The 114,849-nt window shown below is 44.4% G+C and overlaps 2 protein-coding genes across 2 annotated transcripts; one reads left to right on the top strand and one right to left on the bottom strand.

Annotated features, from left to right (window-relative positions):
• Positions 1-12,262: 12,262 nt before the first annotated feature.
• On the bottom strand, positions 12,263-43,665 carry LOC140734110 (wee1-like protein kinase 2-C). Its single transcript, XM_073057694.1, has 11 exons — positions 43,233-43,665; positions 39,660-39,880; positions 34,526-34,580; positions 30,344-30,513; positions 26,871-26,992; positions 24,560-24,706; positions 23,318-23,428; positions 22,146-22,231; positions 18,880-19,050; positions 15,655-15,800; positions 12,263-12,416 (listed from the first exon to the last, which is right to left on the bottom strand). Exons 1-11 carry the CDS (start codon positions 43,548-43,550, stop codon positions 12,263-12,265), a joined length of 1,701 nt encoding a protein of 566 aa, XP_072913795.1. The 5' UTR covers positions 43,551-43,665.
• A 12,128-nt stretch (positions 43,666-55,793) lies between these two features.
• On the top strand, positions 55,794-114,575 carry LOC140734109 (differentially expressed in FDCP 6 homolog). Its single transcript, XM_073057693.1, has 12 exons — positions 55,794-55,994; positions 65,536-65,676; positions 68,459-68,641; positions 71,729-71,959; positions 83,500-83,646; positions 93,779-93,887; positions 96,267-96,448; positions 100,712-100,819; positions 102,628-102,794; positions 103,618-103,786; positions 110,928-111,018; positions 114,065-114,575. The coding sequence occupies exons 1-12, from the start codon at positions 55,899-55,901 to the stop codon at positions 114,304-114,306; spliced, it is 1,866 nt and encodes a 621-aa protein (XP_072913794.1). The 5' UTR covers positions 55,794-55,898; the 3' UTR covers positions 114,307-114,575.
• The last annotated feature ends 274 nt before the right edge of the window (positions 114,576-114,849 follow it).

Below are 114,849 nucleotides of genomic sequence, written 5' to 3'. Positions count from 1 at the left end.
TTATGGTCATTCTTACCCTAGGGGCCTCGCACAACAAGATTGCTAACTAACCCTTCCTCGTTGCTCAATACCCAATCTAGAATGGCCTGCTCTCTAGTTGGTTCCTCGACATGTTGGTTCAGAAAACCATCCCACATACATCCCAAGAAATCCTCTTCCTCAGCACCCTTACCAATTTGGTTCACCCAATCGATATGTAGATTGAAGTCGCCCATTATAACTACTGTTCCTTTATTGCACACATTTCTAATTTCCTGTTTAATGCCATCCCCAACCTCACTACTACTGTTAGGTGGCCTGTACACAACTCCCACCAGCGTTTTCTGCCCCTTAGTGTTATGCAGCTCTACCCATATCGATTCCACATCCTCCAGGCTAATATCCTTCCTTTCTATTGCGTTAATCTCCTCTCTAAGCAGCAATGCTACCCCACCTCCTTTTCTTTCTTGAATATCCCTGGATGTTGAGCTCCCATCCTTGGTCACCCTGGAGCCATGTCTCTGTGATCCCAACTATATCATATTCATTAATAACTATCTGCACATTCAATTCATCCACCTTGTTACGAATGCTCCTCACGTTGACACACAAAGCCTTCAGGCTTGTTTTTACAACACTCTTAGCCCTTATACAATTATGTTGAAAAGTGGCCCTTTTTGATTTTTGCCCTGGATTTGCCAGCCTGCCATTTTTACTTTTCACCATACTGCTTTTTGCTTCTACCCTCATTTCACAACCCTCTGTCTCCCTGCACTTGTTCCCACCCCCCTGCCACATTAGTTTAAAATCATCCTGAACAGCAGTAGCAAACACTCCCCCTAAGTGGGAGGCCTTCAATTTTGAAGACCTCCCACTTACCAAGCATCTCTTTGCCCAAAAACAATCTGACCCAGATCCTTTTGGGTGCCATCAAAATTGGCCTCTCTCCAACTTAAGAATCTCAACAGAAGTACCAGACCTATCTAATTACCTTGAAACTAGTGGAATTATGATCATTACATCCAGTGTGTTCCATTACATACACTTCCATTGCCAACCCTTTCTTGTCATGCTGTTTCTATTTGAGACCTCTACTTTAAGAAAACTTTCCTGAACACATTTGATGAACTATCCTATCCAGTCCTTTTACTGTAGGAAGTCCCAGTCAATATGTAGAATTGCTACTCTCACAACCTTATTTTTCTTGCAACTGTTCAATCTCTGTACAAATTTGCTTTAACTCCCACTGACTATTGGGTGGTGTAATATTCCATTAACATAATCAACCCTTTCTTATTCCTCAGTTCCACCTATATAGCCTCAGTAGGTGATTCTTCCAGTCTGGCCTGCTTTGACATTTTCCTTGACTTCTCCCTTTATCATGTCTAAATCAGCAGGAACCCCACAACATTGAGCTACCAGTCCACTCCCCACTGTAACCAAGTCTCACGAATGGCTACAATGTCATAATTTCACATGCTGATCCATGCCCTAACCTCGTCCACCTTTCCTACAATACTCCTTGCATTGAAATACATAGTCCTCAGAGCATTATTCCCACTATGCTCAACCTTTCAGCTCTTATGTTTCTATGTAAGCTTAAAACCTTTCCCCATAACCACTCCACTATCACACTGCAACTCTAGTAACACTCCCCTTTCCCCCTTCCAAGAGCAGCATAGCCAACTTTCCTGCAGTTCAGGTGCAAACCACCCATTTGTACAGATTCCACCTTCCCTGGTAGAGAGCACAATGATTCAAAAACATTCTGATGCTCTCCTCAGCCACACATTAAACTGTATTATCTTCCTATTTCTTGCCTCACTACCATGTGATGCATGCAGCAATCCTGAGATCACCACCCTGGAAGTCCTGTCCTTAATAACTTAGCACCTGATAACTATTTGGCTCCTGAATTAGCCAGAGGGGTACCCTACACTGGCTGCCTATCCTCTTTCCCTCTACTGACGGTCACCCAGTTAACTGTGTCCTGCACCTAAGGTATAACTACTTCCCTACATCCCCTTTCAAACGATCCCACAGCCTTCTGAATGATCTGGAGTTCATCCATTTCCTTAATGCAGTCTGTAAGAAGCTGTACTTGGATACATCTCTTGCAGATGTAGTCATCAAGGTCGCTGGAGGTCTGTCTTCCCACAAGAGAAGCATTCCCCTATCCTGTCATTCCCACTGCTCCATGCAATAATAAAGAAACTTACCTTAGCCTCTTGAGCTACGGCTTCATATTCTCCACTCAGAACACTGCCAGACTAAATTTAAATATTTGAATAAACCAGCCTCAGACAGTCAGGTAATGGGGAGAAGGGGCTGGTGGCATAACAGGAGAGTAATGCTTTTTAATCAATCCATTGATACAAGCCTATTGACCACGAGGAAGACAATTTATACAGTGGGTTGCAGAACACTGCCATTCTCTACCTTAAGGGAACTGGAAGCCAGTGGTCACTTTATTAGGCACACCTAGTTAATGCCAATATCTATCGGTCAATCATGTGGCAGCAACTCAATGCATAAAACAGACATAGACAGGAGGTTCAGTTGTTCAGACCAAACTGCAACTGACTTTGACTGTGGAATGATTGTTGGTGCCAGACAGGGTAGTTTGAGTATCACAGAAACTACCAGTCTCTTGGATTTTAAAAAAAAGTCTATAGGCAAGGGTTCCCACAGACCCCTCAGTTAATGGCAAGCCTGAAGAGAATGGCCAGACTCTTTCAAGCTAACAGAAAGGTGACAATAACTCACAACCACATGTTGTGTTACAACACTGGTGCACAGAAGAGCATCTCTGAATGAATCTTGACGCGGATGGGCTACAGCAGCAGAGGACCGCACTGGGTTTCACTCCTGTGCCTAATAAAGTGGCCACTGAGTATTTCAAGGCAGAGAAATTTAATGGATTGGGGGGGGGGGTGTTGATTAAAGGGTAAAACAATTGCAAGTAGGGCACGAAGTGGCAGAGGCATCACATGGGTACAATGGTGGATGTTTTCTCCTCCACCCTCAGAAATCTGCAAATGCAGACAGACCAGAAAGTCACTAAGTCACTGACCCTACACAGTGGTTCATCTCTGCCATTAAGGAGTCCAGCAACCCATCATAGCTCTGTCCAAAGGGATTAGAAAGAATTGTAAGTTGCTGTAGTTCCCTGTTGCTGCACAACTTGGGAAGTATTTCAGCCTGCCATGATTTTGCCAGTGTTTAATTTTTCCATTCCTTCATGCCCTTCCTCATTTAGAAAGGCAAAATCATACCCTACCAAATAGCCTTGACTGATGCTCTAAGAGTAAATCTTTAACACATTTGTTTCCAGTTCGTCTCCAGGTAAGTCCTTTACTGCAAGACATCCAAGAACCTGAGATCTTAAGTTTTCTCCTGCCTTGTTTAAGTGACATCATTGCCCCTGGCTTAAGCTAGCTTGACCTCCCACTGGCATACCATTTAGATGACAAAATTGTTTCCAGCCATTAGACAGCTCACATGCTGTAGCAAAGCTAGATCCCTCTCAACCCCATTCTCCTGCCTTCTCCCTGTACCTTTGACACCATTATTAATCAAGAACCTAACAACCACTGCTTTGAATATATCAGTGTCTTGACCTCCACAGTCATCTGTGGCAATGAATTCCAGATTTACCACCCACTGGCTAAAGTAATTTCTCATCTGTTCCATAGGGAAGTCCTTGTATACCGAGACTGTGCCCCCAGTCCAAGACTCACTATTAGAAACATCCTCCGTGTCCACTCTATCTAGGCCTTTCAATATTCAATAAGTTTCAATGAGATTCCTCCCCCACCACCCCACAAACTTCATTCTTCAAAACCCCAACAAGTGTAAGCTTTAAGATATCTGATGCTCTTGATATGTTAACTCTTTTGTTCCTGGGATCATTTTCATAAATCTCTTCTGGACCCTCTCCAAAACCAACATATCCTTTTAGATATGGGGTTCAATACTGTTCACAATACTCCAAGTACAATCTGACCAATGCCATAAAAGCCTCAGCATTACATCTTTGCTTTTATAGTTTAGTCCTCTCAAAATAAATGCTAACATTGCATTTGCCTTCCTCACCACTGACTGAACCTGTAGCTGAAGCTTAATTTTTGCACTTCCAATTTCTTAATTCACTCCTTTATTCCTTCTGCCAAAAATGCATGGTCATACACTTCCCTAGACTATATTCCATCTGCTGCTTTGCCCATTCTCCCAATTTGTCAAGTCCTACAAATGCCCAGCTTTCCCAACACTACCTGCCCTCCACCTATCTTTGTATCGTCCACAAGCTTGGCCACAAAACCATAAATTCTACTTACATAACACAAAAAATAGCAGATCCTACACTGACCCAAGCAGAACATCGCTAGTCACCGGCCGCCGACCAGAAAAAGTCCCCTTTATTCAGAATCAGATTTAATAGCACCAGCATATGTCATGAGATTTGCTGTCTTTGTGGCAGCAGTACAATGCAATATACAATAGAAAAAACATGAATTAAATATATATTAAATTTAATCAGTGCAAAAATAGAAATAAAAATCAGTGAAGTAGTGTTTATGGGTTCAATGTCCATTCATAAATCAGAAGGCAAAGGGTTAGAAGCTGTCCTGAACCACTTCATGTGTGCCTTCATGCTTCCGTACTTCCTTCCTGCAATGAGAGCAAGGTATGATCTGGGTGATGGGTGTCCTTAATGATGGATGCCACCTTTTTAGGGCTTCTTGAAGAGGTCCAAGATACTACCTATGATAGAGCTGACTAAGTTTACAATTCCACAGTTTATTTTGATCCTGTGCAATAGCCTTCCCCACCCCCATACCAGATGGTGATTCAGCCAGTTAGAATGCTCTCCACGGTACATCTGTAGAAATTTACAAGTGTCTTTGGGGAGTTCATACCAGATCTCCTTAAACTCCTAATGAAAAATGGCTGCTGTCATACCCTCTTTGGAGCTGCAGCAATATGTTGGGTCCAGGTTAGATCCTCAGAGATACTGACATCCAGGCATTTGAAATTGCTCACTCTTTCCACTTCTGACCCTCTGAGGACTGGTTGTGTTACCTCATCTTACCCTGTCTGAAGTCTAAAATCAGTTCTTTGGTCTAACTGACGTTTGAGTGTAAGTGTGTTGCTGCAACACCACTCAACTAGCTGCTATATTTTGCTCCTGTACACCCTCTCATCATCATAAATTCCACCAACAGTAGTTGATGCAACAGCAAATTTATAGATCACAGTTGAATTGTGCTTGCCCAGAGTCATGCATGTAGAGCAGAGCAGTGGGCAAGCACACATCACTGAGGTGCACCAGTGTTGATTGTCAGTGAGGTGGAGATGATCTTCTAGATCCACACAGATTGTCATCTTCTGCTCACAGGACTGACATGTATTACCTGGACAAAGGTAACACCCAAGGCCACATGAAGAGCCAGTAGATCGCATCCACTGTGGAGTTATTGTGGCAAAAGGTAAATTGCAGTGGGTCCAGATTTTTGCTGAGACAGGAGTGAATTCTAGTTATAACCAACCTCTCAAAGCACTACATCACCGTAGATGTAAGTGCTACTGGACAATAATCATTAAGGTAGCTCACCCTGCTCTTCTTGGACATTGGTATAAGTGTTGTCCTTCTGAAGCAACTGTAGCAGTGAGGTTGAAAATGTCTTTCAACACCCTCTCCAGTTGGTTAGCACAGGTTTTAGAGCCCTACCAGGTACTGTGTCAGGCCCTGTCACCCTGCAAGGGTTCATCCACTTGAAAGACAGTCTGACGTTAGCTTCTGTGACAGAGATCAGTCACTGGATGCTGCAGGGATCTGCATAGCTGTAGTTTTATTCCCCCTTTCAAAGCAAGCATAAAAGGTGTTGCGCTCATCTGGGAGTGAAGTGACACAGCCATTCATGATGTTAGGTTTCTCTTTGTAGGAAGCAATGGCCTGCAAACCCTAACAGAGTTGATGCGCCTCCAATCACATTCAAATGTGCTCCTTTACTCTCGAGATGGCCCTCCGCAAGTTGGACCTGGTCTTCTTGTACAGACCTAGGTTGCCAGACCTGAATGCCACAGATCTAGCCCTCAGCAGACTACAAACCTCCTGGTTCATCCGCAGCTCTTGATTTCTATATGCACACACTCATCCATGCAGGTTTTAATGAAGTCACTGACAGCTGTGGTGCACTCATTCAGACTTGAAGATGAATCTCTGAATACAGTCATCCAATCTTCTATCCATGTTAGCATCTTTACTGTAATATCATAGGCTCTAACTTTGTTTGCAACATCATGTGCAGCACCTTGTCAAAAGTCTGAAAAACCAAGCAAACAACATCCACTACCTCTCCTTTATCTACCCTGCCTGTTATTTCCTCAAAGAATTCCGATGGATTTGTCAGGCAAAATTTCCGAGGAAAGCATGCTGACTTCAGATTATTTTATCATGTGCCTCCAAGTACCCCAAAACCTCATCCTTAATAATGCAGCCCATCTTCTTATTAATCACTGAAGTCAGGCCTATAATTTCCTGTCTTGCCTCCATTTCTTTAAAAAAAATCAAAAATGTCACACTATGCTTGAATGTCCTCCAGAATCATTCTTGAAATATCTGTACTTTTACTTCCATAATCTCTTCTGCCCCTTTCTGAACCACAAGGTAGTCCACCTGGTCTAGCTGACTTACCTACCTTCAGACCTTGCATCTTCCCAAGCACCTCCTCAGTTATAACAACTACACACTCTTCTACCCCAACACTCATGCTGGTGTCTTCCACAAAGACTAATGAAAAATACTTGTTCATTTTGTCCATTAGATCTTGTTTCCCTATCACTATCTCTCCAGGGCTATTTTCCAGCAGTCCAATATCCATTCACCTCTTTTTCAGATATAAAGAGCAAAAGTTAGTTTTGTCCCAATTAAGAATATTCACTATAGGCCTTTGTAGTTTTCCATGAACATGTCTAGTCTACCCAGCTTTATTGCCCAAAACTCACTGTTCTCATGCACATGGTTAACACTACACTTCTACAAGTTCCCCAAATGCATTTATGAACTTTCCATCTTCACATCAACTGCCTCAGAATGAGGGATTCCCAGCCACATTTCTGTATTTTGATATTTACTCCATAAAGCCTACAGCACATTGCATTCCATTGGCCTACAATGTTGTGTTAACTTTGACACCTACTCCAAGACCAATCTAAACCTTCCCCTCCACAGTCCCCTTTTTAAAAATGTTCCTAAGAGTTTCTTAAACTCTATGTTTAAACATCTATGTTCCTAAGAGTTTCTTAAATGCCCCTAATGTATCTGCTTCTACCACCACCCCAGCAAGGCTTTCCACATACCCACCACTCTAAAATTCTTACTTCTAACATTCTCTTCCCCCCCCCCCATACTTTATTCCAATCATTAATTATGCCCTCCAAACTGGGAAAAGTCTCTTCCTAGCCACTTGGTCTATGCCTCATCATCTCATATCTTTACCAAGTCACCCCTCATCCTCTTTTTTTTTCCCCCAAAGAGAAAAGCCCTAGCATACTCAACCATTAAATTTTGTGAGTTCTTAATCCCAGCAGTGAAATTAAGGAATCTGAGCACCCTTTAATGCAATGGTGATTGAGGAGACATTTCTGGTAAGGGATTAGGCAGATACGTCAAAGAAGCCAATACAATGAATCAATACTTTAGCATTACTGGTTGATACCATCCTTGAGATGGCCATCTCTAATGGTCCTGCAGCTTAAGGTTAAAAGTAAATTTATTATACATGTCACCTTCTACTACCCCGAGATCTTGACATTTACAGTAAATATAAAGAAACAATGAAAACATGCACACAGACCAAGTAATGTGGAAGAGACATCTTACAAACAAAAAACAAATAATTTGGGCCAGGATTTGTTGAGTGTATCCAGGAGTGTTTATAACCATATAACAATTACAGCACGGAAACAGGCCATCTCGGCCCTTCTAATCCGTGCCGAACACTTGCTCTCACCTAATCCCACTGACCTGCACTCAGCCCATAACCCTCCATTCCTTTCCTGTCCATATACCTATCCAATTTTACTTTAAATGACAATACCAAACCTGCCTCTACTATTTCAACTGGAAGCTCATTCCACACAGCTACCACTCTGAGTAAAGAAATTCCCCCTCATGTTACCCTTAAACTTCTGCCCCCTTAAAGTCTCAATTCACGTCCTTTTGTTTGAATCTCCCCTACTCAATGGAAAAAGCCGATCCACGTCAACTCTATCTATCCCCCTCAATTTTAAATACCTCTTTCAAGTCCCCCCTCAACCTTCTACGCTCCAAAGAATAAAGACCTAACTTGTTCAACCTTTCTCTGTAACTTAGGTGCTGAATCCCAGGTAACATTCTAGTAAATCTTCTCTGTACTCTCTATTTTGTTGACATCTTTCCTATAATTCAGTGACCAGAACTGTACACAATATTCCAAATTCGGCCTTACCAATGCCTTGTACAATTTTAACATTACTTCCCAACTCCTTTACTCAATGCTCTGATTTATAAAGGTCAGCGTACCAAAAGCTTTCTTCACCACCCTGTCCACGAGATTCCACCTTCAGGGAACTGTGCACCATTATTCCTAGATCACTCTGTTCTACTGCATTCTTCAATGCCCTACCATTTACCATGCATGTCCTACTTAGATTATTCCTACTAAAATGTAGCACCTCACACTTACCAGCATTAAACTCCATCTGCCAACGTTCAGCCCACTCTATTAACTGGCCTAAATCTCTCTGCAAGCTTTGAAAACCTACTTCATTATCCACAACTCCACCTATCTTAGTATCATCTGCATACTTACTAATCCAATTTACCACCCCATCATCCAAATCATTAATGTATATGACAAACAACACTGGACCCAGTACAGATCCCTGAGCCACACCACTAGTCACCGGCCTCCAACCTGACAAACAGTTATGCACCACTACTCTCCGGCATCTCCCATCCAGCCACTGTTGAATCCATTTTACTTCTTCAATATTAATACCGGACAATTGAACCTTCCTAACTAACCTTCCGTGTGGAACCTTGTCAAAGGCCTTACTGAAGTCCATATAGACACCATCCACTGCTTTACCCACTACATTGATTTCTTGAATCAATGTAAGCGGTCTGATGAGAGGGGGCAATACTGGACTTGGTGTTGGGTAATGAGCCTGGCCAGGTGATTGACTTCTGGATGAGTAGTTTAGCAAACAGTGATCAAAACTCAACTTTCAGGATAGTTTTAGACACAAAAGGTATGGTCCTCACAGGAGTGTGTTAAATTGGTATAGGGCAAATTACAAGGATATTTGGCAGGAACTATGGAGAGCTAATTAGGAACTTTTTCTGGCAAGTCCACGTCAGACATGTATATGAAGGGTGTTCAAAAATCAATTGCACAAAGTATAGGATAGGGACAGAAGATTAACCAAACTTGGATGCCCAAAGAGGTGATGAATTTAGTCAAGATGATAAAGGAATGTAAAGCTTTGGAAGTTGGGATCAAATGGAGCTTGTGAGAATTATAACAAAGCCAGAAAAGAACTCAAGGAATTAAAGCCAGGAGGGGCCATGAAAAGTCCACAGCAAGGAGGATTAAGGTGAATCCCAAGGTGTGCATGTATATAAAAAAGAGCAAGACAATTAGGGAGAGGGTAGGCCCACTTGAGGAAAAAAAACATTTGCTTGGATGCAGGATTTTTAGTTTAGTATTTATCAAGGAAAAGGACCTGAAAGGTCAGTGCATGAGGTCATGAGGCATTTAGAGGTCATGGAGGAGAAAGCGTTGGGTTTCCTAATGAATATTAAGTTGGATGAGTACACAGGGCCCAATGGGATTTAACCCATGTTATTGAAGGAGGCAAGAGACAAGATTACTGGGGCCTTGACCAGTATCTTCATGTCCTCTCTAGGCAAAGGTGAGGTCCCAGAGGACTGGCGAGTGGCTAATATACCTATATTTAAGGGGAGCAGGGGAAGATCCTGGAAACTATAGATAGTGAGCCTCACGCTATTGTAGGGGACTTGCTGGAGAAAGTTCAGGATAGGATACATGAACCTTTGGAAACCCATGGCCTAATTAGAGAGAGCCACCATAGCTTTATGTGGGGCATGTTGTGTTTTACCAGCCCGATTGTTTTTTGACAAGATAGCAAGGGAGATTGATGAAGGTAGAGTAGTGCATGTTGCCTACATGGATTTTACTAAGGCATTTGACAAAGTCCCTCATGGGAGGGTAATCCATAAGATTAAGATGCATGGGTCCACAGCAAAAATCAACTGTTTGGATTCAGAACTGGCTTTGCGCATAGAAGACATTAGTGGTCAAAGGGACTTGTGTGAGCTCAAGGTTGGTAATTAATGGTGTTCCGCAGGGACCTCTGCTGTTTGTGATGTATATAAATGACCTGTATGAAAATATAGATAGGTGTGTTAACCAGTTTGTGGATGGTGTAGCATATACAGCATATTATAGATCAGTTGCAGATATGGGCAGAGAAATGGCAGATGGAGTTAAACTGGCAAGACCCTTGAGTGTTGTTAAGCAGAGAGATCTTGTGGTCCAAGTTCATAACTCCTTGAAAGTAGCTGCTCAGGTCGATAGGTTGGTTAAGGAGTCTAATGTAATGCTTGCTTTTATTAGTCAAGGCATTGAGTGCAAAAGGCTATGTTGCAACTTTATAGAGTTCTGGTTAGGCCACATCGGGAGTATTGCATACAGTTCTGGTTGCCCCACTATAGGAAGGATGTTGAGGCTTTGGAGAGGGTGCAGAAGGGGTTTACCAGGATGCTGCCATCTTGAGTCTGGATAAACTTGGGGTGTTTCCTCTGGAGCAGCAGAAGTTGAGGGGTGATCAGATAGTTTACAAGATTGAGAAGCAGAGTGGAGAGTGCATCTGTTTACCAGGGTTGAAATGTTTAATACCAGAAGGGATGAAGGGGGGGGGGGGGGGGAGAGACAGGAGAAGGTAGGTTCAAGGGGAATGTGAGGGGTAATTTAATTAGACAAACTCAGTTGTGGATGGCTGGAATGTGCTGCCTACTATGGTGGTAGAGGCAAACAGAGGCCTTTAAGAGACATTTAGATAGGCTGACAAATGAGGAAGATGGAGGGATATGGACATAGTGCAGGCAGGTGGGATTAGTTTTTGATCTACTTTTTCCACTGGTTCAACACAATATTGTGGGCTGAGGGGCCTGTTCCCCCGCTGTACTGTTCTAATGAACAAAGAACATGAATGAATCAAACTCTTGGGCTTCCAGCCAAGTACAGGTATTGATTATAATCAACATTGATGACAAACTACTCCATCTTCATTAGGAAAGATGAAGTTTGTCATCAAAATTTCAATTATAATTGATACCTGTACCTGCTGGAAGCCCAAGAGTTTATTCATCATATATGCTGGGAAAGCACTAGATCCCTTTGAAAGAAAAAAAACTATTTGAGTACTCTGTAGATAGTGAAATTATGTGTGCTTTGGGATCAGTCATCTCCTCCAATTCAGGAGCCTGATGATTTGGTGGGGGGGGGGGGGCGGTCACAAATGTTCCTGAACCTGGTGATGTGTTATGCCCTGAGGCCTCTGCACCCCCTTCCTGATGGGAACAGTGACAGAAGCCCAGCAGGTCCCACTACAGGCAAATAGGTGAACTGCTCTAGGAATTTCCTGGAGGCAGAGATGGAACTAAAAAAAGCACTAGTAGCCATATGAAAATTAAAACTTTAATTGACATTGAATTCTCTGCTAATTCAGTCCATTAAAATTAAATAGATAAAAACATTTTCAAACAGCAGTCAGCTCAGGGAAAATTTTCCCCAGTTTAATATACTCACTGGACAGAGGTTGAGTGTCCTTTTAAAACAGCTCAGACCTGCTGTGTACTCTCAGATACTGGAAAGTCCCACAAGGTGGCAAAACACTTACAAGCAAACTCAGATCAAGCCTGCACCCAAGCAATGGACATTCATAGTGCAGCAGTTCATTGTTAACAGGTCTAATGCCTCCTCTACCCTCCAGAGCGAGGCCCAAGAAGTGACTTGCTGCAGGTCACTTCTACAGGGTTAAGTAGCTCCATCTGCCCAATACTGTGCACCTTGACATAGCCACCTCTGGCAGATTAGAAACATTTCAGATTAGAAACAAGGATTTAAAAGCAACATTTACAGAGAAACAGTGTTGAATTTAAAAGAGTATCACTGCACAACAGCTGTGCATCTTGGCCAGACAGAAATGGCCGTCAGTATCCACCACAGTTGAAGCTTATTGAGCGGCTGGTTCTGCACCCTACCATCCTTCGACTGTTCTCTGGGAGGATTGGCCTCTTCCCTGCATGCAGCGGTTTAACCTCAGACTGCAGAAAGCCCTGCGAGAGTCTTGCCTTCATCAATTCCCTAAATGCAGTGGGGGAGAAAAGCAGAACTAAGCCTGAGAAACAGGGTGAGGAAAATGCAGATCACCTTGTGTATTTGGTAAAAATACTGACGACATATAAATCCATTATGAAAGCAGGATATGTAGGAAGTCATTCCTGCCTGTGGCCATCAAACTTTACAACTCCTCCCTCAGAGTGTCAGACACCCTGAGCCAATAGTTTGGTCCTGGACTTATTTCCACTTGGCATGGTTAACTTATTATTATTTAATTTATGGTTTTATATTGCTATATTTCTACACTATTCTTGGTTGGTGCTGCTGTAACAAAATCCAACTTCCCTCGGGATCAATAAAGTATGTCTGTCTGTACAAAAACCACTAAGGAATCACACCCAACCCTTCAAGTAGTCCGAAAAGTTGTGCGTGTTGTGTTCAGTTTTGGTCGACTCACAGGAAGCTTTAGAGGGTGCAGAGGAGATTTACCAGGATTAGAGAGCATGTCTTATGAAGTTGAGTAAACTAGGGCTCATCTCCTTTGAGCGAAGGGAATGAGAGGTGACTTCATAGAGCTGTACAAGATAGAGGCACAGATAGTGGATAGCCAGAGACTATACCAGGGGGCGATAATTTTAAGGTGATTGGAAGACAGTACAGGAGGTTAACAGAGGCAAGTTGTTTTTTTAAAAATAATTACAGAGTGGCCAGTTTGTGGAATACATTGCTAGGGGTGGTGGTAGAGGCAGATACATCAGGGGTTCTTAAACAGCTCTTGGAAAGACACATGGATGATAGAAAAAAAAATGGACTATGTTGGAGGGAAAAATTAAATTGAGTCAGCACAGCAGGCTGAAGGGCCTCAACTGCTATACTATTCGAGTTAAATTGTCCTTCAATCATCCACAAATACACCCAAATGAAACAGTGATCCTCCAGGGCCAAGGTGCAAAACTGCTGCACACAGTATTAACAGTATATCACACAAGATGCAGTAAAATACAGTCATACAGAAATAAAGTACAAAACCCTGAGACCTGTTGCAGCAGTCTACAACCAATGTAGACTGCCTTCTGCTGAGTGAACACTGGGAGGCAACACTGACTCCAGTTATCTCAGACTTCTAGAGCAAGTGTTAGAATCAAGCTGGAGGACAATTCCAGGAAAGCATTTTCCAAACCTGACCAGAGACAAATTCCATTGTCCTTTTCCCCCCACAATCCATTAGGCTGTATCTGGGGTTAAGCAAAGTTAACCCTAACTGCTCCAGCTGCCCAAGCAGGAGGTCAGAGCTCAACATTGGCAGTTCTAACAAGCAGAGACTGACAAACATTGGAGCACTGTACACCAGTGAACTTCCTCTACAAGGTTCACTGCCCAAGAGTGGGTCAACCAACTGCAAGTGCAACTTAAGACCACAAGACAGGAGCAGAATTAGGCCATCTGGCCTACTGAGTCTGCTCTGCTATTCAATCACGGCTGATCTTTTTCCCTCCATATTCTCCTCAACCCCAGTTCCAGTCTTCTCCCCATAACCTTTGATACTGTGTCCAATCAAGAACCTATCAATCTCTGCCTTAAATACACCCAATGACCTGGCCTCCACAGCTGCACATGGCAACAAATTCACCACCCTTCGGCTAAAGAATTTTTTATATATAAATAAACACATTTTGAAGGGGAAACCCCCCAGGTGCCCTCTTGTCCTAGACTCTCCCACAATGGGGAAAAACATCTTTTCCACATCTACTGTCTACGCCTTTCAATATTTAATGAGATCCACCAAGTACAGACCCAGAGCCATCAAATGTTCTTCATATGATAACCCTTTCATTCCTGGAATCATCCTTGTGAACCTCCTCTGGGCCCTCTCCAATGCCAGCACATCTCTTCTAAGAGGGGCCCCAAGCCTGTTCACAAAACTCTTGAAGCCTCACCAGCTTCATATAAAGTCTCAGCATCACATCCTTGCTCTTGTATTCTAGACCTCTTTAAATGTATGCTAATATTACATTTGCCTTCATCGGCTCAATCTGCAAGTTAAACTCCCAAGTCCCTTTGCATCTCAGATTTTTTGATTTTATCCCCATTTAGCAATTAGTCTGCACATTTATTTCTACTAAAGTGCATGACCATGTATTTTTCAATTTCCCTATTTTATTTGCCAATTTCTTGCCCATTCTCCTAGTCCAAGTCCTTCTGCATCCTACCTGCCCCTCCACCAATCTTAGTATCATCTGCAAACTTAGCAATACACTATTCCCAACATCACCAACTTTTATCATCGGCAGACTTTACTAACCCACCCCTGCACTTCCTCATCCAAGTCATTAAAAATGACAAAGAACAAGGATCCCAGAACAGATCCCCTGTCGAACATCACTGGTCTCTGGCCTCCAGGTAGAATACTCTTCATTAACAACCATCCTGCCTTCTGTAGGCAAGCCAATTCTGAATCCACACAGCCAAGTTCCCTAGAGCCCACGCCTCTTGACTTTGACTAAGCCTACCATAGGGAACCCTGTCAAATGCCTGTATATCCACATACACCACATCCACTGCTCCACCTGCAATGTGCTTTATCCTCAATTCAATCATGCTAGTGAGGCATGACCTGCCCCTCAAAGCCATGCTATCCCTAATTAAGACTATGCTTCTCCAAATACTAAATCTTGTCTAAGGATCTTCTCTAATAATTTGCCCACCATTGAGCTTTAACTCACTGGTCTACAATTCCCAGGATAATTCCACTCAATTTCTTGAACAATTACCATCCCCCAATCTTCTGGTACTACTGTGGCTAGAGAATGCAAAGGTAATCACAAAAAGGCACACTAATCCCATCCCCACTTGCCACTGCAACCTGGAATACAATGTCTGGCCCAAGAGACTTAACTATCCTAATGTTTTTCCAGAGTTCCAGCACATCCTCTTAATATTCACAGGTCCTTCCATCCCACCCCACTTTACACCGTCCTCACAAGCATCAAGGTACTCACTGCTAAATGAGGCAAAGTATTCATTAAGGACCCATTTCCTCTGTTCCCCAGGTGTTCTCTTTTCTAAAAATCAGATGGGCAGCTCAGATGAGTTCAAGGAGAAAGAGGAAGGAGCATGTTCTATGGTGAATGCTTAGGTACAGCAGAAGCCTGATGGCCTGAATGGTCTTGTGTTCTGAGGTGCAAGAGGAGAGTCAATTCTAGACTTTCACCTACACTGACACTTGCTCATCTGAAGTTACTGAAACTGTCAAGTCCAATACCTCTCCAACATTGCTGTCCGGAAACGTTCCACATTGAGCTCTTTCCGGAGCTGTGAAGCCACCTTGCTGGAATTCCTCCGGAGAACAGGGTGCCGGGTGAGGGCAGCGGAAGAGGGTCGTTCCACGGGATCTGGGCTGATTAGTTGCTGCTTTGGGAAAGAACACTCATTAGGACACAGGTGGAAGGAGATTAACATCCATACAGCTGTTGAAAGTTAAAACAATCTTATATTAATAACTAAAATTGCAACTTTAATTTAGTGTACTGTCTTCTGTCCATCTGGTTACAAGTTGTAAACTCAGCCAGCTCCATCATGGGCACAAACCTCCCAAAGACTGCCTCGAGGAGGCAACATACAGTCAGCACTACAGCACAGAAACAGGCCCTTCAGCCCATCTAGTCCATGCCAAAATATTCTACCTAGTCCTATTGACATGCATTATAAACCTCCATACCACTGATCTACATTTCTCAAGTGTTGAAATCAAACCTGCATCCACCACTTCCACTGGCAACTTCACCAGTCTAAGTGAAGATCCCCCTTAGATACATCCTTAATCCATCTCTTGATCTAGTCTCACCCACCCCTCAGTGGAAAGGGGTTCGCATTTACCCCATCTAGGCTACTCAATTTTGTATACCTCTATTCCCTGGAGCAGAGGTTGAGGGGACATTTGATAGGGTCCTATTCTACTTAACCTTTCCCTATAATATCCATCCCAAGGACCCTCACGGTCAGGGGCATGCCCTTTTCTCATTACTACCAGAGGTATGGGAACCTAAAGATGCACTCAACATTTTAGGAAAAACTTCCCCTACACTATCAGATTTTTGATCTGTCCATGAACACACCCAACATTTCTAGTCAGAGACTAAACTAATATTTTAAGAGAACAAAGCCAATTGATGAGTCACAGACAGAAGGGAACACTCACTTCCCATTCTATTCATGGGTCTACACTAAATACACTCACCATTAAAATACCCACCTACATCTCAGTAACAAAACAGCTCCTTACAACCGTCCTCAGTTTCAGGGAAAAAGAACAGTGTTAGGCAAATATTGGAATTTGTTTGAGGATACAAGGGTGGATAAAGGGAGACTGGTAGATGTGGTCTATTTAATTGCCATTCAAAGGGATGGCACATGGAAGGTTACTGTACAGGTGTATATAAGGCAAGTAATGTCAGCATGGTGGCCTAGACCAAAAAACTGGCTTATTTACAGATGTTATCTATAGGTAGCACAGTATAGGCCCTTCAGCCCACAACATTGTGCTAACCTTTTAACCTACTCCATGATCAATCCAACCTTCCCCTCAAAGAGCCTTTATTTATTTATTTTTTTAATTTATTTTTTTAAATCCATGTGCCTCTAAGAGCCCCTATAATATCCCTTCTATATCTACCACAACCACTAACCTGGAAGTGTATTCCATGAACCTACCACTAAAGAAACTTGCCTGACATTCCTCCCACCACTATACTTGTCTTCAATCACCAAGACTATCTCCCCCCCCACCCCCAACAAAATATAGTAGTAGTAGGCCTCCGTTAATCTCGATAGACCATGGATTTTTGCACCTTGGAAAGTTTCCAGGGTGCAAGCCTGGGCAGGGTTGTATGGAAGACTGGCAGTTGCCCATGCTGCAAGTAACTCCACAGCACTGTTGTCCAAGAGAAGGGCTTTAGGACCCATACAGCTTGGCACTGGTGTCGTCACAGAGCAATGTGTGGTTAAGTGCCTTGCTCAAGGACACAGATGCAGCCTCAGCCAAGGCTAGAACTAGTGACCTTCAGATCACTAGACCAACGCTTTAACCACTTGGCTACGTGCCAACACTCCCCAAAGTATAACAGTCATGTTGCAGCTCAGCTAATCGCAATGATGAAACAGAGCATTGTATTTAAACTTGGTAATAGAGGCAGTTGTGTTAGCAAGTCGAGGACAAAACTGAAGATAGATGATCAAGCTGTTAAATGCTATGCAAGGTGAGGAGACTCCAGCTCATCCACACTGGTAGACTTTGCTTCAATGAAACTATACATGATGAGGGTTCTGGGCACCTCATTGTTTGAAAACAAAGTGCTATCATGCAGGTACAGCAAGTAATTTAGCAAATGAACACCACGGACAGTTAACCTTCTTGCTAAAGGTGGGAGTTTTGATGCCCAATTGCAGAGAAAGGTACACAAGGCTATATGAATGTGGAGACTGACTGGAAGGGTGATCACATACTCTGAAGACAAATAAAAATATTTGAACTACAGGAGTGAAAAGGTTTCAGGAGAGTAGAATGGTGGTGCCAACCACCACCCTATAGTGGGGAGAACACTGGGACAATGGGTAATGTTGGCACTGCAGCCCCATGGCCAGGCAGCGAAGAGTAGTGTGGCCACTTAAGAACAGCACTACAATTTATCATTCTGTGAGTGACCGTCATTCTCAGAAGCCTCCAACAGCAAGCAAGAAGTGGAAGGGGCAGAAAGCCATCTCACCCTCACGCAGCTGAAGTCTACATGGGATAAAAAGACATTCAAAACCAGGTAGAGAACAAATTATGCAAATAAAAATGGGCTATGTCAGTGGGACCTCCGAGAGGACCACAAACTTATTTGGAGGCTTGTGTGCCTGAATGACCCAGAGCTATGGGTCAGGGCTTTATGCTTTGGCTCTTGGTAGGGTTGCCCATGCCAAATAGATCAAAGGGTAGAAGTCAGACCAAGACTAGTTCATCAGTCCTCCAGGTTAAGAGGTTTTTGGCTCAAGGCCGAAAACCCTGACTGGCAAAACAAAATTGTTATGGAAACAGCAATGAAGAATCTTTCTACATCCGAGTGTGACAGTATTCCTGAGACATACATGACTGACAATAGTGAAAACTGGGCTACCGACAATGAAGGAAACTTTCACACCAGAGGTGGAGGACCTTCATTGCTGCCCTGAACACCAGAGGTGGAATAGGCAAACAGATGTAGGAAGGAAGGGTTAGATCTTGAAGTTAAAGGTCAGTACCACATTGTGCACTGAAGAGCTTGTACCATGCCACGTGTTCAAAACATTTTCTTTCACTGTACAAGTGATGATTATAATAAACCAATTAAATATTAATCTATAAATGTTTGGGTAGCACTGCCAGTTTATATTCATTGCTCTCAGAGCCCCAGGCAATTAGAGAAAATTCACCGCTCCCTCCCTGAAACACGGAGGACAAGTTGCTTGCCGTGAGGAGGCCGAGAAACCCGTGCGAGAGCTGTTGAGGGATGGCAGGCAGGTTGCCCTCCCTGATGTTGTGCCAGGCCATGTCATTCCGAGGGAGCTCATCTGCTCCCGCTGCCAGGGCCATGGTCAGGCCCAGCGCAAAGATGTCAGCCTTGGGCAGGTTTGAATAGTCCTGAGGGGAGGGGGAAAAGGAAAAAAGACAACAATTAATCATGGTCCTGATAGCCATCACCTTGAAACATTTACCATGAGGTACATTTGTATTGCAACATTTGAATGGAGAAGGTGTCAGCCAATTATGATTTGAGTATGACCATCACCACCAGTACAAACAGCAGGGAACACTCCCTTCTCCTCAACTATCACCATGAGATCTTGTCATTGCTGATTAACTGGAGCTCTTCCCTCAACCACTATTTGTGCACAAGAACAGTCTGGCCAACACGAAACTGTTCTGAAATTTGAACAAGCAAATAGCATTCATATACAGATACTGATCAATTGGTACCTTTGTACATACAAGGAATTTGAACATGATCACACAATAATACCAACAGAATCTCCACATTAAAGATCAGCAATACTTGCTTTAATTCCAAACTAATCAAGTGTCACCCTAGAATCTAATTTGCATCTTTATCTTGTCTCTGTACACCAAACTGCTCTGGCTATGCTGTGCAAGGAGAAGCTATGCCCTTCAAAGTTCTCACTTGCCTAGGCTGACAGCACACCATCTAAACTATCCTTGCCTGGACATTGTCTTAACCTTTGCCTTGCTGCAACTTCTACAATCTCTCCTTGCTACAACTTCCACAATATATAACCGTAACAGCACAGAAGCAGGCCATCTCGGCCCTTCTAGTCCATGCCGAACGCTTACTCTCACCTAGTCCCACCAACCTGCACTCGGCCCATAACCCTCCATTCCTTTCCTGTCCATATACCCATCCAATTTTTTTTTTTTTTTTTTTTAAATATAAATAAAATGACAAAAATCAAACCTGCCTCTACCACTTCTACTGGAAGCTTGTTCCACACAGCTACCACTCTGAGTAAAGAAGTTCCCCCTCGTGTTACCCCTAAACTTTTGCCCCCTAACTCTCAACTCATGTCCTCTTGTTTGAATCTCCCCTACTCTCAATGGAAAAAGCCTATCCACGTCAACTCTATCTATCCCCCTCATAATTTTAAATACCTATCAAGTCCCCCCTCAACCTTCTACGCTCCAAAGAATAAAGGCCTAACTTGATCAACCTTGTTAATCTCTCCTGATTAATCTTGAATGAACAATAGACATTAGGTGCAGGAGTAGGCCATTCAGCCTTTCTAGCCAGCACCACCACTCACTATGATCATGGCTGATCAAACACAATCAGTACCCTGTTCCTGCCCTCTCCCCATATCCCTTGACCCCGCTAACTATAAGAGCTCTATCTAACTCTCTTGAATGCATCCACAGACTTTGCTTCCACTGCCTTCTGGGGCAGAGCATTCCACATATCCACCACTGGGTGAAAAAGTTTTTCTGCATCTCTGTTCTAAATGGCCTACCCCTTATTCTTAAACTGTGGCCTCTAGTTCTGGACTCACCCATCAGCAAGAACATGCTTCCTGCCTCCAGCGTGTCCAATCCCTTAATAATCTGATATGTTTCAATCAGATCCCCTCTCATCCTTCTAAATTCCAATGTATACAAGCCCAGTCGCTCCAATCTTTCAACATAGATTGGAGAAGGCAGAGGGAAGGAGCTCTGTTCTACAGAGAAACATTAGAATTCATTGCAGAGTCCAAACACGGACTGGGACAGCATCACAAGGCAGCAGGAACAAGGCTCTATTCTGTCAAAGGTTCTGAAACCAAGTATACTGTCTCTGAATACAAAAGTTAGGCATTTCATTTCATACAAGAGAATAAATTCAGTGATTACTGATGTTGCTATCATCCTAGCATAGAAGGGTGACTGCACAGGATAGGAAACAGCTGCAGAGGGTTGCAAATTTAGCCAGTTCCATCATGGGCACAATCCTCCCCAGCATCAAGGACATGGATTTTGACAAAGATGCATCATTAAAACCTTGACACAACCTCCTCATTACTATCTGAGAGGTACAGGAGCCTGAAGGTCCACATTTTAGGAACAGCTTCTTCCCCTCAGCTATCAGATTTCTGAACAGAATGAACACTATCTCACCACAACCAAATTCTTCCTGCCCATTAATCTGCTGGTGTTTAGGGCAACCAAGGTCCTCCATCTGCCTGCCCATAGAGATACACAGATATAGGAGGACTCTGCATTGCTGTTTCTGTAACTAATTAAATTTATTATTTATTAAAAACCAGTCAGGGTTAGTAGCCCCAAAGCTGGCAGACCAGTGGACTAACATTTTTATATACAAAATATTTGGTGCCCTTGGCTTGTGCCTCAAGGGGGTGTATACACAGCACAAATTGAAATCTGTAACACATTTTGCACTGTACTGCAAAACATTTTTGCAAGTCAGTGATAATAAACCAGATTCTAATCTCCCACATCTTCTGCCAAAACCAAGGTGTCCTGTGGTGAGTGACTCACACAATATCAAAACCTTTCTATTTACAAGGCAAAACCGAGAGCACCGAATGATTACTTGCCTGGATGAGTGCAGGTAGAGCAAAGCCAGTCTGGTCAATTGGCATCTGGTGTACATTCCTTCAACCACTGCAGAGCATTTTGTAGATGCCCATTTACTCACCCAGGTTATGTTGAAGCATTTCCCCAAACCCACCTCTATCATCTGGAAGGCTACAAGCCAACAGGAACAGCATCTGCTTTAACTTTTACTCTTGTTCGAACTCTAAAAACACCAGTTCAGGAAAACAGCTTCCTGCCACTTCCCACTGACAACAAGAGCCATCCACATCCAACACATGAACAAGATCCGTTAACTTCAACAGGAACAAAAGACAAAAACAAGGTTATTTTAAAAAAAAATTAGCCTCATGTCACATGTACATTAAAACAGTGAAATGTGTTCTTTTTGTTAATGACCACAGTCCAAGGATGTGCTGGGAGCAGTCCACAAGTGGCACCAGGCTTCCATAGCATGCCCACAACTTACTAACCCTCAACATGCATGTCTTTGGTGTGGGAGGAAATCCAGAGCACCTGGAGTAAACCCATGTGGTCACGGTGAGACTACTTACAGGCAGTGGCAGGAATTAAACCCAAAATGTTGCACTAACTGGTATGCAACCCCACCGCTCCATAATCATCAGTAGCACACTCACCTCTTGCAAAATTTCATTTGCCAAGAAGCGGCTGTCTCCTTCCTCGACTTGTGGATTAGAGATTGATGTTACATGGCCAAGGTCCCCTAAAAACAGCAAAGATTCACAGAACAAAGGACGAGAACTCCAGGTGTTTATCTTCACAATGGGCAGTCAGGTTGGAGCAGCACTGTATTTAGGATTCTGCATTGCTGATGGATAGGTGGAGATAAAGCACATGGTGTGGGGGGGGGGGGGGGTGGGGAGATGAGGTGGAGGAAAGAGAACGAGAAAGCACAATCCAATACAAAACTAGCTCAAAGATAGAGGGGCAGATAGTGAGGGAGCAGGGAGTCTGCACAAGTACCTAGATCAGGAGAATGGGCAGAGTGGCAGATATAGTGGTGGGTCATGCTCATTGGTAGAAGGATTAAAGGTGTAAAATATTTCGCAATTCAGAAATCAGGTGCAAAAGGACTCAGGAGTCCTTGTGCAGGATTCCCCAAAGGTTAATTTGTAGGTTGAGTTAACGCAATGTTAGCATTCATTTCAAGAAGGCTGATATTATAAAAGCAAGGGTGTAACACAAAGGTTTTATACGCCATTAGCCAGGCTACACTTGAGTATTGAGAGTGGTTTTATGCCCCATTTCTAAGTATGAGGGGGTGCAGAAGAGGTTCAAAGGAATGATCCCAGGAATGAAAGGGTTAAGGGTTAATGTCCTAGGAGCATTTGATTGGTCTGGACCTATACTCCCTGGAGTTTACAAGAATAGGGGAAGGGGAGAAAGAGGGGAAGGAAATCTCATTGAATCCTGGCAGACACTGAAGGGCCTAAATAAAGTGGCTAATGACATTGTGTTACCTACAGTGGGGGAGTCTAGGACCAAAGGGCACAGCCTCAGAATAGAAAGACATCCATTTGGAACAGATGAAGAGTGGTAAATCTGTAGAATTAATTGCCACTGATAACTGAGGAGGCCAGTCACTGGTATATATAAAGAGGTGGAAATGTTCTTGATAGTAAGACTGGAGGTTATTGGGAGAAGGCAGAAGAATGTTGAGGGGGATAATTAATTTGGCATAGTGGAATGGCAGAGTGGACTTGATGGCTTAATTACATAGAAATAGGAAATTCTGCTCACATCTTATGGTCTAGAAATTCAAAAAGCTCAGATTGGAGAAGCAACTTACCAAGTTTGTACAGTACATTGGTCACCAAACTCCCTTCCTCATCTGTGTCACTCTCTTCTTCCGTACCAGCGATCACTTCAGGTGTCACTCTTCGGCAAATAAAGATGTTGCCTAAATGTATGGCAGGAATAGGACATTACTGATTAGCCCTGATGTGGGCTCTCAACAGCCTAGCTCGAATTGCAGCGATGTGGACCTTCCCCCCACGGACAAAGTTGCCAGTTTGAAGGACCACACTAAAATGTGAAAGAAATTATCAGAATTACTCAGGTCAGGCAGCATCTCCGGAAAGGGAAGCAGCTAATGTTTCTGGTTGATAGCCTCCCTCAACTGAGAGGTCATTAACAGAAATAATAATCAGTCACGGGAGTGATCAGAGTCCGTCCCAGAGTGCAGAAACACCTGTCAGCCACCAAGTCCAACTCATTTCAGAATCTCGTTTCTTGTCTAATGGAAGTGTGTTGTTTTGTGACAGCAGTACTTACACACTCGAATAAATGTAGAGGAACATGGTTCCCAATGGGCATCCTCGAATGGTGGTGCCATCCACTATTAAAGGGCATCATTCAGGATATACCCTCTTCTCGTTACTACCATCAGCGAGAAGGTACAGGAGCTTGAAGTTGTTTCAAGAACCACTTTGTTCCCTCTACCTTCAGATTCCTGAACAGTCAAAGAACACTACCTCACTATTTTACTTTATTGTAACTTAAAGATTATCTTCCCATGTGCTGTCACCATAACATTTCATAGCATGAGTGGTATTCTCTGCCCAGGGAAGAGGTAGAAGCTACCCCATTAAAGCCAGATGTATTTTACATAGCAGGGAATCGAGGGGTATGGGAGAAAAGGCAGGTGGGTGAATTTGGGCTCATAGCCAGATCAGACATGATCTTATTGAATAGCAGAGCAGGCTCAACGGGCCAGATGGACAACCCCTGTGCCTAGTTCGCCATGTTCGATTGTGGCCACTTGATTACTAGTCCAGTATCATTATGTCATCTTTTCTCACGGACTAAAGAGAACTGCATTACAGAGTTACCATGAGCTTGGCACAACATTATGGGCCAAAAGGTCTGTAAAGGTCCATGTACTATTAGAAAATGGAGCTCTATGTAGGAGGGAAGAGTTGAGACTGATGTTAGAGTAGGTTAACAGGTCAGCAAAAGATCACAGGCTGAAGGGCCTGTATTGTTCCAACATCGTGTGAATGGATGTCAGGCAATCAAATATGGTACTCACTTGGCTTGACATCCATATGAACCAGACTGGAGTTGTGAATGTACTTCAGCCCCATTGACACTTGCAATAGGATCTCCTTCAGCTCTCCCTCAGTCAGCAGTATCCCCTCCAGCAAGTTCCCCATCAGTGTGTCTGCCAGACTGCCCCCTGAAACCAAACAACATGTGAGTGCCGATTTGGAGTGGGAGCAGCCCTACCCCCCGAAAACAAACCACACCCGGTGTGCTGCTTCAGCTCCGTCCCAGACATTTCCCTCTTCCTGATGGACATGCCTCCATCAAGCAGCAACATCAGCCACAGGATAAAGTCCCCACAAGGAAGTAAACCTGTGGTACAACCTAATGTGCAAGTTTCAAGCAGGTCAGTGCCAAGTAGAGGGACAAACTAACCACATTGTCCCTTCTGATTAGAGCAGGGGTTCCCAACCCTTATGCCATGGACCATTAAGAAAGGGGTTTGTGGACCCCATGTTGGGAACCACTGGAATAGAGGACAAACCCCCCCCCCACCACCCAAACAAAGGTAGCACTGAAGTAGTGCCCAGTTTGCAGATATTACAGGAAAGTTGTCTGACAAATTGCAGGAAGTGTAAACACTTCAAAATCCACTCACTCATTTCCTAACCAATCACAAGGCAACGGAGATCCTGAAAAATGTGAAATATCAGAGTTCTGGGAAGCTTAAGGCACATCAGATCCATCATGATTCGGTCAGCCAGATTCAAACCTGGCTTGCCTAGAGAAGGTGACGGTAGAGACGCATTGTTGGTGTGGGTAGTGTTCTGCAGGGATCAGTGTCTGACGTACGTTTGGATGGAAATGTAGATGGTCTGATTAAGTCTGTAAATGACAAAATAAATACTGGCAGAGTTGCAGATGAGGGTGTCATGGGGACAGTGGGATATTGAACTGTTAGACATTTGGGCAGAGAAATAGCAGATTGAGTTTAATCCAGATTGTAGGTGTTGCACTTGGGGAGCGCAAATACAGAGAACGCGTACATGGCGGGACCTTTAGGGGCACTGATGTACAGAAAGATCTCAGTGTGCTAGCTCACAGCTCCCTCAGAGTGACAATGCAAATGAACAGAGTGTTAAAGGCAGCATTTAATATGCTTCAGATACAAAATGCTGGGGGAGCTCAGCAAGCCAGGCAGCATCTGTGGAAGGGAAGTCAATGTTTCAGGTTGAGACCCTTCACTTGGACCCAAAATATCAACTGCATATTCTCCTCAGATGCTGCCTGACTTGCTGAGTTCCTTCAGCATGTTATATGTTGCTCAAGATTGCCAGCATCTTCAGAATCTCATGTCTATGCTTACCTTCAGTCCGGGTGTTGAGTATAATGCAGGGAAATCATTCCAGCTACACTAAATTGTTTAGGCTGCTTTTGCAGTATGTGTGCAGTTCTGGCCACCCCTTTACAAGAAAGGGAGCCTTTGGAGATAATGCAGAAAAGGTTCACTACGATGTTGCCTGGATTAGGGAGTGGTAGGATCAAAAGGCTGGACAAACTTGAGTTTCTTTCTCTGGAGTGTTGGTGTCTGAGGGGCAACTTGACAAGAGTATGTACAGATTGAGGCAGGTACATGGGATAGACATTCATCTTGCAGAGAGAGTGTCAAATACTGGAGGGCATTACTCTAGGGAGAGAGAAAGTGTAGAGGAGACTTGGAGGCAATGCACACATACACAGTTTTTGGAACATGCTACCAGGGAAGTGGTAGAAGCATAGAAATTAATATATTGGAGAATAGAACACTGCAGCACAGGTCCTTCAGCCCACGCTATTACACCAAACATTTAACCGACTCTCAGATCAATCTAACTCTTCCCTCCCACACAGTCCTCCAGTTTTATATCATGCACGTGCTTATCTACAAGTCTCTTAAATGCCTCTAAGGTATCTGCCTCTCCCCACCATACCTGGCAGAGAATTCCAGACACACATCACACAAAAAAACCTCCAACATCCCACCTGAGCTTTCCTCCAATCTCCTTAAAATTATGCCCTTGGCATTAGCCATTTCAGCCCTGGGGGAAAAAAAATGTCTGGCTATCAACTTGATCTACATCTCTTATCTTGTATACTATCAAGTCACTTCTCATCCTCCTTCACTGCAAAGTGAAAGCCCTAGCTTTCTCAACCTATTCTCACAAGACATGCTCTCCAATCCAGGCAGCAACCTCTCTGCACCCTTAACTGTGCTGTTATGTAGCCTGTTCATTTTGACAAAATCCATAAGCTCCTGTTGCTCAGGCTCTGTTAGTGCTCCCGAATCCAGTGTTACCTTGCCAACAGGCAGTCCTTACCGTTACAATACTCGTTCTGGATCAGCATGTGGTCGTCCTCCGCCCAGGCTGAATAGTAGCGCACCACGTGGGGATGATGTCCTAGTACAGCATGTGCGTACACCTCGCGGAGCGCAGACTGCCTGTGGAACGAACAGCCGTGATAACGGATCGGGTTGGCCCAGTTCACCTGGAGTAAAGAGACTAGCAGCAACGGAGTGTGTTGCCACTCACACGGGTAATCATTTTACTGCAGTGAAAAGTTACAGATGTACCCAGGACTCAAGTTACAGGGAACTGCTGGATAGGTTAGGCTTAGATCTTGAGCATTGGAAGGCAAGGGATGATCTTATGGAAGGATACAAATTTTGAGTATAGATAGGTGTAGGCTTGCAGGCTCCCCTCATCCCCCATGTTGGGTGAGCCTAGAACTATCAATCTGGTGAACCTTCTCATAGAGGGAGTATAGAGAAGGTTCACCAGATTGATTCCTGGGATGGCAGGACTTTCATATGAAGACAGACTGGATTGACTAGGCTTATACTCACTGGTATTTAGAAGATTGAGGGGGGTCTTATTGAAACGTATAAAATTCTAAAGGGATTGTACAGGCTAGATGCAGGAAGATTGTTTCCAATGTTGGGGAAGTCCAGAACGAGGGGTCACAGTTTAAGGATAAAGGGGAAGCCTTTTTAGGACCGAGATGAGGAAAAACTTCTTTACACAGAGAGTGGTGAATCTGTGGAATTCTCTGCCATAGGAAACAGTTGAGGCCGGTTCATTGGCTATATTTAAGAGGAAGTTAGATATGGCCCTTGTGGCTAAAGGGATCAGGGGGTATGGAGAGAAAGCAGGTACAGGGTTCTGAGTTGGATGATCAGCCATGATCATACTGAATGGCGGTGCAGGCTCGAAGGGCCGAATGGCCTGCTCCTGCACCTATTTTCTATGTTTCTAACTACAGATCACAGGTTTAGGGTGAAAGGTGTATATTTAAGGGCACCTCAGAGGGATCTTCATCACTGAGAGGATGGGAATAGTGTGGAATGAGCTGCCAGCACAAGTGCGGGTTCAATTAGATGGGACTAGCCAGATCAGGCCAGCATGGACTGGATGGGTCAAAGGGCCCATTTCTGGGCTGTAGTGCACAACTCCACAATGCCATCAGCACACAGCATGAGTGATAGAATGTGTTACATTAGGTGCTGGCTAGAGGGAAGACAGGTACCAAAATCAACACTAATAATCTTGTACTGATCAAGCTTGTGTATACACTCGTACAAAATCAAAGAACTGCTGATGCTGTAGTCTGAAATAAACTGTTGGGAACACTCAGGTCAGGCAGCATCTGCGAAGAAAAACTGTGACAGCTCAGCCCAGGATCTCTCAAAGAAAACTAGCTTTAGGTCTCATCCTCCCCACCTTGACTACCACTAATGCACAAACTTTCTAGTGCTGAAAATCAAAGTAAATGTCACAATATATTACCTTGAAACTCAATTTCTTGCAGGCATTTACAGGAAATTGAAGCAATAGAATTTCTGAAACACGTCTTTAACCAAAGAGCAGTGAATCCATGGAATTCCCTGCCAGACGGCTGTGCAGAAAAGGTCATGGTATATTTAAGGCAGTTGAGGTTTTTGATTAATCAGGGAGTCAGAAGGTTACAGAGGGAGGGCAGGAGAATTGGGTTGAGAGGAATAATAGATCTGATAGAGGGATAATAGATAGTCTTGATGGGCTGAATGGCCCAATTCTGCTTCTATGTCCATGGTCAAAAAGTTTGAGACAGCATGGAATAGGCCCTTCAAGATGCATGACCCATTTAATCTTAGCCTAACCATGGGACTATTCACAATGACCAACTAATGTACCAACCAATAGGTCTTTGGAATATGGAAGGAAACCCAAGTACCTGGAGGAAACCCACGTGGTCACAGGGAGAACACATATTAGCAGGAATTGAACCCTGGTCACTGGTACTTTAAAGCACTGTGCTAACCACTACACGACGTACCATAAGCATACATAGACTATACACGTCTTTAACTTGGAATGGTTTTTCTCTTTCCAAAGTTGTCCAACTAGCATTATGTCTCAAGCACCACACTTAATTTTATTTCTCCAGTTATCCAAGTTAGTGATATTAACTACAGTTCAGCAGGTTTAGTATTCTGCACTGTTACAAAGAACTAAACTGACAGAGCTTCCCAAGGTACATAGAATATAAAACATTGAACAGTACAAGCTCTTCAGCCACAATGTTGTGCCAACCTTTTAACTCACTCAAGATTCAACTATGGGCACAAAGGTTTCTTATGTCCTCTACCACCATTCTTGGCAGCATTCCATGTCAAAATCCACTTCTGACATTCCTCCAATCACAAGACCATAAAATTATAGAAGTAAAATTATAGTAGAACTAAGCCATTCAGTCCAAAATCCATTCTGCCATTCAATAATCCCTCTATTATCCTTCTCAACCCATTCTCCTGCCCTTATCAATAACCCATCAACCTCCATTTTAAATATACCCAATGACTTGGCATCCAGTTATCTGGGGCAGTGAATTCCACAGATTCACCCCCCTCTGGCTAAAGTAACTCCTCCCCAACTCTGTTCCAAGAGGAGATTTACCAGGATGCAGCCTGGATTGGAGGGCATATCTTGTGAGAAGAGGTTGAAAAAAAAAAAGGACTTCTCTTTCCAGAAAGTGGTAATAAACTTGATAGAGGGGTATACAATGATAAAATGTGCTGCTCAAGTAGACTGCCAAACCCTTTCCTTAAGGAGGCAGTGGCTAATTCATGAGGAGCATAATTTTAAGGAAATTGAAGCATGGGGGGGGGGGGGGGGGGGGAAGGAAGGAAAAGAAAGTTTTTTTTTTTAATTTGTTGGATGCATGGAACACGCTGCCACACTGGTGGCAGAGGCAAATTCATTAGGGATATTTAAGAAGCTCTTGGATATGAAGATGGTTGATACAAAAAAAGTGTTAATTTTAATTAAATAGGTTAAAAGGTTGACATATCACTGACTGAAAGGTCTGCACTCTGCTCTAGTGTTCTACGGAAACACCCGCTCCACCTCCACTATCTAGACTTTTCAATAGGTTTCAATGAGAACCCCCCCCCCCCACACACACACACACACACACACACACACACACTTCTAAAGTCCACAAGGCAGAGGGCCAATAAATACTTCTCATACATCAACCCTTTTGTTCCTGGGATAATTCTCAAATCTTCTCTTCCCCCCCAACCGCCCCCCCCCCCCACCCAATGCCAGCACACTTTTTTTTTTTTAAAAAAAAAAGGGCCTAAAGAATCAGATCTCAGAGCCAGTGACAGCTAACCATCATGATGCGGATGTAGGAGTACGTGCTGCTGTCAGTTCAGGCAACACCGGCAACTGGCCTGGTTATTCATCAATTTATGAGAGTTGAGAATTTGTTCATTCAAGAGCAGAAACCTTCATCACTTGACACTCACTCATCCACTGAGCCAGACAATGGTCTCTTCAGCCGTTTAATGGCATATAGACAGCCATCTAGTCTCTTCACACATTTAAACACTGCCCCAAATTCTCCACTTCCAATCTTCTCCAACTCATAAAATTCTGTTGCGTAGCGGGAACCCATGTTCTCACGGATGTTGAGCTTCTAAGGGAAGAAACACAAGGATTATCCCTGGAAAATAACTTTCAATTCCTCCTTGTAGCTACAGTGAAGGGAAAAACCAATTGCTTTTGGTGTTTAGCAAGGAATTGAGGATTATGAAAACAACAATGTTTAATTTACAATGGTATGAATATCAGATCTTCTAATGTTAAAGTAGATTTGTTATATAGTATACAATCAGTGGCCACTTTATGTACATTGTGGCCACTGAATGCATGTTCTTGTCTTCTGCTGCTGAAACCATCTACTTCAAGGTTCAACATGTTGTGCATTCAGAGATGCTTTTCAGCACACTGTTAGAACCTGTGGTTATTTCAGTTACTGTTGCCTTCCTGTCAGCTTCAACCACTTTTGCCATCGTCCTCTGATCTCTCTTATTAAGAAGGTGTTTTTTCCCACAGAACAGCTCAAGATGTTTTGTTTATCGCACTATTCTCCGTAAACTCTAGAAACTTGTGTGTGTGAAAATCCCAGGAGGTCAACAGTTTCTGAAATACTCAAACCCCATTTGGCACCAGCAATCATTGCACGGTCAAGGTCATGTAAGTCACATCTTTCCCTACTCTGATGTTCGATCCGAGCAACTGAACCTTTTGACATGTCTGCATGCTTTTAAATAGAGTTTCTGCCACGATTGGCTAATTGGATATTTGACACACACACACATAATGGTGGGGTGACATATTCCACCATTTCTGGAATACTTTCTTGAAGTATTCCAGAAAAGCCCTAGAAAGTATTCGCAAACCCAGCTGATGTCCAAGTTTTGTTACTCACTTCACCTGGCATTCAGCATTAACGCATCAGTCCTCCGTTCCTATATCGGGTCATGTTTCACAATATCCTTGCAGTATTTGGAACCACATATCTACCCATGCCTATTCCCAGAATGTGTTCCTTTAAAGAAGGCTCCTCTGATTGACAGTCCAGCAGAACAGACAATTGAAGGGCAACAACCAGGAATATGGAGAAATTGAATGTGTTTCGGGTCCAGGAAGGAAAAGAAATCCATTTAAAGCTTGTTACAATCTTAATACAAAAGCTACAATTAAAGGATAGCAGAAGAATACCTAAACATTGGCATACTCATGATTATCAGGCAAAAGTCAACTGGTTGTTTGGGATTCTGCTCAGTGTTGGACTGTATTGGAATAATGTGAAGTTTGAATCAAATGATTTATGGTGGAGTGGCAAAACAAGTGTATAGCTAGGGTGCCTACAGCTTTGCTTTGCACTTACTGCATTTGCTAACGTGAAGCAGAGAGCAATTTTGCAAGTCTAGCAGGAGCAGAGGATGTTGGGAATGGTGAGGGTAGAGCTCCGTGGGAGGGGTGTGGACAGGTGGCAGAGAAGGCAGGTAGTGATGGTGCAGGTGGTGACACATCTAACCCCAACACACTGGACAAGATCATTTGATTCCAAGCAATTGGTTTATTGGCCATTACACAGAACATCTCTGGTGCTTCCTGCTCCCTTCCCCCAACAATGGTTCCTCTCTCCCTGTCCCCAATAGAGTGATCAGATTCAGGTTGATCACCACTATGTCAGGAAATTTGTTTTTTTGCAGTATAGTGCAATATACAAAATTACTTCAATACTGTGCAAAAGTCTATATACAAAGTGCTATATATAGTATACTGTATGCACCCAAACTTTCACATAGTATATAACATCCATCTGCATTTCCCTCAGTTACATGTTCGACAGATAGACTAATAGAACCTCAGTTTTAAACTGCAGTCAACTCCAAGCCCAGTTGCCCAAGGTCTGATACATCAAATGACCCACTGCTTCAACCAATTTTGAGCTGGGACTTAACCAAAGCCTGCAATTGTTTAACTTGGGGATCTGCAGTTAAAAGTAAACTCAAAGATCAACCCAACAGAAACAGATGTACTCCGAGCCACAATCAAACGCCAACGCAGAACTGCAGCACAGCAGGAAGAGTTGCCACTACACAGCACAGGCAAACCCCTGCCTCACTCCTGACCTCTGATGCAGTCTGTGTGGAGTGTGTCTGTTCCTCTAAGAGGAGTTTCTCCCCAGCTGCTTCCTCTTTCCAAGCTCATACTTAACTGTGAGTTGCAACTACTGTTGGTGGTGGCAGCTAGGGTATTTAGACCAGAACAGGTTAAAGTACATTTATCAAAGCACGTTTATAGTATACAACCCTGAGACATGTCCTCCTGCAGGCAGCCAAGGAACAAAGAAACATCATGGAACCCATTAAAAGAAACATCAAGCACCAATGTAGGGCAAAGCAAGTTGCACAAGCAGCAAAAAGCGAGCAAATAGCAGTAAGTCCCTGAAAACAGTCCAGGAGTGACAGCCACCCCGTCTGTTGAGTTTAACGCTGTCAATGATTGCAGGCCTCAGCCACACAGCCAGCTCCATGCCAAAGCAACATGATCAAAGCATGCAAGTGGCAGAAAAGTTGTGACCAAAAACACATGGAACATGGAGTCCACTAAAGGCAAGTCTGCAAAGCAAACTCAGTGAGGACACTGAACATTACACCAGTGAGGGGCAGATATGTAAAACAGGGGAATGGTGCTGGAGACCTGCTGTCTTTAATTTTAATCTTAAACATTTTAATTGTCTAGTATTGGAGATTACTGTGAATTTGCATTCCACTGTTAGGAACTAATAGAGGTTGAAGGAGGAATCTGATAGGAGTAAAGTGGACAATGACAGAAAGGGAGGAGGGAAACCAGAGGGAGGTGATGGGCAGCTAAGAGAAGGACTAAGAGGGGAGCCAGAATTGGGAATGGAGAAGGCGAACAAAATTAACAGAAGTTAGAGAAATCAATGTTCATGCCATTGGGTTAGAAACTGCCCAGACATAAAGTATAGAATTGCTCCTTCCACCTGACAGCAGCCTCATCATGACAACAGAGCCAAGGATGGACAAGTGGGACTGGGATATAGAATTAAAATGGGTAGCTACTCCAAAATCCCACTTGTTGTGGCAGACAAAGGCAAGGTACTCCCAATCTTTCACGAGTTGAGTTTATGATATAGCAACAATATCAAATCCAGCTGTAGAAAACGCCACTCTCAACTTAGCTGCATTCACAACCAAACAGAAAAGGAAACTACAGATACTGGAATCAAAAAACTAAAGTTACAGAAGTCCCAGTCAGTCAAGCAGCTACTGGGAGGAGAAACCAAGTCAACATTTCAGGTCAAAGACCCTTCCTGAGAACAGGGGGTGGGGGAAGTTAAGTTGACAAACCAGAACCTGGAGATGAAGGGATACATTAGACAAGAAATTGGTGAAGCAGTCTAGTGAAAAAGAGCATGCGTACAGACTGTAAATGAAGCACTTTATAGAGAAATGGAGAAGCGTGAAAAATGGAAATGTAGAGACAGTAATTTACCCGAAGCTGGAGAATTCAATGTCCACTTTGAGGTTGGAAGTGCCCAGAAAACCAGTTGTTTAGTTTATGTTGGGCCTTACTGAGATAAAGGAGGCTGCAGACAGAGGCCTGAATGGAGGTGAGAATCGAAAATTAAAGTGGCACGTACAAGACCGGGGTAACTCCTGCAGACACCATCTGTTCGACTGACTGTTCATCTAGTGGTTTCTATTTTGAGCAGGCATCAAAGCAGCAAAAGTACCTTCATAAACCAGAAAGGCACAATGAAAAGGATGATGGAATCGGATCTCAGCCAAGCAGACATGATACAAACTTGGGTCTGTTTTAGAACATGGCAATTGACCTCCTTGGGTAGTCAAACCTTGTTATAGGCCATCTCAGGCAGGTGTGGATTAATTCAATTCCAAGATACACAATAGAAATTGCATGCAAAAACAACTGATTTACCCCTCCATATCTTGCCACCACTCTTTCCCCTACCTTTACCAGCTACTAGATACCAAGTAAATTGCAACAACCCCAGATGAACTGGTCTATTGTAGAGCAGACAGGCAGTCTAATGCAGCTTTTGGCTCAACTCAGTGAACTAGTGTCCCAAGCTCGATCTTTCTCACCTCTGATGGCCACAAAAACTCTTCATTGTCTTCATCCATCATCTCAGCACGTTTCCTACCATGAAAAAGGTAGGAAAATTAGACATGTGCTAACTACATTAGGTGACAGAATTATACTTTCTGAAACTAAAGGAAAAAAACAGATTGAGCAAGGAATCTGCTGTCTTCTCAGTCCAAAGGTGACCCGTCTCTAAAGAGCACACTGTGCCAATCCCTTCACTGTTGGCCTATACTGCAACCGAGACACGAGGAGAGAGTGCCAGCAATACCAGGCTTTTAGGTGGAGTAGATGTGAGAATTTTAAACTAGAGTAGGGCCCAGTCTGTCATCAAGCCAAAGTGATACTAGCCCACAGGTGCATCAGAATGTTACTCCACTCTGCCTGTCTTCTATGCCTGATCTGATGACAAGTACAGCAGCTATGGGAGGTCAGAGACCATCATCCCCAGAAACCTGTCCAACATCTACAAGGAACATGTCAAGAGGATGTATGCAGCTCCAACACCCAAACTTGACATCCAGGACAAAGCAGCCCATTGGTATTTTGGCTAACACCAAAAACATCCATTCCCTCCACCAGGAACACACTGGAGCTCCAGAACCTACAAACAGAGTCCACAGCAGCTTTAGTCTCCTCGGTTCCAAAAGCAAACCTCAACTCATTCTCCTCTACCAAGAGGAGCTTCAGGCACATGGGTACACCACTACTTATAGGTTGTCCAAGTTACACACCCTCCCGACTTGGAAATACATCACCAGATCCAAACCTTGGAACTGCATCCACAATAGTACCTTTTCCAGAAAGACTAAGAAGATTTGGGGTTTACCAGCACCCTGAAAGGCATGAAACAATGGTCTTGCTAGCAACACTCAGGTGCCTTCCCAAAATCTGATGTATCAAAGCCTTAAGAACAGCAGAGTACAGGCTATATTGTGCCAACCTTTTAACCTACTCCAAGATTGATTTAACCATTCACTTCATCCATATGCCTACCCAAGGGTTTCCAAAACATCCTTAATGTATCTGCCTCTACCACTAGCAAGCTTTCCACACACCCACCAGTCACTAAAAACACTGATATCCTCCCTATATTTCTCTCCAATCACCTCAAAATTATGCCCATTGTATTAGCCATTTCCACTCTGGCTATCCACTCAACCCCTGCCCTTTATTGCCATATACACCTGTCAAGTCACCTCTCAACCTCCTTGGCTTGAAAGAGAAAACAGCTTTAAATTAATCCACTTTCATCAGTATGCACACACACAATATCTTCAAAGTACACCAAGCATTAAATCTCAGGGACATGGCACTTTTGAGAATTAATCAGGATCAAGATTTCAATTTTCACTAATCATAGTGCAATACTCATAGGGATGAGTAACAACTCATTTTTGGGTGAAGACAATCAAAGCTACAAGACTGAAGATTAGGTTGATCCAAAAATGAAAGAATTTTTGGACCAAACAGCATTTGTCTTAAGCTGCACCTAAACTGGAGCCAAATCCAAAGGCAATAATCCCAGTTACAGCAGGAGGCCTCATTGTGCACATATAGACTTTATGTTATAGATTAGCTCCATCCCCATCTGACTGACCACGTCTTTCAGTGTTGTACTGAACACTCAGTCTACAGTTTGATTGTTCCTGATGTATGGTGGCGGGGGTGGGAGTGAAGGAGGAGAGAATAGCACCAGATTTTAAACAAGAAACAGAATCACTGTTGGGTTATAAACACAAGAGACTCTGCAGATGCTGGAAGTGTACACAAAAGCACTGGAGGAACTCGGGTCAGGAAGCATCTACGGAGAGGAATAAGCTGTTGAAGTCTCAGTCTGATGCACTTTATTCCTTGTCATAGGGGCTGCCAGACCTACCGAACTTCCTCCAGCATTGTGAATGTTACCTCAACACTAGATTCACACCTTTGCTCTGCCTGTTGCCACAACCAGGATGTCCTAGTGGCCACTCATTTCAATTGAACTTCCCAATCCCATCCCGACACGACTGTCCATGGCCTCTACTGCCATGAGGCCAAACTCAGGTTGGAAGAGCAGCACTTCATGTTCAATCTGGGTAGCCTCCAACCTAATGGCATGAACATGGACTTCTGAATCATTCCATTGTGTTCCCACCCCCTTCCCCTTTTCCATTTCACGTTCTGATTATCCTCCTACTTTCTTACTTCCCATCACTGTCCTGGTCCCCTCCTCCTTTCTTCCATGGTCCACTGTCCTCCATCAGATTCCTTCTTCAGCCCTTTATACTCTTCCACTCATCACCTCCTCCCACCTTCCCCCTCATCTGGTTTCACTCATCTGCAAGCTTGTATGCTCCCTCCCCCAACCTCCTTATTCTAGCTTCTTTCTCTTCCTTCCCAGTCCTGATGAAGGGTCTTGGCCTGAAATGGCAATTGTTTATTCCCCTCCATGAATGCTGCCTGACCTGCTGAATTCCTCCAGAATTGTGTATGTTGCAGTTGACTTATTCCAATTCCATCTCTGGAGATTTTTCCCCACATTTTCCCAACTCACCATCAGCACCCAGCTACATTCAAATCTTCTTCATTCTTCAATGCGATCACAACAGATCTGCACCATAACTCAAACCCCAATGCCCCTTGCTAGCACATCTTCCATTTAAACAAGCTACCAATCACTACCTTTTGCTGGAGTTTGTGACTACAATTAGAATGTAGAACATTACAGCATAATACACATCTTTGGGCACCCCCCGCTCCCCAACACTGTGCCAGCATTGTAACCTACCTTAAGATGAATCTAACCCTTCCCTCACATAGCCCTCCATTTTTCCATCATCCACAGGCTGATCTAGGAAAGTCTTAAATGTCCCCAATGTATCTACCTCTACTACTACCCTGACAGCATGTTCCATGCACTCACCCCTAAAAAACCTACTTCTGACATCCCTCTGCACTTTTCTCCAAACACCTTAAAATTATGCCTCCTCATATTAGCCACTTCTGCCCCCCTGGGGGGAGGGAGTAGTCTACGGTTGTTCACTTGATCTATGCCCCTCCTCATCTTAGTCACCTATCAAGAAAGATCCCATCCTCCTTGACTCCTTGGAGAAAGGCTCTAGCTCACTTAATCTTTCCTCATAAAGACAGGCTCTTTAGTCCAGGCACATCTCCGTGTGATGCAAGTAATTTCCAAATGTTCCTTGTCTGATACTCCAGATATTCCAGCCAAAAAAAACTTAATCTTTCAAAATACAAAAACGTCAGGCAAGTGAATCTTCCAGGGAACGAAGAATTCTGGACCATCCCATGGATTCATTTTGCTATTTAACCTTAAGTTATAGTAAAAATCTGCATTGCATTCCTAATACAGTAGTGTTACTTCCAAGATGTAGTGCTCAACATCCAAACTGAAAACTAATCAGGTCTTTGCAAAACTAAAAGTACACAAATTTGAAGAAACTATCAAGCAACGTACACAAAATGCTGGAGGAACACAGCAACTCAGAAGGCATCTATGAAGGGGAATAAACAGTCAGTACTTCAGGCCAAGACAGTTCATTAGGACTGGAAGAAGGGGGACAGATTTCCAGCAACTGTAGAAGCTCCGCATTTGTGCTATTGATACAACCATTCAAGTTATTGGAGCAAATAGGCAAAGCAAGACGATAAAACCATGAGATAAAAGGGCAGAAATTTAGGAAGAAGCCCCAGCCAAAAAAAAAGGAGCAAATCAGCTAAAAATAGACCAGGAATGGAGGAGCACAGATCAGATATTGCCAAAGCAAGGAGTAAAATGTTTAAGGAGACTGAGGTAGTTCTTCGCTCAGAATGGTGAATGCAGATTTGATTTTAACATTAAGGGATGTTTTGATAACTATGTAATAGAGGCATGGATGGCTATGGTCCAGGTTGATGAGATTAGGTAGAATAATAATGGCTGAAAGGCTCATTTCTGTGTGGTAGTTCTGTGACTACATGGACAGGAGAATTTTGCAGATTTCTCTCCACTTTGTCATCCTACCAATATCCTGCAAGTCAATTTTAGAAATGGTTATACTTCATAGAAACAGTTCCTACAGCTAACTTGCCCACATCAATCAAGGTGTTTATCTAAGCTAGTCCCATTTCCCTGCAAAATTTTCTATTATGTTTCTGTCCAAAAGCAATTTATATTATAATTGTATCCACTATGATAACTCCCCCCGACTACTACCCTCTTAAAAATGATAGCCCCACAGGTCTCTTGAATCTTTCCCCTTCACATCTACATGCTCTAATTTTAGACTCCCTGACCCTGGAAAAACTGACCATCCAACTATTTCATGCCCTTCCTGATTTTGCACACCTCTAAGAATCACTCAAGTTCTTATGCTTCAAGGAAAAAGTGCTCCAGTCTATACCATCTTTGTAACTGAAAGTAACACCCTCATTCATCTCTTCTGCACCCTTCAACATTCTTCCTGAAGCCAAGGGCTTGGACACTACTCATGAACTCCTGTAACATCAACCATGCTCACTGCAGAGAGCATTTTAAAATCTGTCCAGAACAGACAGAAAATTAAAGTTTCAAAAATGATTCAAAAACATTAAAAAGTTATTACAAACACTTTTGCGTGGCTTCAATTCTGCTTTACGGTTTTATAGCATAGTTTCTGCCTCCATTTTTAGAAAGTCCAATATCCAGAACACTGCAATACAACCCATCCACTTGCACTGCAACATCCATAGCTCAACACCAACTCACGTGAAGACATTCCACGCACAAAGGACAACATTTACTCATCCTTCCCATTTTGTTCATTAACAGCCAGTGGAATAGCTCAGTCATTCTCGCTTTCCCCATTGGGCACAAGATACAAAAGCACACACCAGCAGGCTCAAGAACAGCTTCTATCCCACTGTTAACAGACTCCTGAATGATAAGATGGACACTTACCCTCACAATCCAACTGATTAACAGCACTTTACTATTTAGCTGCATTTTCGTTGAACCTGTTGTACTTTACTTTGTTCGACCTCTATACACTAATAATTTTGATCTGTGTGAACAGTGTGCAAGACAAGCTGTTCACTGTATCATGGTACAGCTCACTTCAGAGAAAGGCACCAATTTTATACAATGCCCTCTCACTAAAGCACATTGATTTTTACCTGCCTCTTTCTTCAATTCTCTTCCGCCTCTTTCCTGTTCTCTCATTCTTCGTGCTGTGTGCAAGGCCCAGCTCATGGTACAGAGTTGGAGTGAAGGGGTTTACGTTCACTGTTGGAACCCAGTGGGGCTCAGAGCTGGCAGCAAAGCCCAAGGGTCGGCAAATCCGTGAGATAGGACCTTTATTGGCAGTTGAGATCTGCCCAGCTTTGGAAAACAGGCTCTGGAACAAAAAAAGATTGTGACTATTAGATTCAAAGGAAGAACAATGAAAAGTCTCACCCAGAGACTAAAAATAAGATACCCAGGGTAATAGTTACTGTTATTTTAAATCATTCTGCAATTTAAACATTTCAAAGATGGAAGGTAGGAAAAAAGGCAGGACCAAATAATATTTCTTCACGAGTAATGCTAAAGGAAAAGGTGCTCATGAAGCACTTCAATATCAAATTGCAAACAATGTATTCCTGAGACAATGAACAAGACAGATAACAAGCAGACCTTTGGCATCACAAAGAGGTGAGCACAAAGAGCATAGTTAGCAAAAGTAACGAGATCACCGATTAGGTAAACGAGATCACCGATTAGGTAATGTCGAATTCAGATCCAGGAACCAAGACACTAATGAGATGAAGGGAATGGCACTTTGGTTTGCTTGGGGAGGGCAGAAGCTAGTGTAGACCACTACTGAAATCCGACCTGTCATCAGGAGGCAGCAGACCTGGAAAAGATATAATCATGTAGAGAAAGCTGCACAAAATCAAAGCAAATTTATTAAATTACTTACTGTATACAGCCCCAAGATTCATTCTCAGCAGGCATTTCAGTAAAATAAATACAACAGAACATGAAAACACTATATAAATATTGACAACCAATGTGCAAATTTTAAAAAATGAGATGAGTTGTAGAGTCCTTGAAAGTGTGCCTGTAGATTGAGGAGTCAGTTGAGAGTTGTGGTGAATGAAGTTATCCAAGCTGGTTCAGGAGCCCTATTGTAGGGCAATGACATCTTGCACCTGCTGTGTAGGATCCAAAGCTTCTGCACCTCCTACCTGATGGTGGTAGTGAGAGGAGAGCATGGCCTAGTTGGTGGGGGCCCTTGACAGATGCTGCTTTCTTGTGACAGCACACCTTGTAAATACACTCAATGTTGGGGAGGTCTTTGTGATAGCCCACGCCTTATCCACCACTCTGTAGATTTATTTTTCCTAGGCACAACATGGCAGGATCAGTGATGGAGTTAGATGGGGAATGAGCAAGGCACATGTGATCCCTGGGAGAGGGTTAAATACCATTTGATTGGGCAACAAGAGACGCTTAAACTTACCCACTCCTCGATTAGAAATAGGCTGCTTGCATCATTCAACATACTTTTATAAATCACTTATCTTTTAGGTTGGGCTTCCTGCTGGAAAGGAAGCTCTGCAGAGAGCAATACAAATGTTACAGTAGACTAATGATTGTATGTACATACTTACCGCCCCTCCACCACTGTCAAAATCCTGGACCACCCTCTATCAGCTTCGTGGGGGTGATCATACTAGGAGGGTGGCAGCAGTGAGAGAAGGCAGCTCAGCCCCATCTCCAAGACAACCACGGATAGACAATGAGATGCTGGCTCAGACCCTAAAGACAACATCCCTCAATGAACAAGCAGTTTCATTATTAACACTAGGCAAGCTGCTACCAGATAGAAAATCTTCAGTCTCCCTCCGTAAGTGCTGTCTGAGCATTCCCAGCACAGGGGAGATGTACAAACGTAGAAACTTTAGAGAGATTGCAGAGATTTAACAGGATGTGGCCTGGATTAGAGAGGACAGTTTGAGCAAGCTAGGACTTTTCACTTCTGAAAGGAGGAGGACAAATGACTTGATAGAAGTGTACAAGGTGACTAGAAGTGTGTCAAGTGAACAGCTAAGGAGTCCCCGTCCCCCCAAAGGGGAGAAATGGCAGAAGGCAGAGTGGTAAGTACATAGAACATGTCACCAGGGGTGATGGTAGAAGGAGATACATTAGGGGCATTTATGAAACCTTTAGGTACATGAATGATAGAAAAATTCAGGGTTATGTAGAAGGGAAGGGTTAGATCGATCTTAGAGTAGGTTTAAAGTTAGCACATCACGGGCTGAAGGGCCTGTAGTGTTCTAGAACTCCAAATCTGCTCACTTTTCAGGCTCAGATATTTCTGACTGACAAGGGTCAGTCTTTCTGCTTTATTAAAAAGGGCACCATACACAAGCAAAGACAGGAATCACTCTTGAAGAAAGAAACTTGGGAGCCATTACACTTTAGTTCAAGTGTACAACTTGAGTCAGAGTGGAGGAGTTTTTAAAATGAGGAACAGACCCGAGAAACAGCAGTTCATTTCAGCAACATGCTAGAAGAATTCAGGTCAGGCAGCATCTATGGACGGAAGTGGACACTCCACATCTCACCCTGTTCCTCCAACATTTTGCTCCAGATTCCAGCATCTGCAGTTGCCCGTTTTCAATCACTTTAGTCCAGATTTACAACAGTAAATGATTGGGGGGGGGGGGGGGGGGAGAAAAGAGAAGAATTACCAGCCAAAAAGCACTAGCCACACCAGCAGGCTTAAGAACAGCTTCTATCCCTCTGTTAACAGACTCTTGAATGATAAGATGGACACTTACCCTCACATTCCAACTGATTAACAGCACTTTACTATTCAGCTGCATTTTCTTTGGACCTGTTGTACTTTGTTCTACCTCCATACACTACTTTTGATCTGTATGAACAGTGTGCTGTTCACTGTATCGTGGTACAGCTCATTTCAAAGAAAGGCACAAATTTTATACAATGCCCTCTCACTAAAGCACATTCAAGAAGGCAGAATCAATACCTAGGACCTCCACCATCCAGACCATACCATCTTCTCAACTACCGTTCAGAAAGAGGTTCAAAAGCCTAAAGTCCGACACTGAAAGGTTCAGGAACAGACTTTTTCCCCATAAGCATCATGTTCTTAAATCAATCTATACAACCTCAAATCTACCTTAGCAATGGAACACTATGGACCCCAAAATGACACTACCACAAACTTGGATTGCATTTTGCTGTTCACAGTATGGAGTAATTGTGACAATAAGCCACTGGAGCAGCACTCAGCCCATCAAGTCTGGATCCTGGTGGATTTATTGTCCCTCTCAACCTTATTTTCCTGCCATCTCCCCATAATTAGAAAGGCTGCCAAAGATTGAGAAAGATAAACCTCTGCTTTAAATACACCCAAGGACTCGGCCTCCATGTCCATCTTTAGCAACGAATTCCACAATCACAAGCACAAACAGGGGAAAATCAGGTGCTGGAAATCAAGCAACACACACAAAATGCTGGAGGAACTCAGCAGGCCAAGCGAAAGGTCTATGGTCGACGCTTGGGGCTGAGACCCTTCAGCAGGGTCTTGTTACCACAATCACCAAGTCTGTGACATACCGTGCCTCCCTTCCACACCTGATAGCATATACCTGACTTAACTCGCAAGTAGTTTCCAGAATGATACTGAATGCGCTGAAGCATTGGGAGCAGCAGGAATGGACAGATATTCCACCTACTTTGGGAGTGTAGGGAGTGTCACAGAGTCGCAGTTTCCTCCAGTTCATGCAATGAACGGGTGACTCGGGACGCTCGCTTGTCGCGGCCAGACCGACCCCGGGGCTCCGCGGCGACCTCTTCTTCGCGGACGGAACAGCTCGCCGAGCGCAGACCGGGAAGCGGCTGAAGGGCGAGTCGCATTCCCCGCTGGGCGCCGGCGACGCGGCGTCTCGTTCTTGGACACGGAGGTTGTCGCAGAACTTGGCTCCGACCTCCTCTTCCTCATCGCTGGAGAACTGGAGCTTCTGGGCGATGGCACTGAGGGGCAGGCGGCTCATCTTAGACACGGGGCGAACACTCGGCCGGAGGAAGGCTCGTTGTAAGCGGGCGAGACGGACCCTTCCTGATATCCCTCAGCGGCACTCAAACCAAGCCGCTAGCCCTTGGCCTGATCCCTCCACTCACTCTTGAAAGTTGACCTCGCTGTCGCCAAATCACGCCTTTATACCCAAGCCCTGATTGGGTCACGCCTGACAAAAGGTTGGGCCGTGTTGATTTTACCGCCTGTTCCTAGTTAAGTGCACGAGGGTAGGGTGAGGGGTAGAGTGGAGTCGTTTACACACGAATATGTTTCGCGTCGAAGTACTGTGAGCATTAAAATCACCTGACCATTAGCCAACAAACTTATAGTCTTCTATTGTACAAAAAAAGAACGGCCTTTCTTTGAAGTGTGAATATTATTTACCCCTCCTTGTGAAGCACCACTCGTAACTTCTCTTTCATCACTAGATGGATTTTTCTGCAGCTTTTAACCTCACTTTATTTTTGCCCTTTTTTAGTTTGTGCTTTACAACCTTTAGTTATTTGTTGAGAATTTGCACGGTATTTGCACAGAATAGGCCTATCTGTCCCTTGGACGCACCCTGCCCAGCAACCCCCAATTTAATCCCAGCCTACTGCCTGGCTGTACCTCATACACCACTGGTCCTCACCCTCTCTGCAATTTGAAATTACCTTTGTTTGAGCTAGCTCCCTCATTATACTCATCCCTCCACCCCATCAGTTCTGACAGAGGATCTTGTGGCTTGAGACATTAAGTCCATTTCTCTTTCCAGATATATCCAACAATTTTGGTCTTTATTCATATTTTTCTCCCCACTTTTAGGATGTTGGAGATCCTCAGTACATGATTTATTCCTGAATGAGACTCTTGTGCAAGCAAGTACCCCAAATGTGGGCTGAAGAACAGGCTGAATGCCATTCTCCTGAACCTGTATATAGGGTTAGTTCTCAAGGATGACCCTGAACTTCCATTTGCCTCTCACGTTAATTCCCCACCCTACTCCCACTGGCATCTTTGTACTGTTCCAACACACTCCAACGTAAGATTAGGGAACTGCTCCTCACCTTCTGTCTAGGTAAGTACTACAACAGACTTGACTTTCTGGAAATTCAACAGTTTTGGACAACCAGAACTGGCCAGTTCTGATAGAAGGTCATCAAACTCTAATGTTAGCTCTGTTCTTTTCTCTCTCCACAGATGCTGCCTGACCTGAGTCTTTCCAGTATTCTATTTTATGTCAGACTTTCAGCATCTGCAGTGTTTTGTACTTCACAACCCTTCACTGAATTTTTTTAACCTTTCTATTTTCATGCATCTCCTCGGGATTACTTCACCTTTTCTCAACTCGCAACCCATTCACGTAATTGCAGACATCTTCTCCATCCCTTTGCCTTCTGTACAGCTTACAATATGTTCAATTTCTAACGTCCCCTAGTTCTGATTAAAGGTCATTGACCTGAGACATTAACTATATTTCTGTCTCCACAGATGCTGCCTCACCTGCTGAGCATTTAGAGCATTTTGTTTTATATGTTTTGGACCTTTGGAGCAGTGGTGATGACTGCAGTTCAAATTGTTGACCACCTCATCTGAATCACTCCTCCTCTTTTACTCTCAAAGGAAGGTTAGCTGAGCTGGTAAACAGTTTTTTCTCTTTGGAGCTAAGAAGGATGCAAGGAGACCAGATAGAGGTATACTGCAGTCACTCGAGTTGTGTAGGATGTTCTCCTAAGGTGTTGTCTATTGGTGGGTCCTCATATGGCTGAAGAAGCCAGTCCTGGATCCAAAAAAGTACAACGTAAATTTCATTATCGAAGTACATATATGTCACCATATACAATTCTGAGATTTATTTTTCTGTGGGCAGTCTCAGCAAATCTATAGAATAGCAACTATAACAGGATCAATGAAAGATCACCCAGAGTGCAGAAGACAACAAACTGCACAAATACATATAAAAATAAATAGCAAGTACATGAAATAACAAGATAAAGAGTCCTTAAAGTGAAATCTTTGATTGTGGTAATATCTCAATGGATGGGCAAGTGAGTGTAGTTCAATAGTTCCATTTAATATTAGAGAATGTATACAATATACAACCTGAAATTCTTGTTCTTCACAAGTTATCCCCTTTTGTTCAAGAGCCTGATGGTTGTGGGCTATTAACTGTTCTTGAACCTGGTGGTGCAAGTCCTGAGGTTCTTGTACCTTCTACCTGATGGCGGCAGCGTGAAAAGAGCTTGGCCTGGGTGGTGGGGATCTCTGATGATGGATGCTGTTTTCCTACGACAGCGTTTCATGTAGATGTGCTCAATGGTTGGCAAGTTTTACCCATGATGTACTAGGCCAAATCCACTACCTTCTGTAGAATTTTCCTTTCAAAGGCATTAGTGTTTACATACCAGGCTGTGATGCAGCCAGTCAATGCACTATCTACTAGACATCTATGGAAGTTTATCAAAGTTTTAGATATCATGCCGAATCTCCCCAGAGCCTTAAGGAATTAAAGATGCTGTCACACTTTCTTTGAAATGAGTTCACTTACATGCTGGGTCCAGGCCAGATCTCCTGAAATAGTAACACCCAGTAATGCAAAATGGACATAGTATCAACCTTTGCTTTCAAATTATTTTATGTTTCATCGGTCTGGATGTAGGGTCATCTGCTCTTCCAGAGATTAGCCATTTAGAAAAAGCTCTGATCGATCTTTCCAAGGTCCAGCTGGACTCACATATTCCCCTAATGAATACCATGTGCCCACTTCAGTCTACACGGTTTACTGTGTTACCAAACCTTGTGACAACATTGGCTGGGCAGACGGCTCTGTGGATATTTTGCACCATGATCCACCCTGACTGAGCCATAAAAGCTCTTGGGCACTAGGCTTCCCACCACTGAGGACATCTTCAAAAGGCAGTGCCTCAAAAAGGTGGCATCCATAATTAACATAGAAAACCTACAGCACAATACAGGCCCTTCAGCCCACAAAGCTGTGCCGAACATATCCTTACCTTAGAACTACTTTACCCATAGCCCTCTATTCTTCTAAGCTCCATGTAGCCATCCGGAGTCTCTTAAAAGACCCTATCGTATCCACCTCCGCCGCCGGCAGCCCATTCCACGCACTCACCACTCTCTGCGTAAAAAAAAACAACTTGCCTCTGACATCTCCTCTATACCTACTTCCAAGTACCTTAAAACTGTGCCCTCTCGTGCTAGCCATGTTCAGCCCTGGCAAAAAGACTCTGACTATCTACACGATCAATGCCTCTCATTATCTTGTACACCTCCATCAGGTCACCTCTCATCCTCTGTTGCTCCAAGGAGAAAAGACCGAGTTCACTCAACCTATTCTCATTAGGTATGCTTCCCAATCCAGGCAACATCCTTGTAAATCTCCCCTGCACCCTTTCTATGGTTTCCATGTCCTACCTGTAGTGAGGTGACCAGAACTGAGCACAGTACTCCAAGTGGGGTCTGACCAGGGTCCTATAAAGCTGCAATGTTACCTCTTAGCTCTTAAACTTAATCCCATGATTGATGAAGGCCAATGCATTAGATGCCTTCTTAACCACAGAGTCAACTTGCGCAGCAGCTTTGAGTGTCCTATGGATTCGGACCCCAAGATCCCTCTGATCCTCCACACTGCCAAGAGCCTTACCATTAATACTATATTCTGCCATCATATTTGACCTACCAAAATGAACCACCTCACACTTACCTGGGTTGAACTCCATCTTCCACTTCTCAGCCCAGTTTTGCATCCTATCAATGTTCCACTGTAACCTCTGATAGCCCTCCACACTATCCACAACAGCCCCAACCTTTGTGTCATCAGCAAATTTACTAACTCATCCCTCCACTTCCTCATCCAGGTCATTTATAAAAATCACAAAGAGTAGGGGTCCCAGAACAGATCCCTGAGGCACACCACTGATCACCGGCCTCCATGCAGAATATGACCCGTCTACAACCACTCTTTACCTTCTGTGAGCAAGCCAGTTCTGGATCCACAAATCAATGTCCCTGTGGATCCCATGCCTCCTTACTTTCTCAGTAAGCCTTGCATGGGGTACCTCATCAAATACCTTCTTAAAATCCATATACGTTAAATCTACTGCTCAACCTTCATCAATGTGTTTAATCAGATCCTCAAAAAATTCAGTCAGGCTCATAAGGCATGACCTGCCTTGACAAAGCCATGCTGACTATTCCTAATCAGATTATGCCTCTCCAAATGTTCATAAATCCTGCCTCTCAGGATCTTCTCGATCAACTTACCAACCACTGAAGTAAGACACACTGGTCTATAATTTCCTGGGCTATCTGTACTCCCTTTCGTGAATAAGGGAACAACATACACAATCCTCCAGTCCTCCGGAATCTCTCCTGTCCCCATTGATGATGCAAAGATCATCACCAGAGGCTCAACAATCTCCTCCCTCGCTTCCCACAGTAGCCTAGGGTACATCCCGTCCAGTCCCAATGACTTATCCAACGTAATGCTTTCCAAAAGCTGCACCACATCCTCTTCCTTAATATTTACATGCTCAAACTTTTCAGTCCGCTGCAAGTTACCCCTACAATTGCCAAGATCCTTTTCTGTAGTGAATACTGAAGCAAAGTATTCACCACCCAGGAAATGCCCTCCATTCATTACCACCATCTAAAAGGATGTACAGGAGCCTGAAGACTCACATTCAATGGTTTAGAAACAGCTTCTTCCTCTCTCCAATCAAATTTCTGAATAGATGGAGACCCATGAACACTACCTCACTTTTTTTTCTTGCTCACTTTTTCCACTACAGGCAACTCTATCGTCATTACATGACCACTGAGTATTTTCGTTTCCTGTTTCCCAGTCATCTCTGAGAGTAATAGAACACTACGGCACAGAAGCAGGACCCTTTGGTCATCCCAGCCTGTTTTTCTGCCTAGTCCCCTGGACCTGCACCCAGACCATAATCTCCAAACCTCTTCCAAATTTCTCTTCAATGTCACAATCAAGCTCACATCCACTGGCAGCTTGTTCCATACACTCACCACCCACAGGATGAAGGTGTTCGCACTCAGAATCCCTTTAAATAGTTCACCTTTCACCCTAAACTTATGACCTGCAGTTCTAATCTCACCTAACCTCAGGGGAAAATGCCTGCATACATTCATTCTGTCTATACCCCTCATAATTTTGTAAAGCTTTATAAAACCTATCCCCATTCTCCTGCATTCCGGGGAATAATTTCCTTATCTATTTAACGTTTCCCTATAACTCAAAGCCGGTTGGTACCTTTGCCCCAACTGTGCCTCCAGCTCCAAGTGCCCTTCAAAAGTGCTGAAGAAATAGGAGCAGGGGCCACTCTGCCCCTCAAACCTATCCTATCACTCAATATACAATTCTGTGCAAATGACTTAGTCTCATATATACAGGACCCAAAGGGTCCTGCTTCTGCGCCGTAGTGCTCCAAGATATTTGCACAGTACTATAGTAATTTATGTATTGCTGTGTTCTGTTGCCGCAAAAAAAAACAAATTTCATTTCCTTTATGAGTGATAATAAACCTGGTTTTGATATGGGTGTATTGTGGACTGAGGGTGGGAAGGAAGCAGGGAAAGGGGAAGGAAGAGGGAAAGGAGCAAGAAGCACCAGACAGACATGATGTAATGATCAGTACCCCGACTGTTTGGAATCAAATGACTTTGCCTGGACTCTCAGGGCTGGATGTGACTGTACCTGTGCCACTCACCCCCACTGGCACTCCTTCTCTGCCACCTGTCCCACACCCCTCTCACAGCACTCCACCCTCACCATTTCCAACAGCCTTTACTCCTGCCAGATTTACAAATTTGCTCTCTACTCCATCGGGATGCAGAGGAGTTTGCACAAGAACTCCCAAATATTCGCTAGACACAGTAAAGATTTAAAAGTGAAACAGATTAAAGATGAAGACGGGGACACAGTAGTGAGTTGATGGACATTAAGGACAGAAGAATATTTAAATATATTTTTAATTATATGATTTAGGGGGAGAAATGTAAAAATTTGAGAAATATTAATCGAGAGTAGTGATATTATTTTTTCTTCTCTTATATATACTTTTTTCATGTTACAGGGGAGCTGGGGGAACTTCGGATCGATCACTATGGGATTCACGTGTGTAATCATGGCGTTTGCCATGACCTGCACAACAGAGGGGGGTAATGTTGTGTTTTTTTTCATTCACAACATTTGCAGGGTTTTTTTTTTTGTTTTTTTTTCCTTTATAATCTATTTTTCTTTTATCTTTCTTTCTTTGCCTGGATGATCGGAGGGGAGACACATAGCAACATGGAGAATTTTAAAATAATTCCCCAAGGTACTATGAGAGTTGAAATATTATGCATTATTATAGACTGGAGTAACCCCGTTAAAAATAATGACTAATTTACTGAATTTTTTGAGTTTTAATGTTAATGGGCTTAATGGACCGGTGAAAAGAAAAAGAATTTTAACATACATTATGAAAATGAAAATAGATATAGCTTTTATACAAGAAACACATTTAACAGAGATAGAACATCAGAAATTAAAGAGAGATTGGGTTGGAAATGTTATAGCAGCTTCATTTAATTCAAAAGCGAGGGGAGTTGCAATTTTGGTCAACAAAACTTTACCAATTAAAATACAAAATGTATTAATTGATTCTGCGGGAAGATATGTAATTATACATTGTCAAATCTTTTCAGAACTATGGACTCTTATGAATGTTTATGCACCAAATGAAAACGATGTAAAATTTATACAAGAAGCTTTTTTGAATTTGGCTGACGCACATGATAAAATATTAATAGGTGGAGACTTTAACTTTTGTCTAGACCCAGTTTTAGACAGGTCAACAAAGGTTGTTACAAAACCAAAAGTAGCAAAATTAACTTTATCATTGATGAAAGATTTAAATTTGATTGATATATGGAGAAGAATTAACCCAAGAGAAAAAGATTATTTGTTTTATTCAAATAGACATAAAACTTATTCAAGGATAGATTTTTTCCTACTATCAGCGAATATTCAAGACAGAGTGAAAAATATGGAATATAAAGCAAGAATATTGTCCGATCATTCCCCCTTGATAATGACAATAATAATGATGGATAAGGAGGAATCGATTTACAGATGGAGATTTAATTCAATATTATTAAAACGTCAAGATTTTTGTGATTTTATGAAAAAACAGATTCAGTTTTTTTTTAGATACAGCCCACAATGTTGTGACAACCTTTTAATCTGCTCCAAAGATCAATCTAACCCTTTCCTCTCACATAGGCCTCCATTTATCTACCATTCATTTGCCAAAAATGCCCCTAATGTATCTGCCTCTATCACCAGTGTTTCATGTACTTACATCTTTGACATTATCCCCTATACTTTTCTCCAGTCACCTTAAAATTATGCCCTCATGTATTAGCCATTTCTGACCTGGGAAAAAGGTGCTGGCTGTTCACTTCGATCGAGACATTTTTCATACTCCTTTGCTCCAAAAGGAAAAATCCTAGTTTACTCAGTCTTTCTTCATAAGCCTGCTCTCTAATCCAGGTAAATGATTATAGTTGATCTGCCCCAGGCTTCATCTCCTCTTCTCTGCCAGTTCCCCGCAGCCCTCGCTTTACTGATCTTTAAAAACCTTACATCTTCCTTTCAATATTTGCAATGATCCAGCCTCCACCACCCATCTGGGTTCCAGAGTTTCAACCCTGTAATTCCTACACACCTCAGTTTTAAATGTCAGCCCCCCAATTTTGTAGCTAGATCCCCTTGTCTGAGACTCTCCCACTAATGGAAGCATCTTTACACCTAACTTGCCCTGTCCCTCAGGATATCGTGTTCAAAGTTCAAAGCAAATTTATTATCAAAGTTTGTATAAGTCACCCTGTAGTGCCTTGAGATTCATTTTCTTGCAGGCATTCACAGTAAAACAAAGAGACTTAATAGAATCAATGAAATACTACAAAGACTGACAAACAACCAATGTGCAAATAAGAAAATAAATGAATAAATAGTACTTCGAACATGCGTTGTAGAGTACTTGAAAGTGGGTCTGTAGAATCAGTTTAGATTTAAGGTGAGTGTAGTTATCCACACCAGTTCAAGAGCCTGATGGTTGCAAGGGTAACAACGGAGTGATCACTCGAATCGAGTATAATGTTCTCCCTAGGGGTTAGTCCTTTAATGGAGAACTTTGTTTAACGGTGGGAGACTGATGCACAGGCAGTCACCACATGGTCAATGACAGATCGGCCTCAGGGTCCAGTGGGTTGGAATGCAAACCTTCCGGGGACTCTTCACTGGTGCAGCCTTCCTCCGCCTTCACTGTCAACATCTCCCACCAGCTCCACCACTGAGGTCTTGGTTGGATCGCGTTTTGTCTTGAACCTCCCCCTTGATCTTATTGCCATCGCTGACCCTACCAGGAGCTAATCTCCCGACTTCACTGTCGAAATCTCGGGAACTCACGAGTGTCTTCACCATTTCAACCCGGGGGGGGGGGGGGGGGTTGTAGGGTATTAACTGTTCCTGAACCTGGAGGTCTTCTGTACCTCCTGATCAATGACAGCAGTGAGAAGAGAGCCTGGCCTGGATCTTCCGTGAGATTTCCCTCACCCACACCCATCCTTGTAACTCCGAACAACATACTGTACTGCACTGTGCAAGTGTCTTAGCCACAGCATATATATAGATAGGGTGCCTACATCTTTTGCAAAATACTGTAGTAACTTTATGTATGCTGCTGCAAAAAAACAATTTCCTGACAAATGCAAGTGATGATAAACCTGATTCTGATATGGGTCTCTATTGTGGACTGAGAGTGGGAAGAGGGCAGGGAGAAGGGAATCATGGTTGGGAAAAGAGGAAGGAAGAGGGAAGGGAGCAGAAAGCACCAGAGGTACATACTGTAATGATCAATAAACCAATTGTTGTTTGAAATCAACTGACCTTGCCTGGTGTCTCAGGGCTGAGTGTGGCTGCACCCTCATCACCTCCCGCCCCGGCACTCCTTCTCTGCCATCTGTTCCACACCCCTCCCATGATGTTCCATCCTCACTGTTCCTTTGCTCTTGCAGGTATGCAAACTCACTCTCTGCTCCTCTGTGCAAAAAGTCTTAGGCACCCTAGCTGTAAATATGTGCCTAAGACTTTTACACAGTACTGTATATCTAACTCATTAGCTGCTCGTGAGAGGACAGCTGTCTCAGGCCAGGAATGAACCTAATGAATCTCTTTGACTAACAAAAGTCAAGAATTCCTTTCCATTCATTTTCATTCTAAAAACAATGTACTAGATTTGTTAGGCACAATTTGCTCTTGTGGGTCCTATCTTTATGATAAATTTGTAGTTTAAACAATAGCTCTTTCACATGCATTGCAGAGATTCTGCAGTGTGTGTGATGGGAGTGTTGAGGTAAAGGGGTCTGTACTGTATGTGATTTTTCATGGAGTGAACAAGTTGGATTCATGACCACTGCTGGGGTGAGAGCTTCAATGAACCAACTTCAATCCTGTCCTCTGGTGCTGTCTTTGCAGAGTCTGCCTGTCTTCCATGACCTCGTGGCTTTTCACCAGGTGCTACAGTGGCCACTTGATCTCAGAATGTGGGAGCTGGTAGGTTTGTAGACCATGGTAGGATGTTCCAAGTCTGTAGAACCTGGGCATTGATATGAATGTGGGGGAGATGGCTGCTGTTTGACTCTGGAACAGTTTGACACTGTTCTCAGGCTTGAACTGCTTCAGATGATCCAATGGCTATTGAGCATTGTCACCAGCAGTAGGCAGGGCTCTAATTCCAGTTTACTTTTGAGGTGTTGGTGAGACTCAACCTGTGTAATACCTTCCCCTGTAGCAGAGCAGAGTGACGCACGCTGCTCAAATTCTCCACCCTTCACTGAGCAAGTACGAGAGCAGGTGGCTTACAAACACATGGTCCTTTACAGTACTCAGTCAACCAATGACAGGAGAAAGTTCACAATAGGTCTTCCCGCTCTGGAAAAGTATTTTCTCTTGCAATACCGTTTGAGGCCAGCTGGTGTCACTTGGGAGCGTACTTTAAAAACCTATCATTACATCTGGCCGGCTATTTAAGGAAAAATCCTGAAATGCCAAATAAAGAATTGGAACTTAAAAGTTGGTATCTCTAGAGATGGAGATGCCAACTGGTGGGCAGAGCGGCACAGCTTTAGAATACAAGGGCGTCCCTTTAGTCAAAGGGTGATGACTCTGGAATTCATTGCTACGGATGGTTAAGTGCTGTATTTGTCCATGCGAGGTTGTAAATCTGGTGGGAGCAAAGGATGTTAGGAATGGTGAGGGTGGCAGACGGGTGCTAGGGGTGGGGTGTGGCATGGGTGCAGACACACCTAGTCCTGAGACTCCAGGCAAGATAATTTGATTCCAATCGGTTTATTGATCATTACATTACTTCTCTCTGGTGCTTCCTTCTCCCTCCCCCTCTCTTTTTTTCCCAACCATGATACCCCTCTGCCTGCCCCCTTTCAACTTTCAGTCCACAACAGAGACCCATACCAGTTTTATCATCACTCACATATGTCATGAAATTTGTTTTTTTTTTGTGGCAGCAGTACAGTGCAATACATAAAATTACTACAGTACTGTGTAAATGTCTTAGGTACCCTAGCTACAGGTATGTGCCAAAGAGTTTTGCACAGTACTGTATTTAAAGCAGAGGTTGATAGTAGGTGTGTCAAAGGTTATGGGGAGAAGGCTGGAGAATGGAGTTGAGGGAAAATATATTAGCCATGATGGAATGGCAGAGCAGACTCGATGGGCTAATTCTACGCCTGTGATTTAAGAATGCATACAAAGTGAATGGCCAAGGATAGGGCAGGTGGAATATGCAGAGGAAAAATAGAAAATCACTTATTCGTACCATGTTGAGTCACTGAAAGGTGTTGGTGTTCAGAGAGACACATATTGCTGGAGACGAACATTGCAGGTACATTCAGCAATGAGGAAGGCAAATTATATTTTGACATTATTAAAAGAGGACTTGAACAGAAGTGTAGAAACATCTTGCTTTGATCAGACAGGTCTTTGGTAGGGCCACATCTAGAAGAAAGTGTTGAAGTTTGGCAAGGGTTTCTGTGTGATAGAGGGAGTATGGTGAAGGTTGGCTTCAGTGAGTGTGCGTTTGCCCATTGAGGAACCATAATACAGACAGGACTTGCTCTTCCTTGTATTTAAAAGAATAAGAGGTGGTATCACTGAAATGTAAAAATATTCTTATGGAACTTACTAGTATAAATGTAAAATTTGTGTTGGGTTTAGACCCCAGAGTCATAATCTCAAAATATGGATGATCTATTCAGGGCAGAGTTAAGAGGTTTTTTTTCCACTCTGAGGCTAATGAGTGCTTGGAGTTCTATACCTGAGGCTATGGACGTTCAGCACGTTCAAGGGGGTGATCAGTAGACTTTCCGATATTACGGGAGTGGGGCAGTGTCTAGTGCAGTGAAGTCACAGGGGTAAAATGTTAGTCATGGTGGTTCCTGATGGTCGACCCCTGACGGAGGATCAGAGGTGGAGAGGGTCAGTAAGTTTAAATTCCTAGGTGTCACTATCTCAGAGGACCTGGCCTGGACCCACCATATAGATGTAATTGCGAAGAAAGCACGGCAGCACATCTGCTTCCTTAGGAGCCTGCGGAGGTTCGGCACGAGATCCCAAACCTTGGCAAACTTCTGCAGGAAAGCGTGCTGACCGGCTGCATTACGGCCTGGTAGGAGAACACCTCTGTGCGGAAAAACCTACAAAAGGTAGTGGATTCGGCCCAGTACATCACGGGTAAAACATTCCCCATCATTCAGCACATCTACAAAGAACGCTGCCCCAGGAGCAGCAGCAGCCATCATCAATGACCTCCACATCCAGGCCATGCTCGCTTCTCGTTACCACCATCGGGCAAGAGGTACAGGAACCTTAGGTTCCGCATCGCCAGGCAGTTGCCTCAATTACCATCCACAAAATGGTGTGTACCTGGTGTGGGGAGGCATCATACAAGCTGAGTGGGTGGGTGACCCTTGGTTCTGGTTTGCTGGCCGAGGAATGTGAGGGCTCGAGTCCGGCCCCGCCCAACCCCGCCCTAGGCGAGGACAGGCCGGGGGGGGGCGGCGCCTTGAACAGGGTATCGGCTCGCCGGTGAGGGCGGAAACTGGTGGTGGGAGGATGTAGAATAGAACTGAACCAAGCAGAGCGCACAGAGGCGGCGGCGGCTGCTGCTTGTTTTGGGCTGTGGGGCTAGTACGTCCTCAACTCTCTCCTCAACCCCTAGTGCAGACTCGGCCCGACCCGCGAAGTATGGATTTAAAGAGCGAACTACTCAAGTCCATCTGGTACGCCTTCACCGCCCTGGATCGGGAGAAGAGCGGCAAGGTCTCCAAGTCCCAGCTGAAGGTAAGCACCCTCCGGTACCAGGAGGGAGAAACTCACTGGCGAGCGGGCAGAACTAAGGGTGCGGCACCTCCCGCTTCCCCCAGAGATATTTTGCCTTCTACTGGACTTTAAACGCCCCTCCCCAAGTGTAACTCGTTTCCCCTGTGTATTAGCCCCATCAGCGCTCTTCTTGTGGGAGCTCCCTGTCTTCCACATCCGCCAGTCCTTTGACCAACTGTTCCCGTGAGTTGGCGAGGCAGCGGGAACTTTGAGAAAGCCCTTCAAGTGTTTCCCACCGTGACGGAGCTCTGGGTGGGGTATGCCTGATTTGGGAATCTGGTATCGGGTATATGCCTTCCAGACCCCAGTCCTGCACTGGGACCTCGAGGGTTCGATCCGGACCGAACGTTGAATGTTTGTGAACCGCTCTCCCGCTCACCGTGTGGATTTTCTCCGGGTGCTCCAGTTTCCTCCCACGTCAAAGATGAGGGAAGGGGGAGAAGGGTTGGGTTTGATAGGTGGATTGGACAATGCCAATTGCCCCTAATGTGAAGATTAGTGGTTGATCTGGGAGCCATTGATGGGAATGTGGGGAGACTTGAAAAAAACTATTAATGTAAGATTCAGGAACATGGTTGCTGTGTTGAATATCTTGTTCCTCTAAGACTCTATAACACCGGTATCACCTCTGCAGTTTGTTTAGCTGTCTGCAGTAGGTAGCCCATATCTCTGCTGTCTACAGGAGAATGGAGTGGTTACTTGGGGCTGGACTTGAGGTCACAGTTCTTGAACATTCCATTCCTCAGTTGCCCAAAGGGTGCAGAGGTGCATTGAAAGTGGTGAATTTCGTCATCTGCCATCACTTAGAGGTACTCCCGAGCTTCTGAAAGTAACCAAAGTTTTCCAGGGTCTTGCCGTGTTGTCGGACGGAGATGGTGTTGTGCAATGGAGGTAGACTGGTAGAGACTACTGTCTGCTGAAGTAGTGGATGGAGCCCAGTCCATCACAGGGAAATTCCCCCCCCCCCAATCCCCCAAATCAATGAGTACATTTACAAGAAGCGTGGCTGTAAGAAAGCAGCGTACGTCATCAAGTGCCCCTGCCATCCAGGCCAAGCTCTCTCCTTGCTACTACCCTCGGTCAGGAGGTTACACTTACTTTTGCTCCAGGGAGATCCCACGTCACTGGGTTCAGGAACAGTTGTTGCCCCTACAACCGTCAGGCTCCTGAACCTGCAGGGCTAACTTCACTCACCTCAACACTGGACTTACTCCACGGCCTCTTGATTCACCTCCAAGAACTCGACAACTCAATATTATTTATTTACTACTTAAAAATTATTTGCACAGTTTGTCTTTTGCGCCTTGGTTGTTTGTCAGTCACTTATTTATAGTTTTTCATAAATTCTATTGCATTTCTTTATTTTCCTGTAAATATCTGCAAAAATGAATCTCAAAGTCATATATTAAATTTAATTTGATTCTGTATTCTGAAGTAGCGCAGTGGTCAGCCTTTCCTGTAAATAGCGAAGGACTCTGATGCTTGGCGGACACGTGGATTTCAGCAGTGTCCCATAATCCAATGACCCAAACTGGGTTTGGGGATTGGTGGAGGAGCAGCAATTTCCCTTTCATCCTGTGGACCAGTGGACACATTTCAAGCAGTGTTGCAGCGAGGATTTTGAGAAAGTGTCTACGTTGGGATTGGGTGCGTGGCAGACCTCTAGTAGTCTGGATTGCATCTTGCACATTATTGTGTCAGCAGTTAATGAAAGCCATAAAACTGTAGATGCTCAACATCTGAAACAAAAAGAAATACCTGAAAAACCTTAGCAGGTCAGCATCTGGGGTGAGAAAGCAGAATTAATGTATTTGTTGAAAGACCCTTTGTGAGAATTGTGAAGAAGAGGAAACAAGCTGGCTTTAAGTAGAGAGAGGGTGGGGAGGGGATAGATGAAGTACAGGGAATATCTCTGGTAGGGTAGACAAGGCTACTGTATCCTCACTCTGTCCAGGGGACGTGACATGACAGCAGAGGTGTGAGAAATGATGCGATGGTATCAAAGGCTCTACGTTTGCTATGGTTAAAAGGAAACAATGTATAATTATGAAATCAGTAACCAGGGTTCAATTCCCACCACTTTATGTAAGGACTTTGTACGTTAGCTCTGTCACTGTGTAGGTTTCCTCTAGTGTTCCGGTTTCCTCCCACATACCAGGCACACAGATGGGTTAGTAGGTTAATTGCTCACGTGGTGTAATTGGGCTGTGTCTGTGAATTGGGCCGGAAGAGCCTCTAATTGTGCTGTATCTCTATGTAAATAAAAGAAAAAAGGAAGACATATCAGCTACACACACAAAATACTGGAGGAGCTCAGCAGATGAGGCAACACCTAAGGAAGGGAATGAACTGTTGACATTTTGGGCCAAGACCCTTCATCTGGACATGTCAGAGGCAACTGTGTGGAAAAATGTAGAAAATATGAAAACTATATTTATGTGAAATTCTCTCACATTTTACAAAGACTACAGTTTATGTGAGTTTGAAAATGTTAGTGTTTGGCAGCTGTCTATATTTTTATTGGATTTGTTGAGAGGTGAAGAACACGTCCATTGTACCTCTGTTGGACGGGTATTACAGCTGAGCAAGTGGCTGGTTGAGGAAGTCTCTAGTGTTGAGTTTCTCTGTGGTCGGACAGCGTAGTATGTGACAGTGGAGAGTGATGGGTCGGCAAGTAAGCAGTTGATAAGTGGGGTTAATAAATGATTAAAGAGAAGGGAAGTATGCAGACTTAAACTTGGGGAGGTGAAGTACTTAGTTGCCGAAAGAGAGAGAGAAAATAAGGTGAAATGGGATGGAATGGTAGTGAGTTGGAGAGAGTTCAGAGTGAGGAGCTGCAGAGATATTTGGATGTGATGGGCTGGAGAGAGAAAGAATGAGTTTTCTTGGGAGGGAGAGTGAATGAGCTGGAGAGAGAAGAGAAAGTGAAGTATTAAGTTGGAGAAGGAGAGAGCTTCCTCTTGCTCGCCAAGCCAACGTCCCAGTTGCTGTCTGAACTAATGGTGCACCTTCGTTTGTTTCCAGTGACTGGCATACTGATATCAATGATTTCATCTCTGGATATCAACATTCACAACGTAATGCAATTTAAACAATATGCCACTTTTTCTCGCATCTCTCCGTTACATTGCCTCTGTCATGTATTTTCCCACTTGCTCCAATCTGTCTGAGTTGCCTTGAAGGTTTCTTGGCATACCCTTCACAATTCACTGTCCACAATCCACATTAGTTTTAGACCATAAAGAGGGCAGGAATGGGCCCTTCAGTCCATGATGTCCTAAACTAATTAATCTAATGAGACCTAATTGCTCCTGGCTGCACTTGCTCCACATTCCCTCCATTCTCTGCATAGCCTCTCTATTGTATCTGCCTGCGCTTCCAGCCACCTACTACTCTCTGTTTTTTGTAATCTTGCTCTGCACGTCATTTTGAGTGTTTTCCCTCTCATCTTAAATGCATGCCTACTGGTGCAATAAATTTGGACCGGGGGGGGGGGGAGGGGGGGGTAGTGGTGGGAAGATGTGAACTGTTGACCTTTCATTATAAACCGCTATCGTCTTCCCTTAGCCTTTACCACTCCACCAAACACAGTCCTACCCATCTTTGTGACGCATGTCCTCTAATGCAAACGTCATCCTGGTAAACCTCTTTGGCACCCTCTCCAAAGCCTCCACATCCTTGCCGAAACAGGGCAACCAGAATTGAATGCAAATCTCCAGACGTGACCTAACCAGAATCTTACTAAGCTGCAATGTAGCTCCCTGACTGTTGAACTTAAAGCCTCGACTACTGAAGGCGAGCATGTCGCTTGCCTTCTCTAACATTCTAGCATTTTCTTGTGGCCACTTTCAGGGAGCCTTGGACGTGGATCTCAAAGGCCCTGTTGTCAGCAAACTTTGTGAAGTATTGTATTTTATTTCCTCATCTGAATCACTTGTGCATACAAATAGGCCTAAAACCTGATCATTGTGATACCCCAGCAGTTACTGCTGCCACAGTAAGAAAAATCCCTTCCGTCAACCAGTTAATTACTCCAATAGCATGTGCTCTAATTTACATAATAACATGGGGTTTATAAAATACTTGGTCAATTCTCAGCGTACTAGAGTTAACCTTCATCAATTGTGCTAGTTACATCTTCAAAAAGGATTCCAGTGGTTGACTTAGTCTAATCCTGTTGATATTTTCAAAGTGTCCTGCTGTAGCAGTTTAGAGGAGCGTGGGCAGGAAAGGTCACAGTGTGGGAGTTAGCGGAGAATTGGATTGCTCTCCTGTTGTTCTCGTGCTGATTTTAGGGGCTAATGTCAGGAGGAGAAGTCGGAAGTCTGTCGTTATGTTCCTTGCAAATTTATGCTCTCTGAAGGAATACCTTTGTCCACTGTTGGAATCACAGGTGGTCCTAATCCTTGGCTTTGCTGCTTTGGAGATCCCACAAAAGAACTGGTTCATCACAGTAGGATTACTAATCAATATTTTTTCCAATGAGTAGTTATGTATAAACTGCTGTAGCTCCCACATCCCAGACCCCTCCCCCCCCCCCCCCCCCCCCGTTTCAGTTTTCACCTCGCCTATTCTCTCGACTGCTTCCCCCTGGGTGTTTTATTATCTTGCTTGGCAAACATCAGAAACTAGTTTGCATTTAGTAGTCTAGTTGTACTTGCATCTTTTTGTTTTATGCCTAAGTCAATTCTACCTGCTTACTGCCCGCTTACTGTTTACATACAAAAAACTGCTGTTATTTTTAACATCCATTGTCATATTCACACATTCCCTGTTTTATTTCCCTTTTTCCTTCCTCTCTCTGCAAAACTTGGTTCTAACGAGGGTTATCACCTCAAAGCCAAAGTAAATTTATTTAACAGAGTACATGTACATCACTATAAACTACCTTGAGCTTCATTTCATAAACACGAGATTCGGCAGATGCTGGAAACCCAAAGCAATACACACAAAACATTGGAGGAACACAGCAGGTCAGGCAGCATATATGGAAATCAATAAATGGTCGGTGTTTCAGGCCAAGCTCCTCCTTCAGGACTGGGAAGGAAGGGGGAAGACGTCAGAATAAAAAGGTGGGTGGATGGGAAGGAGGACTAGCTATAAGGGGATAAGCGAGGCCAAGTGGGTGGGAAAGGTAAAGGGCTGGAGAAGAAGGAATCTGATGGGAGAGAAGAGTAGACCATGGGAGAAAGTGATGAAGGAGAGGCACCAGGGGGAGGCGATTGGCAGATGAGGTTGAGGTCAGAGTGAGGAATTGAGGAAGGGGAAGAGGAAAATTACCAGAAGGAGAAACCAATGTTCGTGCCATCATTTTGGAGACAACCTAGATGGAATAAAAGTTGCTGCAGCCTCCATCCTGAGAGTGGCATCGTTGTGGCAGAAACGAGTCCACGGACTAACATGTCACAACGGGAATGGTGATAGGAATTAAAATGGTTGGCCACTGGGAATTTTCTGATTTTGGCAAATAGAGCAGAGGCACTCGACAACCCAGTGTCCCAGTTTAGGTCAGGCCTCACCAGTGTAGAGGAGGCCGCACAGAGAGCACCGATTACAATAGGCGTCCACAATGGATTCTTAGGGGAGGTGTTGCCTCACATGGAAGGACTGTTTGGGGCCTTGAATGGAGGTAAGGTAACAATAGGTGGCCCCAACAGATCTGACTGTGAATTTTCATGCAGGCGTTTACAGAAAAATAAAATAATGCAATAGTTTATGAAAAAATTATACATAAAGACTGGCAAACAATGTACAAAAAAAATGCAAATTTTTAAAAAATTACTGAGAGCATGAGTTGTAGAGTCCTTGAAAGTGAGTCCATAGTTGGTAAAATCAGTTCAGTGTTGGGGTGAGTGAGCTTGATGGTTGTAGGGTGATAACTGTTCCTGATCTTGGTGGTGTGGGACCTAAGGCTCCTGGATGTTTTCCCTGAGAAGAGAGCATGGTCTGGATGGTGCTTTCTTGTGGCAGCGCACCTTGTAAATATGCTCATTGGTGGGGAAGATTTTATTTGTGATGGACTGGGTTGTATACACCACTTTTTGTAGGTTTCTCCCTTCCTGGTTGGTGATTCAATACCAGGCCGTGAGGCAATCAGTCAGGATATCCACCAGAATGTCCATCTGAAGAAGTGTGTCAAACTTTTCGATGACAAACCTGGATGTCAAAGTTTTAGATGGTAAAGGGTGCCAGTAGGCAGTTTATGAGGGGGAGAGGGTGGGGGGGGGGCTGGGCAGAAAGCAGTATAGTGTGTGTTCTTGAGGTGGAGCAAAGTACAGGTGTAGAGGACAATAGTAATGATGGTGAGAGGGTTTGAGTGATGAGGCAGAGTGAGGAGCAAGAAGCTGGAGGTTGTGGGGGACTAGTGGGAGAAAATGGAAGCAATGAAGGGGAATTCTGAGTAACAAGCGGGGCATAACATCCTATAAAATGGGTTTAAATGATGGTAGAGTGCAGGGTGTAGAATGTGTGGCTGAGGAAAGAAATGAACTGGAGGAAGCGGGGAATAATTATCAGGGAGGATAAGCTGGCAGTATTGGCAACAAATGGTTATTGTGATGGAGGAGTTATGTGGGGTATGGCTGATGGAGCTGGAGGACTCCTGCCATCCAGGAAGGAGGTACCGGAGCTTTGGGTCCCACACCACCAGGTTAGGGACAGTTATTACCCTTCAACCATCAGACTCCTGAGGCAGCATAGATAACTTCACCTCACCTCAACATTGAACAGATTCCACAATCTATGGACTTGTATACAAGGACACTTCACCTCATGTTCTTAGTATGAACTAAATAAATTAAACAAGAGAAAGTCTGCAGATGCTCGGTCTTGCAGAAGGGTCTCAGCTGAAACATCGTCTGTAATTTTTTCCATAGATGCTGCCTGGAATGCTCGGTTCCTCCAGCATTTTGTTTGAATTGAATTTACTTTATTACTTACATCCTTCATATACATGAGGAGTAAAACATCTTTTTGTTACATCTCCGTTTAAATGTACAATGTCCAATTTATAGTAATTTATAATTAATAGTACTAACAACAGGATTGTCAATATAACATAGAAATACAATTGTGTCAGCATGAGTTAATCAGTCTGATGGCCTGGTGGAAGAAGCTGTCCCAGAGCCTGTTGGTCCTGGCTTTTATGCTGTGGTACCGTTTCCTAGATGGTAGCAGCTGGAACAGTTTGTGGTTGGGGTGACTCAGGTCCCCAGTGATCCATTGATCCTTTTTAACACACCTATCTTTGTAAATGTCCTGAATAGTGGGAAGTTTACATCTACAGATGTGCTGGGCTGAATGCACCACTCTCTGCAGAGTCCTGCGATTGAGGGAGGTACAGTTCCCATACCAGGCAGTGATGCAGCCAGTCAGGATGCTCTCAGTTGTGCCCCTGTAGAACGTTCTTAGGATTTGGGGACCCATACCAAACTTCTTCAGCTGTCTGAGGTGAAAGAGCTGCTGTTGTGCTTTTTTTCACCACACAGCCGTTATGTACAGACCACGTGAGATCCTCGGTGATGTTTATGCCGAGGAATTTAAAGCTGTTCACCCTCTCAACCCCAGATCCATTGATGTCAATAGGAGTTAACCTGCCTCCATTCCTCCTGTAGTCCACAACCAACTCCTTTGTTTTTGTGACATTAAGGGAGAGGTTGTTTTCTTGACACCACTGTGTCAGGGTGATGACTTCTTCTCTGTAGACTGCCTCATTATTATTTGAGATTAGGCCAATCAGTGTAGTGTTGTCAGCAAATTTAATTAGCAGATTGGAGCTGTTGGCAACACAGTCATGGATATAAAGAGAGTAAAGGAGGGAGCTTAGTACACATCCCTGAGGGGCACCGGTGTTGAGGGTAAGACAGGCAGAGGTGAGGGAGCCCACTCTTACCACCTGCCATAACTAAATAAATTTAACATTTATGTATGTATGCATTTGCACAGCTTGTCTTCTTTTACATGTAGATTGATTGTCACTTTGTGTAGTTTTACATTGTTTTTATTGTATTTGTGTTCTGTGAAAGAAAATGAATCTCAGGGTAGCATATGGCGGCATATATGTACTTTGATAATAACTTTACTTTGAACTTTGAAAGTGGTGTGTTAGACTAGAAAAAAGTGTAGTGAGGACAGGGGAAGTGACTTCTGTGTTTACAGATCATAACTATCATAGTTATTATCCACAGTGACACATTGTACATATGGTGGAAGGAGTAAAGGTGTAGACAATTTTCTAAATGGGGCAAATCCAGAAATCAGGGGTACAAAGGAACTTGGGAGTCCTCATGCAGGCTAACATGCAGATTGAGTGGGTGGTAAGGAGGGCAAATGCAATGTTAGCATTGATTTCAAGAGGACTAGAGCAGGGGTGTCAAACTCATTTTAGGTCACGGGCCGGATTGAGCAAAATGCAGCTTCATGCGGGCCGGATCAGTCGGACGCGTACGAACGCAGCTTTCGTTCCCTCCGTTTTTTCAGCCTGCTCTCATGTGTCTCAGTCTCTGCTATAACTACAAAGTGTTTCACTTTACAAATTCCGTTTCTTATGAAGAAGACTGCCGAGCAAGACTGCCGAATAAACACTAAAAACCCTGAAAACATGGTACCTGAATAAACTCAGCATTAGCCATATCATACGCCATAGGCGCTTCAATTACTGGGGCCAGCTTTAATAGTAATTAGATATTATCTCGCGGGCCAAAGATAATTCCACCGCGGGCCGGATTTGGCCCGCGGGCCTTGAGTTTGACATATATGGACTAGAATATAAGAGCAAAGATATAATGCTGAGAATTTATAAGGCACTGGCTGTCTTGTGTCCCATACCTAAGAATGGGTGTACTGGCATTGGAGAGGGTCTAGAGGTTCACAAGAATGATCCCAGGAATGAAAGGGTTAATGTGTTAGCGGTATTTGATGGTTCTGGGTCTGTACTCACTGTAGTTTAGAAGAATAATGGGGAATCTCATTGAAACTTTCAGAATATTGAAAGACCTAGATAGAGTGGATGCAGAGATGTTTCCAATAGTGGGAGAGTCTAGGACCAGAGGGCACAGCCTGAGAATAGAAAGATGTCCCTTTGGAACAGAGATGAGGAGGAATTTCTTTAACCGTAGGGATTTGAATCTGTGGAATTCATTGCTGTAGATGACTGTGGAGGCCAAGTCATTGGGTATATTTAAAGCGGAGATTGACAGGTTCTTGATTAGTAAGGGTGCCAAAGGTCACAAAAAGGCAGGAGAAAGGTGTTGAGATGGATAATAAATCAGCTATGATTAAAACGTGGAGAAGACTTGATGGGCCTAATGGCCTAATTCTGCTCCCATGTCCTATCATCCTCCAGCTTCAGGTGAATGCATTTGCACCATCTCCACCCCCTCAGCCAGAGCCTGTGTGTGTGGTTGCCAGGGTAACTGACTGTGGGCTGACTGGGTGGAGTGATAAGTGTGAGAGTTGATTGACCGTGTTAAAGTTCCATTGACTCTTGGGCTGTCTCCTGCAGGTACTGTCACACAACCTGTACACAGCGCTGAACATCCCTCATGATCCCTCGGCTCTGGAAGACCACTTCCGTGACGACAACGATGGGCCTGTGTCCAGCCAAGGCTACATGCCTTACCTCAACAAGTACATCCTGGACAAGGTAAGTCTGGCTTTCAGTTGGCCGATTGAGTCCATACTAACTAGTCAATTACACCAACATTCTCCCCGCATTCCCATCATGCCCCTCATTCCACCACTCAACTGATGATAGCCAATCAATCTACCAACCTGCACGTGCTCAGAATGCGGGAGGAAATGACAGATATGGAAGTACAGATCCATAATAACTCAAAAGTGGCGTCACAGGTAGATAGGGTCATAAAGTGAGCTTCTTGCACATTGGCCTTCATAAGTTTTGAGTACAGGAGTTGGAGTATAATGTTGAAGTTATGTAAGGTGTTGGTATGACCAAATTTGGCGTATTGTGTGCCACTCTGATCACCTACCTGCAGGAAACATATCAATAAACTTGAAGAGTATAGAGTAAGTTTACAATGTTATTGCTGTGTTGTGAGGGCCTGAGTTTTGGGGAAAGGTTGAGTAGGCTTGGACTTTATTCTCTAGAGCGTAGAAGATTGAGGGGAGATTAAATAGAGGAGTACAGAATCAAGAGGGGTGTAGATATGATAAATGCAAGCAGGCTTTTTCCACTGAGGTTGGATGAAGCTAGAGGTCATAGATTAACAGCGAAAGGTGAAATGTTTGTGGGGAACGTGATGGGGAACTTCTTCACTCAAATGGTGTGTGGAACAAGCTACCAGTAGATGCGGTGAATATGGGTTAAACTTTGGCATTTAAGAGAGGTTTTGACAAGTACTTGGACTTGAGGGCTGTAGTCCAGGTGTGGGTAGATGTGACAAAGTAGAATAACAGTTCAGTGCCCAACAGATGGGTCAAAGGGCCTGTTTCTGTGTTATAGTGCTCTATGACTCAGATAAAGGAGGAGACTCATGCAGTGATGGGGAGCTTGGAATCACTGGTAGCAATAATTTGCATTCAATATGGCTAAATTCCCTAAAACATCGCACTGATCTTGGAACAAAACTTGATACCAAGGCAGAGAAGGAGTTGTCAATGAATCTGTAGTGAAGTACAGCCTTGGGGAGTTTCCAGGGGGGAATGCCAGAGTCTTGGAGACCTGGTTGCTCAAAGGTGAGTCCCAGTGATGGGGCAATGAATGTCAGGGTGGGTGTGAGCTCCACCGGAGGAGGGCCAATTTCTCAGCCATCCACAGTGCTGTTTACCAGCACAGAGATAAGTGGATTCACATTTATTCATAACATGTACATCAAAACATCCAGTGAAAGGTGTCATTTGCATTACTAACCAACACACCCGATGGTGTGCTGGGGGCAGCCTGCAATTGTCACCATACATTCCAGTGCAAATATAGAATACCCAAACAACATCAACAGCCCAACAAACCCTGTTCCTTCCACCCACTCACACACATGCAGAGTCCTCTAATTCCCAAGACGGGGTATCTATAGATTGCAGACTCCAGCAAACTCTGATTTGCACTCGGACACACAGGCAATGGGGCTTTCACTACCTCAGCAGACATTCGCAGACAAAGTGCTCCGGCCAATGGGCCTGGATTTCCGGCCCTGTCTGAAACCTCTAACTCATCCATCTGTTCCCACAAACCCACGAAAAGCAATCACTCAACTAAGCCGTGACCTCAACAGAGGTGGCACCTTGAGGTGGAAGGAGTCTTCCCATCTGGTCCACAAGTACCGCTGCTATGTCAGTCTCTGAGATTAATCTGGTGAGTTTTGCTCCAACTAGCCCCTCTTCCTTATGCACAGCCCAGTGAGGGTGCAGCGTGCCCTCATTCACACCCTTTTGACGAGCAAAAACTCGCTCAGTCCTGACACAATGACGTCAGCCCAGCAATGAGGAATTAGCTCACTGGCAGTGCAGTCTGTTGTAGGTGTTGATACTCTAATGATGCACCACTCCACACCAGAGATAGTGTTTGGAGCTATATCCACTCAGTTTAACCTCTAATACAGCAGTATTCCCCCAATACTGACCCAACTAGGGCACAGTACTCCCTTGGCTCCAGCCCGACGAGGCCACAGCACTAACCCTTGTTCAGTCGTTAAGTCAAGTCCAACTCCTTGTGACCTCATGGACCATAGGGTCCATAGGGTTTTCATGGCAAGATACGGAAGTAGATTGCCAGGCCTTTCTTCCACACAGATACTGCTGCTGCCCCAGGTTAGGATCTTGCCGGTTTTGAACTCCGGACCATCTGCCTTGAAGTCCAGTGATGATGCCACTGCACCACCGGCTGGCCCCCGTGCATTTTAACCGCACTCTATTTATATGGGGTCATCCAGTAATGAGGGAGCTAAGTGTCCTAGTAAACTTGTTCGTGGCAAAGGTAGCCCCTTCATTGGTCCTGGAAATGGGCAACAGAGGTTTCCATCTGGGCAGACTGCCTGGCAATGTCCCAGGGGTATATCTGTGCCCAGGTAACCATGGAGAGGGAACACAGTGTTCTCAGGTAGCAGGGTGGTGTTCTGCTACTGCTGGGCACCTTGACATAGATAGGAAATTTTAATTTAGTTTGTATTAGTAATTGTGCCAGACACGGTAATTGTCTCTTTGTTTGTTGTATTTTGTGTAAAGGTAGAGTGTTTGTGCAAAAGTCTTAGGCACCCTAGCTAAATACATGTGCCCAAGACTTCAGTACAGTGCTGCATTTTGATAAGTAAAAGAATCGGTACTGGCTCTGGAGCAGCGCAGTATTGCTCCACTGACTATAATTTTCCTTCAGTAGGTATTTATCTTGTGTAGCAGATGGCCAGATCTATTGCCATTCCCTCGGTGATGTAAAATGCTTGCACCATCTAACCGCCTCCTTCTCCTACCAGGCACAGGATGGTAATTTTGTCAAGGAAACTTTCAATGAGCTCTGCTGGACGTTGACCGCCCGCAAGAACTACAGGCCCTCAAAGCCCCAGTGCCTGATCTCCGAGCGAGAGGCCTTCATGCTCTGGTGTCTTTTCAACTTCCTATCTGAGAACAAGTATCCTCTGGTCATGGTGCAGGAGGAGGTGGGTCTACTGCACTCTGTTGTGATGAGTTCAGAGCTGGAACTGGGTGCAGACTGAGTGTTACTGTAAATTATTTTCTGTTTTGTCGCCATGTGGCTAACCCTCTTTGGACTAGGCAACCTACAACTACCAGTGACCAAGTTATGAGTGAATAATAGCTCACATTTAATCTCCCCAAATGTTTCATGGGCACTGGCTTCCCCACTCTCAAAGACATCTTCAAAGGTTAATTGTAAACTATTTGGTATCCATCATTAACGGCCCTCACTCTCTGGGCGATGCCCTCTTCTCATTACTATCACCAGGGAGGAGGTACAGGAGCCCAAAGAGACACCCTCAACATTTTAGGAACAACTACTTTGCCTCCACCATCACATTTATGAATGGACATTGAAGCTAAGAACACTGCCTCACTCTTTTTTGAGCTACTTATTCTTATATACAGTTTTCAAAGTTTGAAGTAAACTTTATTATCGGAGTACATATATGTCCCACATACAACCCTGAGATCCTTTTTTCTGTGGGTATGCTCAGCAAATCTGTAGATTAGTAACTAAACAGGATCAATGAAAGATCAAGTAGAGCATAGAGGACCACAACCTGTACACATGCAAATATAAATAAATAGCAATAAATAACGAGAGAATGAAATAACAAGGTAGAGTCCTTAAAGTGAGTTCATTTGTGGGAGCACCTCAATAAGTGAGTGTAGCTATCCCCTTTTGTTCAAGAGCCTGATGGTTAAAGGGTGGTAACTATTCTTGAACCTGGTGCTGTGAGTCCTGAGGCTCCTGTACCTTCTGCCTGATGGCAGCAGAGAGAAAAGTGCATGACCTGGGTGATGATGAACTTTGGATGCTGCTTTTCTATGGCAACGTTTCATGTAAATGTGCTCTGTGGTTGGAAGGGTTTTTACCCGTGATGTACTGGGACAAATCCACTACCATTTGTAGGATTTTCTGTTCAAAGTCCTTGGTTCCCATACCAGGCCATAATGCAGCCAGCCAGCACACTCTCCACCACACATCTATAGAAGTTTGTCAAAGTGTTACTGTAATTTATAGTATTCTTTATGTATTGCAGTGTACTGCTGCTGCAAAATAGCACATTTCATGACATATGTCAGTGATAATAAATCTGATTATGAGAAGCATGATCACAAACGTGAGGCTAATGCCAGAATTAGTCTGCCACTAGTTAATTCCATTCGGTGGTAGTGGCGGGGGGGGGGGGGGTTATATAAATAGATCTGATGATTATCTGCTGCCACGGTACATTCTGTTTTTAAGTCACAGAATAGCGAAATCTACGAGTGAACTTCCCCCTCCCACCTCATGATTTGTGGGCAGTGGTTAACCTCCTTCTTTGCAGTTTGACCCAAATTCTCATGTGTCTTGGCACAGAGCTAGATACTTGCCAAGCTCTAACTTCCTGCTGTGCCTCTTCAGAAGACAAGATGGCCTATAACAGTAACCCACGGCGACATCACCACTTTTGTCATCAGAAATTCTTGGTGCAGCTTTTTATTTGATTTTAGAGCATGCCGTATCTGTTAAAGTGAGACTGACTCATGAAGTCCTGATGAATGGTCCCAACCCAATAAGGTGACTGTTTATTCCCTCCATAGACGCTGCCTGACTTGCTGAGTTCCTCTCGTATTTTGTGTGTGCTGCTTAAGGTTTCAAACACCTGCAGAATCTCTTGTGTTTAGAGTAAGCATACTGAGATATTGTATCTATTGGGAATCAATGGGAAGGGAATGTGTGCTGGGATTAGGTACATTGGGAGTACATGAGAGAGGGGAGAAGATCTTCCTCTATTCTTTTCCCTTACAATTTTATTATTTTTTTTTACCTTCTCGTTCTCTTTTGCCTTTTGCACTCTTTTTCAAAGTTCAAAGTAACTTTATTATCAAAGTACATGCACGTCACCATATACAACACTGAGGTTCATCTACTTGCAGCACTCTATAGATACAAACAAACTCAATAGAAGCAGTAAAAAACTGCATACAACAAAGACAGGCAGACAACCAATGTGCAAAAGACAACAAATTGTGCAAATACAAAAATTAAAAAATAAATAAGCAATAAATATTGAAAATTTGAGTTGTAGAGTTGTTGAAAATGAGTCCATAGGTTGTGGAATCAGTGCTGGGATAAGTGAAGTTATCTCCTCTGATTCAAGAGCTTGATGGTTGAGGGGTAAGAACTCCTCCTGAGCTGGGTGATATGTAGCTGCTTCCTGATGGCAGCAGTGAGAAGAGAGCATGGCCTGGATGGTGGGGGGTACGAGGGGGTCCTTGATGAAGAGAGCATGGCCTGGATGGTGGGGGGGGACGGGGGGGTCCTCGATGGTGGATGCTGCTTTCCTGCGGCAGTGCTCCTTGTAGGTGTGCTTGGTGGTGGGGAGGGCTTTACCTTTGATGGACTGGGCTGTATCCACTACTTTTTGCAGGGTTTTCTACTCCTGTGCATTGGTATTTTTATACCAGGCCATGATGCAACCAAGTCAGTATACTCTCTTTACTGCACATCTAGAGAAGTTTGTCAAAGTTTTAGATGATGTGCTGAATCTTCGCAAACTTCCAAGAAAGTAGAGGCGCTGCTGTGCCTTCATTGTACTGGCACTTACATGCTGGGTTCAGGACAGATCCTTTGAAATTATAATGCTAAAGAATCCTCATAGCATCCTTCATTTCAGTCCTTACTTGTTCTTTCTTCATCCATGGCCATCCCGTTGTCAGCGACGACCCATTGAGCACGCTCTTGGTGTGAGGTGAGGAGTGAGTGTGGCCTCTGTTGCTGCACAGTTCCACAGCCTGTCAGTCAGAGAGTTTACAGTTAGCACAGTGAGTCAACAGAGGGCTCGTGATGCTTACGGAAGCTCGGCAAACAACAACAGAAGAGGGGATAAGGAAGGCATAAAACACTGCGAATGTTGCAATCTGCTGGAGGAACTCGGCAGTTCAGGCAGCATCCATGCAGGGAAATGGACAGTTGACGTTTCTGTTTATGATTGTTAGAGTCTTGTTCTCTTCTTCTACTTAGCTAGGTCTGTTTTCTTTCCATACCGTGGTCCATTTAGGTTGTGTACCTACTGAGGAAATTGTTCACGGCCATGGGTCAGGAGTGGCTTCATGAAGGGGAGCTGAGCGACCATTTTATGCAGAACCCCACCCTGGATGGAGCTGTGACTGTCTGGCAGTTCCTGGACCTGATAGAGTCGGGCAGGTTCACCAAACCAGCCAGCAAGGAGTCGCTGGCTCTGGGGATCCGGTCGGCTTACGAGGAGCTGGTGTTGGATGTGACACAGAAGGTCAGTTGTCATTTTAAAAACCTTTACTTTTATCGAGATGTACCTCAAGATCAGTTTTTTTTTTTTTTTTTGCAAACATGTTCTAAGATCTTGAGGTTTCTGGACATGCCCTTGTGAGAATCACACAAGTGCTACGTTGACAAAGGCCGACATAATGGGGTGGCCCGGTAGCGTAGTGGTTAGACTTCCCGCTTTACAGTACCAGTCAGTGATCAATTATTAGGGTTCAATTCCTGTCACTGTCTGTAAAGAGTTAGTACATTCTCCCTGTGACTGCGTGGGTTTCCTCTCATATTCCAAAAATGTATGGTTAGGGTTAGTGAGTTGTGCACATGCTCTTTTGGCACCAGAAGTGTGGCAACACTTGTGGGCTGCCCAGAACCATCCTTGCTGATTTGCATCAAATCAAGTAATGTATTTGACCGCATGTGACAAATAATGCTAATCAGCTTCTTAATTAGTTAAGGATGTTGAAGTTTACAGGGAGAAGAGAATGGGGGTTTAAGGAGGTAAAAAAAAATTACCCATGATTGAATGGTGGAGCAGAGTCCAGGGACCAAATGGCTATGTTCCTATGTCTTATGCTCTTGTAGTCTTCATATAGGTAGTCCCCGAGTTACGAACGTCCGACTTACAGACAACTTGTACTTACGAACTGAGAAAGGAGAACGCCGTCTGCCATTTTAAATCAGAACGCGAGGCTGTCTGCCATTTTAAGTTGTTGCAATTGACACTGTGTTGGGTGTGTACCTTTGTATTTGGCTTAAATTTTTCTTAGCAAGATTCACTCTGACCCCCGTTCCGGTCAGCTAATGGTGCAGTGAGATCAGCACCAGGCTTGAGAACGGAGTTTCCTGAGTTCGATCCAGTGCTGGGCTGATGTCGATCCAGTGACTCCCGTACCATCCATGCTGTGTTGATGTCGAGCTCACAACTCGACCTCGTAAAAGAAACCACTTGCCACCTCCAGTTTAAATTCCCATGCGGAATATTGTGGAGGATCAAATACCCAAACCCAGCACAGCCCCCACTTGTCCCATTTAACCTGTCTCAGTGCAGTGGACTTTAGGACCCGGGGAATTCGGTGCGGTGGTCCTTAGGACCCAGCAGACCTCGGGAGCTGACAGAGGTCGGGACCCGCCGCCTGCAGTGTTTCTGTAGAGTTGATGGGAAGCGATCGCGATTGAAAATAAAGTGGAAATAATAAAACGTTTGGAAAGAGGTGAAACGCCATCGGTCATTGGAAAAGCATTAGGCTACGGTCGGTCAACGATCTGAACAATTTTAAAGGATAAAGTGAGAATAATGGAGCATGTGAAAGGCCCTGCACTGATGAAAGCTACAATTATTACTAAGCAACGCAGTAGTTTAATTATTGGAATACATGCATTTCTTAAGTGTTTTATATGCATAGAAAGGTAAAATATTGATGCACCATCAATAGCTCTCGGAGACGGGAGGCGAACGATAGGCTTTTATTAGCAGCAAAATGGAGCACGGCATCTTGGAGACTGAGGGAGGAGCAGTGCTTCCAATCACCTTTATACAGGGGTCTGTGGGAGGAGCCACAGGAGCAGTCAGCAGAGGGGCGTGTCCAGACAGGTATACATAGTTTACCACAAATATATACTATATACTAAGACAAACGTTTGACTAACTGACGCTAAATAATACCGGATGTAATTGTTCTGACTTGCGTACAAATCCAACTTAAAGGCAGACTCAGGAACGGAACTCGTTCGTAACCCAGGGACTGCCTGTATTTTATAATTTGGATCGTCTGAACCAAGATAAACCATCCTTATCTAGTAAAATGTCCATTACAATATTAATTACACCCCCCCACTCCCTCGTAAGATAGGAATGGGCCCAGTCTTGACCATGCCAAGCTCAATAAGCAGGAGAATGGGGTTGAGAGGGATAATAAATCAGTCATGATGCATTGGCAGAGAAGATTAGATGGGCTGAAAGGCTTACTTCTGCTCCTATGTCTTTTGGTCTTGTGTTCCAACAACATGCACGCAAAATTCTGAAGGAACTCAGCAAGTCAGGCAGCATCTATGGACGATTATCTGTATGCATGTATGATATGAAGTCACAAAATGGACACCAACCCCCATCCAACCCATGGCTTTAACAGTAAGCCTGTGGTGGGTGGAGGCCAAGGCTTCAGATCGATTGACTTACAAACAACAGCCAGATCTTTATGTCTCCTCTTGGATCTGTTCATTAAATTATTTAAAACTGTAAAAATAAAGCAGAGATTCCCAAACAGTGACACTTGTGTTACTGGACATCTCAAAAGGAATGAAGGGGAAGTTTCTTTTTGGATCAGACACTGTGGTCTCCCTTGCCGGTGCCTACCCAGTTTCTCAGCTGTATTATGGCATTCCAGATACTCTGCTATATCTCTGTGTTTCTCTGTGATTGGCCCAGGAGGGGGAGCAGATCTTAAAAGTCAAAGGAAATTTATTATCACGGTATGTAGTATATATGTCTCCATATACTACCTTGAGATTCTTCTTGCAGGCAATTACAGGATGATAAATACAATAGAATCATTCACGAAGACTGATGAACAATGTGTAAAAGAAGGCAAATTGTGTAAATAATTAAAGAAAATTAATTAAATTATACCAAGACCATGAGTTGTAGAGTCCTTCAAAGTGAATCCATGGGTTGTGGAATCAGTTCCAAGTCTGAGTGAGTAAAGCCTGATGGTTGAAGGGTGATAACTATTCTTGAACCTGGTGGTGTGGGTAACGCTTGTGTACCTCCTGCCCAATGGTAGTAGCAAGAAGAGAGCACGTCCTGGATGGTGGGGGTCCCTGATGATGAATGCTACTTTCTTGTGGCATGGTGCTCAGTGGTGGGGAGGGCTTTGCCTGTGATTGACTGGTTTATATCTGTCACTTCCTGTAGCCTTGTCTGTTCCTGGGCGTTGGTATTTCCATACTAGCTGCGATGCAACCAGATAGGATCAACTCCACTGCACATCTATAGAAGAATTTCAGCGAACTTCTAAGAAAGTAGAGGGGCTGTGTGCCATCTTTGTGGTGACACTCGCATGATCCTCTGATATGGTAACACAGAAGAATTTAAAGTTACTGATACTACAGAGACAATCCAGCAGTGCTCCCTCATCGTTGATTTACTCCAAGTCACTACGGATTTGGGAAAACCTCAAGTTTATGTTTTGTTCAAATTTATATAGAATTTTTGAGAAGTAATAACATAATTAGAATGATTTGTATACAGAAGACAGGAGTAGGGTCTTTGTTTTGGCAACAGGTGACATTACAAACTGCAGGATCTAAACGTATGGGGCACTGAGAATTCAAAAACTGTGGATGTTTACGACCTTTGTAACAAGAATGAAAACTTGGAGGGTAACATGAGGAGGAATTTATCCTTAAATGAGTTCAGTGTCTGCAGAATTTGGAATTTACTGCATGGTGTTTGTCCATGTGTGTTGCTATTTACAGAGAATCACTGCATAGTCATGGTATCCACTGGGGTCGTCGTTGGCTTGTCAGCATTAATGGGTCTCAATGAGGTGGTACCGGTATTAAACAATGCTTACAGTTTATGATAGTTGATTAGGAACTTAGTTTAAATTAGTAGAAATTTAGTTTTTTTAATTTTAGCATCTTTTTTTCAGAAGCGATCTGTGTGATAGAAGTCAGGGTCATGCGAGCCCAGGAACAAGATAAAGAGGGAGTAGGTGTTATCAAATATGAACTTCAAATGAGATTGGCAAGAGATTGGATGACAGGGCTGTTCTCGGAATTTCAGGTTTTAGACATAGATCATGAAATTTAAAGATAGCTTTATGTCAACAACCAACGAAGTCGGAGGATGTGCTGGAGGCGGCTCAGAGGTGTCATCTCGTTTCTGACGTCAGTGTAGCATGCCCACGATATACTGACATCTTTGGAATGTGAGAGGAAACCGGATGAGAGAGCGAGTGGGACTGATAGGAATAGGCTGGGAGCTGACACAGACTCGATGGGCTGAATGGCCTCCAATGTGTATGAAAATAGAACATGAGAAAACAAACATGCTGACTTTGTCTAATTGTTTTGTCTTCTCTCTCTCTCTCTCTTTCTCACACACACACACACACACACACACACACACACACACACACACACACACACACACACACACACACACACACACACACACACACACACACACACACACACACACACACACACACACACGTCAGGGTCTTGGCTGGAAACATTATTCCTCTCCGCAGATGCTGCCAGACCTGTTGAGTTCCTTCAGCATTTTGTCTGCATTTCTCTGGATTTACAACATCTGCAGAATCTCTTGTGTTTTTGTCTTTTTAAACTCCTTGTAACCAGACCTTAAGAATGAAGGCCAGTGAAGGCTGACAGCAGATACCAGCCCCAAAAGATCCTCAGTTCGTTAGATAGTGGCATTAGATTTGATCCCCTCCGACCTACTGGAACTAGTGCAGAATCCAGAGAGTTTGAAAGGTGGTCAGGAATGTATTCAATGTACATCAATAAGCTCCTCTGGTAGGGAAGCTTAGGATGGCGCCAGAAGGTCCAGGGAAACTCTGTTTTGGATTCCTTTAATTTCTTCATGAATTCTCCAATGAGAAAGAATTTCCTGGGTGCCAGTGCATCTTTGATTATCTTCCTTCCATTTTGTCAAATTCATTGTTACATTATCCACTCTGAGGCCACTTTATTAGGTACCTTGTCCACCTCTAATATAAGTATCTAATCAGCCAATTACGTGGCAGTAACTCAATGCATAAAAGCATGCAGACATGGTCAAGCAGTTCACTTGTTACTTAGACCAAACATCAGAATGGTGAAGAAATGTGATCGAAGTGACTTTGACCATGGAATGATTGTTGGTGCCAGGCAAGGAGAATCCCAGAAACTGCTGATCTCCTGTTTTTTTCACAGACAAGAGTCTCTAGAGTTTATGGAGAATGGTGTGAGAAGCAAAAAAAAGCATCCAGTGGGTGGCAATTCGATAGAGGAAAACGCCTCGCTAATGAAGAGGTCTGAGGGGACTGACCAGACTGGTTCAAGCTGACAGGAAGGCGACAGTAACTCAACTAACCACATTTTGCAACAGTGGTGTACAAAAGAGCATCTCTGAATAATGTTGAACCTCGAAGTAGATGGGCTACAGCAGCAGAAGACCACAAATATGCACTCTGTAGCCACTTTATTAGATAGAGTAGGTACTTAATAAAGTAACCACTGAGTATATTTATTCAAAGCGCCAGCCATTTTGTTATTCCCCTGATGTATTATCTCCCGTTATTTCCTCTAAATGCAACCGAGGTTTTATTTTTCACAAACCCAAGAGATTCTGCAGATGCTAGAAATCCAGAGGGACATGCACAAAATGCAGGCCAGGCACCATCTATGGAGAGGAATAAGCAGTCAACGTCTCAGGCAGAGATCCTTCATCAGGACTGGAAAGGAAGGGGGAAGACATCAATTTTATTTTTGCTACACCCACCCCCAATTTTTCTCATTGTAGAAGCTCTTATATTTTTATACTTGAACATTTACTCAAATGTGTTATGTTCTGCCATTATCAATGTTTTTGATCATATTTTAGATGTTTCCTGTATCTCTACGAATCCTCCAGCATACAACTGTCACTGACCACATTACTGTATGTGCTGCTGTTAATCAATATTATCTCCAACTAGTAATTTTACTCGCTCTCAAGAATCTTGAATTGCTTCCTGAAACACCTCCCATTATTTTTTCTTTACTGGCAAATATTTTAACCGATTTCCTAATTTATATGAACCAATGTACTCTTTTAGCTTACTAACCTTTAGGATGTAGGTGTGAAAGCCAGTTAGCTTTTATTGCCCTTGAGAAGGTGCTGGTGAGTTGCCTTCTTGAGCACCTCCTGACCTCTGAAGGTGCTCCCACAGCACTCTTGGGTAGGGCATTCTGGAATTTAGTTCCAATGGCAATGAAGCCACAGGTATGTTTTTCCAAGTCAAGATGGTGTGCAGCTATAAGGGAGGCAAGCATTGGCGGTGTTCCCTCCTTGCTTGCTGCCTTTGGCCATCTTGGTAGGACAGCAACAAGTTTGAGAGGGGCTGTCAGGGGTCGAGGTAAGTAACAGCAATGCAACACATGCGCACAAAATGCTGGAGGGGCTCTGCAGGTCAGGCAGCATCTGGGGAGAGGAATAAGCATTTGATGTTTTGGGCTGAGACCCTTCCTCAGGATTGGAAAGGAAGGTTCTTCCTTTCTGCAGTGTAACTGTCATGTGGTTTTGTGGATGGTACACACGGTAGACACAGTGCTCTTGCTGGTAGGCGGGGAGAGGGGGAATGCCAATCAAGCAGTCTACTTTGGCCAGGATGTGGTTGAGTTTTGTGAAGCTGTGCCTGACCAGTGAAATAGAGAACATTCCTTTGTGCCCCTAGGTTATGGAAAGTCTCGCTGTGTGGTAGGTGAGTCAGTTACCGCATAATACTCGGCATCTGGCCCCCTCTTGCTCTTGGAGACCTGCCGGTGCTGGAATCTAAAGCAGGTCAGGCAGCGTCAACGGAGGGAAACAGGGGTGACCTTTTGTGACAGGACTCTGCATTAAGACTGAAAGTTTCTATTTTCTATTTTGTTTTCTTTGTTGAAGAGATGTAGTTTTCACCGGCTGAGCCAGCGTTTTCATTGCCTAGTCCTGGTTGCCCTTGAGAAGGTGGTGGTGAGCTGCCCCCTTGAACTGCTGTGGTGCTTGAAGGGTAGCTAAACCCATTTGGCTGTTCGGGAGGGAATTCCAGGGTTTTGACCCAGCATTGGTGAAGAAACCTTGATTTATTTCCAATTCAGAATGGTAAGTGGCTTAGAGGACAACTTCCAGCGTTCCTGTGCTTTTCTGCCCTTGGCCTGTTAGCTGGTAGGTGATGGGTTTAGAAGGTGCAAGTTAACCAAGTTGAGAGGGAGGTTCATAGGTGGTAAGGGGAATTGAGGCTTGGGGTAGGAGAAGGGACAATGTGGCTGGTGGAGGGGATCACTTTGGATTTTGTGGAGGTGGTGAAGGATGATGTGTTGGATGCAGAGACAGCTGCGGCGAAAGAAGAGGAGAGATTTGTAGACTGTGGGAAAAGCTGTTGAGGGTATTTCCTGCCAGGTAGGTGAGTGTTGGTGGATGGGAAATGTTTGAGTCTTTCTTCCAGAAAGAAATGGAGGCGGGCATCAAGACTTTCCTGATGAGGGATGGAGGTGGATAGAGACTGGACATCACCTCATGAAGATGAGGTGGTGTCAAAATGGTGGAGGGCACAAGAAATGTCCCAGATATAGGTGGGAAAGGACTGGACAAGGAGAGGTATGAAGAGATGCATTCAGTGGGGCAAAAGCAGACCACAACAAATGGCTTACTGAGCAGTCTTCTGCTGTTCCCCTCTCCTACCCTAAGTCCTCTCCTCCTCTCTCTTCTCCATTATTCACCTTTGGAAGGTTAGCATGTTCAGATATGGCAGACTGGTTTATTATTGTCAGGTTTACTGAGGTTCAGTGAAAAAACTGATTTGTATGCCATCCATAGGGATAATTTCATCATATCAGTGGTTTGAGTTAGTTCAAGGGAAACACGATAATATAATGCAGAACAAGGTGTTTCAGCTTCAGGGAAAGTGCAGGCTCTTGAAGCAAAAGGGATAACTTAACTTGCCCCATCATTGAAATATTTCCACAGCCAATGGACTCACTTGCAAGGACTCTTCCTCTCATGTTCTTGCTATCTATTGCTTATTTATTTGTTATTATTTCTTTCATTTTGTGTTTGCACAGTTTGTTGTTTTCTATGCACTGGTTGAAGACCCAAGTTGGGCAGTCTTTCATTGATTCTGTTATGGTTATCATTATATAGATTCATTGAGAATGCCCACAAGAAAATGAATCTCAGGGTTGTATATGGTAACATGTCTGTACTTTGATAATAAATTTACTTTGAACTTCGAATTTTAATGATTCTAGATTTGCAACTGAAAGTGGTAACTTTTAAAAGCTGCCACAAGTGTTAAGGAGAACTGGAATTGTTACTTTATTCAACCCCAGAGAAACAGGACTCAGCAGTAGGTATAGCATGGGATGGGAAGAAGTAAAGTGTTCGTGGTGCTACTTAAATTCAGATGATCACCAATGTACTTTTATTGTAATATTTAAATACACTTCTGGATCTTGGGAGAGGTCAGGAAACAAAGCAAGTTGCAAACAATCCCCAAAGTAATGAAAGTGATGAAATCTGATAAAAGAAGATAAGCTTAATTTAGTCGGCTCAAGGCAGTTCTGAATCAAAGACGTCACGGGCAAAATGTTAAAGGAGCTCAGCAGGTCAGGCAGCATCTATGAAAAGGAATAAACAGTTGACAGATTGGGTTGAGATCCTTCATCAGGACTGTAAAGGAAGGGGCAGAATTCAGAATAATGTTCCAAAGGTGGGGAGCAGCCATTATTCCAGCTTCTGTCCCCTGCCTTTCCAGTGCTGATGAAGGGCCTTGGAGAATGGGCTTGAAAGGCAGGGGAATGGGATAATAAATCAGCTAAGATGAAATAGCGGAACGGTCGATGGGCTGAATGGCCAAATTCTGCTCCTATATCTTATGGAAATATCGACTGTTTATTCACCTCCATAGACACAGCTTGGCTTGCTGGATTCCATCAGCATTTTGCGAGTGTAGCTCAAGATTTCCAGCATCTGCAGTGTTTCTTGTTCTGAATCAAAGGCCATTCTTAAGTTTTCTACTGTTGACCTCTTTCCTTAACAACAATCAATCGGCTGGAGGAACTTAACGGGTCGAGTAGCATCTGGTGCTGGGATGAGAGGAATTTGTGTTAATCCTGAATCAGGACCACGTTGAGAACGCCTCCCCTGTCTCTCCTCTCCATAGATGCTGCTCAACCTGCTGAGTTCCTTCAAGCGGTTGAACGTTGATCCAGGTTTCAGCATCTACAGTCTCTGTCTCCACTTATTCCTTGTGTTCTAGATTGTAGCGACTGAGTAAAATCATAAGGCTGAAGGAAGACTTTCCCTCCCCTACCGGTTTTCACAAGCATCTCACCACAGCACTAGGTCTTTAAGGGCTAAGGGGAATTGGCAGAGTTCTCTGCTTGGAGATGGGCATTTTTGAATGCTGCTGAATAAAATTCACACACCGATGATGTAGGAGGTCACATACTCTGGTAAGAGGAATCAACAGGCAGATTATCTAAATGAAGATAAGCTGCAAGTGTGTGAAGTAAAGCAGGAACTAGAAGTTCCTGTGCACGAATCACTGAATTTTAGCAGTCAGATGCAGCAAGTAGCTTTTTTTTCCATTGTCTAAATGACAAAGAGATTGGAATTTAGAAATAGAGAAGTTTTGTTGCTGTTGTACAGGGTGTTAGTGAAGCCACACCTGGGGGTACTGTGATCAGTTCTGATCTTTTTATTTAAGAAAGCCTCTAGCATTGGATTTAGTTCACAGGAGATTCACAAGACTAATTCCCAGAGTGAGAGGTTTGTCCTGTCAAGAGATGCTGAGCACTTTGTGTATCTCACGTAGAAGAAGGCCATGAGACATAGAGCAGAATTAGGCCATTTGGCCCATCAAGTCTGCTCTGCCATTCCATCATGGCTGATCTATTGTCCCTCTCAACTCCCTTCTCCTGCCTTCTCCCTGTAAACTTGTGACACCATTACTAATCAAGAACCTATCCCGCTCCACTTTAAATAAACCCAGTGACTTGGCCTCCACAGCCATCTGTAGCAATGAATTCCACAGAGTCACCTCCCTCAGGCTGAATAAGTTCCTCCTCATCTCTGTTCCAAAGGGATGTCCTTGTATATTATGGCTCCACGTCCATTCTATCTTGGCCTTTCAATATTCAATAGGCTTCATTGAGGTGTGATGAATGAGGGTAATTGCTGATGCACACACAGTCTTAAGGGGGGCTTGATGGGGTAGATTTTGAGATGTTCTCATAAGTGAATGAGTCTTTAATGAGGGAATAGATTTGGTTATTTAAATGGCGGGTGTGAACAAATTTCTTCTTTCCGAGGGCAGTGAGTCTCTGGAATTCTGTGCAAGTTGGGTCATCAGGTGAATGCTGATGTGATGGCAGATAAACATTTGAATGATTAGGGATTAATGTCTGTGGCACACAGGAGGATCTGAGTTCTGATCCGCCGTAATTATATTGATAGGCTTGAGGCACCGTGGCCTACCCCTCCCGTTTTCCAGTGTTTTTGTCCTCGATACCATGAGAAGTGAATCCACTTGCATGATAACAGGAGCAACACACTCAAAATGCTGGAGGAAGTCAGTGCACCAGGCAGCATTTATGGGGGGGAGACATACAGTCGACATTTCAGGAATGTTTTGTGTGTTGCTTGGATTTCCAGCATCTGCAGATTTTCTCTTGTTTGTTGCTTGATAACAGGTAGTGGGGTCAAAACTACCTGCCCTTCCACCTTCGTATCGTCCATGAACGTGACCTCAAAGCCATCACTTCCATCATCCAGATCGTACGTTCTTGCTCTTGTAGAAGGCAGTCTCTGACTATTCTGCCTGCCTCCCTCCCTTCGTAATTTTATAATGCTCCGTAAGGTCACCCCTCAGCCTCTTGCATTCCTAGGCGAATAAAGACAGGCTGTCCATTCTCTCATAACCACGGATTTCAGAATTCGTCCTGGTGAATCTCCACTGGCATCTCTGCATCAATTCTGTCGCATAGCAATCCTATTTGAATTCCTGGGATCAGAATCCATGCAACAGTTTCCACTCCAACGATTGTGATCCAGGTTTAACCCGGACTTTGGGTGCTGTCTTTGTGGGGTTTGCACGTTCTCTCAGTGTTGATGTGGGTTCCACTTCTCTCCCACATACCTAAGCTGTGCTGGCAAGTCAGTTGCCTGCTGTAAGTCGTGCCTTGGTTTAGACATCTAGACAACAAGTTAAAGGGGACGGCGGTGTGGACGGGTGCAAGAACGCGCATAAATAGGGTGCTGCAGTGGCGTAGCAGTTTGCCAGCACTATTACAGTTTAGGGCAGTCTGGAGTTAGGAGTTCAATTCTGGTGCCATTCTGTGGGGCGTGTGTACGTTCTCCCCATGGAATGTGTGGGCTCTCTCCAGGTCCTCTGGTTCCTCCCACTGTTCAAAAGCATACTGAGTAGGGTAATTGATCACTGCAAATTGCTCCGTGATTAGATTAGAGTTGACTGGGTTTGTCAGCAGTTGTTGCGGTGGTGTGCTTGAAAGACCTACCCTGCACTGTATCAATAAATTAGATTTTAAAAATTGCAGGGCATAGAGGAATGAAGAGGAGGAATTGGACCAATAGGAATAACCAACATTGATGCTAAGGACTGAGTGGCCTCCTCGCGTGATATAATAAATAAAATGGAGGTTTAAGAGATGCCTGTGGCAATGTGTTTGCCTGGTCCTCTAGATGATTGTCTTGTGAAGTTTTTGCCCTCCCCACCCCCAATTGCTTGACCATCCTTTTTGATTTCTGTCGGCCTCTTTCTGCAGGGATACATGTGGAAAAAGGGATATGTTCGGCGGAACTGGAATGAGCGCTGGTTTGTCCTGAAGGCATGCAACATCTTGTACTATGTCAACGAGGACCTCAAAGAGAAGAAGGGGGAAATTCATCTCGATAAAGACAGCACAGTTGAGGTGAAGTGCGTGGGTGAGGGTGTAAAGTGGGAGGAACAGTTTGTTTTTGTACCACACCACGGAAACGGTTCTAATGGGGACTGGGTCTGTCACTGTGTAACACTGGGGAAACAGTTCTAATGGGGACTGGGTCTGTCACTGTATAACACTGGGGAAACGGTTCTAATGGGGACTGGGTCTGTCACTGTATAACACTGGGGAAACGGTTCTAATGGGGACTGGGTCTGTCACTGTATAACACTGGAGAAACGGTTCTAATGGGGACTGGGTCTGTCACTGTGTAACACTGGGGAAACGGTTCTAATGGGGACTGGGTCTGTCACTGTGTAACACTGGGGAAACGGTTCTAATGGAGACTGGATCTGTCACTGTATAACACTGGGGAAACGGTTCTAATGGGGACTGGGTCTATCACTGTATAACACTGGGGAAACGGTTCTAATGGGGACTGGGTCTGTCACTGTATAACACTGGGGAAACGGTTCTAATGGGGACTGGGTCTATCACTGTATAACACTGGGGAAACGGTTCTAATGGGGACTGGGTCTATCACTGTTTAACACTGGGGTGTAGTAAAGACAGACACAGGCTTGTCAGTGTATAACACTGGTGTACAGAACATAGTGGTACAAGCTGTCACTATACAACACTGGGGTACAGTACCAAGATACACAGATCAGTTTCGATATTACACATGAGGTATATTACTGCCGAGTATCTTCCTGCATTTGGCCCATATCTCTCTAAACCAGGGGTTCCAACTTGGGGCCCACAGACCCCTTGATTCATGGCATTAAAAAAAAAATGGACCTTTGCTCTAAACCTTCCCTATCCTTGGAACCATCCAAATATCTTTTCTCTGTTATAATTGTACCTACCTCTATACCACCTTCTCTGGCAGCTCATTCCACCCTGTGTGAGGAAAAATCTGTCCCTTATAATCTTTCCCCTCTCAACTGGAGTCTCTATCCTCTTGTTTTAGAATCCCTCCCTTGGGATAGAGGCTGACTTTCTACCCTATCAATGTCCTTCATCACTCTGTAATCTTTCCTAAGGTCATTTCTCCATAGCTCGAAGGAAACATTCCCATCCTCTCTAACCACTTTATAATACAAGCCCTCCAGTCCAGACCACTTTCCTGTGAATCTTTCTGCACCTTCTCTGTCTTCACATCCTTCCAGTTGTGTGTTGACCAGGATGCCATGTTGTATCGCTGTAATGTGACGCCCCGCCCACTCTGCTCAGTTCCTTAGAGTGGTGAAGAAAGCACATGATGTACTTGCATTCACTGGCTGTTTTCCTGTGTCACAAAGGGCATTATGGTAGTATAGTGGTTAGCACAACGCTTTACAGTACCAGTGACCAAGATTCAATTCCAGCTTCTGCCTGTAAGGAGTTTATCTGTTCTCCCCGTGACCGCGTAGGTTTCCTCCGGGTGCTCTGGTTTCCTCCCATAGTCCAAAGACGTACCGGTTGGTAGGTGGATTGATCATTTTAGATTGTCCCGTGATTAGGCTGGGGTTAAATCGGGGGTTGCTGGGCAGCGAGGCCAGAAGGGCCTATTCCACATGTTGTGTCAATAAATAAATATAAATACAAGATTTCAGAAAGCTTAGTGCACACGACTGAGGTCTTGCTGTTCAGCAGCCTTCCCCAAGGCCCTGTCATTCACCGTGTATGGCTTGCCCTGATTCACATAGCACTTGACTGCATTAAATTGCATTCGCCATTCCCCTGCCCACTTATCTAGCTGTCCAGCGATAGCTTAACCTTCTCTGACCACGTCCTCAATTCTGATGTAAAAATTTGCTGGTCCAGCCACCTACAGTTACTTCCAGATCACCAATATACATGGCAAGCAACAGTGGACACAACACACCACTGGCCACAGGCCTCCAACCTGGAAAAAATGACCCTCCACAGCCCAAATCCCCTCTACCAGGCCTCCTACCACCCAGTGTACTATCCAGCTTGCCACCTCAGCCCTGGGCACCATGTACTCTAACTTTCTGGGCCAGTCTACCACATGCTACCTTGTTAAAGTCCATGTAGACCAGGGGTTCCCAACCCTTTTTTTTTAATGCCATGGACCTCCGCCATTAACCAAGGGATTCATGGACCCCCTGTAGATGATCACCCTGCCCTCATCAATACTCTTGGTCTCGTCCTCACAAAAACTCAGCCATTACACCAGGCTGTGGGACTGTGGAGCAGGTGGATGTCATACTGGGGTATATGACTGAAGGGACGGGTGTGTCACTGTCACACTGGGATACGTCGCCTGCACCAGGAAACACTTGTTAAATTTGTGGCTTTGCAGGACAGGAGATGAGCAGAGGTGGGCCTTGAGGGTTGAAAAACCCCTTTCACAGTCTGTAGTCTGGATTTTTTGCGGACTTGGTGGTCAGATTTGTTAGGGGTACAGCAATGGTGGCAAACCGGGGAATGAACCGCCTATACCAACCAACGAGCCCCACCATCGATCATGCCTGTTTTTCTCGTGTGTGATCTCAGACTGTTTTGTATGGCCTTTACCTTGTCGACTTGTGACCACACCTCCCCCTTACCCAGCTGGTAGCCTAGGTAACATGTCTGTTGCTTTGCCCAGCCACATTTTTGCAGGTCTAGTATTAAGCCTGTCTCATGGATGTGTCTCCGGTCCTGGCACAGATGCTGGAGATGGTCGTTCCAGGTGTCGCTGCGGATGACCACGTCATCTATATAGACCACACAGCAGCCTTCACAGCCCTGCAGTGTCTGGTCCATCAGTCACTGAAATGTTGCAGCTGTTCCATACAACCCAAAAGGCATGACAGTGAGCTGGTACAGGCCGACTGGTCTTCTAAATGCTGTGTACTCCCTGGGAACCTTCTTCACATTCCTTCTCTTCAAGGGAATCTTGCCAGTATTGCTTGCAGAGATCTGATGTTGTAATGTGCCTGGCTCTTCCAATTCAATCCAACAAGTCACCAATATGAGACGCATGGAATGACCATCTCCAGCATCACTGAGCTTCCTGAAGTCCAGCCAGGTTCACAGGGAATTATCCTGTTTAGGAATGAGAACTATTGGGCTGCACCACTCACTTTTTAGAAGGTTCTGTTCCCCCCAGTTCTCTCATGCTTATAATCTCCCCCTTTCGTAGTTCTGAGTCTTTTGGGTACTTGGTTTTGTCTCTGACAGATTGGAGTGGGGTCTTTCAAATGGATGACATACTGTGATACCTGAAAATTTCCAGGCCTCTGCTGGAATAGGGCTGGATACTCCTAGAACACCCCTTGCAGCTCAACAATTTGACCTTCCTTCAGGTTGCTCCAAATTCAAGGCTGTCTGGTGTTGCCACGTCTCCATGTCACATCCCACCTCTTCACTTTCTGATACACTGAGGTCCATTTTGTACCTTTAGCTTCCCCCCAATCCCCATTCCCCTGTTGTTCATGGTATGTCCCTTCTGCACACTGCACATGATGTACCTGGAGCCGCCAGACCACTAACAAATGAATAGCAAACAGACCAATGGAGAGCTTGATAAATAACAAATGCTAAACGTATATGTGTTATAATGTAACTGTTATTCCCCATTATGTGTTTGTGTGTGTGTGTTCGAGGTTGTAAAATTATTGCAGTGCTGCCCAAGGCCAGTGCCAGAGCCCTATGTTCAAAGTAAATTTTATTATCAAAGTATGCACTGTATATGTCACCATAAACAACCCTCAGGTTCACTTTCTGCAGGCATACTCGATAATTCTATAGAATGACAACCATAACAAAATCAATGAATTACTGCTCAACTAGGGTGTTCAACCAGAGTGCAGAAGACAACAAACTTACAGAAAGAAGAAATAATAATAATAAAATAAGCAGGCAACAAATGTCGAGAACGTAAGGTAAAGAGTCGTTGAAAGTGAGTCAATTGGTGGTATTTCAATGATGGGGCAAGTGTAGCTAGATGTTTGGTTCAAGAGCCTGTGATTGAGGAGTAGTAACTGTTCCTGAACCTGGTGGTGTCTGTCCTGAGGCTCCTGTACCTTCTCCCTGATAGCAGCAGCAGGAAGAAAGCATGGCCTGGGTGGTGGGGCTTGCCACTTTCCTCCAACGGTGTTTCTTGTAGATGTGCTCAGTGTTTGGGAGGGCTTTAATCTGTGATGGACTGGGCCATATCCACTGCTTTTTGTGGGATTTTCCATTCAAGGGCTTTGATGTTTCAATACCAGGCTGTGATGCAGGATGACTGGGCTACATCCCAAAAGCCACCCTCTACGGTGAGCCGACTTCCGGCAAGAGAACTGATGGCAACCCGCAACTGTCCTACAACGACGTCTGCAAGCGGGACATCAAATTGAATCCTGGGAAGAACTTGCAGCCGACCGCCCCAGATGGAGAAGCACCCTGAAACAGCATCTTAAGTCAGGCAAGGGACAATTCATACGTGGCGGAAGACAAACAGGCTCATAGAAAAGAACACTGCAGCTCCAGCAGAGCTGAGGTCACTTATCGATATGATCTTTGCAATAAAGACTGCCACTCTTGCCACAGACTGTGATGCACCAACAACGTAGACATCTAGGATGCAACCAGTGAAGGGCCACGATGCAAGCAGGCTTTTTCCATTGAGGTTAGATAAAACTAGAAACTAGAAGTCATAGGATAACAATGAAATCTTTAAGGGGAACTTGAGGGGGATCTTAGCACGACATGGTTAGCACAACGTTTTACAGTACAGGCAAGCTGGGTTCAATTCCCAGCAGTGCCTGTAAGGAATTTGCACATTCTCCCCATACCATGTGGGTTTCCTCCAGGTGCTCTGGTATCCTCCCACAGTCCAAAGACCTACCGGCTGGTAGGTTAATTGGGCATTGTAAATATTCCAGTGATTAGGCTAGGATTAAAATTGGGGGATTGCTGCATAGCACAGCTTAGAGGGCCAGAAGGGCCTATTCCAAGCTGTAATTCAATAAAAAGATACACTTTTTCACTCAAAGGGTGAATGAGAGTGTGGTACGAGCTGCCTGCAGAAATGGCAGATGTAGGTTGATTACAGCATTCAAGATGTTTAGATAAGTACATGAATGGAAAGCGGTATGGATGGCTATGGTCTAGGTGTGGAGCATTGGTACTAGGCAGAATAACAGCTGAGAAAAGACTAGATGGGCTGAAAGGCCTGTTTCTGTGCTTTAGTGTTCTGGCAGATAAGTGGGACTAACTCAGTTAGGCAGCTTGGTCATCATGAAAGGATTGGGTCCTTTTAAGGCTGTACAAATTGGTGACTCTATATAGTGGTCTGAACACAAGGACAACCAGAGGACCCGGTTGTCCTTGTGTTGGCAGTGAGGTTCGTGAGGAGAATGACTCAAGAAGATCAGAATGTGTGGGGTGCTGATGAAATAATATAAGAAAAACATCTGATGTTATTCCATTAGCACCCCACTCATTCTGATCATCTTGAGTGATTCTCCTCACAAACCTCACTGCCAACCAACTTTGTATAATATGGGCACACTTTATATATACACTTAGTCCCCTCATCCGAATCACAACCATTTCTGCTGCACTGTAAAAACTGATACAGAAGTTAGCAATTAAGAAGCACTCAAGTGCAAAAAAAAACCCATTTGTTCATACTCTCAGTTCAATCCAGTGCTTTGCTCCCAATCTAGTCTCCTCTCCTGCGTGGTTCTGCATCAGAGTACACATGCACTACATCCACTGGTTTCTCCCCACCCCTCTTACCTGTTCCACCAGTTCCAGCCTCAGACTTGTCAAAAGTACTTTCGCTTCTGGAAATCCTTATTGACTTACCGCAGTTGCCTTATTGTTTTCAGTGTGCCCAGTAACTGCTTCCCTGGTAGATTTCCCTGGAGCTCATGTCAGGCCTGCAGTTTCCCATTTTGCTTTCATTTTCCTTTCCACCAGTTATGGGGATGGTCCTAGAATCTCCAGAATTTTGGAATATGCAGCGAGTATCCATCATCACCATCTTCTTCAAAACAAGTTGGTAAAGGCTATCAGGGAATTTATCAGTGGTTGTGTAGAGTTCACAGACTAGGGAATTGGAGTCTGCACCGATGACTGTGTTTGTTAGGGGAATGGCTTATTCTAGTCTGCACCAGTGTCTGTGTAGCGTTGGGGGAATGGCTAATTGACATCTGTATCAGGGGCTGTGATCTGGATTTGATCTTGACTCCCAGTGCTGCCCATGTGCAGTTTGTGTTCTCCCTGTGATCAAGTGGGTCTCCCCGGGCGCTCCAGTTTCCTCCAGAATCCTAAAACAGGAGGATCAATAAATTACCCCTTGTGTAGGAAATTGAGGGCATCAGGGTTTGGGAGGGATCAGGTGTCTGGTGAAGCTGTGTGAAGGACCGTAAGTTTCCAGGCTGCAGTGACACGAGGAGGAGAATTGGGAGTGCGGGACTTTATGTCATCTGTCTCCTTTTGGCCTTCATCCCCACTAATACTGCTGATATCTTTAATTCCCTCATTTCTGATACCTTTCAGCACCTGTCTCAATATAGACCTGCAGATCTACTGTCTCTGTGAAGAAAGACACAAGATATCTTCTACTTCATCTCTGAGAAACTTGTATTTCCTTTTTACCCCATCTACAGAGGTTTTACAGTTTCTTTCATTTTCCTTGCTAGACTTTTCTCGTACCTATTTTTAACCCTTTTCAATTTCTTTATCTTCCCGTGTCGAATTCAGAATCCTCCAACACTGCTATTTTGACACTATTACTATTTTTTCCTCTAATCTAATGCTATCTTTAATATCTGTTGTTGAACACTGATTTTGTGTCCTTTAGGAGCTAGGTTACTTCAAAACATTATATCCATTCTTAAAAACAGATGTTGTTCTTCTACCAGCCTTCCCTTTGAATGTAGTTTCCCAATTTACAATAACCTACACAGGCCTTGTACCTTATTCCAGAGTTTCTCAACTGGGGTTCCACGAGAGATTGTGATTTTAAAAAAAGTAAATATTGTTTTTTGGACTTTGTGCAATGTGCTATGCTAGTGCTCACAGTGTTGGATAGTGACCAACAGCACCTTTTGCAATCTCACTTGAGGTCTCTCAGCCCAGAATGGACCATGTTTATTTGGTTGAGTCCATTCTCAGTTCTTGACGTGAGATAGGGGAAGCTGTTGATATTTGGTGAGCGCCGTGTTGCATGGAGAGGACGGTAGGCTGATGAGGAGCGTGAAGTTCATTTTCCGAGCATTGAATGGACTCATCCAACTTGGGTTGTGATGTCAGCTTCTCCCACCCGAATTATCTCCCCCAACTTCCCCTAACGTGCTGCCGACTGATTTATGGGAACCAACTAAATCAGTGTAGGGAAATTATCATTCTAAAGAAGGAATTTTAGCTTTATTAAGCAAGGAGCAGTTCACTCCCGAATGTTTTAAAAATCTGTGTGAAAACCTGGACAAAGAGCACACCAATCTCCTGCTACACACAGAAATCCGGTGGCTTAGCTGAGGAGGAGTTCTCAACAGGGTGTCTGAGCTGAAAGGTGAATTGCAAGAAAATAGGAGGCCAGATTTTGCTGAGTGCTTTAAAGATGAAGAATAACTGCAGAAGTTAACCTACTCAGTAGACATTTTTCATCATATGAATTAGTTGAACAAGTTTCTGCAAGGCCCTGGAGAAAATGTTTTGATTTCAAGTGACAAGATTCTTGGATTTAAAAGGAAACGGAATCTTCGGAAAAACCATGTTGCGAAAGGAAATCTTGAAATATTTCCACTGCTGCTTGGGCTCGAGAGTGAGGAAAGATATCAGAAAGACTTGAGTCTTATTGAAAACCACCTGGAAGAACTGCAGAACAAAACTGAACAGTATTTTGCCTCCCCTTTAACACAAGTGTATGACTGGGTGAGGGACCCTTTTTCTGAATCTTCTGCTCAGCCTGAGAACTTGACTTTGAGAAAAGAGGAAGAACTTTGTGAGCTGCACTCTGATCATGCACTCACGATGAGATTTACTGACCTGCCCCTGGACAAGTTCTGGATTTCTGTGAAAGAGGAGCATCCTGCCAATCATAGGAAAGTAATGAATATTTTGCTGCAGTTTTCAACTTCTTACATATGTGAGCAAGCTTTTTCTTGTTTAACAAGCATTAAGATCAAGGATAGAAATTGCCTAATTTCAGTTGAAGGTAAAATCTGTACTTATCTCAAGTTCGACCCAAAATTGAATATTTGTTCAGAAAGAAACAAGCACTGGCTTCACATGCAAACACAAGGAAATCTGCAGATGCTGGAAATTCAAACAACACACACAAAAAGCTGGTGGAACACAGCAGGCCAGTCAGCATCTATAAGGAGAAGCACTGTCGATGTTTCGGGCTGAGAGCCTTCGTCAGGACTAACTGAAAGGAAAGATAGTAAGAGATTTGAAAGTAGTGGGGGGAGAGGGAAATGCGAAATGATAGGAGAAGACCAGAGGGGGTGGGACGAAGCTAAGAGCTGGAAAGGTGATTGGCGAAAGTGATACAGAGCTGGAGAAGGGAAAGGATCATGGGATGGGAGGCCTCAGGAGAAAGAAAGGGGGAGGGGGGAGCACCAGAGGGAGATGGAGAATGAGCAGAATGATGAGCAGAGAGAGAGAAAAAAACAAACAACTAAATATGTCAGGGATGGGGTAAGAAGGGGAGGAGGGGCATTAACGGAAGTTAGAGAAGTCAATGTTCATGCCATCAGGTTGGAGGCTACACATACTAGGTCTACGTTTGAGCCTGACCATGTCACTTAGTAAGAAAATGTTTTTTCAAAGTCTTGTTAAAATTATGTCTTAGGCTATATTTTTATTCATATTGTTTGGCCTATGGTTTTTATTAGCTTTGTTATTTAATATTGCCAATAAACTTTCATGTTGTAAATGGCATTAATTAAATCAATTTACAACCTTTATTTAAATTAAATCTTCCGAGCCTACCTTTAGAAAAATTAAATCCCATTTTGGCTTAAGCCAGTTATTTAACAGAAATTATGTTTGCCTTATGAGTTTTTAAAATTTATGAAAGGGAAAGAAAAAGATTAATTTCAAGAAAGGCAAGATAAGCTTAACTACCTGTTTATTTTTCAAGAAAGGTTGCTAAAATTTCATTCTCTACTCAAAATAGCATTGACAATAATTTTTGGATTATTGTATCTACAACCTTGCTTGCTAATCATGTTAAGGTACCGGGAGCTGTAGATATTAATCTTACGCAGAGGTTCCCTGAGACCTGAAAATATTCAAGAGTTTCTCCAGGGCAAAAAGATTGAGAAAGGTTGCCTTGTGCACTCAGTGGCCGCTGTTAGGTACACCTGCTCGCTAATGCAAATATCTAATCAGCCTATCAGCAACTTGATGCATTTAAAGCATGCAGGCATGGTCAAGAGCTCAGTTGTTGTTCAGATCAAACATCAGAATAGAGAAAGAAATATGCTGTAAGTGACCTTGATTGTGGAATGGTTGGAGTAATTTGAGCATCTCAGAAACTGCTGATTCCACTCACTGGGTACAATAATGTGGACAAAGTTCTGTTAAACAGTACTAAGGGTGGGACTGGTACTGTGTGGGCAGGGTTCACTGTGTTAATGCTAGGTACAGAACTGGTTGGTAGGGGGACTCATTGGGTCCCAATAATGTGGGCAGAATTCTATTACACTGGGTACAGTACTGGTGAGCAGGGATTCTCCCTGAATTACATTGGCTACAGAAATGGGTGGGTGGGGGTTGGGGGGGGGAGATTTCACTCTATATACTAAGTACAACACTGGTGTAGATTTGCTGTTGATTGTCACCAGGGTACAGATGGGTTGGTCTAGGTCTGTTCCCTCGGTTTTTCCCTGCGCTGAAACCAGTTCGGGCCCCTCTCTATCTCTCCTGTCCATTGTCCCTACTGCTGCATCCTCCTTCCTATCAGCTCTTGGTGCTCTCCTGTCCCCTGCTTTCCATCTCTTGTTGTCTGCTCCTCCCGTCTCCTTTCCCATCTCTCACCGTTCCCTGCCCTCTCCCAGCTCCCTTCCACTTGTCTGTTCTCGGCGGTCTCGTCCCCACCACCTGCTCTCTGCTCCCTCCTTGGCTCTGTATCTGCTGTGATGTACTCCTGAGTCAGGCCCTTACTCTGCTTCTTCCTGGCCCCCAGGCACTCATGGACAAGGACGGGAGACGGTGTGTATTCTGCATTAAGACGACCAATCGAACGTATGAGCTGAGTGCATCTGACACCAAGCGTCGTCAGGAGTGGATGGAGAGTAAGTGATGGGCAGCCTCCTGTCCCTGATGGACTTGGGCAGCCTTCCAAAGAGCTGGGGGCAGAACTTGTTTATGCAATTTTCAGAAACTTCTAAAATGGACATGGATGTTTGTTCCCCACTCCCCTTCATTTTTCTCTCTCCTATTTCCCCCTCCCTGTTTTCATCTCCCCCACCCCAGCTTCAAACTCCCCCTCCCCATTTTCCCTCTTCCACCCCCCCCAGTTTTTCCTCCCTTTTTTCCTTTTTCCCTGTCTTCCCTCTCCTCCATTTTTCCTCCCCCTCGCCCCCCCCACCCCAGTAAATGATGACTCTGACATGAGTGTAAGTGCCCATCCCATTTATAAACCCAGAGGGCTTTTTCCTGAAGATCTCTGCACCCCTCCATCTAGCCCTCCTCTATGGGGTCTCTTGAGGTGGGCTACTTAGACTCTATCCCCTCCTCACCTCAACTGCAGCCTGCAGTGGGAGCGACAGAGGAGGAAGGAGAGCTGTTATTTCTGACCAGGTGTTGTCTGAGTTTGTGTGTGTGTGAGAGTGAGTGTGTTTGTGTGTGTGTTTGTGTGTGTGTGTATATATATGGAAAACTAGATATAAACGCATGTAACTATCTGTGTGCAAGTGAACATGTGTGTGTATACTGTAGGTATGAGTGAGCATTTGTGTGAATTTGTACCCAAGGGTCAGGAGATGTTTCCACGAGTTGTTAAGGTTTTTACTCACACACAGGACGTTGCAAGGCCAGGTTTTATTGTCATCTATAATTGCCCCTTGAGAAGGCAGGGGTGAGCTGCCTTCTTGAACTGCTGCAGTCCTTCTGGTGAAGGTGCTGATGGGGTGTGGGGAAGTTCCAGGATTTAGGCCCAGTGGCAATGAAAGACTGACGTTTCCAAGTCCAGAACGGTGTGCGGCTTGCAGGGAGCCTACGGCTGCTGGTGTTACTCCGCTGCTGCCCCGTCCCATCTGGGTGGAAGGAATCAGGGGCCTGGGAGGTGCCACGGGGGGAACTAGGGGAAGCTGAGGCCATGTGTTGTACCGCATGCAAGGAACCCTCATGGAGTCTGCTTCCTCCAGGAACTCGAGGTCAGGGAAGGAGCTGCACTCTGACCCGTCACTCGGGATGCTGGACCTTCCGAGTGGCAGCGGGAGAGGTTGGTTCCAGTTTCAAGATTCTTTAAAGGTTTCAAAGGTACACCTTTATTGGTGCTCATCGGGACATGAGTATAAAGGCAAATTAAATGATTGTTACCCCAGATCCAATGCAGTATAAAAACACAAAAAAACATAAAGAACACAATAAAAACAACAAAAACACAAAATATAAAAGCAATCCTATAAAACACAATGTAGAATTAACTGTTATATACATAGACTGACACTAATGGTTGTGTATGTAGTGGTGGTGGGGGTGCTGTAATGGGTTAATGGATGGAGGTGTTAATTAGCCTGGCAATTAGAAGTAACTGTTTTTCAGTCTAGTGGTCCTGGTATGGATGCTGTGTAGCCTCATCCCTGGTGGGAGTGGGACAAACAGTCCATGAGCAGGGTGACTGGGACCCCTCATGACATTGCTGGCCCTTTTCCAGCACCTGTCTGTATATATGGCCTGGATGGTGGGTAGGCTGGCACCCTTAATGTGTTGGACTGCCCATTGTAGAGCCCTTCTGTCTGATGGAGGGCGGTTTTCATACCACACAATGGTGCAGCATGTTAGTGTGCTCTCCACTGCACATCAGGGCAGATTTGATAGACGTATACAAAATTATAAGGGTAATAGATAGGCTAAATGCAAGCAGGCTTTTTCCACTGAGGTTGTGTGGGACTACAACTGGAGATCATGGGTTAAGGATGAAAGATGCAAGGTTTAAGGGGAACATGAGAACATAACAAACAGGAGCAGGAGTCGGCCATCTGGCCCATCGAGCCTGCTCTGCCATTCAATAAGATCACGGCTAATTTGGCCACGGACTCATCTCCACCCACCTGCCTTTTCCTCATAACCCTTAATTCCCGTACTATGCCAAAAAAAAAGTCATAAGGGGAAACTTCTTCATTTAGAGGGTTGTGAGAGTGTGGAATGAGCTGCCAGTGCAAGTGGTGCATGTGAGCTCGATTTCAATGTTTAAGAGAAGTTTGAATGGATGGTAAAGATGTGGAAGGCTGTGGTGCTGGTGCAGGTTGATGGGAGTTGGCAGTTTAAATGGTTTGGCATGGTCTAGATGGGCTGAAGGGCCTGTTTCTGTGCTGTACTTTTCTATGACTCTATTTGTACAAAGTCATGTGTATCGATGTGCATGGAACATCTCCCTTCAGCCTCCTCAGATAGTAGAGGCATTTTTGAGGTTCCTTGACCGTGGTGGGTTTGTTCCCTCTGCATAGGCATCACCACCGCCATTTCGCTTCAGACGGCCAACAAGCCTCCCTTGCACAAGGAGCAGCGGGAGCGGCGGCGGGAGCTGAGGCAGCAGGCGATTCAGAGGAGGAAGGAGGAGGAGGAGCAGCTGGCCAAGCTGAAACAGGAGAGGGAGTGTCAGCTGAGGGAGCTGGAGAAGCTGAGGCAGGTCAGTGAGTCTCTCGGGCCTCCCCCAGAGCCGGTGGTCCTTATCCCTGTCCCCACGTACTGGTGGATCAGTCCGATCCTGAGGTAGAGAGGCGAGGGGGTCCGTCAAACTGGAGAAAGCCAGGCGGGGTGTACAACAGTCCCCATGAGCAGGAACCTGTGCACGGACACCCAGTGGCTCCCTGTCTCCCGCTTGTGACAGTGGGTTTGTTGCTGATGATATCCAGGGCTGTGAGCTGCAGATACCACACCATGTCTGGATGGTGCACACAAGAGATTCTGCAGCTGCTGGTAATGTTGAGTGATGTACACAATATGCTGGAGGAAGTCAGCAGGTCAGGCAGCATTCACGGAGGGAAATAAACTGTCAACGTTTTGGGCTGGGACCCTTCATCGGGACTCAGCCTGAAATGTCAACTGTTTCTTGGACTGTGTTTTTGGACCATGCATAGTCTTGTTGGATCTGGTGTTAGTGATCCAGATGTTCTTCAGAAGTTAAGAGTGAGGCATAAAACTTGGTGGTTATAGAGTTAAAGGAACAAAAAAAAAGACAAAGAGGAAGTTGTAGTCGTCTTATTACTCAGACTTGAGCTAATGCACATTCCATTGATAAGATGGAACCTGCTTTGGAAAACTGAGAAGCTTCTAGGAAACACCAGATCAGCTGTACTACAATTATTGCACAATTTACTAAAAAATTACATGTATACCGGTGATTATATAAAAACTATAAGCAAGCATAGGAAAGTTACACTACAAGAGAAATAACAACTCCAAACCTTAATCCAACAATATTCAACCCAGCTGAGGAGTTTGTGTATGTGCATACATACCTGTGTGTTGCTGTGAATTTACTGACATACAGCACAGAATAGGCCCTTCCAGCCCCTCGAGTCACGCCAGCCAGTAATCCCTTGATTTAATTCTAGTCTAATTGTGGGAAAATGTACAATGACCAATCAGCTGACCAACCGGTACATCTGTGAACTGTCGGAGGAAACCAGAGCACCTGGAGGAAACCCACACAGTCACAGGGGGAACATACAAACTCCTTACAGGCAGTGGCAGAAATTGAACCTGGGTTGCTGGTACTGTAAAGCATTGTGCTAACCACCACCCTACCATGCCGCCCTTTTGCTCACAGGTGTGGGTGCCTGTGTGTGCAGATGTGAGACCAAAAAAAAACCCAGATTTAAACTCATTCTCTTCTCCCATTCCTTTGCCTCTCACTTTTCCCCAATCTCCATCACCCCTGTAAGTGCCCCTCTCCACCTCTGTGCCAACCTCATGGTGGCATGTCCCCAGACCGTGCCTCATGCATCCATCCACCGCTTCATGGTGAGGCACCTGGAGTGGGTTTAATCCTATTGCCATGATTACTGGGCCCACTGTCAGCCCTGGCAGTCAAGTCGAGTATGTTGTCATGCACAAGTGCAGGTACAAAGAAACTCTTGCTGCAGCATCACAGACACACGGATTCAACAACACAAGAGCAGAAATTGCACAAGAAAATGAAGAAGGAAAAATGTACGCGAAGTAAGACATTAGTGCAACACGAAACACAGGTTTATGGCTGTGTGGGAGGTGGGAGGTGGAATGTAGGGTTCCATTGCTGAGGTAGAGTTAGGATTGTGCAGGCCTGTTCAAGAATATACAGCATCCATCATCAGGCCATGCTCTGTTCTCACTGCTGTCATCAGGAAGAAAGTACAGGAGTCTCAGGACCCACATGTCAGTTTCAGGAACAGTTATTACCCTTCAACCATCAGGCTCTTGAATCAAAGCCAATAACTTCACTTGCTCCATCATTGAAATATTCCCACAACAAATGGACTCAGTTTCAAGGACTCTTCATCTAATGTTTTTGATAGTTATTGCTTATTTATTTATATTTATTATTTCTTTTTGTACTTGCACAGTTTGTTGTTTTCTGCACTCTGGTTGAACACCCAAGTTGGGCAGACTTTCATTGATTCTGGTGATTATTATTCTATAGATTTATTGAGCAACTTTAAATTCCTCAGTGTTATCATTTCAGAGGGTCTGCCCTGGGCACAGTATGTAAGTGCAATTATGGAGAGAGCATGGCAGTGCCTCTACCTTCCTTAGAAGGTTGCAAAAATCCATCATGACATCTAAAACTTTGACAAACTTCCATAGATGTATATTGACTGGTTGCATCATAGCCTAGTATGGAAACACCAATTCTCTTGAATGGAAAATCTTGCAGAAAGTAGTGGATATAGCCCAGTCCATCATGGGTAAAGCTTCTCCCACCATTGAGCCCATCTAAATGGAGTGCTGTTGAAGGAAAGCTACATCCATCATCAAGGATCCCCACTTCCCAGGCCGTGCTCTCTTCTCACTGGTGTCATTAGGGGAAGGTACAGAAGCCTCAGGACCCACACTACCAGGTTCAGGAACAGTTATTAGCCCACAACTGTCAGACTCTTGAACCAGTGAGGATGACTTCAGTCACCCCCATCATTGAGCTGTTCCCACAACCTATGGATTCATTTTCTTTTTTTTAATTTCATGCTTGTTATTTATTGCTTTTTATTTACATCTGTATTTATACAGTTTGTTTACAGTTAACAGTTCCTGTTGTTCAGTTATTGTTCTATAGATTAACTAAGTATGCCCGCAGAAAAAGAATCTCAGGGTTGTATGTGGTGACATGTGTAGTGCCCATAAGAAGTATTCCCTCCCCTGCCTCCACCCCTGGAAGTTCTCACGTTTTACTGCTCCACAACACCAAATAACACTGGATCCAATTTGGCTGTTCCAACTATAGTCAACAGAAAAATACTCCCATGCCAAAGCGAAAACAGATCTCCACAAAGCGATCCAAACTAATCACAAATACAAAACACAAAAATAGTTGATTGCATAATTGCACACCCCCTTCAAGTCAGTATTTAGTAGACACTTTTTAAAATTTGTTTTAGTAGATACCTTTAGCAGCATTTAAAGCCTTGAGTCTGTGTGGATAGGTCTGGATCATATGGACTAATTTTCAAGGATTCTTCATCTCATATTTTAGATATTGCTTATTTATTATTACTTTTTTTATTTGCACAGTTTGTTGTCTTTCACATGCTGGTTGCTTTTTTGTCTGTGGGTGCAGTCTTTCATTTATTCTATTGCGTTTATTGGATTTACTGTGTTTGCCTGCAATAACATGCATCTCTGGGTTGTATATGGTGACATATATATACTTCAATAATAAATTTACTTTGAACCCGATAGTTGTTTTTTCTGAGCCTGGTTGGGTGGGACTTCAGGTTTCTGTCCCCACTGCCTGATGGTGTCAGTGAGAGGAGTGTTGAACCTGGATGGTATAGGTCTTTGAGGATAGATGCCATCTCCATTGGGCAGGATATGTTGTCGATGGTGGGGAGGGCTGTGCCTTTGATGGAGTGGGCTGTGTCCACTTACCTTCCTGTGCATTGGAATTGCTTCACCAGTCTGGATAGTTTCAACAGCAGGCATCCCACCCTGCAAAAACTCATTTCAGGGAGGTAGCAGCCCCCCCCCCCCCTGGTCGGCCTCCAAGGGTGTATGTAATACTTTGTTTAGTGATTTTATCTAATCTATAATCTATAAACCAAGTTGTGTATATGCAGAAAATGTGAAATTTAAGTATGTACTTAATGTAATATTATCATGGAGTTTTTTTTACTCTAATACAATTATAAGCAAGTCTACAGGGAGTTTGGCCTCATCACTTAGGACATCAATACAGTAGCTCCTTAGCAGCTAGCCAGCTAGTTTAAATAACGTTAGCTATGCTAATGAATGAATGACACCAGTTAAACTCACCTCAACATGTCTTTTACAGTCATTTAACCCACCATGGGCAATAGAAAAGTCACTGTTGAAAACAGTGCAGCGAGCAACACTGTCATTATTTTTGAGGTTGACTGTAAAGCCCGCCCACAGAGAAAACTGACAGGTCTACTTAGCACGAAGAGAGACCAATCAGGATGCTCCCTCTTGCTCTCCCTCTCCCAAAAATCGATTTCCGGGATATTGTATATAATTTGCAGGCGTCAGGGAGACTCCCATATATAGACTCCTGAAACTTCCCGGAGAGGTGGGACGTCTGCAACAGTGCATCTGTGGAAGTTTGTGTGAGTGTTTGGTGATGTTCCAAGTCTCTTTAAACTTGTAAAAAGTGGGCACTGGCACTCTCCCTTCAGTCCCCATCTTTCCACACTCTTGGCTGCTCCACATCCGAAACCCTTTCTCTTTGGTCTTCTAGGCCCAGGAGGAAGCACAGGCCATTTGGCGAAACAAGGAGTTCCAATGGATGGATCAACAGGAGGAGATGCAGCAGGTCATGCAGAAGCAGTTGCACCAGGCTCGGAAGGTAAGGACCACCAGAAGATCTAGGCCTGGCCTGCAAGCCCAGGACTGGCTTTGAGATTGAGCTGGGCCCAGACCTGGGTCTGGGGGTCAGAGACCAGGACTAGAGTTGGGCCCTGGGCTGTGGTCAAGCCTAGGACTAGCCTTGCCCAACGAGGCCCAGAACAGGCCCTCGTGCACTCTCAGTGCAGTGGCCACTGGAAAAAAGCTGTGCTGAAACAGCCGTCACTTGAGGTGTGTTTGCCATAGCTTGTCTACTAACAGTCTTACTGACTGGAGTATACTTGGTTTATGCTCTACCCGCCTTGGGAGTGTACTTATTGGAGGGCAGGAGAGTGAGATCTCTCAGGGTACAGTATCTGAATAGGTTTATTTTAATTGTCATATTCTGGGAATGAAAGGTTTAACATATAAGGAGCTCTGGGCCTGTAGTTGCTGGAGTTTTAAAAATGAAGGGGGGATCTCATTGAAACCAACCGAATATTAAAAGGCCCTGATGGAGAGGATGTTTCCAATAGTGGGAGAGTCTAGGACCAGAGGGCACAGACTCAGACTACAAGGACATCCCTTTAGAACAGAGATGAAAAGGAATCTCTTTACCCAGAGGGTGATGAACCTGTGGAATCCATTGCCATAGACTGCTGTGGAGGCCAAGCCACTGGGTATATTTAAAACGGAGATTGATGGATTCTTGATTAGTAAGGGTTTCAGAGGTTATGGGGAGAAGGCAAGAGAATGGGATTGAGAGGGGTAATTAATCAGCCATGATGGTGCAGATTCAGTGGGCTGAAAGGCTTAATCCTGTCCCCACATTTTATGGCATTATGTGTTGTAAAATATGTTGCTTTGTGTCAGCAGTACAGCACAAGACATATATTAAAAAAATTACCTTAAGTCACAAAATAAAGAGTGCAAAAGATGAAAAGCGAGACACTAGAAATTTTGCAGGTGCTGGAAATATTGGGTGACACACAAATTGCTGGAGGAACTCAACACATCAGGCTGCATCTATGGATGGCAATGAACAGCTGATGTTTCAGACCAAGATTCTTCATCTGGACTAGGATGAATACTGAGGTCGTGTTCACGGGTTCATGGACTGTTCAGAAATCTGGTGGCAGAGGGGAAAGAAGCTGGGTCTCCAGGTTCCTGTACCTCCTCCCTCCCTGATGGTACTATTGAGAAGAGGGCTTGTCCCGGATGCGATGGATGCCACCTTCTTGAAGATACCCTCGATCTGCCTGTGATGGAGGTGGTTGCTCACCACCTTCATGACCTGCCCGTCACCTCCCTCTGGTTCCCTCATACTTCCCTTTCTTCCATGGTCCACTGCCCTCTCCTATTAAATTCTTTCTTCCTTAGCCCTTTACCCCCTCCACCTATCCCTTCCCCCACCCACACACCTTCCCCCTCTCCTGGTTTCACCTATCACCTGACAGCTTGTACTCCTCTCCCTCTACCACCTGCTTATTCTGGCTTCTGCCTCCTTCTTTTCCAGTCCTAAAGAAGGGTATCAGCCCAAAATGTTGACCTTTTATTCCCCTCCACAGATGCTGCCTGACCTGCTGAGTTCTTCCAGCATTTTGTTTATGTTGCTCAAGATATCCAGCTCTCATGTTGACTCTCTTTGCAGAATCTCTTGTTTCTCTGTGGAGGAGGGTATTAACTGTCCCCACACGTGGGTAGGTGAAGGTCATGCAATGCTAGGAGCACAGCATGGATGCAGGCCCTTTGGCCCACCCACTCCATGCTGGCTCCTCCCACAACAGGCCTTTGCTGAGATGATCGGCCTATGCCCTCTTCTCCTTGCAGGACAATCTCTGCCTACAGTTGGAGATGGAGCAGAAGGAGCTGGAGGCGGGAATGCAGCGGCGCCAGATTCAGGAGCTGGAGAGGATCCGGCAAGGGCTGGAGCAGGCACTACAGGCTGAGATCCAGGCACGCAGTAGCGAGCATGCTGCACGCTCAGTCCAGGCAAGGTACAGTGACGGGCCTTGGGGTACCACAATGAGCTGGGGAGGAGAGCACCCCCTCTTCAAATGAACCAGAGCAGGACACCCTGCCGTCTGATTGGCAGGACAATGTTACGTTAACCCGTTCCTCACCTGGGTCTCTGCCTCACCGCGAGGCTGTGACAAAGCCAACGTGTTGGCGTGTTTAAAACCTCTGCTCAGCCATGCCGCACTGCGCAACAACCCCTCCCCCACCTGGCACGAGATTCCTGCCACACCCATCTCAGCCGCCACCTGGCATAGCCTGTGAGGCCTCTGCCAATGGCTCCCATGGCCTGGTTTCGATTCTGGGATCCTAGACGCTGTCTGCGTTGGGTTTGCACGTTCTTGTTTGTTCTCTGTGACTGAGCGGGTTTCCTTCTGAATGTTCCGTTTCCTCCTATTTCCCAAGGGCGCATGAGTCAGTGGTTAGTGGGCAATCAGGGAGAACATATTGGGATTAGTGAGATGGCTGGTGCCAACTCAGTGGGTTAAAGGACCTTTTGCCATGCCTAATGACCACGACAGTCACTTTCTCAGAGGGGGCAGTGCTGAGGGAAAGATTGTCCCAGCCAATAATTGATCTCAACTGCGACTTGAAAGCCAGTGATGTGGTTGTTTGCTGTTGGTAGACATTGACCCAATTGCCTGCAGGGTTCCTGTATCACTCTGCTCCCGGAGGCACACAAAGCTTTCCTTGCCTCCTTCCTCTTCACACTTCCTTGTAAAGTTACCCCACTTTCCACTGGTTCTGTGCCACAAAACTCTCGGTTGACGTCCTCTTTCCCCCACCATCCGCTCTTGTCCCCAGGCTTTTAGAGCAGGAGGAGGAGAAGCTGAGGGAGCTGATGAGGCTTAAGGAGGAGAAGACTCTGAACCGGCGGGAGCAGAAGCAGCAAATGGCTGATAGAACGCAGGCACTGCAGCGGGCAGTCACGGAGCTAAGAGAGAGCAGGCGGCATCACAAGGAGGATCTGGCAGTAAGTCAACTCCCATGACTTGTTCTCCACGACCCGCCCGTACCGCTCACAGAATTCGCACAGTTGTACCACAGGGAACCCGTGTCCCATACGTATGCAACATTTCATACAGAGAGGGTGGGTAAAGTCAGTGACGTTGTGTATTCGCAAGAAGGGACATCTGAGTCGACAGCAGGATCTAGATCAGGTAGAAAGCTGGGCAAAGCATCGGCAGATGGAACTCCATCCCCACAAGTGTGAGGTGATTGTTTTTGGGAAGTCGGGTAGAGGTAGGACTCTGAAAGTAAATGGTGAGGTACTAAGGAATGTTGATCAGAACCAGAATCGGGTCATGGAGCACCACAGCACAGTAACAGGCCCTGCAGCTTATCCTGAACCTGCCAACCCGGTCTTCTGCCTAGACCCATCTATCCATACTATAGTCTTCCAAACCTGTCTCATCCAAACTTCTCTTAAATGTTGCAGTTGAACCCACATCCACCACCTCTCTGGCAGCTCATTCTCTACTCACACCACCCTCTGCGAGAAGAAATTCCCTTCAGGTTCCCCTTAAACATTTCACCTTTCACCCTAATTGGGTGGCGAGGTGGAGATAAGTCTTCCTCAAAGGAGGTGCAAGTCACTCCTTCCTTCTGCACCTGTTACCCTTGGGCAAGGTTTAGCACCTGCTCAAGGCCCCCCCCCCCCCCCCCCCCCCCCACGATCAGGGTCATGTGAAGCCATATGAGCAGCTGGTCCACGTCGCAAGTCCTGGTTCTGGGACCACAGATGCCAGGCAGACAGTCTCTGATAATGGCTGGGGTCACCAGTCTTGTAAAGACATTGCCCAGAAGAAGGCAATGGCACACCACTTCTCTAGAAAAACTCGCCAAGAACAATCATGGTCATGACAAATGGAAGACCACGATCACCCTCGTCATACAACATGGCACATATCGATGATGATTTCACCCTAAACCAATGTCCTCTAGTTCTAGTCTCACACAACCTCAGGGGTAAAGCTTGCATGTATTTACTTTATCTGTACCCTCGTAGTCTTGTATATCTCTACAAAAATCTCCTGTCATTCTCCAACAACCCAGGGAATAAAGTCCTAACCTATTCAACCTTCCACTACTAACTCAGGTCCTCAAGTTGTGAAATTTGTTGTTTCAGAATTAGAGTGATGAACAGAGGGGTCTAGTGCCCAGTTCCCTGAAAAAGGCAACATGGATAGACAAGGTGATGAGGAAGGCTTGTGGCATGCTTTCCTTCAGAGGATATAGAATATAAAGGTTGCAGCTTCACAAACTATACTGGATAGGCCACATTTGGAATATTGTGCTCAGTTTTGCTCACTATACTACAGGAAGGATGTGGTTGCACTGGGAAGAGTGTGGAGGAGATTCCCAGTGATGTTGCTGGGTTCATAGGACTTTGGTCATGGGGAGACTGAGTAGGTCGGGCTTGTTTTCCCTAGAGCAGAGGAGGCTGAAGGGTGAGAAAGGGTAAAATATTATAAATAGGGTTGATAGTCAAAATATTTTCTTATTGTAGAGTTATCAAAAACAAGAGGGTATTGAAATGGGAGATAAATAGGGGATCTTAGATTAGTGCACAGAGGGTGGTTAACATCTGAAGTACATTGCCAGGGTCTGTCACAATGTTGAAGACACATGAATAGGCAAGGCATAAGAAGATAACAGTGTTGTACAGGCAAATAGGATAAAATAGCTGGGCAAAAAGGGCCAGCATGGACTGAATGGCTTATTCCATGCTATAGGTCTCTATGATTGTATAAAGGGGAACCATTAGATGAACTGTTTGGATTTCCAGAATACATTTGATAATGTGCCACAGGAAAAGGTTACTATGTATCAGTGCACGAGGTTGGTGATCATTGCATAGGGGATTAGCGGTCTAACAGGAAACAGGGAGGAGATAAATGGAATCATTAATTTGTAGCGCACCATAGAGATCAGTGCTGGGGCTGTAACTATATGCAATCTGTGTTAGTGACTTGGATGAAGGGATCAGGTTTGCTGATCATGCAGAAGATGTTTCGGTTAGGAAGTTATAAGGTGAAAACAAACACTTTTTAAAGGTAGAAGTAGGTTTAGCAAGTGGGCAAAAAGCTGGTGCATTTTGTGTGAAGGTGTGAGGGCCTCCAATTTGGGATGGAAGAATGAGAGAGCATATTAGTATTAAAATGGGGACTGAGCATTCTCACGGCACAAAGGGATCTGGTGGTGAACTCTCTGAGCTCCATGATGCTCTGAGATCAGCCCCTGAACCCTTCAACTCAGCCACTCTAATTCTTTGTGATTCACCATTCTGTGAGATCAGTCTCTAAGGTTTGGCAGGTCATTTCATCAGCGAGATACTGTTTACACTGGCCAATGACAAGAATGTGTGATTGGGTTTACTACGAGCATAAAAGGTGGTCTGGAAATTCATGGATGCTGTTGGATATTAACTTCCAGTGAACTTTAAGAGAATGTAGACAAATGTGTATTGAGAGAGTGAAGGGAAACTCTTTGTGTAGGGACAAATTTCAGGGTTAGACAGAAACGGGAGCTGGAAACTAAGTTCCATTTCGACTCTCCTGTCAAACACCTCCAGGTTGTGGTTACCAGTCTTTTTGCCTTTTCTCTGAGCTTGAAGGAGCATAGTGTGAATGCACACAGTTTTTTTTCCCTCCAGCGAAAGGGAATCAAATGCTAGAGTGCACTGGTTTAAGGTGAGAGGTGAATGATTTAAAAAGGACGTGAGGGGCAATTCTTTTATGCAGAGGGTGATGAGTATATGGAATGAGCTGCTACAGAAAGTGGTTGAGGCAGGTACAATAGCAACATTTAAAAGACACTTAGACAGGTACAAATGTAGGAAAGGTTTAGAAGGATATGAGCCAAACACAGGCAAATTGGACTGGCTTAAGATGGACTTCTTGACTGGCATGGATGAGTTTTGCTGAAAGGCCAGTTTCTGTGGTGTATTATTCTAACTGAGCATAACAAAGGATAAATTCTAGGCACACTCTCTGCTAAATTTACTTTTTCCATGCAGTGATCTACAAATTCCTGCTGGGCAGTGTAACATTTGATCGTTGCTGTTTTAAGACCTTGTGCCTTATTTTTTGTGACCAAATGCATTTGGCGTTGCTGCAATATTGTTTAGTGCAGAAAAGCTAGAGTCTGTCCGCTTGTGTGAAAAGTCACTAAGATTTGACCTCCTAATTGATAATACGCTCAAGATGCTGGAGGAACTCGGCAGGCCAGGCAGCATCGATGGAAAAGAGTAAAGTGTTAATGTTTCAGGCCAAGACCCTTATTGTCAGATGTACCAAGATTCTGGAAAAGCTTTGTCTTGCTTGCCATCCATGTAGATCATCCCATATACCAGTACATTGAGGTAGTACAAAGGGAAAAGCAATAACAGAACGCAAAATGTTATGTTACAGTTACAGAGAGAATGCCATCCAGGGAAACACTACAGTGCCAGGGCCATGCTGAGTAGATTGTAATGTCAGCAGTTCATCTTTTTCATTCTAGAGGTCCATTCAATAGTCATAACAGTGTGTGTAGAAGCTGCCTTTGGGTATTGTGGCACATGCTTTCAGGCTTTTATCTTATCTGCCTGATGGGAAAGGGGAGAAGGGAGTGGGTGGGGGCCTTTGATTATGCTGGCTGCATTACGGATGCAGCAAGAAGTGCATACAGAGTCTGTGGAGGAAAGACTGACCACAAATCTCTGCAGTTTCTGACACAAGATTCTTCAGGCTGTTGGAACACGTACAAAATGCTGGAGAACTCAGCAGGTCAGGCAGCATCTGTGGAAGGAAATAAGCATTCCTAATGAAGGATCTCAACCCAAACCACCAGCTGTTTATTCACCTCTGTTTCAGTGCATTAGGGGTGCAGAATCAAAAGGGTAGCAAATACAGTACTCAAAGTGTTATATCTCAGTGCACGGAGTATAAGAAATAAGCTGGATGATCTTGTTGCACTTTTACAGATTGTCGGGTATGATGTGGCCATCACTGAATCGTGGCTGAAGGATGGTTGTAGTTGGGAGCTGAATGTCCAAGGTTACACATTGTATCGGAGAGATAGGAAGTAGGCAGAGGCTCTGCTAGTAAAAAATGGATTTTTTTTAGAGAAGTTTGTCGTTGAGCCTACTAGGGGATCAGCTAATCTGGATTGTATGTTATGTAATGAACCGGAGATGATTAGGGAATTTAAGGTAAAGGAACCCTTAGGAAGCAATGTGATTGAGTTCGACTTGAAATTTGATAGGGACAAAGTAAAGTCTGACAAGGCAGTATTTCAGTGAAGTAAAGGAAATTACAATGTATGAGAGAGGAGGTAGCCAAAGTAAATTGGAAGGAGAATAAGTTAGGGATGACAGCAGAGCAGCAGTGGCTTGAGTTTCTGAGAAAAAAATGAGGAAAGTGCAGGATAGATGTAATCCAAAAACAAAGAAATACTCAAATGGTAAAATAGTACAACCATGGCTGACAAGGGAAGACAAAGCTAATGTAAAAGCAAAAGATAGGGCATACAACAAAGCAAAAATTAGCAACAAGATAGAGGATTGGGAAGCTTTTATAAAACTACAGAGAGCAACTAAAAGAATCATTAGGAGGGAAAAGATGAAATATGAAAGCAAACTATATCAAGGTTGTCAGAAACGAGCCACGTTCCCGAATAATGGCTTCAAGACAAATTCAAGGAAACAAAGTTTATTAACAGTTCTGCAGAGCTGGGCTCCCTCAGAGAAGGGAACCCTGAACCTTACAGGGCAGCAGGTTTTATCCTTCTTCCTTACCACCCCCCTCCCTGACTCGGGAGGTACATAGTCTTATCCCATTCCATATTTGGAGTTGTTTTTTTACACATTTCTGTAAAACAATAGTCCATATCTCAGGACTTCAATGATTCCACAAACAGTTAATCTTGTCAGGGCTTCTGCATTCATGCTTATCAGACATAATTAAATCACATTTGTTTTCTGACTTTAACCCAGACATAATTAAATCACATTTGTTTTCTGACTTTAACCCCAACCTCTCAGAAACGCACATCTTAATTTACTTCGACTCTCACAAAGGTGGATAGAAAAAAGCTTTTTCAAGTATATAAAAAGTAAAAGGGAAATGAGAGTGGATATAGGACCACTGGAAAACGAGACCGGAGAAATAAAATAATGGGGAACAAGGAGATGGCAGATGAGCTAAATGGGTGTTTTGCATCTGTCTTCACTGTGGAAGACACTAGCAGTGTGCCAGGAGTTGAAGGGTGTGAGGGAAGAGAAGTGAGTGCAGTTACTATTACAAGGGAGAAGGGGTTCAAAAAGCTGAAAGACCTAAAGGTGAGTAAGTCACTTGGACTAGATGAACTGCACACTAGGGCTGTGGAAGAGGCAGCGGTAGAAGTTGTGGAGGCATTAGTAATGATCTTTCAAGAATCATTGGACTCCACTCTTTAAGCAAGGAGCGAGGCAGCAGAAAGGAAAATCTTGCCTGACAAACCTGTTGGAATTCTTTGAGGAGATTACAGGTAGGATAGATAAAGGGGATACAGTGCATGTAGTACATTGTCAAAAGCCTTCTGAAAATCCAAAGTGCCAAACATGAGGCTGCCTACCAAGTTAAGAGCCCATGGTATTACAGGAAAGTTACTAGCATGGTCAGAGCATTGGCTGATGAGGCACTGAGTGGGAATAAAAGAATCCTTTACTGGTTGGCTGTCAGTAACTACTGGTGTTCCGCAGGAGTCGGTGTTGAGACAGCTTTTTATGCTGTATACCAATGATTTAGATGATGGAATAGATGGCTTTGTTGATGAGTTTGCTGGTGATATGAAGATTGGTGGAGGGGCAGGTAGTGTTGAGGAAACAGGAGGCTGCAGAAGGACTTAGACAGATTAGGAAAATGGGCAAGAAAGTGGCAAATGAAATACAAAGGTGGAAAATGGATGGTCATGCATTTTGGTAGAAGAAATAATTATGAAGACTCTAAATGAGGAGAAAATCCAAAAATCTGAGATGCAAAGGGACTTGGGGGTCCATGTGTAGAACACCCTAAAGTTTAACTTGCAGGTTGAGTTGGTGGTGAGGAAGGCAAATGCAATGTTAGCATCCATTTCAAGAGGTTTAGAGTATAAGAGCTGGGATGCAATGCCTTAAAGGCACTGACGAAGCCTCATCTTGAGTATTGTGAACAGTTTTGGGCTCCTTATCTAAGAAAAAATGTGCTGGCATTGGAGAGGGTTCAGAGGAGGTTCATAAGGATGATTCTGGGAATGAAGGGGTTATCATGAGGAATGTTTGATGGCTCTGGGCCTGTATTCACTGGAATTTAGAAGGATAAGGGGGATCTCATTGAAACCTTTCAAATGCTGAAAGCCTAGACAGAGTAGATGTGGAAAGGACATTTTGGTGTGGGGGGGTGGGGGTCTAGGACAAGTAGGGCACAGCCTTAGGATAGAGGGGCATCCATTTAAAACAGATGCGAAGAAATTTCTTAAGCCAGAGGATGGTGCATTTGTGGAATTTATAACCACAGACAGCTGTGGAGGCCAGGTCGTTGAGTGTATGTAAGGTGGAGATCAATAGGTTCTTGATTGGTCACAGAATCAAAGGTTACAGGGAAAAGGCTGGGGAGTGGGGCTGAGGAGGGGGAAATAAAGAATCAACCATGATTGAATGGCAGAGCAGACTCAATGGACCAAATGGCCTAATTTGGCTCCTATGTCTTGTGGTTAGTATAGATGCTGCCTGATCTGCAGAGTTCCTCCAGTATTTTGTGTTTGACACTTTGCATATTGTTGTGGTTTCGGACAGAGCACATGCCATGATGTATCTATCCAGGTAGGATGCTGATACTGTAAGGTATGCTTCCACTTCATGTAGTACACTTGTGAATATAAATTGCTGAGCATTTTCCAGTACCTCAAAGAGAGAAACATCAGCTAGCCAGAGGGTGAAGTGCTAGCACTGAGGGCAGCTCTCCAGCCAGAGCTCTATCTTGCCTACAGTGGCACCTTGGGGTGGTGGTGGTGTGCACTGTTCCGGGTTGTTGCAGGGTACTGTGACCCTCCGTGCTCTCCTGCTGTGATGCTGGGCTGGTGTAGCTATGTTCAACTGGCCTTCCTCTCACCAGGCGGCGAAGACAAGGCGGAGGCAGGCGAGTCGTTGCGTCAAACAGTGGAACGTGCAGCTAAACCGACTGATGCAACCCATCGTCCCTGGAGGTAAGGGCTGGACTGGGCTGTATTCTCGGAAAGGATGTGTGGAACGTGTGATGTTCCCTGGGGGAACGGAGCATGGGGCAGTGTTATGATTGGGACTGAGGACATTCCCCAAGGAATGGGGCAGTGCTGGGACTGGCACTGAGGACATTTCTTCGGGGAAGTGGAAGATTGGGGCTGGCCACCACATTACATAGAACAGTACAGGCCCTTCGACTCACGAGGCTATGTCAACCTTTTAACTTGCTCCAAGATCAATCTCATCCATCCTTCATTGTCCTCCATCTTTCTTTCATTCATGTATTTGCTGAAATTTTTCTAAAAGGTTCCTAATGTATTAGCCTCTAACACCACCCCGGCAGTGCATTCCCTCTCAGCACTCTCTCTGTGAACACCTAACTCTGACAACACCCCCCCCCCCATACTTTCCTCCAATCACGTTAAAATTATGTCTTCTGATATAGACCAATTCCACCCTTGGGAAGAAGGTGCTGGCTCGATCTATGCATCTTACCATCTTGTCTACTTCACACCAGTCATCCTCCTTTGCTCCAAAGAGAAAAGTCCTAACTCGCTTGCCCTGTTCTCTTAATTCATGCTCTCTAATCCAGGCAGCATCCTGGTAAATGTCCTCTGCACCCTCTCTAATATCTTTCCTACAATGAGGCAACCAGAACTAAATAAGATACTCGTTATCTGGGGAGATTGGGAATGGAGCTGTGCTGAGATTGGGATTTGTCGGGGGGGCTTTGGCTGGTGTGTTTGGGTAAGAATATCAATGGTCCTCTGGGGTTTCTGAGCATAGCATAGCACAGCATGTGTCGGAAGGTGGGAGTTATTGGACCATTCCTAACCCCACACCATTGCCCATTGTTGCCCTAGATGCCTCCCAATGTTTAGCCACAAAGTCCACCTGCATTTTGAAACTCTACAGAGCTTAGTGTCAGCAATGCTTTTGTCTTGGGGGTTGGGAGGTTGAAGGTTCCTGCTCCCCTTTGTACACAGGTTGGGGGTAGGTTGTGGGTCAGGGGTTACAGTGACTGGAGGTCAGGGATGTGGAGGGGAAAATGAGGTTTCATTGGGAGAATGGAGTATTTGAGAGGTGGAGGTGGGAGTAGGGACCAGGAGCTGGAGTTGGTTTATGGGGTTTAGTTATGGGAGGTCAGGAGGTGGTTTGGGAGTGAGGATTAGGGGCTGGGGTTGGGGTGTGTGAAGCCAGTAGGTGGAGAGGGTGTGTCATTAGGATATGTAGGGTTTGGATGTGATTGAGGGGTTTGGTGAAAAGGCCAGGTGTGAGGTTGGAGGGCTTGTTTGAGAAATGGGAGTTGGGATAGATTTACATCTGACAATGGGGGAGGAATGATACAGAGAGTGGCCCCTCTCTGCTGACTCAATGTTGAATTTCCTGCTGCCATCATTGAGAATCACTCTGATCAGATTGTGGTTTCTGAAGACTGCGGTTGGTATAAATGAGCAATGTCTGTGTGCAGACTCAGTGGAAAAGAACTGTCATGGCTAGAACATAGAAAGTCATCCTATCTGGGACCTGTTCATTCCCCCTCCTGGGCTGGGTTGGAACCGATCTTCATCGGACCCTAAAGTCCTGCACTGGATGAACAGTTTCTGCCGTGTTTTTTCTCTGTGTGTCATGGGCACCATTGAGTCATGTAAATCAGCAGGAGGTTTCCTAAGGTCTTTTTTTTTTGTGAGTCAAGATGGTTTGAAGTATGGAGCACATTAACAAGGTGGACACATGCGGTACATGTGGTGTTTAGCTGGGTTGTGCCTGTCAGGCAGTGCATGTTTTTTCCTTCAAACCACCCACCTCCCCTCTCACTTGTTAGCCCTGTCATCTCAACAGGCCATCTGTTGCCAGGATTTGAAGACCTGATTTATGGGGAAAGGTTGAATAGGTTAGGACTTTATTCTCTGAAGTGCGGGAGATTGAATGGAGGTATTCAAAATTATGAAGGGTACAAATGCAAACAGGCTTTTTCCACTGAGGCTGGGTGAGACTAGAAGTCATGGGTTAATGGTGAAGGGTGAAATATCGATGGGGACATTTTCACTCGGGTGGTTAAAGCAAGGAATGATCTGCCAACAAACATGGTAGATGTGGGTTCAATCGCAAAATTTAAAATAAGTATATGGAAGGGAAGGGTGTAGAGGGCTATGGTCAATGTGCCTAGGCAGAAAAATGTTTGGCACGGACTAGATGGGCCAAAGGGCTTGCTTCAGTACTTAGAGAGCTCTATGATTCTATATTCTCTGCCTCACTCCTTTGCTTCCCAAATCTCTCCCTCAAGTCTCTCTCCCTCCCTTTCCTCTCCTTGACCCACCCCACCCTCCCTGCCTCAGTTCCCATATCCATTTACTAGTCCTCATTTATATGCCACTTCATTTTCAACCGCTCCTGTCCTTGTGTGGTCTTCACCTTTTCTGGTTCTGTAAACTTGCACACATTTCCACAATTCCCTAATCCAGGCATCTTAAAATTCCTGGTTTTCTTTCTTCCAGTACTGAACTTGGGAAATCCATGTTCAAAGTACATTTGTTAACGAAGTATGTGTTGGGATTCTCCAAGCCTGCAGGCAGCCAGAGACAAAGAAACAGGACAGAACCCATTAGAATTACCCACGCAAAAGAAATGTCAGACACACAATGTGCGATAAAAGAACAAATTATCCAAAGAAATAACACGCAGAACACAAGTTGTGGAGTCCCCAAAAGTGAGTCTACAGCCAAAGGGTCTGGTCAGCGTTGCAACTAGTCCAGGAGCCAAGTGGCCACAGTCAGTTCAACGCTGAGGCGAGTGCTGATGGTTGCAAGCCACAGCTGCAGAATCTTTTCAACACTGAGGCGACTAAACCTCACAGAATACTGAGCTGAACACCCTTCATGCCTCTCTCTATCAGCCACTATCACTGTAAGCTGCTCCCCTTTGAGCAAATGGAGCTCGCCCCCTGTTCTGATAGCTGGTGTTACCACTCTGCTTTACGACAGAGTGCCAGTTACTGCTGTTCTGTAATCTTTGATCTTCATGTTGCAGCCACCCAGAATAAACAGAGGAGTGCTGTCCTGAGCCACAGAGGAGGTGGAGCCTTCCCATCCATCAATCTCAACAATAAGCAGCCCCAGCTGAAGGGAAAGACGCAAGATAAGCGCGACAGGCCCAAGGTCTCAACCCAGACCTCCGAGGAGATGTCAGAATCTGAATCTGACTCCGACGACTATGAAAACATGGAGGAGTATTTGAGGAATGTGTCGCTGATGGGATCGATGTCGCCCTAGGAAAGCAGCAGTTAGTTGTCATGGCGGACTAGACGGGAGAGCATGAGAAGAGTGTTAATGGTCCTGCGGAGGTTTCTCAATCCACACTGGGCACCGGTAATAGACTCTGCAGATTTCCCCAGTGCACTTGGGAATCTCCAATATCTGAACACACAGATATGGGAACTCCATTTGTTGAAGCCAAATGGAGAAGGAAAAGCAGAGCGAGGTCCATCAGCACAAATGGCACCACAATCTGTAGCCAATGATAAACCATTCCCAATTACAAATCTCTTCTGTGCCTTGTTTTTCTGTAGGCCACTGTTTTATTTGCAGTGACTGACGTGGAAAATAATGTCCTCAAAGTTGTTGTGCAGTCAGAATGATTTGTCTATGACAGAGTGACGATGTTGGAGACTCTTGTATCAGCTGGGAGAGGGGAAGGGAGATTCATTGATGAAAATATTACTGAGATTGGAGGAAGGGGAGGGAGATCGATGGAGGAGGAGTTAATGGATAGAGTTGTCATAGAGACAGGGTAAGAAGTCTATGAATAAAACATTG

The sequence above is a fragment of the Hemitrygon akajei genome, chromosome 10, assembly GCF_048418815.1.
Source record: "Hemitrygon akajei chromosome 10, sHemAka1.3, whole genome shotgun sequence".
Classification (NCBI taxonomy): domain Eukaryota; kingdom Metazoa; phylum Chordata; class Chondrichthyes; order Myliobatiformes; family Dasyatidae; genus Hemitrygon; species Hemitrygon akajei.
This window is presented reverse-complemented; position numbering and strand designations above follow the sequence as displayed.

Coding starts and splice junctions, on each gene's coding strand:
- LOC140734110 (XM_073057694.1), bottom strand. CDS start 43,550: ATGAGCCGCCTGCCCCTCAGTGCCATCGCCCAGAAGCTCCAGTTCTCC. Junction 39,881..43,232: donor ACACTCCCTACACTCCCAAA/GTAGGTGGAATA, acceptor TTTTTGTTCCAG/AGCCTGTTTTCCAAAGCTGG. Junction 22,232..23,317: donor CAATGTACTGTACAAACTTG/GTAAGTTGCTTC, acceptor TGCTGTTTTTAG/GGGACCTTGGCCATGTAACA.
- LOC140734109 (XM_073057693.1), top strand. CDS start 55,899: ATGGATTTAAAGAGCGAACTACTCAAGTCCATCTGGTACGCCTTCACC. Junction 96,449..100,711: donor AGCTGGAGAAGCTGAGGCAG/GTCAGTGAGTCT, acceptor TTGGTCTTCTAG/GCCCAGGAGGAAGCACAGGC. Junction 103,787..110,927: donor ATCACAAGGAGGATCTGGCA/GTAAGTCAACTC, acceptor TCCTCTCACCAG/GCGGCGAAGACAAGGCGGAG.